The sequence below is a fragment of the Peromyscus maniculatus genome, chromosome 1, assembly GCF_049852395.1.
Source record: "Peromyscus maniculatus bairdii isolate BWxNUB_F1_BW_parent chromosome 1, HU_Pman_BW_mat_3.1, whole genome shotgun sequence".
Lineage (NCBI taxonomy): Eukaryota > Metazoa > Chordata > Mammalia > Rodentia > Cricetidae > Peromyscus > Peromyscus maniculatus.
Window position 1 is genome coordinate 49434330 of NC_134852.1, and position 140894 is coordinate 49575223.

At 46.7% G+C, this 140894-nt stretch overlaps 2 protein-coding genes and 2 long non-coding RNA genes across 5 annotated transcripts; all 4 read left to right on the forward strand.

Annotated features, from left to right (window-relative positions):
• The first annotated feature begins 11090 nt into the window (after positions 1-11090).
• LOC121826033 (uncharacterized) lies at positions 11091-13421 on the forward strand. 2 transcript variants are annotated; one of them, XR_006068346.2, is made up of 3 exons: positions 11091-11561; positions 12410-12558; positions 12879-13421. It is a non-coding gene; the product is annotated as an uncharacterized LOC121826033 (long non-coding RNA). The 2 variants fall into 2 exon arrangements; XR_013053055.1 differs by lacking the exon at positions 12410-12558.
• Positions 13422-20632: 7211 nt separating this feature from the next.
• Positions 20633-93920, forward strand: Dpy19l3 (dpy-19 like C-mannosyltransferase 3). The gene is made up of 19 exons (XM_006985016.4): positions 20633-20892; positions 22360-22501; positions 25192-25325; positions 47850-47940; positions 50470-50591; positions 51974-52119; positions 54865-54988; positions 56331-56465; positions 62061-62192; positions 63173-63274; positions 67595-67668; positions 67788-67946; positions 70965-71087; positions 71459-71570; positions 72124-72180; positions 76137-76219; positions 85079-85211; positions 87664-87822; positions 90114-93920. The coding sequence occupies exons 2-19, from the start codon at positions 22399-22401 to the stop codon at positions 90273-90275; spliced, it is 2151 nt and encodes a 716-aa protein (XP_006985078.1). The 5' UTR covers positions 20633-20892; positions 22360-22398; the 3' UTR covers positions 90276-93920.
• Positions 93921-98228: 4308 nt separating this feature from the next.
• LOC121826034 (uncharacterized) lies at positions 98229-115040 on the forward strand. Its single transcript, XR_013049395.1, has 3 exons — positions 98229-98362; positions 113648-113726; positions 113845-115040. It is a non-coding gene; the product is annotated as an uncharacterized LOC121826034 (long non-coding RNA).
• A 17673-nt stretch (positions 115041-132713) lies between these two features.
• Positions 132714-138526, forward strand: Pdcd5 (programmed cell death 5). The gene is made up of 6 exons (XM_076577608.1): positions 132714-132912; positions 133908-133945; positions 136316-136377; positions 137054-137145; positions 138057-138128; positions 138362-138526. Exons 1-6 carry the CDS (start codon positions 132847-132849, stop codon positions 138407-138409), a joined length of 378 nt encoding a protein of 125 aa, XP_076433723.1. The 5' UTR covers positions 132714-132846; the 3' UTR covers positions 138410-138526.
• Positions 138527-140894: the final 2368 nt, after the last annotated feature.

Consider the following 140894-nt stretch of genomic DNA (forward strand, 5'->3'; position numbering starts at 1 on the left):
AAATGAAGGTTTTAACATTAACATAGTAAAATTACATGTAACAAAACAGTTATCCAGCAAGAATTATAGTTACAATATCTAGTCTATTTGTGTGAGAAAACACTCAATTATCTATCTTGGTGAATCTAAAGTTTGTATTTAATTTACCTTTTATCATAACTAAGGAAAACTGTGATTATAACTATATCTAGTCTTCAACTCCATCAAAGACTCCAGAAGGATGCATTGTTACCTAATGACAGGGACGTCTCACTGCCTGAACAGTCACCCAATGTTCCTCTGCAATGTTGGGACATTCCATTCTGGCCTACAGGCCTAGCATATTGTCCTACCTTGTCTTGGCAAAGTTTGGCAGTTGCCTTTCTTGCACTCTTCTGGTCCAGTTTGGACAGTAACTGTCAGTAATTGAGGCAAGGTCTGTTTCTTTTCCCCCATGGCTACCTTTAGCCATAAAGAAAACAAACTCCATATGTAGTTTCTTCAGTGCCCATCATCTTCTTTGAAGTAATTGGTGCTGCCAGGAGCAGACAGGTCTCACTGTCAAGAAAAAGTCTAAGTTATTAAAACATTTTAAATATCCTATTCTGTAGGTCTTTGAAATGTTTGAAGATTACCTATCTATCTGAACTATATCTCTGTATACCTAGAAAACCTAACTAACATGACTGTAAGTTTGTCTATTATAAATAACTATTAATCTATATTTTAAATTATACATTACATTTTTAATGAGCTGCTTAAACATAATACCTTAAACAAGAGAAATATACATACAGTATAATAAAAATGACTCTAAATTTGTATCAGTAATCTAAAATCCATACCAATGTAAAATATTTTGAGATTAACTGTTTTTTGGATTAAAGTAGATTAGATAATCTCTTTTTATAATAATCTACGCTTCTCTCCATTTTGTATCATATTCCCCTTTCTTTAGAAAGAGATTGACTATGGCCAATAACAATTTATAGCCAACCCTTTAAACAAGGAAAAACATCTATAATTATTATTTTGGGAATGTGGACATAGTTCTCTAGACTACTTCCTGCTGATTGGGGACACTGGTAACCTTTTGGGGATTCTGAGATATTTAGGATAATTGTTAAGTCTTGGATGGAGAATTCCTTGAGGCTGGATCATCTCAGTCAGCAGCCTTGAAGTTGTTTTGGATGCTGGATCACCTGAACCATCCATTTTTTATTGGTGTATGGTCCCCTTGTTCTGAAAATATATAAACTTTTAAAGGTAATATACATTTCTGTAGTAAAACAAGTATAAACTGCATTGTACACAAGCCAGCCAAAGATAATTTTTTGTTTCGTGTTTGAGCAGGTAAAATATATGTTACATATCTTGTAGTTAATTTAGACTTATTTTCTCATGTTTGTAGTTAAGATTTCAGGGAGTCTGATTTTCCTTAACCCAGAATGAATTCATAGCCTCTCATTTCTTGTGGAAATAAAACCACAACTTCTCCCCTCAAAAGAACATACCTTTTTACTTAAATTTTGGAGTCAAAGTATTTTTAAAATATATAGGTTGGTTTAATATAACAGTTTCCATAATCTAAGGTCTCTTAGTAGTTATTATTTGCTCATTAACAGTCAAAAAATATAAGACAACATATTAAAATATAGAATCCAGACTCTGTATTTTCATCTTTATATGGCTTATATTTTTTATTACTCTTTCCGTCTTAAGGACTATTATTTTTAAATTTTTTTAACTATAATTGTTTCTACCCTTTTTATTCTCTTTCCCAAGCCTATGTATATTTTTAAACACATTGTAACCCGTTTAGAGTTTTTTTTCATCTGAATCTGTTCTTACTGTGTATCTTTACCCCTTTTTGTCTGTATGAGCAAAAACTAAATCTGCTCTGCAGTGCACTCCACGGCTGGGAAACACCTCTGTGTACCATGGCAGGAATCTGCCATGTTGTAGCTCAAGCATGCACCGCACTAGCCAGAGTATACATCTCTGTACCTTGGCCCACATGAGAGACACAAACTATGAAACTGTTCTTGGCTCCGTTTAGAACCTTTTAACCTCTCAGATTATGTGGCTGGAGTTGCCCCACATTGGATGCCATATGTAATCAGAGGCACAGCTTTTTGTCCCACATGTACCCAAATTCCTGACAGAGAGTTTCTCTGTCTTAACCTTCTGGTCCCAAGTAAACACACAGAAACTTATATTAAGTATAAATGCTTAGCCAATGGCTCAGGCTTATTACTAACTAGCTCTTACATTTAAATTCACCCATTTCTATTAATCTATGCATTGCCACATGGCCTGTGGCTTACTGGTTCTCTGACATCTTGCTCCTTGGGCAGCTGGCTCCCATCTGCCCTGACTCCACCCTTCTTCCCCTCCTTAGTTCCACCTAACCTTATGCTGCCTTGCCATAGGCCAACAGTTTTATTATCAACCAATGAGAGCAACACACATTCACAGCATACAGATGGGCCATCCCACAGCACAGGTAGGTCTTAATAATAAGTTCAAGGCCAGCCTGGTCTATAGAGAGTTCCAGGACAGTTAAGACTACACAGAGAAATCCTGTCTTGGAAAAACAAAAACAAAACTTAAAAAAACTTTAGAAAGGTTGATTTGGCCCATGGGTTCAGAGGCTTCTGTCTAAGATTATCTGTCTCTTGCTGTCACACTGCAGGGAGGCAGGACATCATGGTGGGAACCTCAGACTTCACAGCTAATGGTAGCCAGAAAGCAGAGGGGTGAGACAGGCAACAAGATAGACTTACCCAGGGCATAGCTAGGAGTTGCTTCCTCCAGCCATTCCCCACCTCCTGATGTAGCATCAAATGGTGAATCCATGGTTGAGTTACTATCAATTCCCAAAAGCTCACAGCCAAACCTAACACATGCACCTTTGCAGCCACTTATATCCAAATCACAACACATGTTAATGTGGTTACTAAATCTTAAATCACATGTATGGTTTACATTTTGTTTCCCTTGGGTAGTGCTGGTATAGATGAGAGGTTAGCAAACTGTGGCCTCCATTTCAAGTCCAGCTTACCACTTGTTTCCATAAATAAAGTTTTATTGGATCTCAGCCACATCCTCATTTCTGTTTTGAACTTTTTTATCAACTTTTCTGAAACAGTGTGTTACTGTGTTTGGGTGATGTATATAATTCACAAAGCTGACATTTTTACTCTCTTATACAGCCTACTGTGTAGTCGAACTTTCCATCAGGACCACTATCGGCCCTCTTCTGCCAGCCATTTCCCAATATCCATTCAGACTTACTATTAATTATAAATACTTGGCTGAAAGCTCAGGCTTATTACTAACTAGCTCTTACAACTTTAATTAACCCATTTCTATTAGTCTATGTATTGCCATGTGGTTCGTGGCTTTACCTGCCCTCCAGCATGTCTTGCTCCCTCTTCATCTCCTGGCAACTCTTCTGACTCTGCCCTTCTTCCCAGTGTTCTCAAAACTCTGTAGTCAGTACTTCAGGCGATAGGCATGTAAAGCCAAACAATTTGCTCTGGGGTTCCTCCTATCAGCCTTACCATTGTCACTTTCCAGGCTTCCTCCTCGGTGCTGTGGGCCCTTCAGTAATGACTTGGTCACAGAGCTTGCCTCTGTCAGCATGGTGCTGGATGAGCTCAGTAAAGTCACTGGAGCCGGCTGACCGCTGGCTGGATTCTGAGCTATGCTACAGCAAAGGGAACCACCTTTAGCCAGGTCCATTGGTGCTGAGGGCCTCAGCTTTGTCGTTGCTGTAAAGGGGCTGAGGACAAGTCAGAGGTTTCTTTCAGATCAACCATCCAGAATGTCAAATGAGAGCACTGCTGGCTCAATAAAGCATCAGACAAGTCTGGTGTCTGAAGGTTTGTTGTTATTTTTAGGGATTTATTTTTATTTATGAGTGTATCTATGACACATGGATACAGTGCCCACAGAGGCCATTAGAGGGCATTAGGTTTCCAAGAGCTGGAGTTCCAGGCAGTTGTGAGCAGCACAGGTGGGTGCCCTGGAAGGACAGGGGACATTCTTAACCCCTGAGCCAGCTCTCCAGCCCTGACCAGTGTGTTCATGGTCACCACTAAGCAACGGCTTGCTTTGGTAAAAAGGATGTAGCTCTCAGGCTCCAGCATGAGCAGCAGACCCCAGTTGGTATACTGTCTTACAGGCTGAAGGCCCATTTTCCTGGCAGTACCTTACTACATTTAGTATCTAGGTTTATCTCTTGATCCATAAAGTACAGGTAAAAGTATACCAGCTTAATGAGTGTTATTTTCAATAACAGGCAATCACTTTGAACTATTTACCTTGCTAAAAATTACAGTAGGTCTTCAAATTAAAAAGTCTGATTTTAGATATCTATTATAAAACGATATAATGAAATGCCATGCTTTATAATGAAGTCATCAGATGTGGTCTTTTTGTGCACCACTTAACCAAATTTATACTAGTTGGGTTGCTGACTATATAGAGTAAGGTGCTATTCTATAACAGTTTGCAAAGTTGAGTATATGATGGGTACCTCTACAGTAACATTCAGCGACATGAACTCTTCAAATTAAGTCGATAGTTTTATTTACACAGATCGGAAAGTGTGGAATCCTTGTGAGCTCAGGCCCAACTATTCCAGGGAAAACAGTTCGATCTGAGGTGACAGCCCACTGACATAGAACAGAACTAAACATCTTCATTTCAGTTCTGATATGAGCACTACTTTTCAGCTCTGCCCTTCATTAAAACAAAATACTTATAAATATCCATGTCATTGCCATTGGCATCAGTTTTAAATTGCTATCAAACAGTTTTAAATTGGTACTACAGATGGGGTGTGGTTCAGTGGTAGACAATGTGTGCAGCATGCATAAGGCCCTAGGTTCCATCCTCAGAATAAAAATAAATAAGGACAATTAATAATAAAAATGTTTTCTTAGGGCTGTTGAGATGGTAGAGCTCCTGTCTGGTATATGGAAAACCCCAGGCTCAAAGCTCAAGTCACAAAAAAAAACTAAATAAAATTCTTACCTATTAAGTGTGTACACAGTGACCTGGAAAAGCCCTTGCCAAAATAAAACACACTGGGCATTGTGGTGCACAGCTGTTATTCCAATGCTTGGGAGGTAGAGGCAAGAGGATCAGGAGGTCAAGCCCAGTCTCCACTTCACTGTGAGTGGGGGCTAGCCTGAGATACGATGCAAACTTGTCTCTAAATAAATACAAATAAAAAAAGCATGTTACTCACTTTTTCAGATCTTTTATTAACACCTGCTGGTGTTATTTAAAGACCTATCACTACAGGACACATCTCCAAATTTTGGGCTTTTTCTCCTTGTCATTTTATTAATTTTAGTCTCCACATTCAGAAATAACATGGCTGCAGCTCACTGAAATAGACACATCAATCCACAGCTTGCTCTTTTTGTTTATAGCTGCAGTCCTATTTAAATTCAGTGTATCCAATCACAAAAGGTGTTAGAAATTTTATTTCAGGCTCGTGAGAGAAAGTATAGCGGAATGTGATTGAAATCTTAAGTTGGGTTTATTTCTGCTCCCTGCAGCTAAAATTCTACAAAAAGGTATGCAGACGAAGCCAATGGGGACAGGAGCTGGGGCACACAACTGTGGTTCCCCCGACTTGGGAAGACAAAGCAAAAGGATCAAGAATTCAAGGCCAATCTGAGCTGCATAGCAAGACCCTGTCTCAAAATCCCAAAAACTAGTGCTGGAGGGATGGGTCAGTGGTTAAGACCTTTGCTGATCTTCCAGTGGACCTGAGTTAGGATCCCAGCACCTGCCTGTTACGCCACCTCCGGGGGATCTGATGCCTTCTCTACAGGCAACTGCACACACGTACAAAGAGGCACATTGAAATAAAATTAATCCTTCATTTTCATCCAAAAATAAGCCATATGTGGCAGATTATGCCTTTAACTCTAGCACTGGGGAGGCAGAAGTAGGCAGAATTTGAAACTAATCTTGTCTACAGAGAATTCCAGGCATTAAAGTTCCAGTAGCACTGTACAGTTAAGAACACCAACCTGGGGCAACCCAGTGGTCAGTCTACAAATGCTAAACATCCAGAGTCCCCCAAAGACCACCAAGAGACCAAATCCGATGCAAATGCAAAGTCTTTTTACTATTCTGAGTTAACCGGGACTCTAGGTCTGTCTGACGCAGCAGCAGAGCAGCAGAGACCCTGAATAGCAATGGGGCAGGGTTTTTAAAGTAAAGGGGGCTTGGGATCTACAGACTACATAGGAACAGACTCAGGATTGGTTTATGCCAGTGGCAATCATGTTAGTAACTTTTAATTGGCTAGGGTTTGTTGGGGGTTACAGTTATCCATTTTGGGGCAAGTCCCAGGCTTTGCCCTTGAGCTGCCATGGAGGCTGACTGGCCTTGCACGTACTGACTGTGGCGGCTGACTCAGTGGCCCAGGCTCTATCCTTGACTCATGCATGTAGCTCTAAGTTTGGTGGGGGGGAAGGGGTCCCAGACAGTAAACAATCAACTGAACCTTGAGCGATCAGATTACATGCAGAAAGGGAGCTACTGCAAGGACTATGTCTTTTGTTCATGGCCTTCCCAGACACTGCTTTCAGTCTCAGGAAACTGAAATTGAGGCCTGATCTCTGAGAGAAGACAGAGCAGCCTATTATGTCATCTGCTTGGTCCTTTCATTTTGTCTCAGAATCTTTTGTTTGTGTGTGCGGACACACAGTCATGGGTGTTCACACACAGGCCAACAAAGAGTCACACACACAGGTGCTGGTAGGATTCACTGGAGCTAGAATAACAGTCAGATGTGGGCCACCTGATGTGGATCCCAGGAATTAAGCTCAGGATCTCTGGAAGACAGGACATGCTCTTAAGCATTGAACCATCTCAAGTCCCATCTGGGAATTGAAATTTTTTTCTTTGTGACAGCCACCAGGAAAGAATGGATAGTGCTGATGGGACAGCAGCTATGAGTTGCATCTGAAGCATGGGGGAGAGGGGGAACAAATGTGTCCAATCCACCAAAAGCTGCACTGAGAGTGAGCAAGGTTCCCTCAGCCTGGACAAGAGGGCAGTCTTGGCACATCTGGGTTTGGAAGTGTAGTTATTGAAGAGTGTGTATAAACACAGTCTGTGAGTTTGAGGCTAGCCTGTTCTACATAGAGAGTTCTAGGCCAGGCAGGGCTCCGTAGTGAGACTGTAGCTGGAGTTTTCTTCAGCTACTGCCAAACGCCAGCAGTCCCGCAGCCCACTTATAAAAATAAACACACAGACGCTATTACTTATAAACTGTATGGCCATGGCAGGCTTCTTGCTAACTGTTCTTATATCTTAAATTAACCCATCTCTAGTAGTCTGTAAGTTGCCACATGGCTCGTGGCTTACTACTGGTACCTTACATCTTTCTTGTCATGGCAGTGGCTGGAAGCATCTCTCCGACTCAGCCTTCCACTTCCCAGAATTCTCCTCTCTCTTTGTCCTGCCTATACTTCCTGCCTGGCTACTGGCCAATCGGTGTTTTATTTATTAACCAATCAGAGCAACACCTTTAACATACAGAACATCCCACAGCAGTGAGACCCTGTCTTAAAAGAAGAAAAGTTTAAACAAGTGTGGAAAATCAAAGGTTGGAAAAGCATCCTCTAGGGGATCTGATGCCCTCTGCTCACCTCTGTGAGTACCTGCGCGCGAGCGCACACACACACGTATACACACATTCTCCCCCAGGCTGTGAAAAGGCTCTAAGGGATGCCAGTGTAACCTTGGAAGAGGTCATTTCTTCACCAGGACACTTGTGCTCCAAAGCAGCCAAAAACCTGAGGTCCAGATGCCAACCTGTTGGTGCAGAACAGTGAACTGCAGGCCGGGAATAGTGTTCCACCTTCTACCAAAGGGCCTAGTGATCAAGTAGGAAATGTCAGAGGGAGGAAAAGAAAACTAAATCAGGGGCTGGAGAGGTGGCTTGGCCGTTAAGAGCACTAGCTGGTTTTCCTGGGGGCCTGAGTTCTTTTTCCAGCACCCACATGACTTCTCATAACCATCTGTAACTCCAGTTCCTGGGGATCCAACACCCTCTTACCTCTGTGAACCCCATACACATGCTACACTGAAATACATATAGGCAAAACACTCATATACATAAAATAAAAATAAATCTTGTTTTTACAAATCAGCCCTGTGTTTGACCATCATCTATGGATGTCACTTACACTTAAAATTACAGTGGCCAGGGAGAAAGGAGCTTGACAGATAGTTCAACAGTTAAGAGCACTTGCTGATCTTCCGAGGACTAGAGCTCAGCTGTCAGCAGCCACACTAGGCAGCTCCCAACCACCTGTGACTCTAGTTCCAGGGGGATCCAACACCCTCTTCTGGCCTCCACATCACCAGCAAGTCATGGCCCACAAAGAGAGTCTACATAAATAAATAAATTTAAATCTTCAAGGAAAGATTCAAAGGACAGAGAGGTCCTAGCTCTTGTTCACTATTCAAGGTGGGATTACCACCAATACTCTAGTCTCAACTTCTGGGTTGAGTGGGTTGAGTGGGAGTATTATTGCAGTGGGAAAGGGTTAAAAACTGTCCAGAATGGCAAGAATAAAAGATAATGGAATATGAAGTCTCATCCCAGGACAGCCGTATCACCTCCTCCAAGTCTCAGGGAGTGTCGCAGAAGGGGCAGGGAAAAAAGTGTAAGACGCAGAGTGCAGAGTAATGTGCAGCAAGAAGATGTCTTCTGGACATAACATCCCCATCGAATTCATGAGCTCCTGCAGCTGTGGTTACCTGCGCAAGATTTGGCCTGCCAGCATCTCATCATGGATAAGGGAAGAAGGGCCTCCCTGAGTTACTGTTGGCAGTTGATGACTGCTGGGGCTGGGGTGATAATGTTTTCTTCAGTAGTGTAGCCACTGCTCAGTTGCGCATGCTCCCACACTCATGTCGGTAACTCTAATTAAACTCCGTGGGTTACAGACATAAAGGATATGAGAGGGACTTGTTGAAAAGAAGAATGGCTTCAGTGGGTGCAGGCGGGGTGTGAGAGAGAATGGGTGAAAACAACTAACACTCATCGTATCTGTGAATGAAACTGTCAAAGAATAAAAAAAAAAAAACATGAAATGAGCAGAGCGCAACAGCACTGTCCAGCTATGTTATACCTTGCCAAATGGATGAGAATGTCCCCCATAGGCACATGTGTGTCAACACTTTGTCCGCAGCTAGTGGCGTTGTTTGGCGGGTGTTTAGGAGGTATGGCCTCATTGGAGGACAGATGCTACTGGACGTTGGCTTTGGTAGTTTAAAGACTCAGTTTCCAGTTTGCTCTCTCTGCTTCACGCTTACACCTGGAGATGTGAGCTCCCGGCTTCCTGCCTCAGCTGCCACGCCTGCTGCTTGCTGCTCTACCTCCCCACCAAGATGGACTCTTACCCTCTGGAACTGTAACAGCCAATAAACCCTTCATTCTGTGAGTTGCTTTGGTCATGGTGTTTCATCGCAGCAACAGTAAAGTATAATACACCAAACAAACAGAGTGTATGGAAGACAGGCACAAAGGAAAAGATACGTAATTCTATCAAAACCCTACAACAGTAGCATTCGTCTCTGTGAAAAGAAGTGCAGAATCAGGATGCAGCTGCACCACTGCCTTGTATGAAATACCTGAAGGGTTAGACCAATGAATCTCGACCTCCCAGTAATTTGCATTTATACAGCACTATTCGGCCACTTTACTAAATCATTTAACAAATGCCTACTAGTTGAGTTTCTATGTCCTGGAGATAGCTCTTCAAGAAGAACTTATGTCACAAAATTTTATTTTCAGTTTAAAAGGAGAAATCCAGAACTGTTAGGTGTGGCTGAGTGATAGAGTACCTGCTTAGAATCCCCCAGTGAGGGGCTGGGGTATGGCTCAGTGGTAGAGCCCCTGCCTAGAATCCCCCAGGGAGGGGCTGGGGTGTGGCTCAGAGATAGACCTGCCTAGAATCCCCCAGTGAGGGGCTGGGGTGTGGCTCAGTGGTAGAACCCCTGCCTAGAATCCCCCAATGAGGGGCTGGGGTGTGACTCAGCGATAGACCTGCCTAGAATCCCCCAGTGAGGGGCTGGGGTGTGACTCAGCGATAGACCTGCCTAGAATCCCCCAGTGAGGGGCTAGGGTGTGGCTCAGTGGTAGAGCCCCTGCCTAGAATCCCCCAGTGAGGGGCTGGGGGTGTGGCTCAGTGGCAGTGTTTTCAGAACTGATGCTGAAGAAAAGTCTATTCTTCCATGAAAAGAAAAGCATGTACAATGAGAGAGTCTCCATTTCATACCAAACCAGATAATCAGTCATTTTTAATTGACTTTGGACCATTCACTGGTATTTAGTTATTTTGGCTCTGCTCTTCCATTCCAAGCCATTCCCACACACTAGCTTTATTAATCATGCTGCTTAAGATGCTGACAAAGAGTGGAAGAAACAAGACTACTAGTGTACATCACACAAAACACATTTGACCTTGGCCTTCAGTAGAACATGTTTTCCACTTGAATTGAGGCAGACAGACTGATATTCTCCAACATCCATTCTTCTCTTCCACAGTGTAGAACTTATAACATAACCAAAAAAGCACATAAAAATTATACTATGAAATGATGGTGCATTTATATACTGCATATTGTTTTTTTTAATTTTATTTTATTTTACAATTCCATTCAGTTCTACATATCAGCCATGGGTTCCCCTATTCTCCCCCCTCCCACACCTTTTCCTTACCCCCAGCCCAACTGCATATTGTTTAAATCAATTAAACATTTATCTCTTCATGTACCAAATCTTTTTAAAGATTTTTAAAATTATTATCTTATTTATCTTGTGTGGGGGTGGGGCTATCTTGCCTATGTGTATGTCTGTGCACCACACAGATGCCTGTGACCTTGGAGTTCAAGATAGAGCATCAGACCCCTAGAACTGGAGTTAGAAATGGTTGTGAGCTGCCATGTGCATGCTTGGAATCAAACCCAGGTCCCCTCAAAGAGCAGCAAGTGCTCTTAACTGCTGAGCCATTTCTACATCCTCTGATTTATTTTAAGTGTGTGTGTGGGGGGGCAACATGCATATAGGTATGACATGTGAGTGCAGTAGGTATGACACAGAGGCCAGAAGAGAGCAGTGACTCCTCTGGAGCTGGACATACAGGTCAGTGTCCTGACGAGAGTACAGGGAACTACACTCCGGTCCTCTGCAGGAGCAGTAGGCACTCTTAACAGATGAGCCATCTCTCTGTCCCCATTTACCAACTCTTTGTGGTGGCATTCTCAAGTCTTTTCTTCTGGCTTTTGAAATGCATTATATAAATTTCTGTCTGCACAGTAGTGCCCGTTAGTGTTTGATTATGAAATATATTCCAAGGAGCATGTGGTGAATTCTAGATTATGATGCTATTTGGGGAGTTCTGGAAACACTGGGAGGTTCTAGAAGTGTTGAGAGATGGGGCATGATTAGAAGAGAGAGTTCACTGAGACTCAGACTTTGAAGGTTCTCTGTAGTCTCCAGTTCCATCATGGCTCTGATTCCGCTTCATTTCGAGGTAAAGAAAATTTGTTTCCACTCATTGCTCCTGCTGTGATGTTCTGGCCAAGCAACTATGGGCTGAACCCTTTGAACCTTTGGACTAAATAAATCCTTCCTGCCCTGTTGTTTTGTAAAATATTTTGGTCATAGCTATGTAAAAGTAAAAGCAAATACAATACCCAACAGCTTTTACTGGTGTGTAACTATAATACAGCAATGATCCCCCAGGGGTAAGATTGTGTGTGTGTGTGTGTGTGTGTGTGTGTGTGTGTGTGTGTGTGTGTGTGTGTGTGTGTGTTTTATGTGTTTTATGTGTTTGAGGGTTTGCCTGTATGTATGTTTGTGTATCATATATATGTACTGCCTGTGGAGGCCAGGAGAGGGCATCAGATACCTGGCAACTGGAGTTACAGATGGCTGTGAGTCACCACATAGGTGCTGGGAACCAAACCTGGGTCTTCTGAAGAGGAGAGCACTGAGCCATCTCTCCAGCCTCCAAAATGGGTATTTAGTGAGCTCAGCTAGACTTGGTCCCCAGCCTCTCTCGTAGCCCTATGGGACATGTGAAACATTGTGGTAATGAGATATGGCTGATGGCACATGATGGCCCATCAGCACCAAATGAATTTTCATTCCTCCCTTCAAAAATGGGCAAAGAGCTTCAGTAGACATTGTCTGCAAAAGATGTATGAATGGTTAGAGAGCCCTTAATAGTTAAAGTACACCACAGCCACCGTCAGGGACTGGGGAGACGATTATTGGCTAAGGCCCTTGCCCTGGAAGCAGCAAGCATAAAGACTGTGTTAGGATCTTCAGAACCCACATAAATGCCAGGTGGGTACAGTGGCCTGCCTCTAATTACAGCGCACAGAAGTCTGAGACTGGAGCCACAGAGCGAACTAGCTGGATCTGTGAGCTCTGGATCGACTGAGAGACCCTGTCTCTGGCCTGGAGATGGCTCAGTGGGTCGTGACACTCACTGCCAGAGTTTGACCCAGGAACCCACATGGAAGGTGAGAACTGACACCCACAAGTTACCCTCTCACCTCCACACACACAAGCAATCAATGTAATGGAGGGAAAAGAGGCGAGCAAGAGCGGGAGGAAGACGCCACCTTAGACAAGCTCATCCCCATCCAGGGGCTCTCAAGATTTTAGGGGAACAATTGAAGGATGTTGGTGAAAAGCTAGCCCAGCACTAAACTGGGATGATAAAATGTCTGGACTTGGGAGTTCTAGAAACATCCATTTCCAGCTCAGGGGTCTACTTTTTCCTGTAGAGAACCCACCAAGGATCTGAAACCTGACACTGTGCCTACACCTCTGTTCCTAGGGAGACTTTGCTTCGGGCTCTCAGCATCCAGGCCCATCTGTTGCACAGGGGCTGCTACTCAAGTAGTCCGGAGAGACAAGCGGGGAGGACCAGCCGAGGCCGCCCGGAGAGACAAGCGGGGAGGAGCAGCCGAGGCCGCCCGGAGAGAGACAAGCGGGGAGGACCAGCCGAGGCCACCGATGGATGAGAAGCGAGAACAAGTGGGACACTTGTGCGACTGAGCACCCTCATCTGCTGCAGTTGGATAGTTGGACTATTCTTGCCCCTCATTCAGAAACACACAACACTGATTCCAGCCCTGAAAAATGAAAAGACGTGTAGGAGGTAACCATAGAGATGGAAATTTTTAAAAAAGCACAGAGAAGTCAAGGTAAGAAGAATAGCAGGTGTGGAGGAAGAAAATGAAACAAAATAGATGCTTCGAAGCTCTGTGAACTTAACCCTCAGCTACTGGCATTCATGCCTGTGCCAATCCACCCATGTAATTCAGTTTTAAACCGTTCTGAATCTAGTTAATACAAAGTTTACAGAGGAAGAGAAAAATATTAGCAATATTTCAAAATGACTGGTCTACAGACACTCACAGAGAAGGGGTTGCATTGGCTGGAATATGAGGCTGAAAAGGAGAAGCCAGGACAATTTCAGTTCCTATGCAATGGAGCACCAGCAAAGCTCAGAGACCATTGTATGGCTTCCTTTAGAAATAAGTATTAGGGCTGGGAACACTGCTCAGTGGTAGAGTACCTGCCTAGAATCCCCCAGTGAGGGGCTGGGGTGTGGCTCAGTGGTAGAGCACCTGCCTAGAATCCCCCAGTGAGGGGCTGGGGTGTGACTCAGGGGTAGAGTGCTTGTCAGCCATTCATAAAAGCCTGAGTTCATTCTCAGCATTACCAAAATGACAAAAGACTTAGTGAGCCAAACCAGGCTGAGAAGAATGCCAAAGACAGACTCCATCTCTGTGGTTTCTGATAGGGAGCCATACTCAAGGAAGGTGTGAAACGACCAAGGCAGGAAATATTAGGAATTCCACTTGTACTGACTTCAGTTGAACATATTTATCTGTATACAGAAAGAGGATAAGGATAAATAATTATCATATGACAAAAACCTGGAGATGACTGCTGGGTTATGGAAAGCAGGTTTGGTGACACATCTGTAATCCCAGCACTGGGGAGGTGGAGATCCGGGACAGTGAGGCCAACCCAGGTCCTCTGCAAGAACAGCAAGTGCTCTTAGTTACTGAGCTGTCTCTACAGCCCTGAGCCAAACTGTCTTGAACTACGTATATGCTCCAGTCACGGAGGCTGTGTTGTAAGAACCACATCCCGCCCCCCATTTCTATGTGTTTTATTCCATTGTAATAATGATTATCATGAATGGTTTCACAGAACCTGGAAAATTATTATAAAGTTTATTGAAACAATATACAGTGTAGCTGAACCATTTGTCATGCTTAAAAATCGACTGCTCTCTCAGACTTAAAAGGGCATTCTTCTACAAAGGGACAGTACTTTCAGTCTTATGGCACTGCTGGTTCTGTAGGCTGTATGTTTTCTTGATGGCCTTGTGCACATAGGCAAGAACTCTAGCATTTATTATTTTTAAATTGTGTGTGTGGGAGGAGGGGTGTGTGAACACAGGTACCCTCAGAGACTCAACAGTGCCCTGGAACTAGAGTTGTAGGTGGTTGTGAGCGGCTGATGTGGGTGCTGGGAACCTGACTAGTCCTCTGCAAGAGCAGTATTGGCTCTTAATCACTGAGCTATCTCTCCAGCCCCTATCTATTATCCCTTCTGCCTTAGCCTCTGAAGTGCTGGGATTATAGACATGCACCCTTGGTTCTTTTTAAAGAGAATTTAAACAGGGGCTAGGTAATAGCTCAGTGGTTTAGAACACTTGATCTTCCTGTAGAGGACACAGGTTTGGTTTGAGGCACCCACATGGAGGCTCACAGTTGCCTCTAACTCCAGTTCTGGGGGAATCCATCACCCTCTTCTGGTATCCATGGGCACTGCAGGCACACATATACACACAAACTCTTTAAAAAGACAGCATAATTTGGGTTTAAAAAATAATTTAAATATAATAGTTCACAAACTGGCTGTAAACCCATGAGAATTTATTATGCAGTATAAGTCATTTAGAGCATCCAAGTGAGGGTCATGAAATAATGGTACAATTAGAAAAAGATTGTGTTAGCTCTCATTCCATATTAAAAAATTCTGAAGCCAGGCAGTGGTGGCACACACCTTTAACCCCAGCACTGGGACACAGAGGCAGGTAGATCTCTGAGTTTAAGGCCAATCTGGTCTAAAGAGTGAGTTCCAGGCTAGTCTGGGCTACACAGAGAAACCCTGTCTTGAACCACCACCCTTCCCTCAAAAAAAAAAATTAGTGGGAGAAATCCATGGAATCTGCTTTAAGGGCAAAGAAATTCATTTGGGAAAGAAAACTCACAAGACAGACTAGAGGAATTTGTCACAGGGTCCTGGAAAGGTGAGGCATGGTCCCACGCTGTTCTTCTGTCTCAGATCTGCCTGGTCTTCCCCAGCATCCAAAACCATGAGGGAGTGAAGAGAGAGAACACCAAATATGTGCATCCCAGGTCTGAAGGGTTCCTACTGGACTTCAAGGTCATAGGCAGGTATAACAGTTACCTGTTACCTCACTAGGCGTGGTGATTCAAGATCATAGCTAGAACAGCTACCCACTGCAAAAATATTTTGTATTTAAAATACTAGAAAAAAGTACTCAGGAAAAATTGATCTTGAAATGAGAGAACTTGTAAACATTATGAGCTATAAGAATGACATATTTATGGGGGCTGGCGGGTTAGCTCAGGGGTTAAGAGCACTGGGTACTCTTCCAGAGGACCTGAGTTCAATTCCCAGCACCTACATTTCAGCTCACAACGGTCTATAACTCCAGCTCCTGGGGACCTGTTACCCTCACACAGACATACATGCAGTCAAAGTACCAATGCATATAAAAATAAATAAATAAATAGATGACAAATTTAATCATATAAAACTAGAAATTTTCTACATAGCAGGAGACACACAACAGATAATAGAATAATGAGATGCTATCTGTGATGTATATGACAAACAGTAATTAAACAGTCACACCGAACAAATGATAATTTCACAAGAAATTAAATACCTGAGCAGGACAACAAATATAAAAGGATCGATCATAGTAAAAATAAATAATTAGAAACCCCGATATCATCATCTTTACCTGATAAATATATACATGGGGCGTGGTGTTACCCATCTATAATTCTAGTGCTTGGAAGGATAAGGCAGAATGATCCTGAGTTCACAGCTAGCCTGGACTACATGATGAGTTCAAGGCTAGCCTGGGCTATCCTGACTCAAGGTTATGCTGCAAAAATGAAAGAGTGAGGAGTAGGGCTACAAAAAATGGTAGAGCATTTGCCAGCGTGTGGAAAGTCTTGTGTGTCATCCCAGCAGGCCATGTCCTACCCTAAAAATCCCGGAAGATAATGATAGATGAGTTTTCATTTACACTGGCAAAGATTAAATATGTCCACTGTTGGCAAAGGTACAGAGAAATACTAGCTGTAATACAAAGTGGTAATAAAAATTAAAGTAATGGAAGTGTTCAGCCTTTTGGGATGTAGTTTGCCAACTTTTATCACAAATTAGAACATGAGGTTTTTCTATTCTATTTCTAGAAACATTTCCTAAAGAATTGTATATATCTAAGAATGTTCTTACAGCATTGCTTAAAATTGCATAAAACCAGAAACAGACTGGGTATGGTGGTACATGTCTTTAATCTTAGCACTGGGAAAGCAAACACAGATGGATCTCTTGGAGGCTAACCTGGTCTACATAGACAGTTCCAGGCCAGCCTGAGCTACAGAGATCCTGTCTCAAAAGACAAACAACAAAAAGACAGGGGCTGGAGAGGTGGCTCAGTGGTTAAGAGCCCTTGCTGCCCTTGCAGAGACCTGGGTTCAGTTCCCAGCACCAACATGGTGGCTCAGAACCATTTGTAACTCCAGTTCCAGAGGATCCAATACCCTGTTCTGGCCTCCTGGGGCATCAGGCATGCTTGTAGTGCACAGTGCACAGACATTCATGCAGGCAAAACCTTCATACACATAATATATCAGAAACAACCTAGATGTCTAGCTCAGTGGGAGCAGATACATCATGACATATCCGTATGGGTGATTAGTATTGTACTGATGTATCTATCGCTGTATAACATACCCCCAACCCTAACCTTCACAACAACAAGATGCATCCACTGTCCTGAGAGTTCCAGTGTGTGAGAGTCACAAGCAGAGGTGATTCTGCCGAGAACCAATCCTGATACCAGTCAACGCTGACCTAAGTTGTGTGATACCTAACACAGCTGTCTGATGTGTTAACACAATAGCTCACTCCATGGCTGGCAGGTGTCTGGCTAGAGGCCAGTTGCTGCTCTCAGGGCTCTCTCCACAGGCTGTTGGAGTAGCCTCAGTATAACCACTGAACTTCTCCCCTAAGCGAGCAATCCAACAGAAGGCTGACACTGTGCTGTAGCCTCAGGAGACAGAAGGACAGAAGGACATTGAGTTAGCGTTTTACCACTGTGACCAGACCTGGCAGGACACCTTAAGGAGGAAAGTACTTATTTTGGCTCACGGCTCCATGGGTTCTGTCCACAGTCCTTAGAGGCAGAGCATCCTCACAGCCGTAGGATATGTGGAGAGAGCTGCTCACTGCAAGTTGGACAAAGAAAGGAAGCAGGAAGTGCATGGAGGGGGTTGATAAAACATCCCAGGGCGTAGCTCTGAGAAAGGATTGACTGAGTGTGAAAGACTTGCCTGGAATGTGCATGGCTGCATCCCCCAGGCCCAGGGAGAAGACCACCCTGTGCCGCCATTTCTTTTCTGCACATCCTAGTCACCATGCCACTGGCTCTTCCCTTCATTGCCCTCCCTCTACCACAGACACCTCAGAAGCCTCAGATTCCAGTGCTTATGTCTTGAGGCTATTCCAGCAGTCTGTGCAGAAAGCCCTGTGAGCAGCTACTGGCCTCTGAGGCAGCCCCTTGTCAGCCACACAGTGGCCGTTCAGACAGCACCAGGTGAGCTTTGACTGATCTCAGCAGTATCCTGGGCAGAACCACCTCTGCCTATGAGAAACCCTCCTTCAGGTTATTACACAGCCCAAGCCTGCTTTTCTTTTGGTGTGCCCCACTGGCCTGATTGCTCAAGTCAGAAACCTAGGCGCTGGCCTCGCTTCCTCCCTCTTACATAATCTGTACAGACACCCACAGTGACTCCAGCTGCATGGAGCACCTAAATATCTCAGGTTGTGCTGAGTTTTCTTCACCTCTGTGGCTATCACTCAAGTTAATACTTTTTTTTTTTTTTTTTTTTTTGGTTTTTCAAGACAGGTTTTCTCTGTGTAGCTTTGCGCCTTTTCCTGGAACTCACTTGGTAGCCCAGGCTGGCCTCGAACTCACAGAGATCCGCCTGGCTCTGCCTCCCGAGTGCTGGGATTAAAGGCGTGCGCCACCACCACCCGGCAAGTTAATACTTTTTTAAAGACTTGTTTTTATTTATTTATTAAATTTTTTAAAAGACTTATGTATATGAGTGCCGTGCCTATATGTCTGGGTACCATATATATGCATTGCCTGCTGAGGCCAGAAGAGGGCATCAGATCCCCTGAGACAGGTTACTGGGATATGAGTACTGGGAATCTAACCCTGGCCCTCCAGAGGGGCAGGAGTGCTCTTAAGTGCTTAGCCATTTGACAGGCAGCCCCTTACTTATATTTTTTAATGAGTGCTTTGCCTACAAGTATGTGGACCTCATGAATACCTGATGCCCTGGGGGGTCAGAAAAGGGCATTGGATCCCCTGGTATGGGAGTCACAGATGGTGTGAGCTACCACACGGGTTCTGGAACCAAACCTTAGTCCTCTGCAGAAGCAGCAAGAGCTCTTTACTGCTGAACCATCTCTGCAGCCCTAAGGTAGGATATCTTTGCTGTAATCAAATGGTAAGTGTCTTCCTTGAGATTCCCAGGTATCTGGGGGAAATGAATGAGACCCAAACAAAAGTCAAATACATTCAGGTCTTCAGCGTGGGTCACTGCTATTTTAACATCAGATAGCTACCCATGAGAGGAATATCATTTCTATGTTGGCAGCCTTTAGTTTATAGAAAGTGTTGTTTGTGTGTGTGCTGGAATTCCTGTGTACAGTTGGGGAGAGGCTTCATCTAGATCTGGGATGGGATGGGGGATTCCTTTTCCTTTCCCCATAATTTTCCCTGTCTTTCTGTTCTGATTCACTACAACTCATTGCCTTATTGTATTTTTGTGACAATCAGTACTGTATGTCTCTGCATGCAGCCCAAGCAAGAGTTGGAGTTGCCATCCTCCTGCTGCAGCCTCCTGGGTAGTGGGACTACAGGCATACTCCATGAACTAAGACTCCAACTCTCAGCAGCAGGCGCCTAATTCCTATGAGAAGGGTACAACTTGATGTTCTCAGGACAGTTCTTGCCTCGTGTCAAAGAAATTGTTGGGTTTCAAACCCGAGACAAAAGGCGGAGGTGCCTACTTCACACACCAAAGCGGACAAAAGGCGGAGGTGCCTACTTCACACACCAGAGCGGACGTTGCAGTCAGGTTCTTCCTGCATCCCTCTGTCCCTACCTATTTGGTTACCCGCTCTTTCTGTGCCTTTGGGCCTCCTGGCTGCTGCACCTGGTTCTCCTCTCTCCTTCCCCTCTTCCCCTCCCCCTCTCCCCACATGACTCAGGGTCACGTCCACTCTGGACTCTCCCAGAGGTTCCTGCCTCTGGCTGTGCTCTCCCATGTACCTACAATAAACCTTCCCCTCCACCTAACCTAGGAGCAGTCGTCCTCCCTTCCCTTTTCCTTTCTTTTTTTCTTTCGTAAGTCAGGCAGCAGCAGAATACTGTTCCCCTAGGGACACACCTCACAGCACCTACATTTCCCCCAAGTCACTTTAAGGGGAGAAAGGGAAAAAAGACCCTATCTAACAAGAGAGCATTCTGAGCAGTGTGTTTTTGGTATTTACAGTTGATATCCAAAGTAGAAAACGATCTAGCTGAGACTGGTAAACTAAGAAAGGCAGGGTGGATGGAGCAATTTTTGTTGGAATTGGATGGCAGGGCACCTTTTCATAGGTACTGATCCCAGAGGGCCATCCATTACTAAAACTCTATCAGGGTACAATAGAGCCCACTTTTAATCTCAGCACTCAGGAGGCAGAGGCAGACATCCAGGCCAGCCAGAGCTACATGGCGAGACCCTGTCTCAAAGAAAAAAAGGCTTTAAAAAAAGCAATTTAAAGATAAGAGTAACACCAGGACTCAACACCAGAGCAGCGTGTTAAGGAAAAGAAGAGTAAAGCCCAGAGCATAAACAACCCGGGATGGGGATGGGCGAGGGTGGGTTGGGGGTGGGAGGGCGTGTCTTTCGAGACGCAAACGTAGCTGCAGGTTCTGTCGCTAAACGTCTAAAGCACAGATAGGTGGACACTGGGGACAGGAGGCAGAGCTGGTAAAGCCCCCACCACCCCCCGAGAGTGGGTGACCATCCTTCCGGGCAGCAGGGCCTCCGAGGACAGAAACTGACCAAGCTTAAGAACGGCCAGCGAATGCAGCACGCCTAGCAAGGCTCCGAGCGGAAGTGCGCCTCTTCCTTCCGGTCTGCGCCGCACGAGACGGGGCGGGGCAGCGCGGGAGGCGGGGGCGGAGCCTTGTGTGGACGAACAGCTCCCTGGACCAATGAATGCAGCGGCAGCGGCCCGGCCTCCCCGGCGCGCCCCTTCCAGGGGCTGTAGACGCCCCCCAGGCCCAGCCTTGCACCGCGCCTCACAGAGCCATCGGCCGCTGGGTCCTCTCGGTCTCCACCTTGCTCTAGACCGTGGTGTGGGCGCGTCCCCAAGGCCTGGGTGTCCGGCGTGCTTCTTTGGCAATCCCAAGCCGCCCGCGAGGACTGCTGAGGCCGCAGGTCTGTAGCCGCGGGTCGGGCCGCGAGGCAACTGGACGAGCCGTGTCTGTGGGACACGTGGGCGGGGCGTGGGAGGGAGCATGTCGGAGCCGGAGCCAGTGCCTCGACGTTCCGGGGCTGGGCCGGCACCTGGCCCCCTCGTGGGCTCGCCAGGTGCGCAGGGGAGTGGCTCCAGGTGCACGGTGGCGGCGCGCACCCCGATCGGCAGTCCTGGTGCTGCCTGCTGGTCCCTTGCTAAAGTCTGGCCGGGGCTTTGCGTCCCGCTGGCCAGAGCAACTTTTTGTTTCCTAGTTCCTGGGGTTGTTGCCATCATATCGCAACATCGCGTATCGTAATTAGCACCTGGAGTGTTTGTTAACTTTCTGTCTCAACAGGCTCAGGGTGGATGCAGATGGACCCTCTATGTCCCCTGCCCCGCTTAGGGCTAGGACGGGCGTTGACTCCCCAAGAGGGGACAGGATCCCAGCTGTGGCTGCAAGACTTTGAAAAGATCCCCCCCCCTTTTCGCCCCCACTTTCTTCGTTTCTTGTGCCTTCAGGCACAGCATTTAAGTCTGCGTTCCTTCTCATTATTTTTGAATGAACAAATCTTAACAAAAACGTTGTGTGTTGTTGGCTTCCTCTGTTGTATTGAGCAAGTGGCTTACCGTTAGGTAAACATTGGAACCTAGAGTGCAGGTTGGATTAGCTGCCCAAACAGTCGCGTCTCGCTACTCCTCGTCTTTAATAGATAATTAGTAAAACGCTGTTCATTATTCAGAGGAACGAGGCAAGATGTTCTCGGGGGACTGGAGCCAGCTTACTCACCGCCACCACACCCCCGCCTCCCCCTCACAGCTTCCAAACTAGGTAACTGCTCCCGCAGCTACACCCACTGCTGCTCCCCAGGGAGAGCAGCCACCCTGATTGCCGTAGCCCCGCTGCCTTTGACACTGAGGCGTGTAGCTTAGCCCTGAGTGTTTCAAAGAACATAGGTGCTAAAATTCAGGTATCAAAGAACAATGTTTCAGTTCTTCAAAATCTGGCTGCCACAAGTTTACTAGGAATCCCTCCCACGTGGTCAGTTCTGTGGGAGAATCAGACCCACTACTTTCTGTAGGAACTGTAGAAAATAGTGTAAAACTGTGTCACGCAACAATCGCATAGTTAGTGTTGCGGATTCGGTTAAGGAAAATATCCCAAGACTTTGAGCATCCAAGATGGCTTCCTGGAAGAAGGGCTGGGCTTCTTCTTGTGGCTCACCTGCATCCCTGACTCCTGGAAGTGCCCGCTGCAGAACAGGTGCCTCATAAATATGGTTGAGTTAAATATTTGTGTTGTGTCTTTAAAGGCTGCTTAAGAATTATATGGGAGGGTCTGCTGACAGCGGACTTGAGTCAAGCCATTTAAGTACATAAGAGCATAAGAGTGTATTGGGTAAAAGGGGTGCTGACATATCGGTGGGGCATTTATCTGGTGTTGTTTGTAGGAGTTGTTGGAAGAACAATGCACATGAATCTTTGACATCATGATGTACATCCGGCAAAGAAAAGAGACAAAAACCATAGAAGTTTCTGAGGATTTTCTATCACCAAAAGAAAATGAGAAGTTGGAAAAGAAATTGCCATCTGGTAGGTGATTTGAGCTAAAGTAGCACTTTGGATTACTTTTCCTTCTGCGTATTAGCATATGTCACAATCTAAAAGGGTAAAAAAAAAATTAGTGAGACTTAGGAAGGACACTTGTTTCAGCAGCAGATATTCTGATTATACTTTGGTTATATCGGCTTTTCAGCTGTCATCTGTGAGAGAGCTTGGTAAAGCTGTCTGTTGGTTAACTTATGGGCGGCAGTGTGGTCAGGTCCTCTGGTGCCTTCCTGCCCCCCTCACCACCTCTTTCTCTAATAGCCGGTCTGGCTTGAGTGTGCTGTGCCGCCTGGCACCTTACCTTGCCTGAGTCTCATTTCACTAGAGTCTTTGAGAAAGAAATTCAACATTTTATATTCAACCAAATTCCTGAAGTTATCTCTTTTGCTTTATTTTGGGGGTGGGTAGGAATGGAGGGGGAGGAGAAAAAAAATGAGAACTTGGTGAAACCTTTATATAACGTTGAACAGTTGCTAAGTGCCCCCTGGTCACATTTTGTAATTAAATGTGGTGAAAATTTTTAAAGTAAGCTTGAAAAACTCCACACCTGTCAGCCATTTTCAGTATCGGACATAATTAATCCTTTGTAGCCGCATGAATTCTTAGCAGCCAGAGCTAATAGATAGCAGAAAAAGCTGTTTAATAAGATAAAAGATGTCTTTGTTGGAGAGCCAGGCCATTCAGCTAAATTGACGGGAGCCAATGCCTGCTAGGTAATTTGGAGTAGTTTCTGATGGTGTTACCCAGTTAAAACTTATGTTAGGTTGTGCCTTTCTTTTTTTAAATTGTGTTTATTTAGTTACTGTGTATGTGTGGTGACTCAATGGTGTATGCAGTGAAGGTCCAAGAACAACCAGCAGGCCTCTTCCTCTTCTCACTTCATGTATTGCAGAAATCAGACTCAGGTCATCCGGCCTGGCAGCAATGCCCTTCCTCCCTGGGCTGCCTCACCGGCCTTAGATTGTTTCTTGTTTGCTTTTAAAGATTTCTTTATTTTCATGTGTTTGGCCCACATGTGTGTATACACACTGCTGGTGTGCCTGATGTCCTCGGAGGTCAGACTTGGGTATCGGGTTCCCTGGAACTGGAGTTACAGACGGTTGGGAACCGACATGTGGGTGATAGGAACTGAACCTGGGTCCTCTGCAAGAGCAGAAAGTGCTCTTTAACTGCTGAGCCATTGTTCCAGCCCCATTTTGGTTTGTTTTATTTTGTTTTTAATTTAAAAAAAAAAAAAAGACTTTGAAGATTGTCCATTTTATGAAATCATGTCAGAAAAAATAGCAACCCTGAAAATTAAAGACAAATTTTAAAGAGAAGGGAAAACTACTTCTCCCAACTTCCTCTTCCCGAGAGTAGCACAGATGACAGTGTTTATCTTGCTGTCTGAATGTAGCTGTCTCCACATGGTTGCCCTCAAGCAGTCATATGTAGCTTTACAAAACCAAGCAAGATCCATGTGCTGTTGGGGAAGTAGCTGCTCTTCCGTTACCATGTCCTGAACCTTTTCATAAGTACACCACATGCATGTGCCTGGTGCCCTCGGAGGTCAGAAGAGGACATCCGGTTCCCTGGAACTGGAGTTACAGACAGTTTAAGTCACCATGTGAGAGCTGGAAATGGAACCTGAGTCCTTTGTAAGAACAACAAGTCTCCAGCACCCAAGATGTTTATTTAAATCCACTTCTGTATTAGTTAGGGTTTCTATTGCTGTGATGAAACACCATGAACAAAAGCAGCTTGGGGAGGAAAAGGCCTGTTTTCCTCCATATCAGTGTTCATCACCGAAGGAAGTCAGGGCAGGAACTCAAGCAGGGCAGGAACCTGGAGGCAGGAGCTGATGCAGAGGCCGTGGAGGGGTGCTGCTTACTGGCTTGCTCCTCACGGCTTCCTCAGGCTGCTTTCTTATAGCAGCCAGGACCCAGCCGTTGCACAGCTCACGGTAACTGGGCCTGCCCATGTCAATCTCTAATTAGGAAAATCCACTACAGACTGGCCCACAGCCGGTCTTATGGAGGCAATTCCTCAAGCGAAGTTTTCTCCTATCAGCTGAGTCTAACTTGTGTCAAAGTCAAGTCGATGTGAAAACTAGCCAGGCCATTTCCAAAGCAGTTTTCAACTCCATTGCCATTTATCCCTCCTGCAGTGTTGGTCAGGCCGTGCAGGGGCTCTGCCACTGAGCCACACCCCCAGCTCGTATGTTAGAAATTTTAAATTCCATAGTTGCCACTCATTCTTTTGTCAATGCTAGAGAATCTGAATGAATTTTAACATGTTTTCTTCTGTCTGTTACATTTATTGCCTGTTTTTTCCCTTTTGTTCATTGCCTGTTCGTGTCCTTATTCTGTTCCCCACTAGAATATTCGTCGTTTCTTATTATCCTTAAATCTCCCATATTTGCGTTTTTCCTAGTTTGTGTGTCCTTTGGTCAGTGCTTTATTGTTTCTGTGAAATTTATTATGATTTTTCACGTGTGTAGGTTGTACCCATGAACACGCGCCAAAAGCAGGCATCAGCTCCCTTTCCGCTGGAGTTCCAGGCAGTTGCAAGCTGCCTGATCTGAGGCCTGAAACCAAACTCAGGCTTCTGCAGGAGCAGCAAGCGGTGTTAACAGTGGCGCTGTCACCTGCCCCAGGTTCTGTATTCTTGTTTGATGTGTTTCACTTTCCGAAAAGGTCGTGCCTCGGGAAGGTTCTGGAAGATCCTGTCGTCTGTGGTTGGTGGAATCGTGGCCCTTTGCATTGGACTTCTTACATCTGTCTACCTGGCCACCCTGCATGAGAATGATTTGTGGTTTTCCAATATTAAGGTATGGGCTACTTTGGATCATTATTCTATGATCTACTAATTCATTTTTCCAGTTGCCAGCCATGTAGATGAATGACCAAGACCACACAGTTTTATCACCAGAATCCAACCCACTTTCTTATCCTGGCATGGTAGTGGATGTCTGTAATCCCAGTATTCAGGTGGAAAAAGGGTGATCAGGCATTCAAAGGCTAGCCTGGGTTACATGAGACCTTATCCTCCCAAAACAGAAAAGAATCCTGGATCTTGAAAGGGTTTGACTCTAGGGTAAAAAGACTTAACGTGTTCGTCGTTTAAAAATGGCATCAAAATTTGTATAATCAGATGAGTTTCTTACTCAGTATGGTGGTACCCAAACTGTCCCATCACTAGGGAGTCAGAGACAGAAGGGTTGAGAGTTGAGGCTAGCCTGGGCTACATAGTAAGCCCCTGTCTGAAAAATAAAGGAAAAAGCACTACGGAGATGAGCACATTGGTAGAGTGCGTGCTGAGGACTTGAGTTCAGATCTTCGGCACTCACGTAAAAAGCCAGGTAGAGTGGTGCACTCTACAGTCCCAATTCCAGGGAGACAGATGGCTTCCGAGGAATGCCACTCCAGGGTGACTTCTGGCCACCATTCATGTGCACATACACATACATGTGCCTGTGTATCCCCTTACCCTATACACATGCAGGAAGAAGAGAGAGAGGAAGAAAGTTGAATTTTGTTATTTTTAATCAGTCTGGTTTTACTGTAGTTGTTGTATTTGTCAAAATGTGGGTTGTGAAACTGGCATAGTAGACTGCAAGTCATGCTTTTTGGTAAAATCCAGTGGAATAGTATAGAGCAGGATTGCGGATTGTTTGTTACCTTTAGTTTTGATTGTATATATCTTGGTGTGAGCTGGGTCATGGTGGAAAACTTATTTTTTAACTTTTTAATTTTTTCTGTCTGTTGGCTGCGATAGGCAAAAAGAAAGGAAGAAACTCAAATGGAGCCCTCCTTTCCATCAGGAGCTTCAGACCTTTCTAATATTGTGTGTGCAGATGGGTTTGAGTGGGAAAGCCATCATTTTCTTAGAGTTGGGAAGTTGACTCTCTAAATATCATTTTGTTTTCTTTCTGTCTTAAAATATCTAGAGCCTGCCGGTATCATTTCAGGGCATGTCTGTGTGACTCCATAGAAGGAAGTTTTGATCCAAACATGCCTTGCTCTTTTTCCTTAAGATTTTCTTTATTGTTTAGGTATAGTGTGCATACATGTGTGTGCACCTGCCTGTGTGTACACCTGCCTGTGGGTGCACCTGCCTGTGTGTACACCTGCCTGTGGGTGCACCAGCCTGTGGGTGCACCAGCCTGTGGGTGCACCTGCCTGTGGGTGCACCAGCCTGTGGGTGCACCTGCCTGTGTGTACACCTGCCTGTGGGTACACCTGCCTGTGGGTGCACCAGCTTGTGGGTGCACCAGCCTGTGGGTGCACCTGCCTGTGTGTACACCTGCCTCTGTATACACCTGCCTGTGGGTGCAAATGCCTGTGTGTACACCTGCCTGTGGGTACACCTGCCTGTGGGTGCAAATGCCTGGGAGAGACTAGAAAAGGGCATTGGATCCCCTGGAGCTGGAGTTCCAGGTGGTTGTGAGCTGGGAATTGAACCCTGGTCCTTTGGAAGAGCAACAAGTGCACATAATTGCTAAGGCATCTCTCCAGCCCCAGGTAATGCTTCTTGATGAACATTAATATCTTTATTTTGAATAAAGCCTAAAATACCTCTGGGACTATATGGCCAAAGTTAAATGCTGATAGCAGTGTGGCAGGAAGACATGTTGAAAGAACTATTTATTAGTCGAGCTCTTTAAAGTTTACAAGTGGCCTTGCTCACATCCTTAAAGAACCATACTCGATCATCAAGATGCTTGGGTACCCTGGGTCAGAGTAGCTACTGTGCTACTTTTTCAATAGGATTGAGCCCATGTCTTGTGGGTAACACCAAACTAAATGCTGTGGAGAACATGGAGGAACTAATAAAGGCATCAGCTTGTCTAGTAAATACGAAGTAGACATCTGCATTATTAAGCATGCACTGTGCCTAACTGTAGCGGTACAAACGAATAAGATGAGCCCCTTCCTCCATGTGGGTGATGCTCTTGAGAATAATACAGGCAAGGCTTCAGATAGTGGTACACATCCTGAATCCATGCTCTGACCTGGGTAGAGTTCTAAGGAGGCCCACAGGAGGGTCAGGGAAGGTTTCTACATGTCCTGGTTAAGGAATCCTGAAGGATGAATCAAGGAAGAGACCCAGGGAGGGAAAATGAACACCACAGGGGAGGAACATGTGCTTAAGGCCAGGAGGCAAGAGAGACTTGCATGTGCCAGCCGCAGCACAGCCTTGCCGGAGGACAGATGGGCAAAGGGTGGCTGAGTGTGGCAACAGCTGATGGTGAAGGGCCTGTGTCTCCATGTCAGAGAGAATGGCCTTTGAGCGTGTGCTGAGCCCTGCATCCAAGTAGGCTGCAGCGCTTCACTAGAGAGATGTCTCGGGCCGTGGTGTGGAGAATGGATTGAGGAGGGCAGAATAAAGCTAGAGCCCACCGCTGAGTTAATCCTGTTCAGTGGATTCCATGAGACCTGAATATCCAATTAGGATATCCAGTAAGCGATTATCTTCTGTGAGCCAGGCACTCCTCGAGGCCTGGGAATCCGGCATTGACTGAGACTTAATTTTGATGAGGGGGACAAAATCAGAGAGAAAAATCAAAGCAGATGAGTGACTAGGGGCCTCCTTAGAGTCAGGATAAAGCTGAGCTCTCAAGGGTGAGACGTGGAACCCAGGGCCTCCATGGTAAGAAGGAAGAAATGTAGCGCAGGGAAGTGGCTGAGAAGTGAGAGTGAAGTTGGCCAGTCCAGAGTCGGGGAGGAGGCCCGTGGGCCAGAACTCTGTGAGCGTAGGAAGGAAGGAAGGTGAGACCCTGTCTACACAGCGCAGCTCTGGCTCCGGAGGGAATGAGAGTTTATTTTGAGCTAAATATGAGTGAGCATGGCCTGGATACAGATTCCTGTTGCTCTGAGTGACACGTGCTGCTGTGGAAAAGGTCACAGGAACTTCTCTGGTCACAGATCAGAGGGATCATGAATCAGTGCATTACCCAGATACTTTGGGGGGACACCAAGAATGTGGGTGTGCTGGTTTTCTTGTTGGTTTTTTGTTTTTTGCCAGCTTGACACAAGCTCAAGTCATCCAGGAGGAGAAAACCTCACTTGAGAAGATGCCTCCAACAGACTGGCCTGTAAGGAAGTCTCTGGGGCATTTTCTTGATTGATGTGGGAGTGTTCAGCCCACTGGGGACAGGGCCATCTCTAGGCAGGTGGTCCCAGGTTGTATAGGAAAGCAGGCCAAGCGGGCCATTAAGCAGCACCCCTCCATAGCCTCAGCTTTAATTCCTTCCTTGAGTTTCTACCCTGACTTCCCTTCATGAGGAACTGGATGTGTAAGGCAAACCCTTCCTCCCCAAGTTGGTTTGGTCGTGGTGTTTTATCACAGCAACAGAAACCTAAGAAAGACATGGGTCACAGCAAGGTGGGGGGAATCTCTACTGTGGGTTCCAGGTGCTGTCTTAGGACATTCTTAGTCTTGAATCTGGGAGAAGCCAGTGGTTGGCTAAGTGAGTGGATGCCAAAAGTTTCACCTGCTAGACAGACATGCTAGTCAGGGAACGAGGTTGGGGATAGATGGCTGCTGAGACTAAAGACAGCAGATGATTTGGCTCTGGGTCTGCAGCCGTCCTTCTCTCCACAGGCATGGAGCTTCTAGTCAGTTCCTCGATCTGCAGGGCCTTCCACTCAGATATGCCTTCTTTGGAGAACTTGCGTTTACACTCCCATTGTTTAGGGGTTCAGAGGCTGGGAGGAATTGGAGAAGAAGAGGGAGGGCGGAGTCGGGTTTCTAGGAAGTTGGTTTGGAAGGACATTTTGCCATTTTTTAGGGAAGGTGATTGACAGGGCAGAAAGATAGTAACTTTGGTCTTCTGTGAGCAGCTTGGTGGCTGGTTGGCCACATTTGCCACTCCCAGTAACATATGGAGACTGCCAGATGCAGTTCTCTGGGGCACAGTGACTTCTCTCCAGCTACTACCAGGTATGCCAAACTTCCCAGGTTGAGAACTAGCCCTCGGCAAACTGCCCTGGCTGCAGACTAGTTGCTCCTGGGTGTGGTTGTACACACCTTTAATGCCAGTACTTGGGAGGCAGAGGCAGGTGGTTCTCTTGAGTTCGAGGCCAGCCTGGTCTACACAGGTCCATGCCAGCCAGGATAACATAGTGAGACCCACTTTCAAAAAGCCAAATTCCGGTCTCAAGTTGAGGGATCCCCAGTTGACTCTCACCTCTAAGGAGATGACTATAACTTCTGAGGTGCTCACTAGCCATTCAGGATGAGCAGTTGGCTAGAGTGACACCTGGAACTCAGGGACATGCTGTACTTGAAGGTGGCATAAAGATACAGGCTAGAACCAGCGGAAGGGAAAGATGCAGGGCAGTCTAGGATGGCCCAGACCCAAGCATCCATTCCTCTTCCTTGTGAGCTCAGGTTGAAGTACTCTCTTTGCACAGGGCAGCAGTGTCTAGTTTGATGCCAGTGTACCATCCGATACAGCTCACCTGAGCTCCAGTGCAGACGAGTGTCTTAGGGTTTCCATTGCTGTGATGAAACACCATGACCAAAAGCGACTTGGGGAGGAAAGGGTTTGTTTCAGCCTTGACTTCCACAGTCCATCATTGCAGGAAATTAGGGCAGGAACTCAGGCAGAGGTCATAGTGGGAGGCTGACGACTGGCTTGCTTCTCATGGCTTGCTCCTCATGGCTTGCTTTCACTTGTGCAGGTGGGACACCACTCACAGTGAGTTGAGCCCTCCCCACACTGATCAAGAAAATACCACAGGCTTTCCCACAGGCCGGTTTGGTGGTCACATTTCCTTAATTGAGGTTCTGTCTTTCATAATGACTCTAGATGGGGTCAAATTGTCAGGAAAACTAGCTGGCACAAGACTCAGTGGATCCTTGGCTGAACACAGTCTGTAGCCTAGAGAGGTCAGAATGATACTGTGTGGTCAAAGCCCTAACCTTCTAGTTACTAGCGAGGCTTACTGACATCCTGAGTCATCTTCATACAAACAAGAGGCCCATCCTGAGTCAGCAGCATCAGCTGTCAGATGGGGTCTTCAGAAAAAGGACCCTCGTCACTCAGGAGTTAAGGGCTGCCTTCCAGGAACAGAGGGCTGAGAACAGCTGAATTCTTGATTTCTGGAGTTTGGAAGTTCCTTCCAAGGACAAAGTCTCACTGTGTAGCCCAGGCTGGCTCTGACTTGGGATTCTCCTGCCGCCACCCCCACCCCCCACCCCCAGCTGACTTTCAGTACTGAAGGCACTTTCTGAGTTGTCATGCCAAAGACAGGGAGTTAAGGAAGCTGGATTTGTGGCTCCAAAGGCAGGCACTCCATCTGTGTTGAAAAATGGACATTTTCATATTACCAGCTTGTAGATGTGTGGGTGAGATTGTTTCAGAAGTGTGTAGAATGGGGAAGAGAGAAGCCTGGACAGCCTCTCGCTGTGCCTCCGATGCCATCTGGGATGCCACAAGCTGGCATATCCTCTAACAGGTTTCTTCCACCCACCACTCTCTGTCCTGTGGAGGCTACAACCAACTCCCCTCCCCACTTTTTATTCAAGCAGTATCTCTTTTTATTTGTTTCAAGACAGGGTTTCTCTGTGTAGCCCTGGCTGGCCTGGAACTGGCTCTGTAGCCCAGGCCGGCCTTGAACTCAGAGGTCTGCCCTCCTCTGCCTCCCGAGTGCTGAGATTAAAGGTGTGTGCAGTTCCTCCTGGCACTAAGCTATTTTTTTTTTAGTGAAAATACTTTCATTTTGAGTACTTGGAATTGTTAATTATTCAGAGACTAAAAATAATTCCTTGAAAGATAAAGAGCTCACGTGTTGAGTTTCTGTGTTCCAAATGACTTCCTGGTTTGCTTTTTACTTGATTTTAAGATAACACCTCACTGCATAGCTCAGGCTAGCCTCCAGCCGTTGGTCCTTCATACTCAGCCTTGAGTGCTGGGATTCCAAAAATACACCACCGTGCCCTACCTCAATGCCATGTGTCTTTGTGTTTGTTTCCTTTGAGAAACAGTCTCAGTGCCCAGCCCTGGATGGCCTGGTATTGTAGTCCAGGAGAGAAAGTTACAGACTACCATACATGGAAGGCCAAGTTGGAGGTCTTTATTGGTTGGCAACCAATAAAGAACTCTTGGCCCATCTACTGTAATGAGATTGGTGACTGCCCTAATTGTCATCAGAGATACTCTATCCAGTAGCTGATAGAAGTAGATACAGAGATCCACAGCCAAGCACTGGGCTGAGCTCCAGGAGTCTTGCTGAGGAAAGGGAGGAGGGATTGTATGAGTCAAGGGGGTCATGACGGGGAACCCACAGAGGCAGCTGACCTGAGCTTGTGGGAGCACACGGGCTCTGGATCAACAGTTAAGGAGCCTGCATGGGACCGACCTAGGTCCTCTGCCTGTGTGACAGTTGTGTGACTTGGTCTATCTGTGAGGCTCCTAGCATGGGACTAGGACCTGTCCCTGGTGCTTAGCTGGTTTGGGGAACCTGTTCCCCATGCTGGATGACCTTGCCCAGTCTTGAAGCAAGGAGAGGAGCTCGGTCCTGCCTCATCATGATGTTCCAAGCTGTGTTCAAGCCCATGGGAGGCTGCCCCTTTCTGAATGGAGACAAGGAGAAGTGGATGGGGAGGGGAGCAGATGGGAAGGAGGGGAAGGGAAGGAAAGGAGGGAAGGGAAACTGCAGTCGCTATGTAAAATACATGAAAAAAAAAATGTTATTAAAAAAAAAAAAAAAAAAACAAAGAACCTCTTGGCTCCAAAGCTCAGGAGTAAAGCATTTCTAAAGGCAAACGCCTTTTTTTTGCTTACACATGTGGACTATGGTTAGGGTCATGGGAAATCCTAAATGTGTTGTCCAAGGGGACATGATCGTCGGGTGCTTAGGGCTGAGAAGTGCCTGAGCAGACACAGATTGGAGTCCCGGTAAGATGAGGACAGGATAGTGTCACCTCGTCACTTCACTGGAAAACCAAGAATAACCCAGGCTCACCTTGACTGTGTGACAGTTTGCTTCAAAGTGATTTTTGGAATGTTCTTTGCAGCATTAGAGTTTGAAAAGTGGGAACCTCGAAGCATTAACTTGAAAACCAAAGGGAAAGATACTGGCTTAAGCAATATAGAAAATCTATTTCGAACCCCATTCTGAGCCTCGTTTATGGGGTAGAGAGTTTATTTCCTCCTGTTCAGTCACTGTAGTTTATTTTCCTTGTCACGAAACTTCAGATGTTATAGATTAAAAAGACATAACCTGTGTGGACTGCCTGCAGGGTTCTTGCTACATTTTATGGTGTTTTTGTTTTGTTTTGTTTTGTTTTTTAACTTAGTAAACACCTTAGCTTTAAATTGGCCTTTAAAAGCAGCCTGCTTTTTCTGCTCTTCTTTATCATAATTAAAACACACCGGAAGGGCACAGTCTACATTCTCACCTGCTGCCTTGCCCTCCAAGCCCAGTGCATTATTGGGGCCAAGTAAATAAGCTTGTGTTTGAAGCAGGGTGGACCTCTAGGGTTGCAGGAAGGGAAAGCAGAGGAACGGGGAGGCAGCCGGCTGCTGGGGAGATCTGCCTGGAGGTGGACCGGAAGGAGCAGCTTAGCTTGGCTGGTGGGATGCTGTGAGTTCTGGCAAGTGGGAGACAGCCAGTGCATTTTAGTGATCAGGGTCAGGAGAAGCTGTAGGACAGCCATGTTGCTGCTATGCTTCTAGTATTGAACGTTTATTATGCTTTATTTGTTGTTGTTATTCATGCTATAGTGTGATGGTGAAAACAGACTTTCAGATGAAAAATACTGCGTAAGACTCACTACTCCTTTTTGTTTGTTTGTTTATAATGATATCATTTCCTCCTTCCCTTCCCTTTAAGCCTTCCCAAATGCTTAGATTCATGGCCTCTTTTTTTCATTAATTGTTGTTATAAATAAGGAAGGGCACACCAGTTGATTATCAATACCAAATGATCGGCCCTGAAAACATACATACAAATAATATTATAGAGACTGAGCAGGTTGTACTTCCGTATTTAGGAATACACACACACACACACACACACACACACACACACACACACACACACACACTTTTTGTGATTTAGACTGTCTCACTATGTAGCCCTGGCTGGCCTGGAGGTGTAGTCCAGACTGGCCTTGAACTCACAGAGACCCACTTGTCTCTGCCTTCTGAACGGTGGATCCAAGGCACGTGCCTCCCACACCCAGTTTCAGTTCACATTACTTTTATCAAAAATGTTTTCAGAGCTGACTGGATCAACTGCTCAAGAGGCAGAGGACTGCAGAGTAAGTTTAAAGCCAGCATGGGCAACTTATCAAGACCCTGTCTCAATGTAAACAAAGTGAAAAAAGGTCAGAGATGTAGCTCAGCAGTAGAGTATAGGCCTAGGGTTCTGTCTTCAGTCTCTCTCTCTCTCTCTCTCTCTCTCTCTCTCTCTCTCTCTCTCTCTCTCTCTCACACACACACACACACACACACACACACACACACACACACACACGGAACACAAAGGGGGAACTTTTGGGTGCTGAAGGTGCAGATGTGGTTTAGTGGTAGATCATCTGTCTAGTTTGTGCATGCCTGGGTTTCATTTCTGCCACCACCACCAAAGAAAAATATTTTCCTCTTCCATTTTTCATCCTACATGCGTATGTATTTTACCTAGCAAGCCCAATATCATGTGTACAATTGCCATATCTGATGTCACATCACATACTTCTTACACAGACACACGTCTTCACCAAGCTTGTACCATTATTAGATTAAAGATGTATGCTTATAGAATTCCACAGATTTGACACTCGTATACTCTTATTTATTTCACTCTTTGAATGTGCCCCAATTTTGGAGAGTTAGATTGTTTCTAATTGTGTCATTAAATTCCAAAATTACTTACTTAACTTCTCACTCTGAAGTGGCAGTAAAAACATGTCACTTTCTACTCGTCTTGAAATTGTGTCAGAACAATTAAGGAAAATGAAGAGAGCTGGATTCTCTTTCCCCTCTCTCCCTCCCTCCCATCTAAGGCTGCGCATGCCAAGCATACTCTACCACACTGTGCCCCAGACTTTGTATCTTCTGAGTCTCAAAGTCCTTTTATCCCAATTCCAGGCAAAACCGGTGAGGTCCAGAGTGTAAAAGGTGCTGACCTGACCGAGGGCTCTCCAGCTCCGCCCTCCGGTGAAGTTACAGAGTATAGATAGGCCTGAGGTACTGGCATGTCCACCCATGCCCTGATGGGGGCCCTGGGGACAGGCACAAGGAGCCACAAAGCAGTTTTCCTAGATGTGCCTCTGTGAACAAGAGTGGAGCTAGGCAGTATGAAGGGAGTCCTTACAGGATTTGACTGTATCTGTAGGACATGGGATTTAGTAGAACAGAAGCTGCTGTTTGGACAACTCTAACATTGCCAATCACTGTTGACTAAACTCGGGGGGCGGGGGGGGATCTAAAGAAATCATTCTTAAGGTCTCACTACATTGCCCTGGCTGGCATGGGATCCACTATGTAGAGTTGGCTGACCTTGAACTCAGATTTCTCCCTGCTTCTGACTCTGCTTCCTGAGGGCTGGGATTTGAGTCATACACCACCAGGGCAGGCTAAGAAATCACTGTTGAAAAGCAGCCTCTCTCCTAAAGTTACTTTGCTGGTGTGAGTGCCCCTCACCTCTTTCCACCAGAGCCTTTTCGGGAAGAACTGACCAAGGAAGAACTTGTCAGTTATATTCACAATGATTAATTACCCAGAAGGAGCCAGCAGAAGATTGTGAAATGATACAGTAAGAGAAAGGAGGAGAAGAAACCAGCAAAACTTGATAGCAAGGGCTTGAAGATAGAGACCACATAGATCACAAATAGCCAGGCACAGTGGTGAGGCCTGAAACCCCATCACTCAAGAGGCTAAGGCAGGAGGATTGAGTTTAAGGCCAGCTTCAACTACACAGTGAGACCGTGTCCCCAAAATAAAGAGTATTTGCCAGTTTGGAAGATAGACTTTTTAAAATTTAATTTATGTTTATGAATATGAGTGCTTGCCTGCAGGTCCGTCTATGTACCAGAAGAGAGCATCAGATCGCCTGGAACTGTCCAGTGGATGTGCACCTCCACCTGGGCACAGATCCTCTGCAAGTGCTCCTACTCACTGTGGTAGTTTGAAAGAAAATGGCTCCCAAAGGCCCATAGGGAATGGCACTGTTAGGAGGTGTGGCCTTGTTAAAGTGGGTGTGGCCTTGTTGGAGGAAGTGTGTCACTGTAGGGGCGGGCTTTGAGGTCTTTGCTCAAGCTATACCCAGTGTGGTACAAGTTGCTTCTGCTGTCTGTGAATCAAAATGTAGGACTCTCAGTCCCTTCTCCAGCACCATGTCTGCCTGCGTGCTGCCATGTTCCCCGCCATGACGATAATGGACTGCAGCACTGGTGTCCCAACAAAGAGGAGGGGAGGGGTGACAGAAACTTGTCACCCGAAAATTCAAGGATAAAGGGAAATTTGGGTATACAAATTGAAAGGACATAGTTGGTCCCAGGGAATGTTAACCCAGCAAAACCGTTAGCCTGAAGTAACACTATGAAAACATGATATGGCAGAGCAAACCTGTGATCCCAGCAATTGAGAGGAAGAGGCAAGAAGATCAGAGGTTCAAGGTCATCCTGGGCTACATAATGGGTTTGAAGCCAGCTGGGATCCATGAGACCGTGTGTGTGTGTGTGTGTGTGTGTGTGTGTGTGTGTGTGTGTGTGTGTGTGTATGTTTATGTACATGCACTAATTCTGAGCCACTGAGATGGCCTCGTGTGTAGAAGCAGTTTGGACATAAGCCTGATGATCTGAGTTCCATTCCTGGAATCCATGTAAAGAGGGGGAAAGAGCCAATTCTACAAAGTTGCCCACTGAACTCTGTGCATGTGAGGTGTGTACAGAAGAATAAAAAGTGTAGAGCAGTATGGCATTGTAAGACTTAGCACTGGGGATACAGCTAAGTGGTAGAGTGATTTCATAGCATACACAGCCCCTCAGTTTCAGAGTGAGAAGAGTAGGGAGATGGATTGCAGGACTTAATAACAGAGCCAGTGGGAATTACAGATCACATGACCTGAGAGGAGAGTCATGGGTTCCCATGATCACATGTGAAACTCAGGGACCATGAATGGAATTGAGTGTGGTGGTACATACCTGTAATGCGAACACTCAAGAGGCTGAGGCAGGAGGATCACAAGTTAGAGCTAATCTAGGCCTACAAAAGTGATTTGCATATTACCCTGCCACAATTTTTTTTAAAATTTTGAATGATGCTTATAGAATATTCTAAGTGATTTACATGTTAACTTATTTCATCGTATTAAAGGCATTGTCTTAGTCACTGTTCTCCTCACTGTTCTGTGAGAAGACGCCATAACCAAGGCAACTTTTTAAAGAAAAAACATTTAACTGGGGGCTTATTTACAGTTCAGAGGTTTAGTCCATTATCACCATGGGAGAGAGCATGGCAGTGTACATGGCTCTAGAACAGTAGCTGAGAGCCATATCCTGATCTGAAGGCCAAGAACGAGAGAGCCTGAGCCTGTCATGGGCTTTTGAACCCTAGTGCCCACCCCTAGTGACACACCTTCTCCAATAAGGCCACACTCCAGTGAGTCCACACCTCCTAATCCTTCTAATCCTTTCAAATAATGCCAGTCCCTGGTGACTAAGCATTCAAATATATGAGCTTATGCTGGCATTCTTTTTTTTTTTTTTTTTTTTTTTTGGTATTTCGAGACAGGGTTTCTCTGTGTAGCTTTGCGCCTTTCCTGGAACTCACTTGGTAGCCCAGGCTGGCCTCGAACTCACAGAGATCCGCCTGGTTCTGCCTCCCGAGTGCTGGGATTAAAGGCGTGCGCCACCAACGCCCGGCCTGGCATTCTTATTCAAACCACCACAGGCACTATACCAACTCTTTTTTTTTTTTTTTTTTTTTTTTAAGATTTCTTTATTATGTATACAGAAGAGGGCACCAGATCTCATTACAGATGGTTGTGAGCCACCATGTCGGTGCTGGGAATTGAACTCAGGACCTCTGGAAGAGCAGTTGGTACTCTTAACCTCTGAGCCATCTCTCCAGCCCCCTATACCAACTCTTATAGTGGGAAATGATTTTCAAGTTCCTAAAGAAACTGAAAGCGGAAATACTTAACCCAGCCTTTAGACAGAAGTGGGGCATGGCAGTGTACGGCTTAAATCCCAGTACTCGGGAGGCAGAATCCGGCAAATAGAGGCCAGTCTGGTCTATGGAGTGAGTTCCAAGCCAGCCAAGGCTATATAGCTAGACTTCATCTAAAAAAAAAAGTGTGTGTGTGTGTGTGTGTGTGTGTGTGTGTGTGTGTGTGTGTGTAACAGAAGAAAAAAATGTCATAAATGCTATCAGTGGAACTTGCATTTATAGGACCAAGGCTACATAACACTACAGCACAAAGTGTATTGGATGTAAGCAGCACAGGCTGACATGTGTAATGAAGTAGTGATTGATTATGTAACATAATGACTAAGTAATGATATGATAGTAGTAACATGGCACATGAAAAGAAAAATGAGAAAAAGGTAGTGGAGACATCTTAGACTTTCTTTTATATAGCTAGAAGCAAAATATATCTATAAATAAGTGTCTATTCCAGTCTGGTAAGCTGGACAGGGGATGGGTCTCAGTAGAGTGCTCGTATAGCATGCAGGAAGCCCTGGCTTATCTCCAGCATCATGTAAACTGTGCACACCTGTGACCTCAGCACTGGGTGCTGGAAGCGAGATGATCAGAAGTTCAAGGACATCTTCAACTACGTAGAGATTTTGAAGTCACCCTGAGCTACATGACAAATCAACAAATAGATCTGAGTTTTGTAATACATCCCTGTAATCCTACCGCTTAAGAAGTGGAAATAGGAGAATTGAGAGACCTGAGTTCAAGACCAGCCTGGGCTCCATAGTGATACTGTCTCAAAATACACAGCCCCATAGGTGTGTTTATGAAAGAAAACTACCCAAAAGCTCAGGAGAAGTAGACACAACACACCATCACGGTTACTCACTGCAGAACATCAGTAGACAGTACACAGAGACGTAAGCAAGTTGTCCTGTGTTGTAGTTAAGAAAGTCACCCTGTAAACCTCCCCAGTTAAAAGCAGGACACACACACTGCACGCGCGCGCGCACACACACACACACACACACACACACACACACACACACACACACACACACACACACACACACGGGGGAGAGGGGGATGAATCAAAGAAGCATTCCCAAAAGCAGGACATAAGATACATGAACACAAGTATATCGAATATATCCAATTTTTTTTTTTTTAATTGAAACAGGGTCTCACTACTCCTGGCTGGCCTGGAACTCATATTGTAGACCAGGCCAGCCTCAAACTCACAGGTGTGCACTATTATATCTGATTTCCACACTTTTATTTTTAAGTTACTCATATAGGTGTGTGTATATGCAGGCACACAGGTGCTATGTCCCCAGAGCCAGAAAAAGGCATTGGATGCCCTGGAACTGTAAAGCAAGGCAATTGTGAACCTGCTAATGTGGGTGCTGGGAACTGAACCTGGGTCTGCTACCAGAGCAGAAAGTGCTCAGGCTGAGCCATCTCTCTGGCTTCCCAGAGTTTGTTTTGTTTTGTTTTTGACAGAAAACGTAGAAAGACTTTATTCTCTCCGTAAACACTCAGGCTCCTGCCTCAGGATAGTGTGACAGTTTCCTCTTTGATACATTCATTCCTTTAAATAAAAATTCAAGCTAGCTAAAAACAAAACTCCTTGCTGCTTGTAATGAGTGTCACCCCCTGCTTGCCCTCCTTCCCCTCCTCCATTCTCTCTTCACTTTATTGTACCCCTGAGGATTGAAGCCAGGGTCTTCTACATTGTAGACAGGTGCCTGAAAGTAGTTCTTAAACAATTCTTGGAGCATGAGGGAAGGAATGTGGAATGTTTAGAAATTAGAAATGAAATCCAGGAAGCAGAGATGTATTTCAAAGCAGTGTGCGGAGTTTTGTTGTTTTAAATAGTATAATATAGAACAGGAAAGAAGCACGCAGAAATGAATGGAATATTCCTTCGTGGAATTGCAGAGTAAACAATTGGGCAAAAGGAGGGATACAGCTAAGTAGTAGATCAATAAACAGGAAAACGTTTGGTGAAAATGAAAGCTACCGGGGCTGGAGAGATGGCTCAGTGGTTAAGAGCACTGACTGCTCTTCCCGAGTTCCTGAGTTCAATTCCCAGCAATCACATGGTGGCTCACGACCACCTGTAATGAGATCTGGTGCCCTCTTCTGGCCTGCAAGGACACGTGCAGACAGAACACTGTATGTATAATAAATAAATAAATCTTAAAAAAAAAAAGAAAGGAAGAAAAGAAAATGAAAGCTCTCAGTGTGGTCTTGTCCACCAAAGCACAAAGATAGAAGAAATGAAGTAGAAGTCCAGGAACTAAAAACCAGAAGCAGGTCATGACGTCACGGATAGCATGCCTATGCAAATCTGAGGTCTTAGAAAAAAATGGATTTAATTCTAGGAAGATAGGAATGGCCAAATGTGGCCCTAGAAAACAGTTTCTGTAATTTTAATAGAGCATAATTTGCCATTCTTTACCCTAAAAATACCAGGCACTAGTGATTTTTTTTTCAAGTGAGAAATGTTCCCTGCACTAGGGATGCAAGTAAGCACTCTGCCCATTAGGTAAATGGTCCCCTTCTGAGCTGTGCCCCTCCTTCTGAGCTGTGCCCCTCCTTCTGAGCTGTGCCCCTCCTTCTGAGCTGTGCCCCTCCTCCTGGGCTGTGCCCCCTCCTTCTGAGCTGTGCCCCTCCTTCTGAGCTGTGCCCCCCTTCTGGGCTGTGCCCCTCCTCCTGAGCTGTGCCCCTCCTCCTGAGCTGTGCCCCTCCTCCTGAGCTGTGCCCCTCCTCCTGAGCTGTGCCCCTCCTTCTGGGCTGTGCCCCTCCTCCTGGGCTGTGCCCCTCCTCCTGAGCTGTGCCCCTCCTCCTGAGCTGTGCCCCTCCTCCTGAGCTGTGCCCCTCCTCCTGAGCTGTGCCCCTCCTCCTGAGCTGTGCCCCTCCTTCTGGGCTGTGCCCCTCCTTCTGGGCTGTGCCCCTCCTCCTGAGCTGTGCCCCTCCTCCTGAGCTGTGCCCCTCCTCCTGAGCTGTGCCCCTCCTTCTGAGCTGAACCCCCTCCTCCTGGGCTGCGCCCCTCCTTCTGAGCTGAACCCCCTCCTTCTGGGCTGCGCCCCTCCTCCTGGGCTGCGCCCCTCCTCCTGGGCTGCGCCCCTCCTCCTGGGCTGCGCCCCTCCTCCTGGGCTGCGCCCCTCCTCCTGGGCTGCGCCCCTCCTCCTGGGCTGCGCCCCTCCTCCTGAGCTGAGCCCCTCCTCCTGAGCTGAGCCCCTCCTCCTGAGCTGTGCCCCTCCTCCTGAGCTGTGCCCCTCCTTCTGGGCTGTGCCCCTCCTCCTGAGCTGTGCCCCTCCTCCTGAGCTGTGCCCCTCCTTCTGAGCTGAACCCCCTCCTACTGGGCTGAACCCCTCCTACTGGGCTGAACCCCAGCCCCTCGCTGGTGGAGTCTAGACAGACGCTTCACTCTTGAGCCGTAGCTGTAGCACCCAAACTCTTAAAAAAACAAAGAAACCCAAAACCAAATACTCCGGTGGTTTCAAACCGTTCTAGAACAGTCTACAAAGCCGCTGCAGTGCCGACAGAGCTGCAGCTGGTTTTCCTTGTGTTACTTAGCATCTGTGCAGTTCCTGAGAACACAGAACTGGCCAGTGCTGAACTCCCTGGAGGAAACATGTTTATGCACGCGCGCATGCGCACATACACACACACACACACACACACACACACACACACGACATATAGATTAAACCTGAAGTCCTGAAGCCCTCCTCATAGAGTATATTCTGTTTTATGAAAGGTAAGTTGAGGTTCAAAAGGATTGAGTGATGTCACTGTTTCTCCATGCCGCAGCTGGAGTGGGAACCCTGTCCAGCTGACATCAGAGCTGAGGTCCTTGCTGCACTGACCCTGTTCTCTTCATCCTCTGTTCATCTTTGTGTGAGAGCTGAAAAGGGCGACTGATTCCACCTAGGCCCCCCGAATGCTGGGCATCTTGACTTTGTGCAGCCCTGTGCTTGTGCACAGATGACTGCATGCATACTGGGCGGACTGCGTTTCGGACATGCGGCCTCTGCAGCTTTGAGATCACAGGGGTGGACTACCAGGCCCCGCTCCTAGCTCACATCTTCACAAGGCGGCCTTCTTCAGGCCTCACCCCGCCTGGGACTTGCGGACAACAAGCCTTCACACCGTACCTGACTGGTTCTCGTGCCCACAGCTGTGCCTTTGGCTTCTCTGCGCCTCGCTCTGCTGACGCAGGCGCTCTGCCGTTGATGTTTTCACCTTTGCTCCCATCTGGGGGACGCGGCCGCTGTGCCCTCTTCCTTTTGACCTACTATAGTCCCTGTTCTTCTCTCATGGTTCTTTCTGGAACCCTTTCCAACTGGGATTGAGTACACAGTCCTTCTCTAAAAAGGCGCTCAGTAAAAGGACCAGTGACCTCCAGGATGCTAAACCCGGTGATAGTCACTCAGCCTTGCTTGGACTTGGTCTTCCAGGACATACTTCTTTGGGGTTGGCTCCTGCCTCTGCCGCTGAGCCTGAGGGGCTTCTAATGCTGCTCCTTGGCCTCTGACCTCTCATTGGCCCCAGGTCTCTTCCATCCACCCTCATTTCTTAGATCTGCATGCTGGTGGCTCCCAGTGAGGATCCCACTCAGGTATTCCCCTGAAATCCAGACCTGTGCATCAGCCCCTTAGTTGGCCACCTTCTTCTGGTGTCCAGTGGGCATTTCAGATGCAGTAGGCCAAAGCCCCGGCAGCTGGGAGCCGCCTCGGCGTTTTTCACATCTGCGGCTCACAACTTCATGTCTGGCTGGCATCGACCAGAAGGCCTTGAGAGATCTTGTTCGTCCAGACCCCACATGAAGTCACTCAGCAAATCCCAGTCCCGCACTCGTGTAATGTTCAGAAGGAGACTGTGTCTTTTCCCTGCCTGTGCCACCGCTGCCGCCACTGCCGCAGCCCCTAAGGCTAGCCCAGCTTTGCTGCTTTATTTTTTAAACTGACTATAAACAGTGGCTTTCGTTGTGAGATGTCAAATGTGCCTTCATTGCGCTCAGCTCCGTTCACCTGCCAGGACTCTTCGTTTGCCCCAGCTCTGTCTTGTTCCCCTTCCCTCCAATCCCCTCCCTCCACTCCACATAGCCCCCCTTTCCTGTCCCACATGTGTATGCTGTATGTATAGCTCCTGCACGTGAGGGAATGTCTGCACTGTTGATCTTTCTGAGGCTGGCTTATTTCACCAAGTGGTCCAGGTGGACCACTCTGAACTCTGCAGGTTTTTTAAAAAAAAAGCCTTTTAAAATATAAACCTCTAGGGACTGGAGGGTTGCCTCAGTGGTTAAAAGTAGTTATTGTAACTCCAGCTCCTTCGGATCTGATACCTTCTTCTGCCTTCCGTGGACATCTGCACAAACGTAGCCTACACTCACACGTGTACACGTAACTATATAAAGTATACGTACTATATAAGGAAGGGGGTGTGTGTCCGAGCATGGTGGTACGTGTCTATAATCCTAGCATGAGGCAGAAGCACAAAGATCAGTCAGTGCCCGCCAGCCTGGCCTGCCTAGTGAGTATAAAACAAACTCCTAACTCTCTTCTGCACACTTCACTCTTTCTAGCTTCCAAGTACAGGCCCAGAGTGAATCTGTGTCACCTAGGGGAGCAGAAGAGGCCCCTCTATTACCTCCTTCCTGCCCTTAGCACCCACTTCCTGTGCCCTCATCTGCACTCGGGCCGCCTTGCCTTCCTGCCTACCTCTGGTTCTTGTGTGTGGTTCTGTGTGATTGGCGGATCCTTCCCTCAGGTGTCCTCTGGCCCAGTTACCTCCAGATCTCTGCTCAGATACCACCCCACCACATTGTCTTTTTTTTTAGACACAGTTAAACTGTATATACCTATATCTAACCTGGAACTCACTATGCAAACCAGGAACTCATAGAGATCCCCCTGCCTCAGCCAAGTGCTGAGATTAAAGGTGTGCACCACCACACCCACACCCAGCTACTTAAAAAAAAATAGTTTTTAGATTTATTTTACGCGTGTGTTTTACCTGTGTGTGTGTGTGAGTGAGCGAGCCACGTGCGTACCTGGTAACAGTGGAAGTCAGAGGGCTGGCTTAGATCCCCTGGAACTGGACTTAGGAGCTGCCACAAGCATTTCCTTTGTTCTCCATGCACTGTTCCTTCTTGCTGCTCTGGGTCTAGGACTGGATTCTTAGACTTCCCTTGTTCCCACCTACTCCAAGCGTGTTCGGCTCTCCTGCCTTCTTCCTAGTCCGTTTCCATGGGCTTCTGTTTCGCCAGTACGCCTTTGTAGGTTTCCTGCTGCAGGATTTGCAAACTTCTTCAAATCAGGGTGTCTCTGGAATAGCCGGGGTTAATCCGCAGCTGCCTTGGCTTCCAGGCAGGCCCAGTGCGGGCTGGTAGAGCTTGCAAGACTTAACCTTCTCACCAACGCTGCTTGTCAGCTGTCACGTGTCACAGCTTTAATCAACTCTGGGGCAGGAATCCTCACATCTAACAGATGGATGTGAATTTAACCAGACAATAAACCATGTACGTGCCGTAAATATGTTTGCCAAGGGCATGGTTCCCAGTGTGGGCTTTCTGCACAGCTGTCTTCCCTTGAACTCCGGTTTCTTGGTGAGATGATTTGTTAGCCTAACTCTGTAACAGCGTTTCAGAGAGCTAATGGGTCGTCGTCGGCATCTCCATTCCCAGCAGCCTAATTATTGGGGGTAGGGAGAGAATAGTCTATCAACGCAAGTTACTGATATGAGATATTTTAAATGAGCTTGATGTGTTCCCAAACTGGATATCATTTGTCTCAAAGGGCATGATAACCTTTTGGGCATGGCCAGCCATTTGCTCGCACACCCCTGGGGTGTGTTTTCACCTTTTAGTATTTCAGTTACTATCCAAGCTACTACTGCAGTGCTTTTAGGGATGCAGATCTCTAAAACTACAGTGCACAGGGTCTAGAGAGATGGGTTGGAGGTCAAGAGCACTGGCTGCTGTCCTAGAGGACCGTAGTTCAGTTTCCAGCACCCGTACTGTCTGCTCATAACTGCCTGACACCCTCTGCCGGCTCTGCAGGTTTGTGCTTGTGGGTGCGTGCACACGCGTGCGCACACACACACAAGTGAAAAAGAGTATCCAGTTCATCCGTCTGCTTCTTTCTGTCATTATTTTCAGACACGTTTTTACTCTTTCACCAAACACTGCTCTCCCCTCCAGGACCTGTGCAAATTAAAATGGGGAGTATCTGTCCACTTTGCATTCTGCAGAGGGTAATGTCGACGGATGTATATTTTCATTGGTGCAGACCACCAGCCAGAGTATAAATTGCTGTAGAACTGGGAAAGTGTTTGAGTGAAGCAGATGTTCTCTTAGCGTGAAGCAGATGTAAAACTTGCGAGTGTCTGTCTAATAAAGGATAGCATTTGGTTCGAGACAGCTGGTGCCAGGATTACCAATTAATCATGTTTGAATGCGTTTTTCACTAATTAGATCCCCCTTTGGTTTTTACTGTTCTGGGTGTAGTAAAGAGGGGGAAGGGCGTAAAAGCTTTCCACTTTTTACACTTTGAATAACCCCCATCTTTATAAGACTTTTTTTTTTTTAAAAAAATTCTTAGAATCCTATAGGAAATGAAGCCCAAAGATGTGAATGACTGAGCTGGCTCCCCCACTGAAACTGTAGGTTTGAAGTTAGGGTACTCTGTGGAAGGCAGTAGCTGGCACTGTGACACTTAAACGCAGCTGGAAAAAAGAGGAGTGTAATTACACTTAATGTGGGTTTATTTTCGTTTTATTCTTTTGCATGGACAAAAGCTAGTATTTGCTCAGTTATCATCCATAGGCAGTCTCCACGGTTATCTGAGTGGGAGTTTGAACAGGACAGAAACATGGGGTACCAGTTTGGTTTTATATGCTCAAAAGCGATAGAGCATGTGTTCCCAAAGATGAAAGGTGGCTAGGTTGGTGTCATTATTGAGAAAGGTCACCTCTTTCAGCTGCACCCCTGTGGAAGCAGAGGAGGCGGGCTGGCCCCAGAGGCCCTTCCAGGCAGCAAGGGCGCCGAGGCTCATAGTTGTGGTTTTGTTCTGTTTTGCTTTTGCGCTACAGGGATGGAACCCATGTGTAGGCCAGGCTAGTCTGCACTCCTGGGCTGCATCTACAGCACTACTTATTGTTGTTCGTCCTGTTTTTCAAGACAGGGTTTCTCTATGTAGTCCTGGCTGTCTTGGAACTCGCTCTGTATGTAGCCCAGGCTGGCCTTGAACTGGCAGAGATCCGCCTGCCTCTGCCTCCCAAGAGCTGGGATTAAAGACGTCCACCACACCCTACACCTCCAGCCCTTTTAAAACTTTTATTTTGAGATGAAGTCTCACTATGTAGCCCAGGCTGGCCTTCCAACTTGTGATCTTCCTGTCTCCACCTCGGGTACTGGAACTACAGACCCGAGTCAGCCCGCCTAGCAGACTCCTCTTCCTCATCTTCTTCTCCTTCCTGTCTCCCTTTCTCCTTACCTCCTTCATAGCCTTCCCCCTCATTCCTGCTCTTCTTCCCCTCCCTCCTTTATTCCTCCTCCTCCTCACTCTCCTTCTCTTCTTTAATGCACAACTTCCCCAATATGGTTATTTTCTGTGACAGGAAGTTCAGTATATAAAGTTTACCCTCCCGTGTTCCCAGAAGGAATAAATGCCAGCCAATAGTTTCTGAGAGTTAATAGTTGGATATTTTGACTTTGAAGATTCTTAGAAGATTTCTTTGAAATCGTGCATGTGCATGTATGAGTGTGTGTGCATGCTAATATTTCATTAGTGATTGTTCCATAAGCACATGAGTGGGTTCTTAGTGTTTATATATTTTTACTCTATTTTTTTAAGTTTTGCATTTCTCTCTGTGTGTGTATGTGTATGTATGTGTCTCTGTGTGTGTGTCTGTGTGTGTCTGTGTAGCACATATTTGCCAAGGCACATGTGTGGAGGTCAGAGGATAACTTACTATTTCTACCAAGTGGATCATGAGGATGGAACACGGGTTGTCAGGCTTGGTAGCAAGCACCTTTATCTGCTGAGCCCACTCACTGGTCCGAATTCATAGTATTTTTAAAGGATGGGTAGAAGAAACATTAATTTACAGGTCTAACGATAAATAGCCCAAGTGGCTCTCCTTTTTTAAAATTTTTATTTTTATTTTATTTTTTTTTTAATTTTCTGTGTATGACTGTGTGCCTGCATGTTTCTAAGTGTGCCATGTGCATGCAGTGCCCACAGAGGCCAGAAGAAGGTATCAGATCCCCCTGGAACTGGAGTTACAGATGATTGTGAGCTGCCATGTGGCTGCTGGGAATTGAACCCAGGTCCTCTGCAAGAGCAACCAATACTCTCCACCACTGAGCCATCTCTCCAGCCCATAAGTGGTTCTTTTAATAAATGTTTATTACTCTTTGGAAAAATCATGGCAGGTAGGGATGAGCAAAGATGTGCTGGAGTGAGGATTTGTAGCAAGCAGTATGAGTGTTTATGACCTCCCCTGGCTACCTGAGGATGTTGTGATGTGCACAATCCCACTTTTTACACAGTGTGAGCTCAGCTCTAGGTCCTGGCTTTTAGAGCACTGAATAAAGGAGTCTGTAATGGAATAGACTGAAGCTTTTCAAATCACTTATACTTTAGAAAAATGCATATGGAATGTCTTCACCGCTGAGTCATCTCTCCAGCACTCTTGAGATTTAATCGTACTTGGGTCTAGTGGTGAGTTTTGAGAGTTTTTTGTTTGTTTGTTTTGTTATTGTTTTTGTAGTTGTAATGTGTGTGAAACCATGAACTTCGATATACCCACTTAAATGGAACAAGTTCCATGAGGTTTTAAAAATGGTTTCTTACGAAATCACACTTACAAAAGTAGAAAGAATAATGGGCACCCCTGGGCATCCAGCCCGTCGTCCAGCGTCAGCACCTCAGCCTTCATTTGGTTGTTTTGAGGCAGGATCTCTCCGTATAGTCTGACCAGACGTGATCCCCCTGTCTCAGCCTCCTGCTGCTGGGATTGCAGGCACTTGCCTCCATGCCTCCCTGTGTCAAGACTTCGGTGTTTGCAGGGTTATCTTTTCTTTCCTAAATTCTGTTGTTCTGCGTCTTGTTTCTATAGCAACGGTGGGTGTTTCAACAAAACTAGGTCAAGTAAACCCAGTAGTTCATTCTCACTTTGTTTCAGGAAGTAGAGCGAGAAATCTCATTCAGGACGGAATGTGGACTGTACTATTCATACTACAAGCAGATGCTGCAGGCGCCGACCCTCCTGCAAGGTAATTATAACTGCTACAGTCTGGGCGCTGTTGCCTGCTCTGCTGTCAGTCAAGGCCTGCTCTACACTGATGCGTTGGGTGTGCGAGTGCGTGTGTGCGTGTGTGCGTGTGTGTGTGTGTGTGTGTGTGTGTGTGTGTGTGTGTGTGACAGAAACAGAGACAGACACCAATGCCTGCATTTGTTTTTTGTTTTGTTTTGTTTTGTTTTTTGAGGCTGTCCTCACTCTTTAGACCAGGCTGGCCTCAAACTCAGAAATCCACCTGATTCTGCCTCCCCCGGTGCTGGGATAAAGGCGTGTGCCAACACACCTGGCTTATAATTCTAAACTCCCAGGACTGGAATTAGAGACAGTTGTGAGCTGCCATGTGAGTTCTAGAAATCAAACTGGGGTCCTCTAGAAGACACCAGGGCTCTTAACTTCTGAGCCATCTCTCCAGCTCCCATAGCTCCTGGTTTTATTTTATCAGACTGTAATCCCATTCATGGTACCTCTGGAGCCAACCTGTCTTCTCAGCTTTCAAGGAGGGAAACAGAGGCAAAGGAGGCTGGTGATGTCCCAAGAAACACCGAGCAATGAAATTCCCACAGCTTCCAACACCTTCCACATAGTCGCCGTGGGGCACAAGATGCTGTGAGCATGCTCTTCCAGTAGCCCGAATCTGCGTCTTGGATGTGCTGGCCCTCTCTTCTTGAGAGTTTAGCTTAACAGCTTTAATCTCCAACTCTGCCTTCATCATACTGGCTAATTCTGAAACTATTTTCAGCATCAAAGCCATACATCCTGATTTGGCAAGAGTCACGGTCCCTCAAAATTTAAGTAACCTTAGGATGCTTAAACCTCAGGATGCTGATGGCAAGTTTGGCATTGTGGAGCTGGGTCTTTGTCCACTGCTGCTGACTTAAGCCCAGGTCAGGGGTCTCCAAACCAGCAGTTCCTCACAATAACCTGTGACAGAAGCATGTTCTTAGGAGTGCCTGTTTCCTCGTGTGCGATAGCGCTCCCTCTCTGGGGAGCCGTCGGTGGGCGTGACGTCGGGGATCTGTGTTGCTGCAAACCCCAGTCTGTGTGCTCCTGCTACACGGCAAGAACAACTAACGCTGTTGGCGGCTGACACCGGATGAGCAATCCTGTGATGAGCACTTTTGAGGAAGAAATTAGCTTTTAATATTCTTTGTCAAATGTCATATGTGTATATAATGCATTTTGGTCATTTTTATCTCCCTCGTTATCCACTCTCATCCCCCTGCCTCTGCTAAACCTTGTTTTCTTCCCAACGAGTTTCCTTATGTGCTTTCACATCTTTTTAGGTTTGCTTCGTTTTGTTTGTGACCACCGAGTTATATCGAGGTTGCCTGCATAATCGTTTGTGGGTGGTGTTTACTGGAGCATGGGCAACTTCACAGTGGCTCTACCATTGACGGAAATCAATCCGCCTGCCCCAGCAAACATGAACTGCCATAGCTTCTCAGGGCGTGCGTGGGGTGGGAGGAGCTCTGGTTTTTAATGGTCGGTTCTCGTTATCTGAAAAGCCTCCACGCTGGTTTCCACACTGGCTGCCCCAGTTGACACGCCCACCAGCTGTGGAGGAGGGTTCCTCTTCTCCACAAGTCCTCTCCAGAATTTGCTGTCTCTTGTTTTCTTGACGATGGCCAGTCTGACTTGCATGAAGTGGAATCTCCAAGTCATTTTAATATGCATTTCCCTAATGGTTAAGGATGTTGAGCATTTTTTAAAAGATTCGTCAACTATTTGTGTTCTTCCTTTTGAAAATTTTGTTTGACAGTTTATAAACCCATTTATTGGTTAGCAGTTTTGTTTTCATGGTGTTCAATTTCTGTAGTTCTTTATATATTCTAGCTACTCATCGTCTGTCTGAGGGGCAGCTGGTGAAGTTTTCCCCATCCTGTAGTCTTTTGTGTCTGCTCTGTGGTGGGCTTCCTTTGCTGTGCACAAACTTTTTAAACTCAGGCCATCACATTTGTGAGTTTGGGGGCCATACTGTCGGGGTTCTGCTCAGAAATTCTTACGTGTACCTATATTGTGACATGGTTTCCTCTAGCAGGTGTCATTTCAGGTTTGGGCTGGTTTTTTATTTTGTTTTTGTTTTTTGAGACAGGTTTCTCCGTATACACCTGGCTGTCGGGGAATTCACTGTGTAGACTCACAGAGATCCACCTGCCTCTGCCTCCCGAGTACTGGGATTAAAGGCGTGCACCACCACCGCCGGCCACCTTTTTTTTTTTTTCTCTCACGTGTTTCAGATGTTTTTGTCAGATGTTAGGTTGCCATATCACATGGGTTTATTGTGGGTCCTTTGTTCTTTCCCATTGTTCTGCTTGTCCGTTTTTTGTCTCACTGTCGTGCTGTCTGTCACTATGGCTCTACAGTTTACTCTGAGGTCACTTGTTTTGACCACATTCTCAGCGTAATACTGAAGAGTCTATGCTTCGTGTTGAATGAATGGAGAAGTATGGTGTCATTTTTTCTCTGATTTTTTTTTTTTTTTTTTTTGCCCAAATATCCTTAGGTTTTCGTGGCCTCATCTATGACAATAAAACGGAATCCATGAGGACGATTAACCTCCTCCAACGAATGAATATTTACCAAGAAGTTTTCCTCAGTGTTGTGTATAGAGTCCTCCCCATACAGGTACGGAGCATTCTCTTCATTGCGTTCTTAGTGTCTGATGAAGGGCCTCACCTCCGCTGCTCAGAGTGGAAGTCTCACTCATCTTCTGATTTCAGCTGGGTTTGCTTTGTTTTTTTAATCCTGTAAAATACTGTTATTTTATTTTTACAAGTAGATGCTTCCTGGCTTATCTCATAATATGCATGCAGTCTAGAAGCTTCAGAAATAGTTTCATTTGAAAATGTATAACCATTCCTGACTAACCTGTTTCTCTATGACTTAACTTTTTTGGGGAGAGGGGTTTCTCTGTGTAGTCCTGGTTGTCCTGGATCTCTCTCTGTAGACCAGGCTGGCCTTGAACTCACAGAGATCCACCTGCCTCTGCCTCCCAAGTGCTGCGATTAAAAGCATGCGCCACCACCACCCTGCTCTATGGCTTATCTTTATGATTTAAAAAAACACATGAAATTATCAGATCACAATGGCCACTTCCCCGTGCATGAGGCAGAATGAGACAGAGTTTGGTGTTGGTTTGTCTGGAAGCCTCCCTTGCATCTTCTCTTGATAGTCTGAAGAAAGTCAGCCTCTTGGCACGTGGCAGGTGGTGGTGACCCCGCTGCAGGCTCTGCTGCCAGCTTTTCAGCGTTACCTTTCTGTGGACATAGGTCTTCGAGGATTTCTTTTGTTTTGGATTTGTGGGCTCTGTGTGTCTGGGTAGAGGTTTGTACATGTGAGTACAGGTACATACAGAGACCAGAGGCTTTAGAATCTCCAGGGACTGGAGCTACAGGCAGCTGTGAGCTGCCCAGTGTGGGTGCTGGGAACTGAACTTGGGTCCTCTACAAGAGGTATGCACTCTTCATCACTGGGCCAGCTCCACGGGCCCCTCTCTGGACATATTTTTAAATGCCAGTAAGGAAGCTTAGGACTTCTATGATAACGTTCATAGTTTGGGGAACGAACCAAGGGCTGGCACACCCCAGTGTGGTATTTAAGGGAGCATGGCCCTCATAGGCTCATATATTTGAATGCTTGGTCCCCCACTTGATAGAACTGTTTGGGAAGGATTAGGAGGTGTGGCCTTGTTGGAGTGGGTGTGTCTTGGATGGGGAGGGGTTCAAAGCCGACACCTTTCCCAGTTAGCTCTCTCTTTACCTCCTTCCTGTGGATCAAGATGTAAGCTCTCAGGTACTGCTCCAGTCTGCCTGTCTGCCACCATACTCCCACCATGATGGTCATGGACTTCCCCTCCAAAACTGCCCCCAGTAAACCCTTCTGTATGTTGCCATGGTCACCATGTCTCTTCTCAGCAAGAGAACAGTAGCTAAGACACTAGGCAAATGAGCTACCACTGAGTTGCATCCCAGGCCCTGATGAACAGTTCTTATTGTTACCTTTTACAGAAATATCTAGAACCTGTTTATTTTTATATCTACACTCTTTTCGGGCTCCAAGCAGTCTACGTCACAGCCCTTTATATAACCAGCTGGCTCCTCAGTGGCACCTGGCTGTCAGGACTGTTGGCAGCTCTCTGGTACGTCACCAACAGGTGAGTCAGGTCAGCTTGCTCTTCTTTTCCCAGTTTTGAGTGAGAATGAAAGAGGACTATAAATAGTGTGGTTGGTGAGCCGAAGCATGGTGTGCTGTACTTCTTGGGTTGAGAGTGGTTTCTTGTTTAGCCCCCTTCAGAAGTTTTCCCTCTGAGAAGTACCACATCACAGCCTCATCTGTTACAATCCCACTGTTGTTTCCTGCTTGCTCTGTGGTCAGTATTTCTTTAGGAACACACCTCATCTCTAAACAGTTAGGTGATGGCAGAGGTGTGTGAATGTTTGTGAGAGAGGGTATATGAGTGTGTGTGAGAGGAGTGTGGGTGTATGTGTGAGTGTGTGTGTGAGTGAATGTGTGTATGTGAGAGGTGTGTATGTGAGTATGTGTGAGAGTGTATGTGTGAGAGTATGTATAGGAGAGTGTGTGTATGTGTGAGAGTGTGTGTGTATGTGTGAGAGTGTGTGTGTATGTGTGAGTGACTGTATGTGTATATGAGTGTGTGTGTGTGTGTGTGTGTGTGTGTGTGTGTGTGTGTGTGTAACCCGTGGCATTGTGCCCTGCAGGCATTCTACTATTAAACTCACTTTGTAATTTTCAGATTTTGTGACAGGGTCTCACTGTGTTGCCAGGCTGTCTTTGAACTCACTCCATAGCTCAGGCAGGGTTTGAATTCAGATCTCCTGCCTCTGCTTTCCTAGCTGCTGCAATCAGAGGCTTCCTAATCACACCCAGTTTCCCTGTCCATCATAATAGGATTTGCAGCAAAATACTCAGTGCTGTGTGCATGCAGTTCTTTTGTTATTATTATTGATATGTATTTTCATACTAATTTGTAAACATGGGAGCCTTGTGAAATATCAGTTTAAAAACCTATTCAAGATTATTGGCTGGGCATGGTAGCTTATGCCTTGTAATCCAGCACTCAGGAGGCTGAGGCAGGAGGATCACCACAAGTATGAGAGCAGCCTGAACTATATAGCAAGTAACCAGCCCATCTGGGCCACAGAATGAGACCCTGGTCTTGAAAAAAGACTTACTGGATTGTTGCCCAGCTTACAGTAGCAGCAGCAATAGTTAGGAAGGCCCCTAAAGTTTTAAAATGAAAATACACATTTTTCACATTTTATGTATTCAAGTGTTTGCATGCACATCTGTGTTTGCATGCACATCTGTGTGTGCACCATGCTTGTTCCTGTTACCTGTGAAGGCCAGAAGAGGGCATCAGATCCTCGGAAACTAGAGTCAGAGAAAGTTGTGAGCTGCCATGTGGATGCTGTGACCTAAAGCTGGGTTCTCTGCAAGAGCAGTCCGAGCTCTTAACCTTTGAACCATCTCTCCAGCATTCCCAAAATTATTTTTTATTACAAGTCTAGTGAATGCTTATAATGTACTCAGCACTTTACAAAATCTATTCTTTTAACAACCATATTAGGGACTGGGTTTGGTAGTATATCAGATATAGAGGCAGGCAGATCTTTGTGAGTTCAAGGCCAGCCTGGTCTATATAGTAAGTTCCAGGGCAGCCAGGGCTACACAGAGAGACCCTGTCTCAAACAAAACAACAGCAACCCCACTTAGTACGTTCTGTGACCTCCATTTTAGAGGTATGGACCTTGAGACTCAGAAGTGGGTCATCTGTGCTCACACACACTGAAGGGCACTGCCATTCTTTGTATTCATCATCAATTGTCTGTGCATGTGTGTGTCTCGGTACTGATTCCACAAATGTGTGCATGTGTGTGTGTCAGTACTGATCACACCAGTGTGTGCATGAGTGTGTGTGTCTCGGTACTGATTACACAAGTATGTGCATGTGTGTCTCAGTACTGATTACACAAGTGTGTGCATGTGTGTGTGTCAGTACTGATCACATCAGTGTGTGCATGAGTGTATGTGTCTCAGTACTGATTACACAAGTGTGTGTTGGTACTGATTACACAAGTGTGTGCATGTATGTGTGTCAGTACTGACTACACAAGTGTGTGCATGAGTGTGTGTCTCAGTACTGATTACACAAGTGTGTGTCTCGGTACTGATTACACAAGTCTGTGCATGTGTGTGTCTCAGTAGTGATTACACAAGTCTGTGCATGTGTGTGTCAGTACTGATTACACAAGTCTCTGTGTGTGTGTGTGTGTGTCTCGGTACTGATTACAGAAGTCTGTGCATGAGTGTGTCTGGCACTGATTACACAGAGGTGAAGCTCACCTCTTCTTGTCCTGGAGGGTGGCATTCTGTTGGTAAGCCATTTGAAAGGTTACTGCCATCAGCACGTTTCAGTGTCAGATACAAAGCGCTAAGGAAAATAGGGTCTTGCGGTCTGGAGGGATGGCTTGGCGCTGGCTGCTCTGGCAGAGGGAGGGCCCAGGTTTGGTTCCCAGCACCCACACGGTGCCTCACTACCACCTGTAGCTCCAGTTCTAGGGGATCTGATGCCTTCTTCTGGCCACTGCTGGCAAAACACCCAGATACATAAAATAAAAATCTTTAAAAGCAAAAGCAAAGAAAAGAAAATGTTGCCTTCAGCATCTAGAGAAAAGCATGAGGGGCATTTGGGTGTGGGCCCGCGGTGTCCTCAGTACCCTCGCTGGCATGGGCTGGAGCTCCGATCCCAGCACTTAGCTAGCGAGGAACCCCAGGGATTTCATGTCCTGGGGTGACAGTGACGAAGCGGGTGATGATGGCCATTGAGAGGAGTCATCACAAGAACTGTCAGTCTGGCTGTCTGTGTTCTCTCCTACAGAACAGATACCACGAGAGTTGAGTTTACCATCCCGCTGAGGGAGAACTGGGCGCTGCCTTTCTTTGCAATTCAGATTGCGGCAGTCACCTACTTTCTGAGACCAAACTTACAGCCTCTGTCTGAAGTAAGTTTCAAGAACGTGTGTGTGTGTGTGTGTGTGTGTGTGTGTGTGTGTGTGTGTGTGTGTGTATGTGAGTGAATGTGTCTGATATGTGTGTATATGTGTGAGTGTATCTGGATGTGTGTGTGTATGAATGAATGTATGTCTGTATGTGTGTGTGTGTGTGTGTGTGAATGAATGAATGTATGTCTGTATGTGTGTGTGAGAGTGTATGTGTGTGTGTCTGAGTGAATTTGTGTGAGTGTGTATGTATATGTGTGAGTGTATATGAATGAATGTGTCTGAGTGTGTGTGAATGAATGTATGTGTGTATGAGTGTGTGTGTTTATGTATGTGAGTGTATGTGAATGAATGTCTGAGTATGTGTGTATGAGAGAGAGAGAGTGTGTGTGTGTGTGTGTATGTGTGTGTGTGTGTGAATGAATGTTTGTGAGAGAGTGTGTGTGTGTGTCTGTCTGTCTGTCTGTCTATCTGTCCAGGTGTATGTGTCTCTGGGTTTGTGGGGTGCCACAGCACTCATGTGGAGATCAGAGGAAAACTCAGGGGAATCATTTCTCCTCCCACCACGGTGTAAGATCCCCGGATTAAACTGGGGTCCGGTGTCTCTACCCACCTAGGTATTTTGCCAGCCCGAAGTTCCTAGAGTACTTTTTAATCCCCTGGTTTTGTCTGAGAAGCAGGATGCTGCAGTTCTCAGGGGTGGCTCTCATTCTGTGACCAAATTAATGATTTCTAAATTATGTGTGCAGGGATGTATTTGGTGGGGTACAGGCACTTGGGTTCTGGTGCCTTGGAGGCCACAGAAGGGCATCGATCTCCTCAAGCTGGAGTTACTGACAGTTGTGCGCAGCCCGAGTGGGTGTTGGAAAACAACCTCAGGTCCTCTGCAGGGCAGCAAGCTCTCTCCACTGCTGAACCACCTCTTCCCTTCCAAGCTCAGCTCTCTTCCTCGGAGCATTTTCCTCCTCTGCAAAGAAAATGTTTTCAAGTTTAAAATGTCCCCTTTACAGTCTACCCTCAAGTAGTTGCAGGAAGCCCACACACAGTTCTGTGAAACTGTCAGAATTTCTGAGCCATTGCTCTTGAGATGTGCTTTGGTATATTACGGCCTCTAGATCAGCGTGGAATGCACATACCATATGTGAATATTTATATGAGAATGTCACTTCGGGGTATTTAGAGCTTAAATAACAAATGCAAGGGTTTTCAAAGCAGCAGTGTGTGCTTTCTCTACTTTTATTTGGTTTATAGGGATATAGGCTACTCCTAAGAAAACTGAACTGCGAGATTTTTTTTATGACTGGAGACGTGTAAATTATCCAAAGCTTTCTCCTTTTTTCCACAGAAGCTGACACTTCTTGCCATTTTCATATCAACTTTTCTCTTTAGCCTGACATGGCAATTTAATCAGTTCATGATGCTGCTGCAGGCGCTGGTGCTGTTCATCCTGGACTCCTTGGACATGCTACCGGCCGTCAAGGTGAGCACTGCCTGCCTCCATCTTCTCGATGAGCACTGATGAGATGGAAACTGGTGCAGACTTGTGACAGAGCTCTTCTGTAGATCTGTGTAATTATTCTGTGGTCACCTGAAGCTGAGTACTGTGTGCAGCCCAGTTTGACAGTCATAACATTTTTTGGTGTGTGTGAGATTTATTTACTTTTTTTGTTTTATGTGTATTAATGTCCTCATAGATGTATGTGGTCCTCATAGATGTATGTGGACCACATGTGTGCATGCAGTACCCACAGAGGCCAGAAGAGGGTGTTGGGTACACCTGGAACTGGAGTTATAGATGTTGTTAGCCATCCTGTAGGTGCTGGGAATTGAACTTGGATCCTCTGTAAGGGTAGTTAGTGCTCTTAACCACTGAGACATTTCTCCAGCCCCTCAACATTTTTTTCAAGTTAAATAGTGCCTCTAGACACTAGAGGGATAGCTCAGTAGTTTTGAGCACCTACTGCTCTTGCAGAGGATCGGGGTTCACTTCCCCACAATCACATAACAGCAACATTCCTTTAAGTCCAACTCCAGGAGATATGATGCCCTCTTCTGGCCTCTATGGGTACTGCATGCATGTGGTGCACATAAACTCATGCAGGCAAATATAAATAAATAAATCATTTGAAAGTATGTCTATCAAGGCACAGGTATCTCAGTCAGTTGCCATTTATAAACATGGCTTACAATTTAAAATACAGTGTAGCTCTTAAAATTTCTTAATATAGATTACCAATTTTTTAATATAAAACTCAATTGGACATATAATCCTTTTGGAGGTGTTTTGTTTTCATTTTTTAAAAAATACTTACTTTTACTTTACATATATGAGTGTTTTGCTTGCATGTATATGTGTACCTCATGCATGCCTGGTGGGCTCCAGATCCCCTATAATTGAAGCTATGGATGGTTATGTGCTGACAAATGAGTGCTGAGGACCAAACCTGACTCCTCTGCAAGAGCAGCAAGTGATCTTAACTGCCGAGCCATCTGGAGACGAGGTCTTACTCTGTAACCCGGGCTGGTCTGGAGCCTCCAGCAGTCCTCTGGCCTCTGCCTTCTAAGTGCTGGGGTTACAGATATGAGCCACCATTCCAGACCGAGCAGTTAGTTATTTTATTCCATAATATTTTATAAAATTTTCATAGTCACATTCTCCCAATACATAGAATGTGTGCTCTTGCTGACTGGTCAAACACTACATATAAAATAAACAAAGCTATCTCTGCCTGCTAGTGTGTGTGCTGTCCTTTAACCATGATTTGATGTGGTCATAAGTGATTGACTGTACTTCCCTCACAAGTACATACCTGTTCACAGATACATACTTAGAGATAGACATGCCCGTTCATAGATACATACTTAGAGATATACATGCCCGTTCACAGATACATACTTAGAGATATACATGCCCGTTCATAGATACATACTTAGAGACATAATCTTAAAAAAAATAAAATCTTGCCAGGTGGTGGTGGCGCACACCTTTAATCCCAGCACTCGAGAGGCAGAGCCAGGTGCATCTCTGTGAATTTCAAGGCCAGCCTGGTCTACAGAGTGAGTTCCAGGACAGCCAGGGCTACACAGTGAAACCCTGTCTTGACAAACCAAAATAAATAAAATAATAAAATCTTTTAAAAAGAGAGTTAGGGGGCCAGAGGGATGGCTCAGCAGTTAAGAATGCTTGTTTGCAGAGGACCCCAGGTTCAATTCCCAGCACCCACTGGCAGATCATAACTGTCTGTAACTCTAGTTGCAGGGAATTGGACAGCATCTTCTAACCTCCACAGGCTTCTGCATGTACTTACATTCAGGTGCTTATACATATTTGTAAGATATAGTCTTTTACCGGGTGCTGGTAACCCATGCTTTTAATCCCAGCACTTGAGAGGCAGAGCCAAGTGGATCTCTGTGAGTTTGAGGCCAGCCTGATCTACAGAGCGAGATCCAGGAAAGGCACCAAAACTACACAGAGAAACCCTGTCTCCAAAAAAACAAACAAAACAAAAGATATAGTCTTTTGAAAGCCAGAGGCTGAGTGCAGACAAGGTAGAATGCACACACTTCTTGTTCCTGTTCCAAGAGCAATGTAAAGCCCTGGGCATGTACACAGAGCAAATGATTGACCATAGAGTTAAAACAGAGATGACCAGTGTGGTGGTTTGAATGAAAATGGCCCCCGCACACCTGTAATCCCAGCACTCGGGAGGCAGAGGCAGGTGGATCTCTGTGAGTTCAAGGCCAACTTTGACTACTGAGTGAGTTCCAGGAGAGGCACAAAGCTACACAGAGAAACCCTGTCTCAAAAATAAATAAATAAATAAATACATACATACATACATACATACATACATACATACATAAAAGAAAAAGAAAATGGCCCCATAGGCTTATAGGGAGTGGCACAGTTAAGAGGCGTGGCCTTGATGGAGGAAGCCTGTCACTGGTGCCTCGAGATTTCAAGGGCTCAAGCCAGGCCCAGTGTCTCTCTCCCTGCTGCCTGCTGATCCCGATATAAAACTCTTGGATGCTTCTGCAGCACCATGTCTGTCTGCACACAGCCATGCTTCCTGACCATGATGAAAATGGACTGAACCTCTGAACTGTAAGCCAGCCTTAATTAAATGTTTTCCTTATAAGAGTTGCTGTGGTCATGGTGTCTCTTCACAGCAATAGAAACCCTAAGACAACTAGAAACTTCCAGACCAGACGGAAAATGTGGCAATGAGTCACCTGTGTTTCCTTTTTCCTTCACAGATCCCTGAGTAGACACTTGAAAAATCAGAAACCCAGAAATAGCAGTAGATTCAGACAGAAAAGCACAAGAAAACCCTCTCTGCAGCAAAGGACCAGAAAGGAGAAAACTTAGCAAGACAAAAACTAACAGCTCATGGCGGCCAACACGTTCCAAACACATGCAGCTCCCCTCCCACCTCTGCCAGCAGCTGATGGTGGGAGCACCTGGATTTCTGCCCTCACCCGGCTCTACTGAAGCACGTCTGCTTCCTGTCAGGGCGTGTCAGAAAATCTGGAGCTTTCACCATCTCCCACAGGCCACATGGGGAGCCTGACTTCAGCCCCCACTTAGCTGTGATGACATCCTTTCCCTCCCTGCCAGCCGAGTATCCACTGCCAAGGTCGGAACGCTGAGAAACCTCGTAGTCAGAAAAACACCTGGTACCCAGTGCTCGCCCTGAACGGGACCCCATCTCAATCCCCTTCTCCCAAAAGAGGGCAGAAAGAATGTAGGAGCGGGAGGATGGGCAGGAGGACTGTGAGATGTGACATGGCCACCTCACCATGAACTCACCGCAGCTGTGGCTCCCTGCCCTTGATGATTCGGCATCCCAGCAAGCAACACACATTTCACTCAGTGGAGAGGACATGAAGAGGAAGGGAGATGTTAAGAGTGCCTGGGGTTGGGGGGAGGAAGGAGCTGGGGTGCATACAGTCAGGCTCATACACATAAATTTAAAAAAAAATTAAAGCAGGTATACCCCCAATCATGTAGCTGTGTCAAAATGGCCTGTAGTGAAACATTGTGATCGTAGTGACTTTTCCTACTGCAGGGACAGAACAAGTTAAGAATAAAAGGTTTGTTTTGTTCCATGACCGCAGAGAGATTTCTGTCTATCTTGGTGAAGACCTAGTGATGGGCTGGCTGGTTCTGTGGTGTCCAGAGCACAAGGCAGCATTAGAGTCAGCAGGCGGGGAGCAGAATCAGGGATCAGAGCCAGAGCTGCCCATAGCTGCGAAGGCCTGATGCCAGTGACCGCCTTCCATGTCTGGGCTCCATCTCCCAAAGACGCAGCTCGTTGACCTGTCAGCTGTGGTTGCCTGCATAAGACCTACAAAAGATCAAGCCAGCCGAAATCCTGGCCTCAGCCCCCACCCTCGGTGGCCGCGGCAGTGGATAGTTACTAAGGAGGGAGAGTCATTCTTTACTGAGGAAGGGCCCTGGTAGGTTTTGCACGCTGTGATGGATATCTCACTCCCACACACTTATGATCAGTACTAACTGGACTTAGTGGGCTGTCAAAAAGGAAAAAATTGCTGGGTGGTGGTGGCGCACGCCTTTAATCCCAGCACTCAGGAGGCAGAGCCAGGTGGATCTCTGTGAGTTCGAGGTCAGCCTGGTCTACAGAGTGAGATCCAGGACAGGCACCAAAATCTACACAGAGAAACCTGTCTTGAAAAACCAAAAAGGAAACAATTAGAAAGACCTGAACTTGGGAGGGAGCATATTGGGGGACATAGATAGAAACGGGCTAGATATAATCATATTCACTGTATACATGTATGTAATTCTCCCCTCCCCCTCCATAAGGTACCACAAGCTAGGGAACAAGCCTTACAAACAGAAGCCTTTGTGCGGTACACTTCAGAATCAGATCTACACAGTTAGGCAGTGTTTTGAAGTTTAAGTTTTCACAGAATAGTCATTGACATGAGAAGATTGTACACAGTGTGGAGTGTGGAGTTTGTATGAAGAGGGAGGTACCGTCTGAACCCGCATTGCCTCTGTCGGTAATGGCGTTGGGTTTTAACTCTCGACTCTGCCGTCCTATCAGTTACTATTCCTTTTCCTGTTTTTCTGTGCACAGTAAGGTGTATTGTAATCCTAAAAACCACTAGTATCCTCAGCCCTGTGGTCCTGGGACACCAGGCATCGACAGAGCCCGGGGCCTCACTTCTCCATGTGTGAAGCAGATTAGTTTCCTTTGAGTTTTAAAAGTGTGAACCGTTAGGGAAGTCAGGTCTGCTGAATAAAACTGTTGTTTTCCATAGGTCTGTGTGAGTATGAAATTGAAAAACTATCAACTTGCTTTGAAAAAGGTTTACTTATTTTTTTCTACATATATGTGTTTGCCTGTGTGTATGTGCACCACATGCATGCAGTGCCCACAGAGGTCAGAAGAGGGTGTTGGATCCCCTGGAGCTGGAATTACAGGCAGTTGTGAGCTGTCATGTGGGTTTTCAGACTTAACTGGGGATGAATACAAACTAAATGAAGTCATTCATGACACGGTCCTGACGTGGATGGTCGGGAAGTAATGGGAAGAGATGAAGTCCTGACTGTTGGCTGTAGATGCTAATTATAAAAAGAATTGGGAAGAAAACTGAAAATTATGAATCACATTTTGTCATTTCCCCAAGTAACCTTTACCCCTTTGTTTCCCTTTTCATTAATGTCACAAAATTTCAAATATTCTGTTACTGGGCTGGAGAGGTGGCTCAGAGGTTAAAGAGCACCCTGCACCCACATCCAGTGGCTCACGACCGCATGTGACTCCAGCTCCAAGGGATCTGACGCCCTCTCCTGCCCTCTGGAGGCACTGCATACACACATGGTCAAACTCATGTGAACACACACAATTAGATAAAAATCTTTAAAACTTTCTCTGTCAGTAAAAGTGAAAAACAAGTGAAATTCATACAACGTTGTGCCCGTTTATAGACGGTGTTTCTTGGAGCTAGGTACATGTTCTGCATTGCTTGTAACCTGAAATGTGACCACTGTGTCACCGTGGCTTGGTCTCCTGATGAAATCTCCCTGGTGTCATCTTTGTTGCAGGCCACCTGGCTATACGGCATACAGATAAGCTGCTTGCTCCTCGTCTGCATGCTTCAGTTTTTTAACTCCATGATTCTGGGATCGCTGCTCATCAGTTTTAACCTTTCAGTATTAATTGTAAGAAAACTTCAGGTAGGACTTTTTAAGTTTTTATAAACTGTATTTATTTTTAAAAGATTTTCATTTTGAGCTCTGCATGTGTGTTTTGTGAATGTGCACGTGAGTGCAATTCCTGTGGAGGACACAAGAGGGCACTAGATCCCCTGGACCTGGAGTTATATGCTGTTGTGAGCTGCCTACACTGGGTGCTGGGAACCAAACTGGGGTCCTGCAAAAGCAGTACACACTTGTACCTGCTGAGCCATCTCTCAGTCCTATAAAATCTATTTTTGATTGTGTGGCTCTCTGGGCCTTATTTGCAGGGTCAGTGCTAGGTAAGATCATTGAGGTCTTCCCTGCCCCCCCCCCCACCTAGTATCCTGCGTAGCAGCTTCCTGCCCTGTGAAAGCTGCCTGCTGAGAGGGTGTCTCCCAGTCAGTTCCAGTTTGGTTTCTCCACAAACCCTGTGTTCACCATGTAGGGCCTTAAGGTCTGTTACAGTGGGCAGCCAAGAATTGGTGTTTCTTAGGGTCTGCTGGGGCCTTCCTGTCCCGTAACTCATACGGAGGTCTTCATGTGTTCCCACCAGGGTTTTCATTTAACAACCTGTGTCTTCTAGGGACAGCTTGTTCACCCATGCAGGTGGCCTCTGTTCATCTCCTTTGTTCAGTTGCATCTTTAAATCACCTTACAAAGTAGTGGGTCCCACGTGGTCGTTTCACAGTCTTGGTGTCACCTCACCAGACCCACACCTTCCCTCCCTCTTCCCTGCTTTGACTCTAACCACCGATACCCCCTTTGCACTTTCACATGTAAAGTTACTAAAGAGAAAGACCCCATGAATAGGTTTTGTTTCCGTGTGTGTGTGTGTGTGTGTGTGTGTGTGTGTGTGTGTTACACGAGCCAACATTTTAAATCTTTGAGTAATCTCACATGATTACGAAGTTATAGTTAACATTAAAGTATATTTAAATGTTCATTAAAAATTAAAATACAGTTCTTTCATTTTTTAGAAAAACCTAAAAACTGGGACCTTCCTGACTAGGATTGGGAAACTATTGTTGCATTTACTTCTAGTTTTCTGTTTGACACTTTTTCTCAACAACGTTATTAAGGTAAGTTAATAAGTGAGATTGAATCCTTTCTGAAATGTATTTATGGGATTGAAGATAAGCTTAGAACTTTTTTTTTTTTTTTTTTTTTTTGGTTTTTCGAGACAGGGTTTCTCTGTGTAGCTTTGCACCTTTCCTGGGACTCACTTGGTAGTCCAGGCTGGCCTCGAACTCAGAGATCCACCTGCCTCTGCCTCCCGAGTGCTGGGATTAAAGGCGTGTGCCACCACCGCCCGGTCAAGCTTAGAACTTTTAATTAGAAATAGTTCTTTTTATAAAGCGTACTTGAATCCCTGAGTCATGATTGATTGACCTAGCAAGGGACACACATGGTTTTGTTGGTTTTGATTATTCATTTCTCTTCCCTTTCATGACACATCCTTATTAGTCGCTTTTCTGTCGCTATGACAAAGCAATTCAGAGAAGAGTTTCTTAGGGCCTATGGCTCCAGAGGTTTGAGTCCGTGATGGTGAGCCAAGCAGGTTGAGAGCTCACATCCTGAACCGTAAGCAGGAAGCAGATCAAACTGGGAGTGGGGTAAGGTCTTACACTCTCAAAGCCTACCCCAGGGACAACACACTTCTTCCAGCAAGGCTACACCTCCTGAGCCTCCTCAGAGAGCGCCGCCAACTAAGGACCAGGTGTTTAAGTGCCTGAGACTCTGGAGGACATCTCATTCAAATCACTGTGGATGCCTGAGACTCTGGAGGACATCTCATTCAAATCACTGTGGATGCCTGAGACTCTGGAGGACATCTCATTCAAATCACTGTGGATGCCTGAGACTCGGGAGGACATCTCATTCAAATCACTGTGGATGCCTGAGACTCTGGAGGACATCTCATTCAAATCACTGTGGATGCCTGAGACTCGGGAGGACATCTCATTCAAATCACTGTGGATGCTGTCTGTCTTAGGGTTCCTGTTGCTGTCATGAAACTCCATGACCAAAGGCAAACTGGGGAGAAAAGGGTCTATTTTGCTTACACATCCCCAGTCACAGTCCACTGACAGAAGCCAGGGAAGGAACTCACACTGGACAGGAACCTGGAGGCCATAGAGGGGTGCTGCTTACTGACTTGCTCCCCATGACCTGCACAGTCTGCTTTCTTAACAGAACCCAGGACCACCAGCTCAGGGATGGCCCTACCCATGGTGGGCTAGGTTTGCCTGTAGTCTGGCATTATGGAAGCATTTTCTCAATTGAGGCTCCTCCTCTCCTAAAACTAGCCAGCACAGTGTCTGTCCTTGAGCTCATCAGATTGAAGGCTCAACTTTTAAAACATTAACTATTTTATTTGTTTTGTTTGGGAGGTTTTTGAGACGGTGTAGCCTAGCTGGCCTTGACCTCCACATCCTACTGCCCCTGCCACCTCTGTGCTGGGACTACAGGTGTGCACTACCTGCCCCACAAGGTGGGCTTTAGTGGGATTTTTTTGTTCAAAAGAAGATGTGAGTTCATTTTTACTAAGTTAAAATGAACAACCCGAGGCTGGGATGTCATTGTGGGCATGTATGAACTCAGCATGTACAGAGCCCTGAGTGCTATTCCTACCACCAAAATAAATTTAAAAATAACTAGATAGTAGAATAACTCATTTAGTACCTGGTCACTGTGTAGAATAGGCTACAATTCACAGAGCTCTGCCTGCCTGCCTGCCGAATGCTGATGTTAAAGGTGAGCACCATCATGCCAGGCTTTACTAGGATTTTTGATTGAATGTTCTGTGGCATAGCTTTCTTTACTGCTTGTCTGAGGGCAGGCTTTCCCTCAGGGTATACCTCTTGGACCTTGGTGCCCCGTTGGTTTTCGTTTTTAATTTTATTATTTTTATTTTATGTGTATGGATGTTTTGCCTGCATGTGTGTCTGTGTACCACATGTGTGTCTGGTGCTCCAGGATGAGGCATCAGGTCCGCTGAACCAGAGTTACAGATGGTTGTGAGCCACCATGTGGGTGCTGGGAGTCAAACCTGGGTCCTCTGCGTGAGCAAACAGTGCTCTTAACTGCTGAGCTGCCTTCCCGGGCTCCCACTTGTCTTTAAGCTAGAGCAAAGGTCTTGTGATTTCATCCGACACTCTGGCACCCCACTCCTCTCTTCTCGAAGGCTGGTCTAGCAGAAGAGACACCTGTAAACATCTTCCTTCCCCGCAGAGGAGAACCGCAGTCTCTTTCTTCTTTCTCCCTGCTGACTGTCAAAAAGGAAAAAAAAATTAGTCAGTGAACCACAATTAACATGCCACTTTTTTATTTTGTTTTGGTTTGGTTTGTTTTGGTTTTGGGTTTTCCAGACAGGGTCTCTCTGTCTAGCCACAGCTTGTCCTGGAACTAACTTACTCTGTAGACCAGGCTGCCTCGAACTCACAGAGATCCACCTTCCTGTGCCTCCTGAGTGCTGGGATTAAAGGTGTGTGCCACCACTGCCTGGCTGCCACTGTGTCCTTAAACTCTGTATCATACCTGCAGTTTCCTAATTGGAGGACTCAAAATTATTCCGAAAAGGAGCCAGAGAGATGCCTCGGTTGGTAAAGTGTTTACCACCCAAGCACAAATCCTCAGCTCAGATCCTCAGGTCCCATAGGAAAGGCTGGGCGTGGTAGCATGTGTCTGTAATCCCAGTGCCCAGGAGGCAGACAGGCATATCCCTGGAACTCACTGGTCAGCCAGTCTACCAGAATCAGTGGGTTCCAGGTTCATTGAGAGGTCCTGTCTCAAATATTAAGGTGAAGGAAGACGCCTGACATTAACATCTGGCCTTCACACATACACATGTGTACTGCACGCATACACACACAAACAGAAAATGTGCCTATACTGAACATGTATAGATTTTTCTCTTACATTTCCTAAATAACACAGTACAGCAGCCACTTATATAGCATTTATTTTATATTTGATGTTGTAAGTAATCCTGCACTTAGGAGACTGAGGCAGGAGGTTCCTGAGTTCAAGGCCAGCCTGTGCATCTAGCAGTGCAGTAGACTGCTTGCTTAGCATGTGCAAAGGCCCTAAGTCCAATACCTCGAACTGCCCCCTCCTCCCCCCCAAAAAAAGAGTGCAGAAGAACGCTTGTATGCAAACACTGCATTGAAGACTGGACTATGAAGGGTTCCCTAAACCATTGTCTGTGATAATAGCAAGGATTGACTTCGCTCACTCACAGCTTACAGGTGCAAAGCTCCTCTACATTCCCGCTTGGCAGACTCGGTGATCCATCTGCTCTTTGATTTAACTGGTAGAGACCTCTGAGCCTAGACTTCTGTTTTTTGACACTCCAAAGGATAAGAGTCTATTGATCGATCCTTGCTGAGTGTTTCGGCAGAGACCTACGACAGCAAATTAGAAAAAGCAGTCTGTGAACTCCTTGCACATACTGGACCCACCGGAAGCGTTTCCCTTGCTCCAAGCAGTTGCAGTTGCTGCTCAGGGGCACAAGCCACATTTTTGCCTCATTGTTAATGAACTTATTTTGTTTTCTCAATTGTGACTTCATCTTAATTTTTTTCTGCCTTTCTTTATCTGATATTATTTTCCCCATTTTTGTCTTTAAGATTTTATTTTTGCTGGGTGGTGGTGGTACACCCCTTTAATCCCAGCACTTGGGAAGCAGAGGCAGGTGGATCTCTGTGAGTTTGAGGCCAGCCTGGGCTACAAAGCGAGTTCCGAGACAGCCAGGGCTACACAGAGGAGCCCTGTCTCAAAAAAATTTTTTTATTTTTGTTGTTTTTAATAATGCATATGTGGGGAGCAGGGGTTGTACATATGAGTGTGGCACCCATGGAGGCCAGAAGAAGGCATCAGATCCCCTGAAGTTGGGGTTACACACAGTTCTGAGCTGCTCTACTGGGGTGCTTAGGAACCCCGCTCAGGTCCTCTGCAAGAGCGGGACAGGCTCTTAATTACCCACCTGAGCCACCTGTTTGTATTATGTGGATTTTTATAATTCGTAAATAAAAAGTAAAATTACAGAAATTAAAATTACAGTATGTAATGGTGAACACTGGAATTGGGGGCATCTACACCTTAAGGTCACGTCTGTCCAGAGATATCTGAATGAGTCCTGAAAGCCACACGGGCTGTGTACCTGCTTGAGATTTCAGATCATTTTGTTGATGTTTTCTGATATAAAATGAAAAAGGTCACCTTTCCTTGATCTACTTTGCACGTTGAATCCATGCAGCTGTTTGAATGAAGGATCCCCTTAGAAGGGGAGAGGCAATGAGGCGGAGGTGAGAGCTTGGGAACGGCTCCTCTGCGCTCTTTCCATCACAGGCTGTCAGGGAGACACTAATAGCTCATTTCCTTTTTTCTTTTGCTAATAGAAAATTCTTAACCTGAAGTCAGACGAGCACATCTTTAAATTTCTGAAGGCCAAGTTTGGGTTTGGAGCAACCAGGTATGACCGGCTTCAGACCTTGCCTGCTGTTTCCCACCGAAGCCCCAGAGCCTCCCGCTCTCCCCTGCAGCTCCTTGCCTGTCTCGGGTGTGACACCCCCCGCCTCCCTTCTTCCCCAGGGATTTCGATGCGAATCTCTACCTGTGTGAAGAAGCCTTCGGCCTCCTGCCTCTCAACACGTTCCAGAGGCTCTCAGAGACGCTGCTGTTTTACGCATACGTGTTCGTCTTGTTGGTCACCGTGATCACGGCTTCAGTGGTTGCCTTTCGTAACCTCAGGTAGGCCGACACTCCTGCTTTAGTGACGTTGTTCTGGACGGGAGCTGGGGAGGGAGGGCGAAAATACGAACGGCGAACACACCTGTTCATCTTCAAAAGTGGCTGCAGTGCAGCGTGGGCTGCGGCCCTGTCCGGCCGGCATGCTGGGTGCGCCCATCTCTAACGAGTTGGGTGACCCGCCGGTCCGTCTGTCTCCATCCTCTTCGGTGAGGCTGCTGTGCAAGAGTGTGAAAAGCCACGGTAAGGACCGGAATGGTGTCTCGTGCCAAGACCCTTTCGTGGGCTTTAGCTGTCACTAGCCGGTGCTGCTGCTGTCAGGTCACCAGGCTGGCGTGGTTTCAATGATTCGTTCCCTGGGGCTTTTTTCTTTCTTCCTCTAGATTAGACACATGCAACCCGGGTCCGGCTACCAGTGAGAGTTAGAATGTAGCACCATACAAAATATGAAATGACTGAAAATGTGGGGGGCTGGAGGGGTGTTTTGTTTATGTGTATGCTTTTTTGTTTTTGTTTTTGGTAACTCCATCACATGATTCTCAAGTGAGAACTTTGTACACAGTGACAAAGGCCTGGAAGCCTAGCTACTCAGGAGGCTGAGGCAGGAGGATCACAAGTTCAAGGCCACCCTACACTAAAATGAGTTCAGGGACAATGTGAACAACTTAGGTCCTGTTTCAAAATAACAAGGGAAAATTAGGTCCAGACAAGTGGCCCAGTGGTATATCACTTGTCTAGCTTGCCTGAGGCCCTGGGTTTGATTCCCAGTACCAGAAGAATAGTTATTGTTGGTTTGTTCCCTCGGGTCTCAGTTGAAGCTCATAAAGTTGGTATGGACCATAATTATGAGTGTTTACTGAAACTTTTATGTACTCAGGCCTGTGTTTAAGACTTAGCAGAAGAAAGCATCAGGGAACACGAAGGTTTTTTGGAAGACTCATAGAATACTTCCCTCCATGCTGATGGGTTTTACATTTACAATCCATGTTTCATTGAAAAAAAAAGGAAAAGGTGACTCAACTGTCATTTGTGAGAGCTGGAGTTCTCAGGGAAGCCCCTTCTCGGTGTATTCCATAGCTAGTTAAACTGCTGGTGAACTGTGATTCCCAGTCACAAGAACGGTGGTAAGCGTGAGTCCAGAGCACTGCAGCCTCTGGTTACTAAGCAGGGCCTGAGAGATGGCTCAGCGGATTCGGGCGCTTGCTGCTCCTCCAGAGGACCTGAGTCCTCAGCACCCGTGGTGGGTGGCTCGCAGCCTGCTGTGATGCCAGTTCCAGGGGCCCTCACACACAGACACACAGATAGAAATCTTCTTGAGAAAGAAACTGAAAATACTTCATCTGTTGTCAACTGGCTCACGGAAAACCTCAGCCCCCTGGGCAGGAAAGTTCTTCTAGATGGCACAACTAGTGTGACTAAAGAGACACAGGTGTGAAGTCGGGACAGGAGCCGAGGCTGTCCAGGGCAAGGGCAGAGTCCGCTGAGGTCACCGTGAGCTGGGGCTCTGGCTGGAGGCTGGCCTGCTCCAATAGAGCGTGCTTCTCATCCTTCCCAGTGCTGTGACCCTTAAAACAGTTCCTCATGCTGTGGGGACCCCGATCACGAAGTTATTTTCTTACTTCATAACTGTACTTTTGTTCCTGTTATGAATCATAATGTAAATACCTGATATGCAGGATATCTGAGATGTAACCCCTGTGAAAGGTCATTGGCCCCCCAAAGGGCTTGCGGCCCACAGGTTGAGAACTGCAGCATTAGAGGGTCCTCATCTACCTGTTAGAAGTTCAGGAGGTTTTCAAGGAGAAGCACTATGTTCATTAAAGAATGGGGGTTTCTTAATGTGTGCTGACTAGTGGTCAAAGGGTGATTCTTTTTTTTAATGTTTATTTACTTTTATTTAATGTGTATGTGTATTGTGCCTACATAACATGCTTACAGTACCCTCAGAGGCTATAAGAGGGTGTTAGGTCCTCTGGAACTGGAGTTACAGACAGTTGTGAGTTGCCGTGTGGGTCCTGGGAATTGAACCCAGACCCTCTGGAAGAGCAGCCAGTGCTCTTAACCGCTGAGCCATCTCTCCAATTAGAAATTAGCCAATCTCTAATTTCCTTTTTAAATGTTTTAAAACTGGGGCCAGAGAGATTAACAGAAGTTAAGAGGCTAGTTTGATTTCCAGTGCATACATGGTGGCTCACAGCCAGTCCCAGAAGATCCATTGCCCTCTTTTGGATTCCAAGGTCCCAGACACACACACACACACACACACACACACACACACACACACACACGGTACACACACGCTGCACACACATACATGCAGACAAAACACCCGTACATATAAAATAAAAACAAAAAGGAGCGAGAAACAGTTTCTGCAGCTGGACCTGGTGGTGCACACCTGTAATCCCAGCACTCTGAAACTGAAGCAGGAGAACTAACGAGTTCAAATCCAGCTGGAGCTACGTAGTAAGACCCCGTTCAAAAATAAATAAGTAAAGAAAATAGATGGATAAATAAGAACACAGTTAAATGATATTAAGAGTTAGTGTTTTTTCTACTGGGTGTTTAACATTCACACTATCCAGTTGTGTAAACTGGAGCATCCTTTTAATAATAATAACATTCATCTATTGGATATAAATAATGAGGCATTGGTAGGTGAAATGCCCCTTGATCCATTAACTGAATTAAAAATTCATAGATAAATACATGTATGTGTCCTGGAACTCACTCTGTAGAGCATGCTGGCATGGCCTTGAATTCAGAGCTCTCCCATTTCAGGCATCTCCAGAGGATTTGTTCCTGTTATTCTTTAAAGAATTGAATCTGTTTACATTTTTATTTAAAATCTTCTGTGAAATTGTAGTTGCTTAGTTGCTGATGCATTTATATTATGATATCAAGTCTCAAATCCCACACTGATGGATGCTGATTCATTCCCTTGTGGGGAAAATAACAAGGTCCACCTAAATCAAAGCTACACATCCGGCTTTGACGTTGCTCATTTGCTGTTTTCTCCAGTGACTCCGCGAGTCCGCAGCCCATGGGTCAGACAAGAAAGTGTGCGGTTGACCTGAAACCAGAAGCCGCTTACAACTTAATCCACACTATTCTGTTCGGGGTCCTGGCGCTGAGTACGATGAGGTACTTCCATCTCTGCTGGTTTCTTTGATTTAACTTGATGGCTCTTTAATTGATGTTGTCTAACAGCAGGATTCAGAACCTGGCATCACCTTGTTGATGATTCTGTCCCCATACATCTGCCTTCATGTATTCTCTTCCCTCTCTGAAATATCACTGCTGATGTTTTCCTTAGTTGCAAATATTCTCCAATGGCTTACTTACATGAGTGCTCCTAGAAAGTGACGGAATGGATTAGTAACCCTCCGGCTTCTGCGCAGACTGACAGGACAGTCTTGCGTGTGGGAACTTCCCTCCCCGGCTCCCTGGCTTGCTTGCACTGAGCAGACGCTCACCCAGCAGGCACTGTGACGTCCTTCTCTCTGCCGTTTCAGGATGAAGTACCTGTGGACGTCCCATATGTGTGTGTTCGCATCGTTTGGCCTGTGCAGCTCTGAGATCTGGGAGTTACTCCTGAGGCTGGTTCATCTCTGTAACCCAAAGAGGGTCAGTGCTGTCCTTGTCCATCCAGGTGGAAGTGAGCCGTAGAGTTTCTTCTCTGTCGGGGTTTAGTAGGTGCCAGGTGTCACGTAGAGTAGATACAAAAACTAGATTGTTGTTGTTGCTTTGTTTTTGAGACAGGGTTTCTCTGTGTAACCTAACTGTCCTAGAACTTACTCTGTAGACCAGACCAGCCTTGAATTCACTGAGAGATCCACCTGCCTCTGCCTCCCAAGTTCTGGGATTAAAGGCGTGTGCCACCACCGCCTAGCCCTGTCAATTATATTTTTGAGTCACTTAATATTTCTACATGTCAGATATGTTCACCATACACAGAATTTAGGAATGCAGTAAAAAACAAAAAAAGCAAAATTAAAACTTGCCAATAGTTCCATTGTCCAGAATTGCAATTGTTATTATAAGCCATTTTCGACAGACTGGAGACCGACACTTCGTTCAGTTTGTTTGATTTTGATGCTGTCTTCAAACGGTGTGTGTGAACAAAGCCAGCCTGGGAGGCCGAAGAGTCCAGAGATCTTAACAGAGTCTTTTTCCACAGATCTGGGTCATGCGGTATTCAGTGCCCATAGTCACCCTGCTCTACCTGTGCTGTAAGGTAAGGCTGACTCAGGCATTCTTTGTTTGGAAGCAGAGGGCTTGTGGCATTGGTAAAGACTTCCTTTGAATCTTGTTGAGTGGCCATTGATAGGAAAAACGGTCTTTAAAAGCTTGGAGTTTTTAGAGGTCAAGCCTTACAGTATGAAAGCCATTCATAAAAGAGGGGAAAAAAAACAAACAAACTTAGAAAAAGCCATTCCTTTAGTTTCAGCTCTTACTGGAAGCAGATTCTGAAAATGTTTTCAGACCTATTTTGAAACAAATAAGGCAGGAAAAAGTAGTTTATGTAGAGAGAGAGTTTTAAGATAGCACTGACGTTAACCTGTACATTATATTAAATGCTTTCACGGGAGCTGGACACATGGAATAAACACTGTAGTTCATCTCTGGGGCCAGGTGTGGTGGTACCCGACAGTAATCTCAACGCTGAGAGTCTGGGTTGGGAGCATCCAGCCTTCAGAGCTAGCCTGGGCTTCATAGTGAGACCTAAACAAGACAAGGAAGGAAAGATCGACCCTCTCCCCAACCCGAAGACACTGTAGTGATGTGGAGGAAAATGTCGTAGTCTCCTGTAACTGACTTGAAAGGGCCAGGGCACCCCTCAGAGACACTGTCATCATCATTTTTCCACTTGGTGATTCATTTGTTATGTCTTTGAGATTTATAGGCCTTGAATTATCACCTGGGGATTTATAGCACAGAATACTTAATCGAAGTGAACTCACTCTCTCTCTCTCTCTCTCTCTCTCTCTCTCTCTCTCTCTCTCTCTCTCTCTCTCTCTCTCTTCTCTCCCTCTCTCCCTCCCTCCCTCCCTCCCTCCCTCCCTCCCTCCCTCCCTCCCTCCCCAGAGGTTTTTTTGAGACAGGGTTTCTCTGTAGCCCTGCCTGTCCTGAAATTCACTCTGTAGACCAGGCTGGCCTCATACTCACAGAGATCCACCTGGCTCTGTGTGTGTGTGTGTGTGTGTGTGTGTGTGTGTGTGTGTGTGTGTCCCCGTCCCCGAGTGCTGGGATTAAAGGTGTGCACCACCATCCAGCTCTCTTGCCCTTTCTTAAACCAAAACCAAACTCAAACAAAACAAACACACCTTCGATATTTGTATGTGCGTTTTAAGTTAGAGCAGTGGACTAGAGGTTCCTGTGCAGAGGCCCTGATTTGCCAGGGTGGTCAAGAGAGAGTCTGCCCGCAGCTTGGCCTCCAGACGGGCCTGCTGCTACTGTAACACGAGTGATTGTGAACAAAAGACTTCACGCTTGGGCACTGCATGTGATAGTCCGTGTCCTGTCAGAGCAGCTGCCGTCACAGGCAGTGCCCACTAGCCCCGGATTTCATTCTTGGTGTAAAGAAGTGAAACAAGGTAAATGTTTAATAAGCAGCTTGGCAGCTTCACCTTAACCTGGAATTATGAGGGTTAAACCCCTGCAAGCTCAGCATTGTTCCGTTACTACAGCTGTGGGAGCAGGACAGTATGGGAGCAAGAACTGACTCTGTCTGTGTGTGTATAGATGCATATGCACATGTGTGTGTATGTACGATTGTTTGTGTGTGCCTGTCTGTATGCATGTGTATGTGTCTACGTGTGTATGTGTGCATATGTGTGTGAGTGTGTATGCGTGTATGGGGGTGGTTGGGTGTAAGCTGATTCTCCACTACTTGTTGAAATTTGATGAATTATTTTAAGCTGGTTAAGGACTAGGTGATAAGATTGAGGAAGGGTTTAGGGAGCAAATAAAGCATGCTCTAGATGTTTGGTTCTTACACGTGGTCCCCAGGCAGCAGCAGCAGCAGCAGTGAACTAGGAAATTCAAGATGTGCATTGCACTCCAGACCCACCGAGTCAGAAGCTCATGCTCAGCCTTGGTGAGGATTTGGACAGCATTGGGTTTGTGAGACCTGCTGCTCTGTACTAGGACTTGCTCACGGGTAACCATGTCCCAGGCGCTGACTGCGGATGGTGTAGCGAAGGGCCGGCCTACCTTCTGCATCCTTTGATGCTGATGGCTCCTACCCTGTACCAGCCAGTCATTTCCCTACACATTGCTATAGCAAGCCCCGCCCGGTGGGAGCAGAGTCCCCTCCTCTCCAGAGCCACGCCTGTGGGGGCCAGTGGAAGAACTGGGGTGGCCGCCACTGCCAGCAGCAGCCAGCAGTCGTCCTGGGGTGAGAGAATTGGGATTCTGATGAGTTTCTCAAGACTGTTGCTCAGGCCTTGGGCAGATAGCAGGAAGCTTCTACTCACACTGTACAAAATCCTTGAGCTGCTTTATCTCAAATATGCAAAGTAAAGCCAGGCATTGTGACACATGACTTCATCCCAGCAGAGGCTGACCAATCTCTGTAAGATCAAGGCCAGCCTGGTCTAAGGAGCTAGATTCAGGACAGCCAGGGCTACACAGAGAAACCTTGTCTAGGAAAATATATATATAATAAAATCAGAGAGAACATGAACAATATAGACATTAGGAGTTTTTCCCTGACACCAAGACTCTTTTCCATCTGTGCCAACTGTTAAGCCTTTCTGTCAGTGATGTAGCTGTTTGAACTAAGCCTGGCTTGAGTTTCACTGGCAGTTATAATGTGGGCTCATTCTTCTAGGATAATCCCATTCAGAGGGAAAATCATGTGCTAGGCTCCTCAGAACCAGAGATTAAAAGCATTTACTCTGGTCTCAATTAGCTTATTGGATTGTGAAATCCAAGCTAATCTATTGCATTCTGTTAAAAGGTGACATTTAGTTTTTATTTGCATATTATTTAAGGAGTTTCCCTCAGGACGCACTAGATGTTTAACATTCTTCCAGTATCAGCAATTTTAAAATTAGAAAAATAAAAAAAAAATTAGAAAAATATCCAATACCCATTGAATTCACAGATATACCAAAATAATCGGATTATTTTATTAGATAAATGTTGGTATTTTGTTGATTGTCAAGTAACAGGGACAACAGATTTGATCTCTAAAATACTTAGAGTGAGTCAGGAGTTTAGGCTAGCCTGGGCTACATAGTGAGACTCTGTCTCAGAACAGCAAAAATAAGAATTAATAGAAGAAGTGGTGCTTGGTCCACCATCATTTGAGAATAACTAAGATTTAATTGATTAATGGACTAGATTAGTGGTGGGGAGGAAGGTTCTTTTTACATTGTGTCTGCATAACCTGAAGTGACATGAGTTGACCAATGGCATAAATAACGAAGTCAAATATATTAGATTCTCCTGGAGAGTCCAGTTTCCAACCGTCTTTTCCCACTGTGCCAGCATTTCTATTACTGTGTATCAACCGTTTGCCCAGAATTCTAGCAGCAGAGTAGAGTCATGAGACTAACGAGCAGGTTTACAACCTGTTTAGAAGCAGGTTCTGGGGCACAGCTCTGCTGCTTTTAAGCCTGAGTGAGTCAGCCACCTCCCCAAGCCACAGTTTCCATCCTGAGAAACAATCTGATGGTGATGTTCCCACTGCGCCATCTGTCTTGTGAGTTAGGTGAGGACAGAATGGTATCCTGCTTTGAAAGCCTTTCGTGTGTGTGTGTGTGTGTGTGTGTGTGTGTGTGTGTGTGTGTGTGTGTGTGTGTGCGCGCGCGCATGCAACACCCACTGAAGCCAGAAGAGGGCAGCAGATCCTCTGGAACTGGCGTTACAGTCTGCTGTGACCTACCATGTGGGTGCTGAGAACTGAACCCTGGTTCCCCCTGCTCTTAGTCACTGAGCCATCTGTCCAGGTCCAACAGTAACCTTTTGTTTTCAAAGCAGCATAAAAGTCTATATGTAAAAGGTAACAGAGCCTCTGACCCCATTAGCTTCAGCAGGGATGATTCTGGAACTTTGCAAGGTAAAGCGGTTCTGATTCCAATTGCCATTTCTGTTTGGCTCCTGAGTATATGATCCAGTTTCTCTGTCTCTGTTGTTTACTCTTGGTGATAGTTACAGAGGTTCATTTTTTGTTTTTCGTTTCAGTCCTGGCCAGGAATGATGGATGAACTCTCGGAGTTGAAAGAATTCTATGACCCAGATACAGTGGAACTCATGGACTGGATTAGGTAAGAGGAACTTCTCAAGTTTAAAACAGAATGCCTTTCTGAAGTCAACTGTAGATCTCATTCGTCTGGGGGAGAGAATTGTTTATTTTCTAATGGTGAAGAAACATCCTTTTTCTTTTTTTAATCAAACTTTTCTTTAATACTCTGAATTTGGAAGAAACTCTTCCTGGCTGAGTGTGGTGTCACACACCTGTGACCCCAGCACTGAGACAGAGGTAGAAGCTGTGAGTTCAAGGCCAGTCTAGGCCACATAGTGAGACCCTGTCTTTAAACAACAAAAGGATTCTCTGCAGCTACATCCCCTGGGGGAAAGGAAGTACTCGTTTGAAGTGGAAAACAGGATCAGGAAATAAACTCCTAACACTGACAGAAGGGAGAGTGGGATTTTATTTACCCATGAGGCTCAGCAGTTGAGAGCATGCACTGGCTGCTCATGCAGAAGACCCTGGTTCAGTTCCCAGCACCCGCACCTGGTAGTTCCCAACCAGCTGGGACTCTAGGTTCAGGACCTCTGACCCTCCCTCTGGCCTCCCAAGCAGCTGAATTCACATGCACACACCCCAACGGATGTACCCACACAGGTTTAAAAACAAAGACAACACCGTTTACTTTATTTAACTCTCAGTAAAGCTTAGTTTCTACTTTTTGCTGATTTTATCTTTATTATTTCCATCTGAATCCTGTTCAGATTTGCTGTTAATGCTGACACACACATGAAAGTGTCCTTTCCGTGGAAGTTTTCAATTAAAGCTCACTGCAGGCTTCATTAGACTCATCATCACACTGCTTACTTTACAGTTCTTACTTTACAGAAAAATGTACTTATTTTTGTTTAAAACATTTTCCTTAGCCCTGCATAGTGGTGTATTCCTTTAATCCCAGCACTAGGGAGGTAGAGGCAGATGGATCTCTGAGATCAAGGCTAACCTGGTCTACACAGAGAGTTCTAGGATAGCCAGGGCTACAGAGAGAGACCCTGTTTCAAATTTTAAAAATTAATTAATTAAAAAATAAAACACGTTTCTTTTTTTTTCTTCCCTCCCCTCCCCATCCCCCAAACAGGGTTTCTCTGTGTAGCTCTGGCTGTCCAGGAACTCCCTCCGCAGACCAGGCTGTCCTCGAACTCAGAGATCCGCCTGCCTCTGCTACCCAAGTGCTGGGATTAAAAGTGTGCGCTACCACTGCCCAGCAAACTTTTTCCTTTTTAAAATCATTTGAATTATATTCTTACGTGTGTGGGTGTTTTGCCTGCATGTGTGTCTGGTACCCTGGATGGTTGTGAGTTGTCATGTAGGTGCTAGGAATTGAACCCAGGTCCTCTGAAAGAGCAGCCAGTGCTGTTAACCACTAAGCCATCTCTCCAGCCCATAGAGAAGATTTTCAATATATCAACATCGGAATGCCCTAGCATGATATTGCTTTCTTTTTCTTTTTCCTTCTTTTCTTTTTTTTTTTTCTTTTCTTTTTTTTTTTTTTTTTTTTTTTTGCCTGAACGTGGTTGCATTACCTCAGCCTCCAGCCTCAGAATGAGGCTTGTGTGTTTCAAAGTTTTGTTCAGAACCCTGACTCTGATTGGCAAAGACAAACTTCTGTACCTCACAGCATGCCCATGCTCTGTAGAGTGAGTGCTCCTCTTTATAAGCAGGAGTCTCCTGTCCGGCACACACATGCGTCTTGAAGGTGTCGTCCACTGTCTCCATCCCTTAGGATTTTAGCAGCAGCCTCGTGGGTCCCTGCCTCGACTAGTGCTTACTGGCCATGCCCGTTAGTACTGCTTCAGGGGAAGGGATGTCAGCTGCTTGCTGCTTGGGTCTCCTGAGCACCAGGCATGCATTTATAGAGACTTAAGTCTAAGTATCTGTGTGGCTTTGGTCTCAGTGTCCAACTGGATTTGACTGGACAGGAGTGTAATTTTTGACATGTTTCTGGGGGGAGGGGGGCAGCACTTTGCCCTTATTTATTAACTTTAAATCATGATGGGTAATGTTGGAGTAAATAATTCTTTCTGTATTTATTGTAAATAGGGAAAGATTATTTATACATATAAAGAGAAGCTAATTCCTTTTGTACTAATTGATTAGATATTTATAACATGTTCATCTGGAAGCGAGGCTGGTCCTCTCTGTCTATATTTTTTAAGGATTTATTTTATCTTTGTTATGTGCGTGAGGGGATGTGTACTTATGTGGGGGTCTCTACAGACTCTAGAAAGGGTGTCAGATCCCCTAAAGCTAAAGTTGTAGGACATTGTGAGCCACCAACCGTGGGGACTGGAACTGAGCTCAGGTCCTCTGAAAGAGTAGCAAATGCTCTCGGCCTGGGCCTCTTCTCCAGCACCGGTCCTCCGTATTTTCAAGATGACTCTGTTGGACGTAGTGCCGTAGACTGCGTCGTGTAGATGGCGGCTCTCCTCTCCCTGGGACCCCTTACGTCTCCACCTGTGTTCATGGCTTGCAGAAGCTAATTATCGTCCAGACGATTGCAGCAGAGCCCAGACTTCTCTGGCTGTCTCCAACTCAGCATTTATTATTTTCATGGTTTCCCCTCAAAAAGCATATTTACAGCAATGGCTCTGGCTCTGCAGAAGTGTGGGTGAGACGAGATCCCGGGTCCAAAGGAGGCTGTTGCTCTCCCTGCTGGGGACTGGCCTCAGCATCCTAGAGCCCCTCAGCTAACAGCATCTTTGTGGCACACTCGAGCACTGTGACTTATTAGCTGGTTGGCTTCTTCTTCTTCATTTCATTCTCAGCAACTGAAAGATTCATATTGTTCTAAAAATATTGCTTCGTTACATTGTCATCTAATCTTGCCTGTTTTCCCCTAAAATTCCTCAAATCGAAACGATTTTTTTTTTTTGTAAAAAAAAAATAGCTGCTTGGCATGTTTGTAAATTAAGCTTAAGTGATGATGAATGTATGCCAAAGTAGGGTCTATTTAGACACAAAATATGTTTGTTTAAATCAACATTCAAATCAGCTGTGGTCGGCAGGCTTCGAGTCTCCCTGTAAGGGAGTACATTTAATATTCTTATTGTTTCTTAGTACTAGAGGTTGAACCTAGGGCTTCACACATGCCAGGTAAGCATCAGTCGACTGCTGAGTATCATCCCCAGACCTCTTTTTACTTTTTATTTTGAGGTAGGGTCTCACAAAGTTGCCCAGGCTGGCCTTGAGCTCACTGTAGCCCAAGCTAGGCCTTGAACTTTGAGCCTCCTGCCTCAGCCTCCCCATAGCCAGACTTAGAGGCGTGTGCTACCATATCTCGCTTTAGTATTCTTTCAACCTTCCGATTTCTCCAGTCTACTTTGGCTCCCCTGTGGAGATTGGTCACAGGGTGTGTGTTTGCTGCCAGGAGAGAAGACTGCAGCTGGGGACCCAGCGCATCACTGGTGGGTACCTGCATTCTTACATCCTGACTGTAGCTGGGGACCCAGCACTCACTGACGGGTACCTGCACTCTTACATCCTGACTGCAGCTGGGGACCCAGCGCATCACTGGCGGGTACCTGCACTCTTACATCCTGACTGTAGCTGGGGACCCAGCACATCACTGATGGGTACCTGCACTCTTACATCCTGACTGCAGCTGGGGACCCAGCGCATCACTGACGGGTACCTGCATTCTTACATCCTGACTGCAGCTGGGGACCCAGCACTCACTGACGGGTACCTGCACTCTTACATCCTGACTGCAGCTGGGGACCCAGCGCATCACTGGTGGGTACCTGCATTCTTACATCCTGACTGCAGCTGGGGACCCAGCACTCACTGACGGGTACCTGCACTCTTACATCCTGACTGCAGCTGGGGACCCAGCGCATCACTGGTGGGTACCTGCATTCTTACATCCTGACTGCAGCTGGGGACCCAGCACTCACTGACGGGTACCTGCACTCTTACATCCTGACTGCAGCTGGGGACCCAGCACTCACTGACGGGTACCTGCATTCTTACATCCTGACTGCAGCTGGGGACCCAGCGCATCACTGGTGGGTACCTGCAATTCTTACATCCTGACTGCAGCTGGGGACCCAGCGCATCACTGGTGGGTACCTGCAATTCTTACATCCTGACTGCAGCTGGGGACCCAGCGCATCACTGGTGGGTACCTGCAATTCTTACATCCTGACTGCAGCTGGGGACCCAGCACTCACTGGCGGGTACCTGCACTCTTCCATCCTGACTGCAGCTGGGGACCCAGCGCATCACTGGCGGGTACCTGCACTCTTACATCCTGACTGCAGCTGGGGACCCAGTGCATCACTGGTGGGTACCTGCAATTCTTACTAGCTGGAGCAAGGGGAGACACTCGGGTTCAAGATGGCTAGCCTTAGGATGACATGCAAAAAACTCAGGGACACATCTAGTTGTCTCCCATGTTAGTGTAAGAAGTTGTATCACACTACTCTGTTTCAGAGTGTGGAGAGGAGGCTTATCCATCAATCAGTCACCACCACTCCACCCCAACCCCTCAGGCTCTGCGGGGGGCCCACACCTGTTCTGGGCTTCACTGAACTGCAAGGCCATGGAGGTCTGGGATTCCTGCAGGGTGACTGAGGACACAGTGGAAGATGCCATCGCCTTGGTGGGAGTTAGTAATTGTCCCATCTTGAAAGGAGCCCAGCTGTGGTTTTCTAGGAGAGAGAACCTCAGACACAATAGTACTCATGAAGGGGCTGAGGGGGCTGGAGTCCTATGAAAGCTCTGGAAGCCTTTAAGTTATCAAGCTTCCTACACCTGAAGTTATATGCTGATTGGTACAGTTCAGTAGCTTCTATATGAGCACCAGCTGTGCGCACACAGGACACCAGGGGACACGTGAACACTGGTGGCTGTCCATTACACTGCCCCTTCATCAAAGCAATGGGTCTCTGCCGGCCCTGCTGACTGTGTGTTCCCCATGCTCTTTTTTTATTGATTGATTGATTGATTGATTGATTGATTGATCGATCGATCGATTTTAGAGACAGAGTTTCTCTGTGTAGCCCTGGCTGTCCTGGAACTCACTGTGTAGCCCAGGCTGGCCTCGAACTCACAGAGATCCGCCTGCCTCTGCCTCCCAAGTGCTGGGATTACAGGCATGCGCCCCTCCTGTAGTTCCCCATGCTCTTACTTCACCCAACCTCACAGCTTGTAGAAGCTTCACAAGTGTGGTCGGAAGGTGTTTGGATTTTAGTTTCCTAATGGAATGAGTGTGTAAATTTATAAACCAAGAGTACCCAGGCCTGGGACTCTAGCACTTCCCTATATTCCTAACACTTGGAGGGGGACAGGAACTTTGAGTGCTCAAGGTCATCCTTAGCAACATAGTGAGTTGACGGTCAGCTTGGGATACTTGAGACCTTGTCACAGAGAGAGAGACAGAGACAGAGAGAGAGACAGACAGACAGAGAGAGTTTTATCTCTCTCTCCCCCTTCTTTCTCCCAGATGAGGCCTTGCTCTGTAACTCTACCCTTTGCCACAACTCTCAGCAAATTCTAATTAACTACATTTGCGTAGAGCCATGTTAGCCTGCAAGGACCTTTTGTGGAGCTCAGGTCCCTGGGTGTGTAGCCCCAGCCCTCTCTAACACTGGCTACAGAGATCAGATCTTCTGCCTTCTTGTGTCCCTTTACAGGCTTTAGGTGTGACCAGAAAGCATGTTCACTTCAGCAAGGCTGACTGTGACAGCTTCCTGGCCTGGTCATGCCATGTGCCAGTCTATCCTGGAATGCAACATTTTTGTTGCCTAGAAATTTTCTTGTGCAATTAAGAGGGATCTGTAGATGGGAATATTTTGAAAGATGGCATTTTAATTACTTGCCTTTAGAAGATTTTCACTAGAAGTAGTCTCTCTGCAATCAAGAAGCTTGCTATGTGTGGAGTGTTCTCAGCACAACTGAAAAGCACACGCTGAATTTCTTCTGCTTTTAATCAGGTAGAAAGAGTTGCATGTGTTTATCTAAGTTCAGACTTGAGGTGCTGGTGAGCCTCAGGAAATGTGTATGAATGTTTGCCTGCCTGTATGTATGAGCACCCTGTGTGCACAGTGCCCTCAGAGTCCAGAAGAGGGCGTCAGATCCTCAGAGCTGTAGTTAGAGACCTGTGTATTCCCATGTGGGTCCTCTGGAAGAGCAGCCAGTGCTCTTAACCACTCCAGCCCCTTGCCCTGAACCTTTTATATTGCATGAATCACTTCTCCTAGCCACATAATTCTGTTATTTGAAGTGTCCAGTAATTAGCTCAGCAGTAATTAACCTATTGAAGCTTGGCACTTCGAGACTAAATGACATTGGGGCCACCTGTGTCTCCTGCTCTGCCAGACGTGGAAACCAGGCTCCTTTCGCCATGTGTTCTTAGTCTATGCCATGCAGAAGATACGTTATCGTAGGCTTATTGCAGTGGGGTGGCGCGCACCATTGAGAAGATCCAAGGGGAATGAAGACTGGCCTGGGAAAATAATGGCTCTGCCTTTCATTCATATTTATTCCCCTTAGCAACTGTGATTCAGTCTAAAATTTAGAGTATAACTAAAATTTAGACTCTAAATGGAGGGTAGGAAGACAGACAAGGCCCAGGACAAGTGTTAAGTGAGCCTTAATTGAAGTTCTCTACCTACGCATGCCTTTATTTAAACCCTCCCGGGCCTTCATAACCCTCCGGTTCCTCCGACCATGTGGGACCAGTGTCACACTTCCCTGTAAACTGTGGATCTGGGGGACAGAGCAAGTGTCTAGCTGGTCTGTATTCCTGAGTCTGCTTGTTAGAATGCTGACAACCCCGTCAGGCCAGCCAAGCTCATGCTAGAGTTTTAGACTTCAGCGAGGGCGAGGGCGGGTGCAGATGATGTGTCTGTCATTCCTTCCCCGCTCATTGTAATTCCATCCGCTTTCCTCCCCTCACCCGGGAAGCCTCATTGGAATGCAGCAGTCGATGAATGTCATGGTTAGAAAGAAACCTCGGATTTTCTAAAAGTAATTTATTTGTAAGTGTCATCACTCGAAGCACAGCGTGTCTTGCCCCCAGACATCCATAGGCCTTTGCTGGCCTGCGTCCAGGCTGTATTCTTAGTGTTAAGTTGGAATAAAGATAGGAATGCAAGGAGGCGTCTCATCCGCGGCAGAACAGGTTGCCTGCTTTCCAAAGACTACAGCCGCCTGCTCTGGCTTTCTTTTTACATTTCAAGTAGTCTTCAGGATTACCTTCATGTCTTAGCACAGATCAGCAGCCTCCTGTTTCTTTTCTGCTTAGTCTTTTGTTCTGTTTTGTGTTTGAGGCAGGACCTTACTATGCAGGGCTGGCTGGCTTAGAACTCAGAGGTCCACCTGCCTCTGCCTGTCTCCAGAATGCTGAGATCAAGGGCAAGTGCCATGTCAGCAACCCTCCTGTTTCTTAACTCAAAGATAAACATGTCTTGGGATGTTCCTAGTGAGCATCTGGGAGACCCTTCTTTGGGGCAGAGGCCTGGAGGAGCCCCCACCCCAATAGCTCTCAGCTTTCCCCAGAAAGAAGGGAACTGAGTCAGCTATAGGTTCTTCCTTTGGCCAGACACCTCTGTCATCCCATCACCCAGAGCTGAGACAAGCGGATGGTGATTTTAAGGCTAACATGGGCTATGTGGCGACTCACTGTCAAAATTTAAAAGAAGAAAGCTCCTTTCTCTCCAGTGCTGAGGGAAAGGAAGGGCCTTGTGTGGGGCGTCTGTCCCTCTCCATCATTGCCCCTCACAGTCACGAGGAAGCAGAGTCGGAGCTTGGTGGTCATTGGGAAATAAGTTCATGGATAGCATTAGGGTATCCCACACTGTCTAACTTGGCTTTGTGTATTGTTTACTTTGTCAAGGTTTGTTCCCATGTCAGAAATAGTGTGCTCTGCATGACGGATTTACTACTTAGAGGTGTCTTCCCAGCTCTTGGGGTTATTCGCAGGCTTTCTTCTTCAGATGTCGTCTACAGTGATACTGGGTTCTGCTTGTATGCACTTCTAGCCCATGAAATTGAGTCAGTCAGCTGTCTTTCTCTGGCTTCTCACTTACTATTTGTTTCTTACTTTTTTGTGTATGAGTGTCTGTCTGTGTGTGTGTGTGTGTGTGTGTGTGTGTGTGTGTGTGTGTATGTCTGTGTGTGTGCACACATACACACATATACACATACACACATATATACATATACACACACATATATGCATGGTGCATGTATATGCATCATATGCATGTATTGCTTGAGGAGGCCAGAAAAGGGAATCCTATCCTCTGGACTGGGAGTTGCAGTTGGTTGTGAGACACTGCGTGGGTGCTGGGAACTGCACCTGAGTACCCCCCCCCCCCCCCCGAGAGCAGCCAGTGTCCGTAACCACTGAGCCTTCTCTCCAGCCCTCACTTTTCATGTCTAACCTTTACTCTCAGCGCCCTTTTGTTCAGCTCAAAAAGCAGCTGCAGCCCCAGAGATCTTTAGCTGGACTCCACCTTTCTGGGCAGTGGTAGAAGAGAATCCTGCAGAGGCTGTGGGCTCAGGAGCTCACTGCCTGCTTCCAAAAATAGTCCATCCATCATAAAAGCCAACTCTTCAAACTGGAGAGCGAGACGCTCCTCAGCCTTGGCTCTAGTGAAGAGAAAACAGACAGGAAGTGGGCTGATGCTGAGACAGGAAGATCCCGAGTTCCAGGCAGGTCAGAGCTACATATCCTGAGACTGTCTCAGAATAATTAAATAATTAAAGTTTGCATAAAATGCCTTGGATGTAACTCAGTTCAAGTCATTCGTGTGACCCCCTGACTCTAACTCTTCACATTTCCCTTCAGAACTGGGGGGTTCTGAGGGGGAGGTGTTGTCTTCTTGGAAATTGTAGTGTTGGGGTTAATCCGCGCTCTGAACCCTTGTAGCTCTAACACACCAAGAAAGGCCGTGTTCGCTGGGAGCATGCAGCTGCTGGCTGGAGTCAAGCTGTGCACGGGACGGACGCTAACCAACCACCCACACTATGAAGACAAAAGCCTGAGAGAGCGGACCCAAGCGGTGAGGCCCATCTTTTCGTGTGCCCTGTGCTGTCACTGAGGCCAGAGGGCAGGTCTCCCTGTGCCATGATGATGGGCTGCATGCTGCACACCTCCTGCAGAGCCAGAGCCAAAGGGCGTGGGGCTGGCGTCCCCTGACTCTGCCTTTTAGGGCTGGGTCCAGCACATGCTCCTCTTAGGTAGGCAAAGGACTAAGAGGATATCAACATCCTGGGACATGTGGGAGGCAGCATTTAAGCCAAAGCCCTTGGAGCTAGTGATTTTAGAAGGAAAGGAATGGAAGTGGACCAGCAGTGGGCCATTTCTGGGGTGTGTGTGTGTATGTGTGTGTGTGTGTGTGTGTGTGTGTGTATTGAGGGTGTTTGCTGTTGGTTTAAATAGATAATACAGCCACATAGTTCAAAGTTCAGAGCATCCAGAAAGGAATGGCCTGACACATGTTCACCTCGTCCCTGTATCCTAGCTATCCGCCGCCTTCCGAGGAGACAAATAGCATGTATGTATGTTTCTATGTGTCTGTATGTGGGTATGTGTCCTTGAGTGCAGTGCACACAGAGGCCAGAAGAGAGCATCAGATCCCCACTGAAACTGGTGCTGAAGTGGTTATGAGCCTCCAGTGTGGGTGCCAGGAGCTGAACCTGGGTCCTCTGCAAGAATATCTCCTGCTTTAAGCCCTGAGCCACCCCTCCAGCCCCATCTTTTCTTTGTCTTCTTACAAAGCAGTACTGTAGTCTGCCTTCCTCCTTGACACCGTATTCTGGAGATGACGTACCAGGCAATGGTACCGTGTAGAGCAGGACCACAGATGAAGATGAGCGCTGCTGAGCACTGCCCCCAGCCCGCAGCCGCAGCCCCTCCTGGCCACTCGCAAAGCTGTAAATACTTTATGTGGCTGTGGTGCGTTCTCTTCAGTCATTTAGGCCATTCCTGATAGAGTGGTCAAGAGGGAAACTGTATGTATCTTTTCTGTGTAGTCTCTACTGGTGTACCGGTTCTTAGGTTTTATCAAGGCACCCTCTGAGCAGGTCCCTTCAGTTTATATGCCAGTCAGCAGTACAGGAAGGGGCCTGGTACCCAAGTCCTTATCAACGAGGATTCATACTGCTGAATGTTTCAGACTGCACACCTTTTTTTTTTATTATTTATTTTTAATTTTTATATAGGGTCTCACTTTGTTGCCCAGGCTAGCCTCAAAGTTGCCATCCTCCTGCCTCAGCCTGCTGAGTGCTGGGACTGTAGGCTTTTCCTAATGTGCCTGGATCCTACTACGTTTCTTTTTAAGGTTTATTTTAATTATGTATAAATGCAGCATTTTGGGGGGTTGCTGGCTGTGCACTGTACAGGTGCCCACAGAGGCCGAAGGCGTCAGATCCTGGAGCGAGAGTTAGAGGCAATTTTGAACCCCCAGCATGGGTGCTGGGGCTGCACTTCAGTCCTCTGCACGAACAGTATACACTCCAGCCTCCGAGCCATCTCTCCGGTGCCTGCTTCGTGATGCGGTTAAAGAACTCAAAGGTTTCATCTGGCTGGAGTGTTAGCACATCACCCCATATTTGGTAGAAGGACAGAAGGTTCCATTGGGAGTTAGCCAGCTCCACTCAGCTACAGAAAGGTAGCTGTGTTCCACCCTCTCCCAGAGGTACCATCTGTAAAGCTAAAAACCGACGTCCCGGGGACGCCAGTCCTCGCCCTCCGTGTACTTCGGCTGAAGCCTCCTGACCCAAGCAGTGATGAGAACAGCTCACCTCCCACCTCACCTACCCCGTGGGTGCCTCACTGTGCATCAGGCCCTCACCCACAGCCCTGTATCAGGGCTTAGGGCGCAGAGGAAGTGGTACTTCTCACAGCCCCGGGCTGTGCCCCACGCTGCCTGCTCCCACAGTGATTGCTCTCGGTGTGTGGTGGTGGACTTGAGGCCAGGGCACCCCAGGGAAAGGCTGCTACTACAGAGTCCCTGGACTCAGGAAAGAGCTGAGGTGGAGGGGGGTCCTAGGTGTCCTGGGCCAGCAGCACACAGTGTAACAGCCACAAAGCAAGAGGGCCTGCTCCAACCAAGGTCAGGGGCCCTTGGACACACATGAGCCCGAATGGTACCACACACATGCTTGTCATGTTGACTCAGTCATGTTAGTAATTCTTAGAATTATAATCTGATAAATATATCCAAAACTTAAAATGATTTGCTCTGAATCTAGGTCTTTTTGACATCTAAGCTAGATGTGTTCAGTGTGACTCCTGTTCCCTCTTCCTATTAAATAATCATAGTATCCATTTGGGAATTCCCCACCCTCCTACTCCAGACTGTGATTGACAGGACAAGAGTGGCCTGGACAGGAAGATTTGAGTGTCAAGTTTTAGCACCGCCCTCTGGGGATGTTCCCTCCCTTCCTCCATCAACTCCCAGGCGGCTGAGAGGCTAATGCGTCCTTGCCCCTTTCTCTCTCGTTTTGAAGGTTTATCAGATATACGCGAAACGGTCTCCAGAGGAGGTGCACTCGCTCCTGAGGTCCTTCGGCGCTGATTTCGTGATCTTGGAGGATAGCATCTGCTACGAACGCAGGCACCAGAGGGGCTGCCGGCTGCGTGATCTGCTGGACGTCGCCAACGGACACGTGAGCACGTGGCTTCTTGGTCTTGGGGAGCGGTCAGAGAGGGTGGGAGTGCAGGAGGAATCCCGAGTGATGCACACCGCTTCATAGCACGTGCGTGGATGACAGTTTGTGGAAGTCCCGCCCTCCAGTGACAGCGGGCCTGGGCAGGCACCGGGAGGGCCAGGCCTGCAGTCTGACTCAGGCCGAGCACCTCTCTGCCTTCGGCTGTTTTGCATGATGAATGAAGCCCTGCATAAATTGTATTTGTAAAGAATATTTCTCTGCTCTACACAACACATCTGCCTCTAAACGCACTGCTCCAGAGCATCCTGTGAACACATCTTCTTCCCAGGCTCTGTGGCCCGCACATCTGCTCCCTCCTGTCCATCACCACACACAGCCTCAGCGTAGCTCGCCCTCCACAGCAGGACAAGCTGTGTCTCCCTTAGAGAAAGGAGCATTCCCTCGGAGCTGAGCCAGGTCACAGTACACGGGGTCTTTGTTCCTTTTAGGATGTGGGGTGACTGGTGGTGTGTGGAGACTAGATCCGAAAACAGCCTGAAGGTGAGAGGTAGAGACTCAGATTTTTGCCCAAGGAAAGTAGTAAGCAGTGGCTGCCTTGACTTCAGAGGCTGAGCAGAACACGCGCCTGCATGTGTGTGAGTACGTGTGTGAGCATGTGTGTGAACATGTGTGTGTGTGAGCACGTGTGTCGCTTTTCCTCCCCAGTATCTATCTGAGTTGGGGAATTGTCTCCAATTGTTGTAGTTCTCTGTGTCTACCTTTTTTTTTTTTTTTTGGTTTTTCGAGATAGGGTTTCTTCCTGTAGTTTTGGTGCCTGTCCTAGAACTCACTCTGTAGACCAGGCTGGACTCGAACTCACAGAGATCCGCCTGGCTCTGCCTCCCAAGTGCTGGGATTAAAGGCGTGCGCCACCACCGCCCAGCTTGTGTCTAACTTCTGTGCATGAGACAGGATAATGTGCTTCTAGGAACAGGACGGCTCAGTCAGCTTTTCTGTGCTGTGATAAATACCATGGCTAAGGTAACCTGGAGGGGTGTGGTGGTTTGAAAGAAAAATGGCCCCCAAAGGAAGTGGCACTATTAGGCGGTGCGACCTTGTTAGAAGAAGTGTGTCACTGTAGGCTTTGAGGTCTCTTTTGCTCAAGCTTCCCTCAGTGTGACACTGAGACTACTTCCTGTTGCCATCTGATCAAGTTGTAGCCAGCACCACGTCTGCCTGCACACCGCCATGCCCCCTCCCATGATGGTAATGGACTGAACCTCTGAACTGTAAGGGAGCCACCCCAATTGAATGTTTTCTTTATAGGAGTTGCCGTGGTCATGGTGTCTCTTCACAGCAGTAAAACCCCAACAAGACAAGGGGAAAGGATTTGTTTCATTTACAGCTTACGGTCCTTCATGAGGGGAAGTCAGGGCAGGAGCTGATGCAGAGGCCATGGGAGGATGCTCTTTGCTGGCTTGCTCCCCATGGCTTCCTCAGCCTGCTTTCATATAGAACCCGGGACCACCAGCCCAGGGGTGGCACAGAGGACTCCCACAGTAGACTGGTCCCTTCCACATCAATCAGCAGAATGCACCATTGACTTGATTACAGGCGATCTGATGGAGGCGGTCCCTCGGTTAACGGTCTGTCTTCTCAATGAGTCTCATTTTGTCAGGTTGACAAAAGACCAACCAGGGCACAGGGAGATCTGAGTTCTGGTTCTGGTCTGCCATGAACGGTGACAAGTCTCATGACATAGAATTCTCCTTTCCAGCCTTGGTTTGCTCTTTGGATGGAGGAGAGGGAGGTGGACCATGATCTCTGAGTAGGGTTGACATTGAAATACCCTTTAACTGACCAGCATCACATCCCTCAGAAAGCCTAGGACCTACCCTGGTTTTTGTGGCCTTTATAAATGTGATTATTTTGGAGGTGGGTGCGGTGGCAGATGCCTTCAATACCAGCATCCATGGAGTGAGGGCAGAAGAATTAAGAGTTCTAAGTCAACCTGTCTACATAGTGAGTTCCTGTCCCCAGAAACCAAGCTTTGGGCTGTACGTAGTGGTGCACGCCTTTAATCCCAACACTCAGGGGGCAGAGGCAGGCATATATCTGGAGTTCCAGGCTACCTAGGACTACATAGAAAGACCCTGTTTCAAAATCAAACAAAGCAATAAACAAAAGCCAGGGTGGATGGGTAGATGCACAGGCGGGTGAATGGATGGGTGGGTGGGTGGGTAGGTGGATGGATGGATGAGGTCTCACCACTACCACTCAAGTTGTACTTGGGTTTGTTTTGGTTTCAGGAGATGGATGGGCCAGGAGAGAGTGACCCCGACTTGAGACCTGCAGACCACCCTCGCTTCTGTGAGGAGATTAAAAGGAACCTGCCCTCCTATGCAGCTCACTTCACTAGAGTATTCCAGAACAAGACATTCCACGTCTACAAACTGTCCAGAAACAAGTAACCGTGTCCATCCTTAAAACCCCAGTGCATCTGCAGCTGACGGAGTCGGTGTCTGTAGTCAGGAGCAGGGCTTGCAAGAATGCTGGGATTGCGGACAGCTGCAGACAATTCCGCCATCCTCCGAAACCCTTTCTCTAACTCCTGGCTCTTCCATCCTGTCTCTGCCTTTTCCATGAGTGTTCTTTCGCCTAACTGTGTGTGCCTGTCCAGGACTGGGAATTTGCCACTGAGGGAGTCGTGTGTGACCCACTGACGGCCCAGAAAATGAGAGCCTATTTAAGACCTGAAATACTTGTGATTTTCAGTGAACCTGAGCTAGTTATGAGTGAGTGTAGTTGACAGACTGCATGGTTCAGTTGTTGATATTTCTTCACCTCTGGGACCAATCAGTGGCTTTTTAAAAGCTTATTGTCCTGTCTCCTTTAAAATTGTATAACATTTTCCAGTTCACCATGCTTTCACACGTGAAGAAACAAATCATGTTAGGTCTTTGAATCTTAAATATTCCATTTGTGCTGTAAAATGTCACATGTGCAGAACTGTGGGGCAGACTGGGCACAGCAATCAGGGTGCTCCTGGGCCAGGTGTGGTCGCACACTCCTTTAATCCCAGCACTCGGAGGCAGGGGCAGGCAAATCTCTTGAGAGTTCAAGGCCAGCCTGGTCTATATAGTAAGTTCTGGGCCAGCCTGGGCTATGTAGAGAGATCCTGTCTCAAAGCAAAAAAGTGTCACAGGTCTCATCCTAGAAGTCTGCGAGGGTCAGAAGTACACGTAGCCAGGGAGCCTGTGCTACTGTTCAGGCTTGTTTAAAAACTCATTCGTGGTATTTAGCGTCTCTTGCAAGTAAAATAGTTTTGATTCATTTCTTACTCATTTCGATTTACTGGGCTTGCAAAACTTTGTAAACTTTTTGTGGTTTTGGCCTTTGTATTTTTTCATAGCCTAGAAACTTGCAAAGTCTGGGGGTTTTTTAGACACTGTATCTTGACTCCTCGAGTTCAGTGTGGCATTTTCATACCCTTCGACTTGTGGCCTCCAATCCTTCCCCTCCGTCCCGGAGACGACACTTTTCCTCCCTAAGAGGTGACCAAGTGCCTCTAAGCTGTGCTCAGTTGTGAACAGCAGAGAGGATTGGTGTACCTGGTCAGAGTTTTTGATAATTGCTTTTATAATTCATTTCTAATGGTGGGGCATGTAAAAGCTGCTGATAGAGGCATATTGTCCACTTAATTAAATCAAGATAGCTAATGAAATTAACTTTCTCTCCTGTTCCTGCCATTCGGAAGTGATTTAACTGTTTCTCCTCACACATTAGTGCAATCAGTCCCCTGGAGCACCAGGCCGGAGAACCGAGTGCTCCACTGAGTCGCTAGTCGGGCTGTTTAAGGAGCTTTCACAGTGCGTTTCCATGGTCTCATCAGGCTCAGGGTTCTTATGCAAAACTCATTTAAATAAAACATGGACAGCAAGGTTTTTAAATTAGGCCACTGGAACTTTGGAATCCTGCCTTGTCTGAACCCCTAAGGTTGGAGACCACTGCAATTAGGGGTAATGCAGCGAGAAAACGTGTTCATCAATGCCAAAACTTGAACGAAGCCAGCAATGTCGCGTGCCTGCCACAACCGCCAGCGCCAGTGGAACACTCTGGGCCAGTGCCTTACTCTGAAGGGCCAGCAAATGCAGTGAGGCACAGTGTACCGAGACCCATGACTGTTACTTTGTGGGTCAGTTTGCATTTGTTTCAAACATTCCTGTATGTATGTGTCTCATCGCTCCGTGTTTGGCGTCTTGGTATCCAAGAGCCGTGGACTTAACTTGGATGCACATCCTTACCGTGGTACAGTCATGCCAATCGGCGCTCACTTTATCCATAGCGCCCTTGCTGCCAAACCATTTCCTAGAAAATTCGAAGTGCCAAAACCAGTCTTCACACAGGCGCTCTCCCCGAGACACTGTGATGTGTATAGGACAAGTTTTTACTCTTGGTGACCAAATCTTTCAGCAAATCACGTTTGATATTTTTAGCTCTGATCAGGAATATAGCTTGTGACCTTGTCATCAAGCACACAGGAGAAAAGATGGCCTGCCCTTGGCTGTGGCCCCAATGCTGTGCAGGCTGAAACCAGCACCCTGCAGGCCTCGCTGCCTGCCCTTTGGGCCCTGGGGACTGTTACGTCTTGGTAATAACATTCAGTTGTGGTTCCGGACAGAACAAGCACTAGGCTTTGAGTTCACGGAAGGACCTCTAAGAACAACAGAAGTGCTCTGAATTAATGGCACTTCTGACCCTGCAGGGCCAGAGTCTCCAGCCCTCTTGGGAGCCACCTGCTGCCATCCGGCAGGTGGCCGCTGCCTCGTGTGCCAGGCTCCAGGGGTAGCCCAGCCCCGTCTCTGGTACACATTCTGCTTCTGACTGTGAGTACGGAGGCCAGCCACAAGAGGGTGGGGGGGGGTGGCTAGACGGTAGTGCCGGCCTAGCATCTCACAAAGCCTAAGCTTGCCCCCCAGCACTGCAGAAGAAACCAGACAGAAAAGGAGATACTTTCTGCAAAAATTTACATCTTTGATACTTTGATAAGGTGGATTTCTCATCAAAATTGCTTTTAAATTAAACGTGCTCGGGTCTGCAGAGATGGCTCGGTAGTTAAGGGTGTGTGTGACTCACTCGTGCAGAGGACCCTAGTTTGGTTCCCAGCACCCATGTTGGCCGGCTCACAAATGCCTGAACTCCAGCTCCAGAGGACCTGGTGCCTTTTTCAGGCCTCTACAAGCACTGCACTCATGTACCCATTCCCACTCACAGACAAATAATTAAAAATAAAAGGAAAATATTTTTTGAAAGTTAAATGTGGTCAGGAAAGTTATTAAATATTAGGGGATAAAAATGAAGGAAATGAATGAGCTTAGATTCCTTCCTAGATAATCTATGTACTCATCTCACCTTTCTAATGTCTACGCTGGAAGCTGGGCGTGTGGCTCAGAGGTAGAGAACTTGCCTGTCATGCATGAGCTCCTGGGTTCTGTCCCCAGCACTGGAGGAAGCCTCAGCTGACAGGAAGACTCCAGAATCTTCTTCCCAAATCATGTTGTTGGTGTGATTTATGCAAGAAAGAGAACCACAGACAAAGACTCCCATGAAATAAAAGCCCCTGGCTTCTCATCAAAAGATCAGTGAGTGACCGTACTATTGTCCACTGCTGGTGACAGTTCCCCGCATTAGCCATTCAGTAGACAGTTACTGTCCCCATGCCTGGCAGAGGGTCAGAAAGGAGGGCCCACCACTTGATTCCAGATGTGTTAGCCAAGCACATAAGCAACAAGGCCGTTAAAGATATCAAGATACTTCCCAGAAATGTAGCTCATCTTCAGCCAAAGTGTGTTTGAAACATTTGATTTTAAACACAGCTTAGAACCAGAGAAGGAGCATGAAGGTGTCTCGGATCCTGTCCATCTTATCACGTTTGCGGCTGCTCCAGCCATGGCGGCCCGTGGCTGGGGGAAAGAAAGCACTGGTCTGTTAGGTCGGGGCAGCGACTGGCCTTCCCGTTTGTGACATCGGTTGGGGAAAACCTTAGAAAGAGCATTTCTAATTTGTTGTACTGAATTGTATAGAGATTATATACTAAATAAAGCTCTTTTCAATGATCCGAGGTGTCTTTTGTTGCTTTGAAGGTCAAATTGGAGGGGGTGGAGATGTGTGCCAGCAGAGCAGATCACCAGGGGTGGGGGTGGTGAGGTTCTGCTGCCTGGCTATGCTCATCTGCCCTCACTCCACTCTCCCCTCCCCCATACCTTGCCATGCTATCCTCAAACTCAGGATTCTCCTCCCAAAAACTAGGCTTACAGGTGTGCACACCACACCCAGCCATATAAAGATGTGTTTATTTTATGCGTGTGGGTGTCTTGCCTGCATATATGTTTGTATACTGCATGAGTTCAGTGCCCATGGAAGCCAGAAGTGGGCACCAGATCCCCTGGACCCAGAGTTACAGGTGGTTTGTAAGTAGCCATGTGGGTGCTGGGAAGCAAACCCTGGTCCTCTGAAAGAGCAGCCAGTGCTCTTAACCCCTGGGGGGGGGAGCATGGTGGCCAAGGAGATGGCTCAGTGGCTAAAACCACTGCCAGACAGGCCCAGAGACCCATGTAGGAAGCCAGATGCAGGAGCTGGGGAGGTGGCTCAGTGGTTAAGAGCACTGGCTGCCCTCACAGAGGACCTGGGTTCGATGCCCAGCACTCACATGGTAGCTCACAACTGTCTGTGACTCCAGTTCTAGGGGATCCAACACTGTCCTCCAAGGGCACCAGGCACAGAAATGAAACACAGTAAAACACTCATTCTCATACCCATAAAATAAAAAAATAAATACATATCGGGCTGGGGAGATGAGCACTGGTTAAGAGCACTGGCTGCTCTTGCAGAGGACCCAGGTTCAATACCCAGCACTCATGTGGCAGCTCACAGCTGTCTGTCACTCCAGCTCCAGAGGTTCCAACACCCTCACACAGATAGACATGCAGGCAAAACACCAATGTACATAAAAGAAAAAGAAAAGAGTCATAAAAATAAGTAAATACATCTTAAAAATAAAATCATCACATTTGTGTCTCTCTGTGTGTGAGCACAAGAAGAGAGGGAGAGAGAATGGAAAGTGCGGAAGGACCACTGACAAGGACGAACACTGACAGATTGCTTTCCGCACACCATCGCTTTGTGCTGTGTGTGATTGACATGCACAGATGTGTGCACATGCCCAGAAGTGCATATTCATAAAGGAGAGAAGTGGCTGATTGAGTGTGGATGTGCAGGAGAGGGAAAGGGGTGCAGGAAAATGATTTCAGGCCCCGCACAATAATTAGAACAGCAGTGTGCTAATTAAGACTCATAAATTGAATGAAACTATTAGCATTTTCTCTCAGAAGAAAAGGTGGATTTTCTTCCCCAGGAAATGACACCTGTGAACAATTATCTCTCTTATTATTGCTACTAAGATTATTTACATAAGCGGTGCTCATTTAGTGCTCAATGATGTGGGTTTTATTCCAGCACCTGATCTCACCCTGGGGATTGTGGGTAATGGTCAGTGCAGCCATTTTGGGGGAGCCCTCTGTATGGTGGTCTGCTGTCTGTGGGCAGTGGTCTTGCCTGTTTAATGAAGAAAACGTCTCAGTCTTATTTTCTTTTTCTTCTTTTTTTAATGTGTATCAATGCTTGTCTGTGCACCACATGTGTGCAGTGCCAGCAGAAGCCAGGAGAGGGCGGCAGGGCCCCTGGAACTGGAGTTACAGACAGTTGTGAGCCGCCATATGAGTGCTGGGAATGGAACCTGGGTTCTCCGCCAGAGCAGCTGGTGCTCTTGGCTGCTGAACCATCTCTCCAGCCTAGATCTCCAGACACCAGGAGTGTAACTTACCTAGTCCCCTGAGCCAGGAGGACACCTGACGATAAGGTGTTAGATAAGAAACGTTATGAGGGGTGGGGATTCAGCTCAGTGGTAGAGCGCTTGCCTAGCAAGCACAAGGCCCTGGGTTCGGTCCTCAGCTCCAAAACAGAAAAGAAATTTTATGATACTAACAGGAATGAAAATGATCCCAAAGCTGGGCATGATGGCACACACCTGCAGTCTCGTCTTTTGTAAGGCCAAGGTAAGATGGCCACTGTGAGTTCACAGCTACTCGGATCTGTTAAGTGAGTTCAGGTCAGCCTGAGCTAGTGTGAGACTGTCTCCAAAACAGAAATAAGTCCCCTAGTTTTACTAAATAACAGTTGTATGACTGGGGGCGTGGCTCAGTGGTAGAGAACTTGCCTAGCTTGTTTGAGCCCCTGAGTTCCATCCCTAGAACTGTATAAAGTCAGTCTATCACCATGACCTTTAAGGAAGAGTGCCAGCTTGCGGCTCCGACTCGGTTACAGAAAACCTCGCCCAGGTGGGCCTACACCATCCGTGGAGACTTTGAGCACACCGAAACTAGCAGACCGACCTTCAGATAACGTTTTCTCTAACGTCCCAGTCCATTCGGTGGTCTTGTTTTTGCTGTGTTTTGTTTTGCTCTGGTGTTTTGATGCAGGGTCTCTCTGTGAAGCCTGAGTTGACCAGGAACTCCAGATCCTCCACCCTCACCCTCCTGCGTGTTGGGATCCTAGGTGTATGCCACCATGCTCTGCTCACCCCGTAGATTTTGAGCCCTGATACTTTTTGAGGCTCTGGGTTCCCATCAGTGGACAGTGCAGATAACGTCCATCTTCTCACTGAACTTAACATTTTATAGTGCAGGGTCAGGCATTGAGTAAGAAAAGTAAAGGAAATGCCAGATGCTTCAGAAGAAGGGAAGTGCTGTGAGACCATCAGACCAAGGAGCTGAGATGTCAGAACGGATGAGGTGAGACCCACCGAGCGAGCAAGGGGAGAAGCTCCCAGGTAGATGGGGTGCAAGAGGAGCTGGAGAAGGAAAGGGGGAGGCGTGGTGTGAACATAGTACTCAAGTGTGAAGTTTTCAAAAACATTTTAACACTTACAAGGAGGGGAAACGGCGAAAGTTTGAAATAGCTGTGTCAAATGGGAGGTAGCTCAGATGCAGCGACAGAAATGTTGTGCTACATTGTTGATGGTCTGACAGAGATGGGGCAGTCAGTGGGCTCCTCCCCGAGAGAAGCAGAGTGAGAGCGGGAACCAGGCTGCCTGACAAACTAACTTGCCCTTCCCACTGCCTGTCAAAGAAACTGACTGAGTTGCACATTCTGAAGGAGTGCATAAATATGAAAATTCCACTAAAAATATACGATCGCTCAAGTCGACAGGCTCTAAATATGCAACGGTGGCAGGAATAATGACAGAATGTATTTATTTTTAAAAATGATAAGACATGAGAAGGCTCAGGAATGTGCAGGCAACGAAGATGGCCTGTAAGATTGCCAAATGTCAAATTCAGCAAAGATGTCAAGATGGCCATTTAAAACTTGTTCAGAGAAAGAAAGAAACCCGTTAGGCATCCATCCCTAGGGCAGAGTAGCTGCGCCAGTTGGTTTTTGTGAAATCGATGGCCCTAGACTGGAGGGAGAGGGAACCTCCACCGAGAAAGGCCTCCAACAGCTTGACCTGGAGGCAGATCCAGAGGGCATTTTCATGATTGCTGATTGGTCAGGTGGGTGGGAGGGTCCAACCCACTATGGGTATTTTAACTTTTAAAGGCTTATTTTTAATTGAGTGTCTGTCTGTCTGTCTGTGTGAATGCATGTGCCTGTGGAGGCCGGAAGAGGGCACCGGACCCCCGGAGCTGGAGTGACACAGGGTTGTGAGCCACCAGAGGTGAGTGTGGAAACCCAGCTCAGGTCCTCTGCGTGAGCCTTGGTGCTGGTGAGCATGTGCCATCTCCTCAGCCCCTGCTGGCCACTTGCATCTTTTCTTTAGAAACGTTTCTAGTCGTTAAAGCAGCTGTGGATTTAGCAGAGTAAAGTGGCGGCATCTGGCAAGCCTTGAACCTTGCTGCTCCAGGGCAGGGGGTTGCGGTGAGAGATCGCTGGTTTACTATTTTGCAAAATAATGGCCCTTGGCCCATTTAATCGGGGTATTCACTTTGGGGAACCCATGTATTGTTGGCAGTGCATCCATCATGAAAGGAGTCCCCAGAGAGTCTTGCTTTCACGTGGAGTTTTCTGGACCTGAGAAGTGAAGAAGTCTTACTGGGGAATACTTCTAAAACCAATTGCTTGAAACAAATAACGAACCATAAGTCAAGAAAGTAAATGAAAATTTGGTTAAAAAACAAAACAAAACAGCATCCTTGGCACCTGAAGCAGAGCCTCTTTTCTCCTTAGCTCCCAGCTCAGTGTGACAAAAACATCGCTGAGGACAGTCGCTGAGGACAGCTGTGGCAGTCCCAGCTCAGTCAATCATGTCCTGGGGGCGGAGCCGGGGGAGGGGCCTGACTGTAACAGTCCTTAGGAGCTGTAGAAGTGGGTGGGGTGGTGTTCTTAGTTCACGTCTTCTGGAAGAGAAGACCTCAGCAAAGGGCGGGACACCTTACACGGGTGTGGATCTGGCACAGGAGAGTGACAGTTACTTAGAGAGCCTTGATCCCTGCTGACACAGGTAAAGAGGAGACTAAGGGTTTGCTGTTTTGTAAGGGAGGGTTACAAGCATTTACAGGGGAGGGAGACATATTGATGGGCTATGGTGACCCTCTCCCCTTCCTAATCATGGTGGACTGGATCTCAACTTTAGGGTATGTCTTTCCATAGTGCTCTGTGTCATGCTTTTGAGACTACGTAGGCCAGGCTAATCTTTTCTTTTCTTTTTTATTTTTTTTTAAAAGATTTATTTATTTATTATGTATACAGTGTTCTGTCTGCATGTATGCCTGCCGGCCAGAAGAGGGCACCAGATCTCATTACAGATGGTTGTGAGCCACCATGTGGGTGCCGGGAATTGAACTCAGGACCTTTGGAAGAGCAGCCAGTGCTCTTAACCTCTGAGCCATCTCTCCAGCCCCAGGCTAATCTTGAACTCCCTTATTTCATCTACTTTACCTTACTTTTATGGGTGTCTTACCTACATGTGTCTCTGCATCAAGTGTGTGCCTGGTACCCGTGGAGGCCAGAAGGCATCAGGTTCCCTAGAACTGGAGTTACAGATGGAATCAAACCAGGGTCCTCTGAACCTAAGAACAGCCAGTGCTCTTGACTACTAAGCCATCTCTCCAGGCCCATAAAGTCCCTTTTAACATATTCTATCAGTTCTGTTGCTCTAGAGAACCCTGACTAATACATTAAATTCATTATATCCTTTCTTGTTGACCCCTTAAGATGTGAGGGAGACAGTGCCACCATCTCTGGGTATAATATTATGTGACTCTCTTGGTAAGAAAAAGCATATGAATTTTCCCTCCACTGACCCCTCTTCCTGGCCCCATCTCATCTCATTCCCCTTGTCCACAACCCAGTCTGATATCCCAGGGGATTTAGAAATAAGTGAGAAGGTGGGCCTTGGCCAGAGGGCATTCCTTTCTCATACTTGAACTCAAGTCAGAGGTTTACAAATCAGACAGCAAGGAGCTATCACTCCTCATTAGAATGTCTCAGTGAGCAAAGGCTTCTGATGGCCACCCAGAGGACCTGAGTTCAATCCCTGGGACCCACATGGAAGTAAGAGAGCACACACCACAAGTTTTCCTCTGACTTCTGCATGTTCGCCTATTGTGATGGTTTCCTCTGAGATGCCAACGGTCCATCCTGCAGGAGAACTCCTAAGCCGGAAAGTAAACAACTCAAAAGAGCTTCAGGAAGTCCCTGAAACTGACCAAAGTCACTAGGCCCCTCCCTGCCAGGGAAAGCAATGAAAACTGTGAGTCCCTCTCAGACTAAAGGACACTGAGCTGCAAAGAAGAGTCTGAGACCAGACCAGCTGCCTGCAAGAAGCAGAACCCAGGACCGCTGCTGGAAGAGGTTTAGGCCAACTGAGGCACCTGGAAAGAACACTCTCCAGCCTGTTGCTGTGCAGTGGGCTCCAGGTTTTGTGATCTGTCACCGTGCTGGGTGGGTGTTGGTGATGATGCTGTCTTTGAATCATTTCTGCTCCTGTAAGTAACCCCAATAAAACTCATTGAAGGGACTCTGGCCAGCTTCAGTGTGGTGAGCATGGCTCTGGCAGGCCTTGCCTTTCTTCCTCATTCCCTCTGCCTTCCTAAAAACGGTTGGATTACATTCACAAAGCCAGCCACCAAGGTCTACTCCCTTATTTGGGCACTTCCTCCTCCTGAGGCTGACTACCAAGGTCCAGCTATCAAAGTACTGAAGTCCAGCAATCAAAAGCCCTCTTTAGCTCACCTAATTAACATGTCCAACTGAAATTAAACCCCCCATCCTAACACAGGGTTTCCCCTTTTACCTTCATAAACCACCATTTTCCTGTGTGCCCTATCTGTCTCCTCTCTATCCAGAGGCAGCTGGTCTGGTCTCAGAATCAGTTTTTGTTCCCAGCACCTACATCAGGCAGGCAGTATAGCTGAATTTCTAAACGGTCTTATTGAATAAGAAACACAGAGCCATATAGGGGTGAAAGCCTTAGAGATCAGGGAAGTAGTGATAGCCACCAACCTTACCTTTCCAGCTCTGCAGCTGTCAAAAGGTGAGTTACTTCTTGTCTACCCACGCCTTTGTTGCCTTGCTGTTCTGCCCTCTCATTGGCTCTTAGCCCAGCTACCTCACTTCCTTGTCACTGTCTGTCTGTACAGACCTCCAGGTCTCTATGGTTGGTACTGAGATTAAAGGTGTGTGTCATCATGCTTGGCTGTTCCCTAGTGTGTCCTTGAACACACAGAGACTCTGCCTGCCATGTGATCGGATTAAGGGCGTGGGCTGCCACTGCCTGACTTCTATGTTTATTTAAAAATGGCTGGCCTTTTTCCCCTTGATCTCCAGGCATGCTTTATTTATTAACATACAAATAAAATATCACATTTCAGCACAAATAAAATATCACCATAAGGCAGTGCACAACCACAACTCCCGTTCCAGGAAATCTGACACCCTCTGCTGGTCTCCGTGGACACTGCACTCATGTGCACATACACACAGACACACACCTATAAAAATAAATTAATGGTAAATAATGTGGAAACTGGGGTAGGAGCCTTTGCTGGCCAGCACTCACATAAAAAGCCAGGAACAGTCATGCACCCTCCCAGTGCTATGGCTAGGCAGAGACGGAGATACTGGAGTTTTGTGGCTGTCAGCCTAGCCTCAAAGTTTATCTAGGTCCAAATTCAATGAAAGACCTTTTCTCAAGGTATTAAGGTAGAGAACCATAGAGGGGGACACTCAGATCTGGCCACTATGTACATATGCATGCATACAAACAAGAAGGTAGGAATTGAATCCAAGTTGATGTTTGGGGTAGGAGTTTTAGGGATGGTGCTTCAGGTTAGACACCCTCTTCTGGCCTCTGTGGGTACTGCACACACATGGTATATGCCCATACATGTATATGAAACACATACACATGAAATAAAAATAATAAAATTTATTAAAATATAGGGGATAGAAGGTTGAAGAAGAGCCACTGAGAGGATCGTGTGTGTGTGTGTGTGTGTGTGTGTGTGTGTGTGTGTGTGTGCGCGCGCGCGCGCACACGCGCACGCACGCGCGCTATGGAGTACATATAGATGTTAGAGGACAACTTTTGGGAGTTAGTTCTCTCCTCCCACCATGTGGGGCCTGGGGACTGAACTCATGTCATCAGGCTCAGCAGCAAGCCCCTTTATGTGCTGAGGCATCTCACAGACCCAACAAGGAGGACTTCTGAAGCCGTGCCCGTTCTGTCTCAGGTCATGGTGATGCATAGACTGTGTCATGCCCTGAGGGAACCTAGACTGAACGTTATGGTATCCATGTCACCTCCTGCACAGGGATGTGTTACAGAAATATCTGTAACAGCGAGGGGTGGAGGGAACCAAGTCCAAATCCCAGCGCTGTGGAGGACAAGGCAGGAAGACGTCTCGATTATTACACTCTTTGTTTTCTACTATTCTTTATATTTAATTTAATCATATGTGTACCTGTTTATTGTATATGAGTTCAGTGTCCTTGGAGGCCAGCAGAGAGTGTAGGATCCCTTTGAAGTGAGAAGAGGTTGCATACTGCCCAATATGTGTGCTGAGAACTGAACTCAAGTCCTCTACAAGATGAATGTGTGCCCTGACCCTGAGCCGTCCATCTAAACCCATGTTCTGTTATGTTTTCATGTCCTTCCGAGGGGTTTGGAGCAAGGCCAGCATTCAGTCTGGTGTCAGCACTTGCCCGAAGCATAACCTTGGGCATGTCGTCTTCGTCGGTGTGTTGACTGTAAATAGATTAAGTCAGCAGTCTTATCCCATGGAGTTTTTGAAAGGATTAAATTAGTTAATAATTTAAAGCTTTTAGAACAGCACTGAGCAGACTAAACACCTAATAAATATTTATTGCTATTATTAACACAGTTCTGACAATCCTAACAGGGAGGCTGGCCTCCCATGATTACTCCTTTACCCTTCGCTATAAAGTGTCTGCCCAGGACGTGGCTAAAACATATATTAATGTGTGTTTTCTTCTCTATGCCTGTTTTGAGACACTTTCTTTCATCAGCAAAAAAAGCAAATCCAACTTCACTGATTGCAGGTGCCACTCACACGAGGTACGGCGCCTCGGGTGGGCCCCAGCTACCCTTTGTCACGTGACCCCAGCAGCAGCTCTCGGTGTCTGGGATGGAGCTTCACTTGTTATGTTTTCATTTCTCACACATCGAGTGGGAGGGGTAGCAGCAGACACCATCTGATAAATGCTTTTGGCGTTCTGGGCTTTTGGGTTGGTGGGCCCTACAGATCTGGTTGGCACATTCCAAAAGATTTTACATGAGAGTTAAAAAGATGTTAGGTCAGACACAGCAGTGGAAAAGAAATGGCCCAAGATGATTTGGCTCTAGATCTGCAATATTCTAACTCTCCACAGCTCTAATAGTCATTCAGCCTTTGACATAAGTGTGGATTTTTTTCTTTATTTCTGGGAACTTCATGCTTCCTTAGCTCCTGTGGTTCTTGGGTTATGACTACATATCTTCAATTCTTTTCTCTATCTTTATGTGTACTTCACATATGTCTCAAACTTCCCTGTACCTTCCTCTTAGAAGGTCCCAGAATCGTCTAGAATGTTCTCAAGATTCTTTTTTTTTTTTTAATTTCTTTTATTTTTAATCATGTGTATGTGTGCACCTGGGAGTGCAGGTCTCAGAAGAGGGCATCAAAATCCCGTGAAGCTGGAGTTACAAGCAGCTGTGAGCTGCCCAACGTTGTTGCCTGGAACCGAACTCAGGTACTCTTAACCCCTGAACCATTTCTCCAGCCCCAAGATTCTTTTGTTTTCTTTCTGTCTTTCTAATGTGCATTGACATTTTGCCTGCATGTATGTCTGTGTAAGGGTGTCAGATCTTGGAATTACAGGCAGGTGTGAACTGTCATGTGGGTGCTGGGAATTGAACCCGGGTCCTCGGGAAGATCAATCAGTGCTGTTAACCATTGAGCCATCTCTCCAGCCCCAACTGTTGAGGTCAGCCCCAGGATTCTTAATTGCATCCACAAAAACTCTTCTCTTTTCCCGAAGTGGAGATGTATTCACATGTTCCAGGTAGACATATGTTCTGAGACAAGCAGCCAATGACATGGTGACATATATCTGTGTGAACAGCACCTTTATCCGCCCTGTTGCTCAAGCCAGAATCCTCAGTACTGTATCCATGCATATTTTTATGTGTCCAGAATATCCAAAGAATCCATAGTTTGTATTACTTCTCTGCATGGCTGGGGTCTGCCGGTGGCAGCAGGATGGACCCTCACTGCCAACTGCAGCCCGAGGAACGGACCCACTTTAGAACTCCACCCACGTGCCAGCTGGGATCCCAATTGTACCACAGAAGAGAATTTCAGGATGAGTCTGTTGATGCAGAGACAGAATCATTAAGAAAAGAGACAGCCCGCTCCTAGATTTGAGGGCGGGATGGTGGAGGGACAGCTCGGCAGTTAAGAGCGCTGGCTGCTCTTCCTGAGGACCTGGGTTAGATTCCCAGCTCACACCTGTCTGTAACTCCAGGTCTGGGGGACCTGACACCCTCTTCTGACATCCGATGGAACTAGATACATATGTGGTCACATACATGCAACAGGCAAAACACATAACAATAAAATATATCCATTTTTAGAAGCCACTGAGTTAAAACATGGCATCTCAGATGATGGTGCAGAGTGAGTGAAGAAAACAGAATCAGGGACTGGAGAGATGGCTCAGCAGTTAAGAGCGCTGGCTGCTCTTCCAGAGGTCCTGAGTTCAATACCCAGCAACCACATGGTGGCTCATAACCATCTGTAATGAGATCTGGTGCCCTCTTCTGGCCTGCAGGGACACATGCAGGCAGAACACTGTATACATAATAAATAAATAAATTGTAAAAAAAAAAAAAAAAAGAAAACAGAATCAAGGCTGCAGTAGCTCAGTGGTTAAGAGCACACACTGCTCTTGCAGAGGACCTGGGTTCAGTGCCCAGCACCCACATCAGGCAGCTCATAACTGTCTGTATTCCAGCTCCAGGAGAATCTGACACCCTCCGAAGTCTGGCCTCTGCTGGCACTGCACTCATATGCACATACCCCCTTTATTTATAATAATATAAAATTATTGTAAAAATAATTTTAATTTTATAATTAAAAATAAATCTTTCAAAAATAGTCACTTTGCCAGGAGGTGGTGGCGCATGCCTTTAATCCAGCACTCAGCAGAGGCAGGCGGATATTTGAATTAAAGGCTGGTGTAGGCTACAGAACGAGTTTCAGGACAGCCAGAGGAACCCTGTCTCGAATAAACAAAAACAAAAATCACTTCAAAAATTGATATCTTTAGCCGGGCTTCGTCCTTGTAATCCTAACACTTGGGAGGCTGAGGCAGGATGATTCCCATTATTTCCAGGCAAGCCTGGGCCTAGGGGGTGAAACCGTATCTCAAAGAACAACAGCCAAGCCAGGTGTGGTGGTCCGCGCTGTGCTGGCTGAAGTCATCTGAGAGGAGGGAACCCCAACTGAGAAAATGTCTCCATAAGACCCGGCCGTAGGCAGGCCTCTAGAGCTTAATTTTCTTAATTAGTGATCACTGGGGAGGGCCCAGTCCACTGTAGGTGGGGCCATCCTGGGCTGGTGGTCCTGGGTTCTCTAACAAAGCAGGATCAACAAGCCATGAGGAGCAAGCCGGTAAGCAGCGCCCCTCCATGGCCTCTGCATCAGCTCCTGACTTCAGGTTCCTGCCCTGTTCGAGTTCCTGTCCTGACTTCCTTAAATAATGGACTACCATGTGGAATTGTAAGCCAAATAAACCCTTTCCTCCCCAACTTGCTTTTTGGTCATGGTGTTTCATCGCAGCAACAGAAACCTGAACTAAAACACAGGCCTTTATCCTAGCACTTGGGAGGCAGAAGCAGGCAGATTTTTGTGAATCCCAGGCCAGCCAGGGCTCCATAGTGAGACCCTGCCTCAAAACCTAAACAAAACAGTGCCTTGAACTTGGCTTCTCCCAGTTCTCAATCTCTATGTAAGATGGGTATAAACTGAGTTCTAGCTGAGTGACTAACACAGGATTGAATCTTGTTATTTTTAAAAAGATCAAAAACAAAAAGTGAATCCACCTGTGTCTGTTTCACCCTCAAACACCATGTCTCTATTACAAAGAACAACCCAGAAAGAAAGCTGGGGTGTCCCTGCAACGAGGCACCGGCTGCCACAGGTCTAATGGGCTATTAGCGCCGAGATGAAGATGGAAAATTGCCTGATAAAAAATGGCAATTTGCATAGATTTGCCCCATAATTATAAAACTTATTAAGCTCCATTTTCCCGATGCCGTAATGGGGTTCACCTTTCATCTAATGCGATTTGTGATCTCTGACTACCGCAGGCAGCAACAGTCGGCAAAATCAAATCCGTAATTACATTCTCGGCTCATACGTGAAAGACTGAAATATTCATTAGCTGATATATATTCTATTTGTTAAAATTAAGCAGAATGAGAAACCTTGAAGAGCGTTTCCCCCATTCTCTAAGTACCCTTCCCGACGCTCTCAGTCCATTGACTGTGCAAGGTGAGGCTACAGAGGTGAAGAGTGACAGCGTCCTGCAGGTCAGCTCAGATGCCAGGCCTGCCACAGCTAAGCAGGTGGCAATGCCCAATGGCCGTTAGATGCTTGTGTGAGAGACTTTTCCTGGGGAGACGCGACACACCCACATACACACCCACAAACATATATACTGGACACACATATCACACATACACACATAAACAAATACCACACACAAACACATATATAAATGTACACATATGTACATACATATACTACAAACACACATTACATACACACACAAACGTATATACCACACACACACACACACACACACACACACACCAACATGCACACACATAGACATACACATAGACAAACACGCATGCACAGGAGACACTGGTGTTAGTTACATTATGAGCCAGCCCTGTGCCTGCTTCCACGTTTTTCCAGGGAACTAGTACACATGGGCTCACAGGCAGCACCCAATGGACTCAGTGCGAATTCAATAAAAATTAACGAGCACACGAAGTTGGGAGGGAAAGGGGTGAGGGGCACAGAGGAGGAAGGAGTGGGGAGGGCGTGGGAGGCGTCTGATCAAAACACAGCACACATTGGGCTGGAGAGATGGCTGCGTGGTTAAGAGCATATGTTGCTCCGCAGAGGACGCAGGGTCTGCTCCCAGCACCCGCATGGTGGCGGCTCACGTTGCTTCCACAGTCAGCAAGCAGAAAGGAATGAATGAGTGCAGACAAGTACTTCATTCCCTTTGTCCACCTATCCAGGCCACAGGCCCTGAGGACTGGTCCTTCCCACCGCTAAGACGAGTCTCACTCCAGTTAACACAATCAAGATAACACGACGAGTCTCACTCCAGTTAACACAATCAAGATAACACCCCCAGACATGCCCAGAAGCCCGTCTCCCAGGCGACTCCATTTTCTGGTAGCGTGATATTTCATACCAACCATCACAGAATATAAAATCAATTTTATATTTTATATATGCAATTTTTAGAGAAGGCAAAAATGGCAGTTTTGTCTATGTCTTTCCTAATACTGCATCTTATAGGCTAAAAGGGAGCAAGTGTGTGACTGAGTGTGCAGAGCACACGAGTGTCAGTGTGAATGAGTGTGTGCATGAGAGTGTGAGGCTCAGGTTATATCCGTCTCCTCCGGGAAGCTCCATGCAGGCAGACACTGCAGTGGTTCTCGTCAGCATTTTGTTCCCAGCATGGTGGCCAGGGCTGGCAGACACACGAATGAATGAATGAATGAACCAGGCCGCTGCCAGCTAAGGAAAGCCCACGGCTAAGCGATGTGGCTTTGGGCCGAGATATTAACCGCCAGGAGGAACACTTCCCCGTGAAGATGGTCGAGTCGCTGACACAAATGTCAGTTACCGAAGCTAAAGTATATTAAGGAATGTGGAAGAAACTGAGGAATGGATGTCCGAAAGAAAAGTCCAGTGAGATGCTGCAGCATGACGCTTTCCATTTATGACACGTCCAAGTAGAAGCACAGAAGAGTTTGGGGCTCTGCCGCAAGGCTTAGTCAGGGATGTGACAGAAGAAAATGTCCAATTCCACCACAGGATGTACCAATTTAGTAAAACTAGAAATCACCTGTAAGAGGTTAATTTTTTAAAAATCCAAACCTGGAACTAAAAGACACCTTTTTCTCACAGAGATCCACCTGGCCTCCTGAGTGCTGGGATTAAAGGTGCGCCACCAAAGACACCTTTTTAAAACAACCCTCTATCAAGGAGGAAGCCCACACTGCTGCCAGCACAGGATCCTTAGGTGCTAGGATGCTGGGGATGACAGAGACCAGCCAATAGGAGAGCCCCAGCCTCTCAGAAGTACTTTCACTGTCGTACAAGAAAAGTAAGTGAATTCTTCACTGGACAAAAAGCTGCAAAGCCCAAAATAAATGCAATGAATGGAGATAAGACTAAAGGAGAAAACATCCAAAGTGTATGTATTTATATATATATATACATACATATGTGTATATATACATATACATATATGCCATACATGCATATAATTTGGGGGCTTTGTATATTTTTATTTTATGTTTATGAGTGTTTGCATCTATGTATGTTTGTGCACCACATATGTGCCATGCCTACAGAGGCCAGAAGAGAGAGTTGGATCTCCAGCCCAAAATATAAAGCCATAAAAATTAAAGCAGAAGAGATGGCTCAGTGGTTAAGAGTGTTCTTGCAAAGGACCTGAGTTCAGTTCCCAGCAGATATAATAGGGATCTGAAGTGCTGCACTCATGTGTACACACACACACACACACACACACACACACACACACACACACAGAAACACATACACAATGGTTTCTTCTGCCACCTGAGTCACCCTCAGATTTTTAATTCACACATAATCTCGTGAATGTCAAGAGAGTGCAGACGCCATTTCCCCCTTAAGAGACTAACTTGTTGTCCTGGCAATGTTAGTGGACCATTCAGGGGACAAAGGGCTCCCTATGGCCAGAGAAAGGGACGGCAGAGATGGCGGGCAGAGGCGGAAACAGAACGTGTTCCCATGCTTCCAGACTTAGAGGCTGTATTTAAGAAGCAGTAAACACAGGTGGAGGGCTGTGTCCGGCCAGCAGAGAGCCTGCTGTCTCAGAGAAAACATATCTGTGTCAGAGATACGGCCTGGCTTCTACTCTGAGTCCAAGATACCAGGGGGAGGTGGGAGATGGCCACCCAGTGTTGAGCCTTCTCCAAATCTCAGAAAAGCAAATGCCCCCAGGAGCAAAGGGAGCCGGTGAAGGCTGCATGCTGTGGCACTTCCATGGTGACCAACAACACAAAGCCAAGTCCTTTGTTTTCCTAAAACTCAAACGCTACCCTAAAGACAGGTTGCCATGGTAACTCTTTCAAAGCCAGAATCTTTCCCGGAGACCAGTTGTCTCACTCTGGAGTACATTCTTTTCTTTTGATGACAATTGAAACCCACTGGGAAGACTGGTCCTGGCCTTATAAGTCAACCTTATTACATAGCCTCTCACTTTCAGACCCCACGCAGTGTGAGACCCAAGGAAATTCTGGAAAACAACCTTCTGCAGCTACAATCAAAACCCAGTGGGAAGGCTAAACCAGTCAGAACCCCATGGAAAGAATGATGGGCTTTCAGAATACTTCAGAATTCAATCTAACACAAGGACTTAAGACACACAATAGCTTTTAATTTTTAAATTTTTTTAGATTTATTTGATTATTTTATGCATATGAGTGTTTTGCCTGCATGTATGTATGCACACCCCAAGTATACATGGTGCCTGTGGGGTTCAGAAAAGGACATGAGATCCCCTGGAACTGGAGTTCCAGGAGATCCAGGAGGACTCTGAGCTACCATGTGGGTACTTGGAATTGAACCCAGGTCCTCTGCAAGAGCAACAAGTGCTCTTAACCACTGAGCAAAATCTCCAAGCCCGACTTGACATCTTTTTAAAATTCTTATTTTTCTTTATGTATATGTATGCATGTCTGTGTAGGGGTATGTGCTGTGCCCTCAAAGGCCAGAAGAGGCGTCAGAGCCTCTGGAGCTGGAGTTACAGGCTGTTGTGAGCTGTCTGGTATGGATGCTGGGACCTGAACTCAGGTCCTCTGCAAGAGCAGCAAGTGCCCTTAGCCATTGAGCATCTTTCCAGCTCCCATGACTCCTCATTTAAAAACCTAACTCAGTTCATGGTTTAGACCAACTGTTGTACTGCGCAGATATGAAAGAGCAATAGAAAAACATGACAAGATGAGTGGTGGAATCGCTCTAACAGGATTCTACCAGCTGCGTTCTGTAAAACACGGAGACAATCAGCATGAAGTCCGACTGCATGGAGTTGGCGTGGTGGTGCACATACAATTCCTGTTAAACCCCAGTGTTAAAGAGACGAGGCAGGAGGAGCCCAAACAAAAGGGATAAAATTCACAAGCCTGAGCTTTCTCCGTCTTCGTGTGTGTGTGTGTGTGTGTGTGTGTGTGTGTGTGTGTGTGTGTGTGGCGTCCACACTAGTGCCTTTGATCACTTCAACCCATGGACCACAGGGTGGGTCCCCAGTGCCTGTGGATGCACAGCAAGTGTGAGGGCAGCTGGTGAGGGCTGACTGCAATGGAGAGCGTGTTGGGGTCACCAGTGCTGGCGCTGTTGTGTCCTTGGACCTGAAGGGCTCGGAGGGGAGTCTTCTTTCCAGACTCCAGTGGGAGCTGGAGTTGTGGAGAGGATCTCCCTGTGTTGGGGGGCAGAAGGTGGATGCTAGGGGGCAGGAGGTGGTTCTGGAGTCCAAGTCCTGCCTAGACAAGCTGTGTGCTTTTCCTTCCACTGCCAAGGTCAGAGGACTAAGGTACTTCCTAGTCAGAAAAACATCTGGTACCCAGTACTCACCCCTAAATGGAACATCTGTCTCAACTCCCACCCCCCAAGTTCAAAAACATCATGGTGGGGGGGCACAAAAAGATGTAAGAGCTGGAGAATGGAGAGGAGGGCTGCGAAGTGCTGTCCTCAGGACATGACGTGGCCACTGCACAAGACATAAACAAGATGAGTCAAGGGGCAGCACTAATTGGAGAGAGAGATGGGGAGGGACAGGGGGGGCAGGGAGATGGAGAAGGGAGAAGATGAAGGGAAGACACATTGAGGTGTCTGATAAAAGTACAGGGAGGAGTTGGGGGCTCCTGGGGAGTGAGTTTGGGGTACATATGATTCGGATGTATTGTTTACATGAATGAAATTGTCAAAGAATAAATAAAAGATGTTCTGTTAAAATACACGTGTGTTTAAAACACACACACACACACACACACACACACACACACACACACACACACGGGAGAGGAGCATGGTGGTACATGATTGTAATCCCAGAACTCAGGAGGCTGTTGCAGGAGAATAGTAAGTTCAAGGCTATCCTGAGATACAGTGAGTTCCAGGCCATCCTAAAGACACTTGGAGCCATGCCTGGCTCTGTTGATTGGTCTTCAAACATTTACTCCTTAGTAGAAACAGACAGAGAAATTAATCTCGCAAACTGGACAGGTAAAGTAATTTTGACCATAAAACTTCTAGCGCAGGGCACTATCAGGTGCCCACGGAGGCCAGAACTAGAAGTTGGAGTGTTCATCACTGAAGTTATACATGGCTGTGAGCTGCCCAGCGTGGCTGCTTGGAATTGGATTTGGGCTCCCAGTAAGAACTGTCAGCTCGCCATTAATCCCAGCACTCTGAAGGCAGAGGAAGGCAGATCTCTGAGTTCAAGACCAGCCTGCTCTACAAAGTGAGTTCCAGCAAGGACTAAGCAGAGAACCTGGTTGGTTTTAAAAAAAAAAAAAAAAAAAAAAAAAAAAAAGAAAAGGAACAGTGAGCTCTTAACCTCTGGGCCTTCTCTCCTTCTCTTCAGCCCTTCAGTTCAACCCTCTGTGTGTGTGCCTGTGTGTGACAGTGTTCCAGTGCTTTTCTGTGTAGGCCAGGATGGCTTTGACCTTGTCTCGGACTCCCAAGTCTTGGGATTGAAAGTGTGCATCACCAGGCCTAGCTAGATCCTCGGGGTGTGGTTTGTTTTGTTTTGTTTTGTTTTCAAAACAGGCTTTCTCTGTGTAGCCTTGGATGTCCTGGTACTCACTCTGTAGCCCAGGCTGGCCTCAAACTCAGAGATCTACCTGCCTCTGCCTCCCGAGTGCTGGGATTAAAGGCGTGTGCCACTATGCCTGGCTAGTTTTTTTAAATTATTCTCTAGACACACTAGGGGCAACATAGTTGGGGGGGGGGGTTAATGTTGTCACCTTGGACATGTGGACAGTGAAAGATGTGCAACAGGAGTCCAGAGCTTAGGGAGAAGGAGCGGGAAGGCCAGCTTGCCGGGAAACTCCAAAATCGTCTCTCCCCCAAGGGACAAGCCTGGAGACACTACACACACTTTATGAAACATGATTCAAATTTAAATAAGTCATTTAATGTTTCAAAGCCACCCACCACCTGGTACCCAAAAGAATCAATGTCACCTTGCTGTAGGGGTATCTGCCCCCTTGAGGTGCCTGAGGCTTTCCCACAGTAGCCAAGCTACACAACCCGCCCAGCTGCCCATCGGCAGATGGACTGACAGGTACAGCAAATGTGGTGCATACCCACAAAGGACTCTCCTGCCACACAGAAGAAGAAAGTCACATCATGGCAGGAAAGTGTGTGGAACGGGAAACTGTGTTAAGTGAAAGCAGCCAGACTGCAAAAGACAAGTATGCACAATTCCCCCCACCGTGGGATCAGGATGGGGGGCAGGATGTGGAGGTAAAGGGGACTGCTGGGATCCAGGAGGGGAGACAAAAGGCTGTAATGAGGGGATGGGTATAATCCAAGTGCATTACATATGCATGTGGAAATAACACAAACTTTTATTTAGGTTTTTAATTAATCTGGGGTTTGTCACACTGTCTTCTCAACATGTGCACACACTGGAATTCCTACATTAAAGCTAGACTCAGGATAGGAATGCTGGCTTGGATGGGATGTGTTCCCCAAAAGGGCTTTTGTGCTGAAGGCTTGGCCTCTGCTACAGCAATGTTCACTTGTGGGACTTTAGGACAACTATTGGATCACAAGGACTCTGACTTCATCAGTGTGCCAACTCATTAGTAAATTTGTCATTGAAAGGACCACTGGCTGGGCCAGCTAGATGTCTCCATGGGTAAAGGCACTTGTGACCAAGCCTGATAACTTCAGTTTGGCCCCCAGGACCCACATGGTGGAAGGAGGCAACAGACATCTGCAAGTTGACTTCTGGGCTCTCTATGTGCATGTGTGCACACAGACACAGAGTAAATATGTAAAATGTGATGCTGGGGACTGCCAGAAACTGGGAGGCGGAGCTTCCCGGGTTGGAGGATGTGGTGTGCCTTTGAAGGCTTCCCTGGTCGAAGGATGAGTGTGTCTTTGAAGGTATTCCTTGGCTCTGGCCCCTCTGGCCCTCTACTTCCCAGCTGCTGATAGATGACCAGCCTCCTCCTGTGCCACACACTCCTGTCTCTGTAGTTGGTTTTGTTTTGTTTTTTACTCTTTGGGGGCCCGCCACCCAGCTCCCAAATAAATACATGAGGACTTATTCCTACTTATGAATGCCTGGCCTTAGCTTGGCTTGTCACTAGCCAGCTTTTCTAACTTAAATTATCCCGTTTCTCTTTACGTTTTGCCTCTGTGCTTTTACCTGTTATTATTCTATATTCTTTCTTTCCTTCTTACTGTGTGGCTGGCTGGCTGGCTTCTTCCTTTCTTTCTCCTTTTCTTGCTCCTCCCCCTTTCCTTCTTCCAAGCCTAGATTTCTTTTTTTTTCTTTTTCTTTCTTTCTTTCTTTCTTTTTTTTCTTTTTTTTGGTTTTTCGAGACAGGATTTCTCTATGTAGTTTTGTAACTGTCCTGGACTCTTGCTCTGTAGACCAGGCTGGCCTCAGACTCACAGAGATCCACCTGGCTCTGCCTCCCGAGTGCTGAGATTAAAGGTGTGTGCCACCATCGCCCAGCTCCAAGCCTAGATTTCTTCTCCTACTCATTCTCTCTGCCTGCCAGCTCCGCCTATCCTTTCTCCTGCCTCGCTATTGGCTGTTCAACTCTTTATTAGACCATCAGGTGTTTTAGACAGGCACAGTAACACAGCTTCACAGAGTTAAACAAATGCAACATGAAAGAATGCATCATTAAAAAATACTCCACAGCATAAACGAATGTAACACACCTTAAACTAATATTCCACAGCATGTCTCCATCTTATGTCAGGCCCAGAGCCATGCAGCCAGTCAACCATGAACTGAAACCTTGGAAACCGTGAGCTCAGGTATGTCACCCCTCCTCTAAGTTGCATATGCCACAGCAAAGGATGCATCTTACTGTATAAATTAGGTCCATGTTGATGTGTCTTAAAGCTCTTATTTGGCCATCCCATTCCTTCTAAGACATTCGAAAATAGATTTCTCAACCAGAAGACAGCAGCGCGGGCCCTGCTGGGAGACTCCAGCTCTTCCGTTGAGTGAGACAGAGAGAAGCCAGCAACATGCACCATGCTCCCCAAAGCTCTCAGGATTTCTGCACAGAGCCAAGTCCCACCCATCCCATACTGGCACCCCATGATCGTGTGAGGTGACAAGCCGAGACTCCACTTAGAAGAACAAAGCCAGATCAGATGGTGTAGACTAACACCTAGGATCCAGAACGACAATGGATCAGCGTATCTAGTAAGTACTTCATAAGTGTTTAACTGAGTATGCAGGAGTCAAAGCAATGACACCCAAAAAAAAGTAGTAACTGCCCCCCCAGAGATAAGGGAAAAATCTATTGATAAAAGCCACACTGAAAATATATCAATACTTTTTTTTTTCTTTTGCTATGGTCTAATGTCTGTGCCCTGCGTTGACATGCTAGACCCCCAAAGTGATGGCATGAATAAGCAGGGAACCTTCAGAAGACTACAGCATGATCACAGGACCTCCGGGGTTGGGCTTTGGGCCTTATGAAAATGGGACCAGACTAAAGATGCAGCTTAATTATAGAGGGCTTGCCTAGTGTGCACAGACATGAGGTCCTGAGTTCAAATCTCCAGCACCCACGTAAAACACACACACACACACACACACACACACACACACACACACACACACACACACGAGAGAGAGAGAGAGAGAGACAGAGAGAGACAGAGAGAGACAGAGACAGAGACAGACAGAGAAGAGGCATGCTGTGCATACTGTAACCTCAGTGTTGCAGGGTGGAGACAGGGAGATTCTGAGGAGCCTAGCTGAAATGGCAGACTTCATGTTGGAGAGGAAACCGTGCCTCAAGGGAATAAGGGGGAGAGCTGGAGGGCAGCAATGACATCCTCCTCTGTTCTCCATATGCTCATGCATGGGTGTGCAAGCACACATGAACACACATCACATACATACTGCACACTACATACCACACACAAACACACTGTACACCACACACAGAACACGCACAACAAATACAAACACACCACACAGACAGACAGACAGACACACACACACCATACACACATACCCTACAAACAACAGATGCACATCACAAACACACACCACACAAACCACACATACCTCACACAGACGCACAAGAGAAAATATGTCATCTTAGACATGAGTGGAATTGGCACTGCAGACATGACAGGATGCCACATAAATTGCTTCAGCTGAATTGAGACACTCAATTAGGCACTTAATTATCCTGAAGTGTATTGATGCCCTGTTTGAAGCAGCCCACCCTTTTGACTTCCAACAGACACATGGGTCAGCTCGCTCAGGAAGTCGGGCATGCGGAGAGGGGAGGTGGCATTAATCACGGCTCCCAGCCTCCTCGCCTCCCAAGTCCTTGTCACTCACCGCAGCTCCCTTTTGAGAACTCTGGAATCTGAACGTTAAACGTGGATTTCACTCGGGACTCCGAGCAGGTTGCTCTGCCGGCCCCACTGTGAGGACATCAACCTCCAGCCACGGCTGATCCTTCTCGGCACCGAGGGTCATCCTGGGAACTGTTCTTGTTAAGCCTTCGGAATCAGGCCCCGGCTGATGGAGTCTGTTAATGGCCCCGCTATAACTCACAGCGCCGGCAGTGGTGTGGGTCCCTGCTCCTGCTAAGGCATTATCACATCATTATACTCAGATTAGTTTTTCATACCCCTTGGACAGAGACGTGCTAATTTGGATTCTTAGACATTAAAATCTTATGAAGTTCTGAAGCAAGTGACATTAGGCTCAGTTTCTTCATTTGAGTGTTCTATCAAGACAAATATGTGGGCACCTGCTTCCTACGGAGGGCAGACCCCTCAGTTCACCAATCGCTTCTCTCCAGGCAGGGGGCTCTGTGCATGTGTGTGAAGTACTGGGGACCAAACCTGGGGCTTACGCTGGGCTGCTGGGCAACCAGTCAACAAGCACTGAACTGTAACAGCAGCCCTCTTCTTTCACTTTTTTCTTGTTTTTGGCTTTAAATTTTTCTGTGTGTATAGGTGTCTTGGCCTCATGTGTGTCTATGCACCACATGTTGTCCATGGAGGCCAAAAGAGGATGTTGGATCCCCCAGAAATGGAGTTACAGATGGTTGTGAGCTGCCTGCCATGTGAGTGCTGGGAATTGAACTGGGTCCTCTGGAAGAGCAGCCAGTGCTCTTAACCACTGAGCCATCTCTCCAGCCCCTTAAAAATTATTTGTAGCTTTATTTGTTTAATTGTATGTGTATGAGCATTTCATATGCATGTAGCTGTACCCTGTGTCTGCCGGTGCCTGGGGCAGTCAGCAGAGGGCGCTGCATCGCCCAGCCCTAGCCTCACAGGTGTTAATTTGGGGAAGTGGACTTGGGTCCTCTGCAATGTGCACTCTTAACTGCTGAACCATCTCTCCAGCCTCAGGGAAGTTTTTTGTAACCTTTTCATTTTTAGCCATGTGAGTATATTTTTACTCAAGAGTTAAATATGCATGAAAGTCAATTAGCTGTTAATTGAAGAAAAGCAAGTCATGTTACAATGATTTCACATTCATTTAATAATTCATTATTAAAAACAAATCCATTATTTTGTTAAGACTTGCCTAACATATTTAGATAAATACAGTAACAGGGAACTAGCCAGATTGTTCCTTTCAACTTTTCATTTAAAATGTTTTTATCTATCTACTTATTTATTCATTTATTTTTGTTGAAACCAGTGGGTTCATTGGGCTTCTTATACAGCACAGCGAAGGGTTACTTACAGCAGTATAGGTGGTCTTCAAGCAGCTACCTCACTGCCAAATCCCACCCCATCACGGGTGTTGACCTCACGGAAGGCACAGAGTTCTCATTTTCTGTGTAGCCTATAGAGTTCCATGCTCACTCCAGTAATTTGGATTATTTTTAACCTTCAGAAGTATTGAAATAATAGTGTGGTAAGCCTCTACATAGCACCCTTCGTTTTTAATATCTATTTTCAATGGAGGCAGGGTGGAGAGGGTGGGAGGTGGGGGTGGGGAGGGGGGAGGGGGCATGCTCATTAGTGCAATGCCACATGAGCCAGAAGAGGGCGCTAGACTCCCTGGATCTGGAGTTACAAGAAGTTGGATGTGAGAACTGAACCCAGGTCCTCTGGAAGAGCAGTGTGCACTCTTAACCACTGAGTCATCGCTCCAGTCTTGTCTTGGAGATTTGTGTTTGTTTGTTTGTTTGTTTGTTTGTTTGTTTGTTTGTTTGTTTGTTTGTTTGTAGACAGGGTTACTCTATGTATTCCTGGCTGTCGTGGAACTCACTATGTAGATCAGGCTGGCCTCAAACTCACAGAGATCCTCCTGCCTTTGCCTCTTGAATGCTGGGATTAAAGGTGTGCACCATCACACCCAGCCTCCTATCTTGGACATTTTTTTGTTTGTTTTGTTTTGTTTTTTGAGACAGGGTTTTCTCTGTGTAACAGTCCTGGCTGCCCTGGAACTTGCTCTGTAGCCCAGGCTGGCCTCAAACTCACTGAGATCTGCCTGCCTCTGCCTCCCGAGTGCTGGACTAAAGGTGTGCACCACCACTGCCTGACTTTTCTTTTCTTTTCTTTTTTTATCTTGAAAATTCTTTTTTTTAAAGATTTATTTATTATGTATACAGTGTTCTGCTTGCACACCAGAAAAAGAGGGCACCAGATCTCATTACCGATGGTTGTGAGCCACCATGTGTTGCTGGGAATTGAATTCAGGACCTCTAGAAGAACAGCCAGTGCTCTTAACCTCTGAGCCATCCCTCCAGCCCAATCTTGGACATTCTTGAGGCTGACATTTTTAGAATCCGAGCATGCTGTTCTATAGAATGCCCCTCAATTTGAATTTTTCCACTAACCCCATGACTAAATTAAGTCCAACATCTTTGGCACCTTCCAGGCCCTTCAGTACTTACAGGAAGTGGGCCCTTTGTTGGGAGACAGACCCTCAGCATCAGCTGCTCCCTTCCTGGCAGTATAGCTGGAACTCTCAGTCATAGTACAGTTGGAACTTTCCTCTCCGTGGAGAAGACCCCTTTTCCTCTTTTTTCTTAGATTAATTTGTTTATGTGTATGAATATTTTGCCTGCATGTATGTACATGTACCACATGCCTGCCTGATGTACTTCAGAGATAAGAAGGAGGCACTAGATCTCCCTGGAGCTGGAGTCACAATTGGTTGTGAGCTACCATGTAGGGGCAGGGAACCAAAGCTGCGTTCCCCACAAGAGCAGCCAGTGCCCTCAACTGCTGAGTCTCCCTGCAGCCCTCCTTCCCTCTGTTAATGAATAAGCAATTGAGGTGATACTCGGAGGCATGAGCATCCTTCCCAGCCACACACTTGTCAATGACTGTTACTGTTAGGGTTTTCTTCTTTTGGTTTGTTTGTTTGTTTGTTTTTGAGACAGGGTTTCTCTGTGGATCCTGTCCTGGAACTTGCTCTGTAGCCCAGGCTGGCCTCGAATTCACAGAGATCTGCCTGCCTCTGCCTCCCAAGTGCTGGGATTAAAGGCGTGCGCCGCCACCTGGCTTATTATTAGGGTTTTCAATGTTCCCAGAGGTTCCTGTGTTGAACATCTGTTTCCCAGGCAGCAATGTTCAGAGATGGGACTTTGGGGGAAGTGACTGGATCATGAGACCACTCCAAAGGATTAACCTACTGATAGATTCACAGCTAAAGATGTATTGTTGCTGTTGTTTAATTTTGTGTATGTGTGTGAGTTTTGCACTTATGAGCGCAGTACCCATGGAGGCCAGAAGAGGGCACCATGTTCCCCAGATCTGGAGCTTCAGGCTGTAGTGAGTCTGGAACCTGAACTTCAACCCTCTATGCGCCTAACTGCTGAGCTAGCTCTCCAGCCTCCGGATTCGGAGCTTGATGGGCTATTGGGAGGTGGTGGATACCAGTGTTGGAGCCTAGTTCAAGGGAGTGTGGAACCAAGGATTGCCTACAGCTCCGAAAGGAAAGGTATCCCACAGGAGTGTTACAGCTCTGTTCCAGTGGGAGCCGGTTTCCCCAGCAAAGCGTCCTTGCTCCAGGAAAGGCTTCCCTGATGCAAGTGTCCGACTCTGCTCCAGGTCCTTAGCTCAGGGGGTAGATCTTATCCCTGTCCCCCCCCCACTCTTATCTCATCTTCTCCCTTCCTGGCTGTCCTGAGTGGGCAGCGTAGCTCCGGCAGCACTCCCCACCGTGATGCTCTGTCTCACCACAGATCCCAAACGGTCAAGTGGCCAGGACGGAAACCACGACCCCAGTAAGCGTTTCTCCTCTTGGCTGTATTCCTTGGTATCCTGTCACAGTGCTGGGGAGCCGACTGACACAGAGCATGACTCAGCATTTGTCCCACTTCAGATATGAACTATCTCCCAGAGGACCGTGTGTTTGAATATCTGGTCCCCTGACCGGTGCTGCTGTTTGGGGAGAATTTGGAACCATTCAGAGGCAGGGCCTACCTGGAGGAAATGGGTTTCCTGGCTCTACTTCCAGACCAAATGTCCTTTCTGTCCTGTCTTCCACGGTGATGTGGCAAGCTCCTACAAGCTCAGCCACCATACCTTCCCCATCATGAAACCACGAGCCGAACACCTCTCCTCCCTTGCCTTGCTTCCATCGGGGATCTTTGTCATCATGAGGAGAAAGGTAACTAGTAGGATATATCCGCTGATTGATTTTGCTTAAATCAATTACAAGAAGACTTGCTTCAAAAAGCTGTTTCTTGCTGCTGGTGGTGGTGGTGGCACATGCCTTTAATCCCAGTTCTCGGGAGGCAGAGGCAGGCTGAACTTTGTGAGTTCCAGTCCAGCCTGGTCTACAGAGACCATGATTGAGGTGTGGGGTTTTTATGGTTTCCAAGCTCACTTCCTCTGGAAACATACACATACACACATGCACCACCACCACCATACAGAAAACAAAGTGAAAATAGACTTTGGTTTCTGCTTGCAAATTCCACATATCTGCCCTCATTTTCTTCCCAACTTTCTTCAGGCATCAAATCTTTGACAAAATGTTGGAACCTTTGAAGACTATGAACCTCTGACCCTAGTGACAGAGTTTGGAGGGAGTCAAGGTCATTTCTTTCCCACATCCCCTAGGCTGAAATGGTCACAAGCAGCTATTTGGGGGAACTCCTTATGAAGAAAGGAACCACAGGAGATCATTTCCTAGTCAGATGTTTTCCTGGGGCTGGGGGAAGAGGAGGAATTTCATCTAATACAAATATCATTTGAATTTTAAAACTCTATGTCTAATTGCTACTTATGACTATAGTAAAAATTGATTTTATACGCTGTAATTGTATGGTTTGAATATGTAATCAGAAATGCAAAGTTTGATGCCTTTGGTTTTAATTTACATAACGAATGTTTCTCAGCTCACTTATTTCAGCAGTGTCTGGATAGGAACATGTTTTTTTTTAATTAGTGATCAGACGCACACAGTAGGTCAAGATCTTGTAGGGGTCTGGACCTCCCCAGATGATGTAATTCATTTCTTGTCATTATTGTGTTTGGTTCTTTACTGAATTGGTCCTTACTTTAGTCATAGAAAGACAACCCAACCGAGAATCGGCTCTTCAATTCCTAAGTGGCCTGAGATTTAGATAATCCTGACAGGTAAAAGGGCCAAATTTGCCTACCACCTAACACATGTTTAAAAAGAAGAAGATTAAAAACTATAGCTTGAGGGCTAGGAAGATGGCTGAGTGGTTAAGTGCACCTGCTGCTGTTTCAGAGAACCAGGTTCAGGTCCCAGCACCCTCATGCAAAGTTTGATGCCTTTGGTTTTAATTTACATATTTAATTTAAATAAATAAATTGCATTTTTAACTTACTAAGCTCACTTATTTCGGCAGTGTCAGGGGTAGGAACATGTTTTTCTAATTAGTGATCAGATGCACACAGTAGGTCAAGATCTCACACCTGCTCACAGCTGTTGTAACTCCATTTTCCGGGAATATGATGTCCTCATCTGGCCTCTGAAGATAACTACATGCATGTGGTGTATATTTACACACAGAGACACACATACACATATATAAACCTTGTAAAAAGGTAGTTTGTAAGAGTTGTTATATTCTAGTGTTTTAATAAAAAGGTCTTCATTCGGGACCCCAAAAAAAGACACGGAGAAATGGACAAGATCTACATGAATAGCCTGGTCATGAGTGGGAACAATGAAGGGCGACAGTCGAGGGAAAGAGTGGGAGATCCTAGCTGGATCAAGAAAAGAGAGGGAGAACAAGGAATAGGAGACCATGGTAAATGAAGACCACATGAGAAGGTGAGAAGGGGAGGAAGCAGAGAGCTAGGGAGGCCCACGAAGATCCACAAAGATACCCCCTCAAAAGACTGCTGGCAATGGTCGCGAGACGGCAGGAACTGACCTACTCTGGTGATGGGATGGCCAGACACCCAAATAGTGGTGCCATAAACCCCATCCAAGGACTGAGGAATCTGAAGGCAGACATCCACGGCTGGTCCCCTGGTGGAGCACTGGGAGTCTAATTAGTGAGTAAGAAGAGGATTTATATGAGCGAGAATTGTTGAAGCCAAGGTTGGATAAAGCACCGGGACAAATAACCAAATGAATGGAAGCACAGGATCTATGAACCAAAGGCTGAGGGGCCCCCAACTGGATCAGGCCACCTGAACGGGTGAGACAGTCATTTGGCTTGATCTGTTTGGGAGGCAGCTGTGCATTGGTGCCAGGTCCTGGGCTCGTTGCATGAGTTGGCTATTTGAATCCTGGGACTTATGCAGGGACACTTGGCTCGGTCTGGGAGGGGGGAATGGACCTGCCTGGACTGAGTCTACCAGGTCAACCCCGGTCCTCGGGGGAGACCTTGATCTGGAGGAGGTGGGAATGGGGGGTGGGCTGGGGGGAGGGGTGGGCGAGAGGGGGAGAACAGGGGATTCTGTGGCTATTATGTTGAACTGAATGGTGTTATAAAATAATAATAATAATAATAATAATAATAAAAAAACCAAAAAAAAAAAAATAAAATAAAAAGCTAAAAAAAGGGGGAAAAAAAAAAAAAGGTCTTCATTCATAAACAAGAGATTGGGACATCTCATAATTCCCACAAGAAGTAGGACAAGGCATGGGGTGCCTGTTACTCTGTACTCTCTGCAGTGGTAAAGCATGATGGCTTGCTTGGGTTTAGAAGTCCATTAGAGGGGCTGGCAAGATGGCTCAGTGGTAAGAGCACATGCACATGCTGCTCTTGCAGAGGACTGGAGTTTGGTTGCATTTACATGGTAGCTCTCAACTAACTGTAACTCCATTTCCAAGGGATCCAGTGCCCCCTTCTGCCATCTGAGGACATCATTGAACCTGGTGCACATACATACACTCAGGTACATACCTGTAAAATAAATAAGTAATTTTAAAAAACCAAAACAATAATCAGGTCATAAGGGCTTGACTTGACCAATGATTTAATCTGCTTACAAGCAGACTATTAGGAGATGGAGGGACAGTGGCTTGGTCACTGGGGTCATGCCCTTAGGTACTCTATCTTGCTCGGCCCCTTACTATTTCTACTCTGTTCTACCTCTTACTGCCATGAATAGAACCTCCCTTCATGTGTCCCTGCCCTGGGTGACCGAAAACTTTTCCTCCCTTACCCTACTTGTGTCTGGCATTTTATCACAGCAGGGTTTGGCTGGCTCAGTCCCCCAGAGCAGCCATGACAAGAGGCAGAGCTTTGGCGAAGAGCTTGGATCCCGAGGGCTCTGAATTCGTCAGAGGGTCCATCCACTGACGGCACCATAATCTTTTTTTTTTTTTTTTTTTTTTTTCAAGACAGGGTTTCTCTGTGTAGCTTTGCGTCTTTCCTGGAACTCGCTTTGTAGACCAGGCTGGCCTTGAACTCACAGAGACCCGCCTGCCTCTGCCTCCCGAGTGCTGGGATTAAAGGCATGTACCACCACTGCCTGGTGACAACGGCACCATAATCTGATGGGCTAGTGGGCAATGATGGAGACTCAGGAGGTAGGAGAGGTGGGTCCTTGGAGGCATAGGTCTGGGGGCTGTATCTCATCCCTAGACCCTTCCTCTCGCTTTCTCCCTCCCTCCTGGTCATGATGAGGTAATCCCTGTGCTCCAGTATGCCTGCCACCAAGATGCTGGGCTTCAGCATGGGCCCCCTGATGAGACAAATGCTAACCGTGGTCTGAGGCCATGGGCCAAAATTACCTTGTCCTGTAAGTTGATTCTGTCAAGTATATTGCCACAGTGACAGCAAGCTAACACACAGCCCCCTGAAAGTTCCACTTCTCATTCAAATATTTCATAATACATAATCGTGTGATATATATTACATAAGCTTTTTCTTTTTGATAATGACACTTTTTGTCGTTCTTATCTAAACACACCCTCTTGGGGAAATAAATGATGGTATTCTTCTGAAGAAAAACTCAAAGTTGTGAACTAACTGCAATAATATGAACAAGAGGCTAAATGATATCTGAAAAGATTTAGAGTCAGACAGAGGGCTTTTAATTTTAGAAAACAATTAATTCAAGTCAAAATCAATTAAGGAGAGGCTTCTAATTCTCCAAACATTTGATACTTTTTTTTAACTAACCATATGTCATTGGTCTCCTATGAGAAGAGTGTAGTTGAGGGGCCGGGAGATAGCTCAGGGTTGAAGTGCTTACAGCCTGAGGTGGGATCCCCAGAACCCACTAAATGGTAGCTCACCTCTAATTCCAGCCTCGAAGGAAGAGACAGGGGATCCCCAGAGCAAGCTGCCTATGGAGAGTAGCCACATCAGTAGCTCTGAGTTTGAGTCAAAGACCTGCCTCAGTGACTGAGGTGAAAATGATTGAGGATGATCAAACTCAGGCCTTCACATACACACACAAACACACATGTGCAAGCATGCATACACATGCCCACCACACACACATGAAAATGGAAAATAAAGAGGCAGTTAAAGAATATAAGTAGGGTCCAAAGAAACAGGACAGGGAAGTGATGTCACACAGGTCACTTAGCCTTGCTAAGTGACAACCCTGTGTTTACAATGCTCTGGTCTCTTAATGTGTGATCTTAGTGACATTCTGGGCTAGTCATCTCTTTAACTGGCATATTGAAACCGTGGCTGTTGGATACCAATGTGTCTGAAACTCCAGCACCGGGAACCCTGTGAAGATACAGAAAGGAGATTCATCTACCAGGCAAGGAGAGAGGCCTCAGAAAAAAAAACAAGCAAAACTGTGACAAAAAAATCCGTTTCTCTTGTTCCATCACATACCCAGGGGCTCTTTGTAGCCGTGGAGGGGTCCAGGGGTCTCATCAGCTCTCCCTCAGACCACTCCTTGCTCATCTGAAAGGCTTCTGAGGAAGGAGACTGCTGTGGGACGGTCTGTATGTCAAATTGCTCTGATTGGTCAATAAATAAAACACTGATTGGCCAGTGGCCAGGCAGGAAGTAGGTGGGACAAGGAGAGAATTCTGGGAAGCGGAAGGCTGAGGAGAGAGACACTGCAGCCGCCGCCATGACCAGCAGCATGTAAAGATGCCGGTAAGCCACCAGCCACGTGGCAAGGTATAGATTTATGGAAATGGATTAATTTAAGCTATAAGAACAGTTAGCAAGAAGCCTGCCACGGCCATACAGTTTGTATGCAATATAAGTCTCTGTGTTTACTTGGTTGGGTCTGAGCAGCTGTGGGACTGGCGGGTGACAAAGATTTGTCCTGACTGTGGGCAAGGCCGGAAAACTCTAGCAACAGGAGACCCCATCATGTGCCTGCCCACATCCTCCATCTCATTTCTCCTCAGTCTGCCTCCTCCAGGGGCAGATGGACCAGTGGGTGGAGCTTGGGGGATTTCACTGGGGTAAGGACTGGGGGCATTTCTATAACTATCCGTTTGTTGAGTGTTTGTCTTTCCAAGAAGCATAATAAACACACCTTCAGTGTCCTGAAAATGCTTCCTGATTGACTCATTGATGTTAATAACTTTTGATTTGGGGTGCCGACCGCAAAAAATTAGTGGGAGGATTTTAATTCACAAAAATAATAGGTAAAAGCATTTGGTCCTTTTCTACAAGCATTTAATCTTGATATGAGAGCTGTGCATACATACACATATATTCATATGCATTCATTCCTGTGTGGCACAGTTGGCTTAATTATGAATGAACGCATAGATGTTAGAAGTCTCCTCACACTGAATAGTAATTTTTTCTGACTTACAAAGTGAAATTTAGATCAATCACTTGTATTCGTTCAATTTTTTTTTAAACATTGGGGAGTCAAACCCAGGGCCCTACACATGGTAGGCAAGTGCTTTCTCATTCAACTACATGCCTTACCCCTTGGGTTTTTGAGGACACAGTCTCACTATATAGCTCAGGGTGGCCTTGACTTACTATGTAGCCTAGGCTAGCCTTGAACTTCATAATCTTCCTGCCTCCTTTTCCTCAGTTCTGATGTTCCAAGTGTGGGCATCAGGCCTGTTAAAAACATTTTCAAAAATCATCTTAAATTTTAGGATTTGTTCCTAAGTAGATTAGAGCTATGCGATTTACGTATCACGGGAGGCAGGTGGAGAAAGGTCAGAGCTGTGGCAGAGGAGTTTAGCGTGCTTAGAGTTGACACTCAGTGCTTGTCACCTGCACTCTCCAGGTCTGAGCATGCTGCTGGACACTGACTAGACATAGAATAGCTCATCCATCCATCTATCCACCTGTCCATCCATCCATCTGTCCATCCATCCATCCATCCATCCATCCACCTGTCCATCCATCCATCCATCCTTTCATTATTTAGATTTTAGATTGAGATAGAATCTTGATATGCAGTCCAGGCCTCAAACTCATGATCCTCCTGCCTCAGCTATATAAGTGCTAGGATTATAGACATGCATTACCATACCTGTCTATTTATTTACTGTTATGGCTATTCTTGGTTGTCAATTTGATTATATCTAGAATGAACTATAATCCAGGAATGGAGGGCACACTTGTGATCCCGACCTCAAAGCAAGACAACAGGCCTTTAGTCCGGATCTTTAGGCTGGATGATACATGACTTTAATCCAGACTTTGAAGCACACCTTTAATCTGGGCCACCCCCTCTGCTGGAAGGACAGTGGAAGAAGGAATGGTTGGTTCATTCTTCACCTGCTTGCCCTCGTCAGCACATCTATTCCTTCCCTGGCATTAGAGCTGATTTCTTCAGGATTCCAGCACATACAGAAGAACAGCAGGGCGGTGGTGGTGCACGCCTTTAATCCCAGCACTCGGGAGGCAGAGGCAGGCGGATCTTTGTGAGTTCGAGGCCAGCCTGGTCAACAGAGCGAGATCCAGGAAAGGCGCAAAGCTACAGAGAAACCCTGTCTTGAAAAACAAAAACAAAACAAAACAAAACAAAACAAAAAAAACAGAAGACCAGCTGAGACACCCAGTCTTGGGTGACTGAGCAACTACTAGATTCTTGGGCTTTCCATTCACAGTTAGCTATTGTTAAACTGCAGCCTGTAAGTCATCCCAATAAATTCCATATATGTATGTATGTATGTATGTATGTATGTATGTATGTATGTATGTAGAGAGAGAGAGAGAGGGGAGAGGAAAGGGAGGGGAGAGAGACAGAGACAGAGAGACAGAGACAGAGAGAGAACCCTGACTAATACATTTACTTATCTGTGTATTGAGATAAAGTCTGTCTGTGTTGGTCAGCCTGAACTCCGGGGCTCACATATCTTCCTTCCATTGTTCCCCTCCCCAAGTACTAAAACAACAGGCATGTACCACTGCTGAGCTTAAAATACTTCTTTTTTTAAAAAATATTTATTTATTATGTATACAGTGTTCTGTCTGCACATATCCCCACAGGGCAGAAGAGGACACCAGATCTCATTACAGATGGTTGTGAGCCACCATGTGGTTGCTGGGAATTGAACTCAGGACCTTTGGAAGAGCAAGCAGTGCTCTTAACCTCTGAGCCATCTCTCCAGCCCCTAAAATACTTCTTGAATGAGTAAGTGGATGAATGAGTGCTGACACCAATATGTCCCCTCCTGAGTTACACCACTTTATGAAAACAATAGTTTTTCAGATTGTGCTTTCCCTGAGAGACTCAATTTTACAAGCAGATTTTGACTTCATTTTGAGTGTGGTGGGTGGCTCTGCACCTATGTGGACACCAACACCACCAAACACGTGGCACAGACTGGTAATAACTTACTTCTAAAAGTAGAAAGAGGGCCAAGAGATAACTCAGTGGTTAAGAGCACTGGCTGCTCTGCCAGAGGACCTGGGTTCAATTTTTAGATTTTAGATTGAGATGGGATCTTGATATGCAGTCCAGGCCTCAAACTCATGATCTTTCTGCCTCAGCCACATACGTGCTAAGATTATAGACATGCATTACCATACCTGCCTATTTATTTACTGTGTGTCCATAAGCAGCTCACAACCATCTGCAACTCCAGTTCCAGTGAGATATGACGCCCTCTTCTGGCCTCCACAGGTGCTGCACACACATGGTGCATAGTCACACATGCAGGCAAAATGCCCATACATGCTGCTAGCAATAAAGTGTTTTTAACCAAAAGGACATTGGAAGCCCAATAGTGTTCTTTGTAGAGGCAGTGCTGTGCACTTACAACACATTATAGGGTCAATGTTTGTTTTCCGTTGTTGGGACAAATACCATGACCAAAAGTAACTTGGGAAGGGTTTGTTTAGATTCCACCAAACAGTTCATCACTGAGAGATGTCAGGACTGAAATCCAAGGCAGGGACATGGAGGCAGGAGCTGATGCAGGCCATGGAGGAGTGCTCCTTACTGACTTGCTCCCCATGGCTTTCTCAGCCTGTGTTCTTATACAGCCCAGGCCCACCTGCCCAGGGGTGGCACCACCCACGGTGAGTTGGGCCCTCCCAAGTCAATCATCAATCAAGAAAATGCCCCACAGACTTGCCCACAGGCCAGTCTAATGAAGGCATTTCCTCAATTGAGAGTCCTGTTTCCCAGGGGACTATGGCTTGTAGCAAGCTGTCAAAAAACCAACCAGCATGGTAAACATAAATTTAAAATATTGTTTTACTTTGATGGGTAGTATGTATGTGCTTGAGTGTGTACGTGTGCATGTTGGTGCCCCCTGGAAGCCAGAAGAGGACATTGCATGCCCTGGAACTGAAGTCATAGGTTGTGAGACTGTACGTGGATACTGGGAACCAAACTTGGTCCTTTACAAGAGCCGCGAGTGCACTTAACTGTTGAGCCGTTTCTCAGTCCTGTAAAAATAACTTTTGAATGCATTGGGAAGAAATCGTGTAATTGACTTTATTGTAATGGCCTGCAACCAAACTTGCCATGTCCCCAAGCGGTGCCGGTGTAGTTGAAGAAACATTTGTCAATTGGTATCTCAGCCTCTGTCATTACTGATCATCTGCTTACACACTGAGTTTGACATGTGAGAGGAGTGCTTTGCTCTCTTTGATAGTTTCTAGGACCAAAGCTCCAAAAGTAAGGGGTCTGGGAGGTGCTGACCCCGATGCTCTGCCGGGTGGGCAGTCGAGCATTCATCTACAGTGCTGGCCTAGGAGACTCTGACCAGCTGACCTGCCTCTTGCATTTTGCCACCGTTGGTGATGACCTAACTGATCAGCGGATGCACCATAGCTAAGCGACTGCCAGGAAGCAGTCAGTGAAGGTATGAACCCCGAGAGTGGGAGCTGACAGCGCACAATACAATGTGCAGCAAGAACAGCACTGAAGCCCCAACTCACCCTCCAAGCTGGCCCAAGCTTTCCGAGAGTGATGCTGTGGGCCCATAATGGAGCATGGATTCACAGCAACAGACATGTATGAGGGAGGTTAGAGCTCTGTCTGTGAGGACATACTGTGTGGCACAAAGCAACAATCGCTGTCTTTTCTGCTTTGGAGTATAAGGAGGAACTCAGTCCCTTTTGGTAGAGTATGGGCTCCCTCTGCTGCTGACAGGAGACAGCCAGGGCTTTGCTGCCTGGGGACTCGAGGATATTTAAGCGGAGAAGGTGAAAAGAAGGATAGGGGTAAGCATGGTAGAGGGACCAAAGGGTGCTGTAAGCATTGCCCCTGTGCGCTCGGGGATTGCTGTCCACCTGTGTTCATACCAAAGGCGTTTCCCATCTTTTTCTTCCTCCCTTCCCTCCCTTCCTCTCTCCTTCTTTCCTGTGTGTGTGTGTGTGTGTGTGTGTGTGTGTGTGTGTGTGTGTGTGTGCTGTATGTCAATATCCTCCGAATTCCTCTAGAGGGAAGGCTCACGAGACTCTGGGGATGTGTCAGTTACTCTTTGTCACCGTGATAAAACACTATGGCCCAAAGCAACTTGTAGAAGAAAGAGTTTATTGGGGCTGTGGTTCTGGGGGAGTCAAAAATGGCATGGCTGTCTGTGACTGCAGCAAGAAGTGTAAGGATCCCGTTCTCAACCAGGAACATGGAACACAGACACCAGACATGAAGGTGGTGAGGCTATAAATAAAAAAAGCCCACCCCAGTGACGTACTTCCTCTAGCAAGACTCCACCTCCTAAAGGTTCCATATAACCTCCCCAAACAGTGCCACCAACTGGGACCAAGTATTCAAATGCACAAGTCATTGGGGTATGTTTCTCATTCCAACCACCACAGAAGTAAACAAAATGTCACATGTCTGGGAAAATGAAAATTTGGAAGATTCTGGAAGGCCCTTCCCCACTAAAACAGCTGATGGGAGGGGAGACTCTCACTGGATAAGCTGATTTGGTTGGGAGAGGAGATTTCTGGGGCCTAGACACTGTCTGCAAGTTGTGCAGAGAGCACCAGGGGTGTAGCTTTCATGAGCCCTCGTCACCCACGCTGGAGCACCTTCTCGGTGACGGTCTGCTTTGTGAGTCAGCCCCATTCCTGGAAGCAACCCTCACACACACTCATGTGCATAACCCCAGGAAAAACGCGAAGGTTGACAAAGTTGGACTTTGGTGTAATCATAACTTTGGTCTGTCTTTATGGTTCCCTTTCTGGGCTGATTAGATATGTGTGTGCTGTATCTTCCTAGGGGAAATCTGTCACACAGGAGTGTACTTGTGTGTTCCTGTGCACACGTGTGGAAGCCAGAGGTTGACATCGGCTGTTTTCCTCTGTTACTCTTCACTTTATTTTTGGAGACAAGAGTCTTCTGCTGAACTTGGGGCGCTGCACTGTGGTCAAAGTGGCCCTCCAGCAAGTCCCAGGGACCTGTGTCTGCCCCCAAAGCTGGGGTTCTAGGCTGAATTCAGCTTTGTATGTGGGTAGAGGGGATATGAACTCAGGTCCTCACACTGTGTGTCAGGCACTTTACAGACTAAGCCATTTCTCAGCTCCAGATGCCTGCATTCTGACCTAGTTAATAAGTGGTGTCCTTTACCAAGGTGACAAGCAATGGAAGGGCTGGCTAGTGAAGAAGTCAAGGGTCAGTTTGGAGTATGTTGTTTCTGTAACTATGATACAACAGAGAGAGCCGGGCAGTGGTGGTGCACGCCTTTAACCCCAGCACTCAGGAGGCAGAGGCAGCTGGATCTCTGAGTTCGAGTTCAGCCTGGCCTACAGAGCAAGTTCCAGGACAACCAAGGCTACACTACAAAGAGTTTGAGAGGGGATTTGTTTGAGAAGGATTAGGAGGTGTGTCTTGTTGGAGGAGGTGTGTTACTGAGAGCTCAGCTTTGAAGTTTCAAAATCCCAAATCAGTTCAAGTTAGCTCTTCTGCCTCATGATTATTGTGGAAGGATGTGAGAGCTCAGCTACCGTTCCAGGGCCGAGCCTGCCCGCCTGCTTATTGTCATGGGATGGTCATGGACTCTAATCCCCTAGAATGGTGAGCTCCAAATGAAAAGCTTTCTTTTATAAATTGCCTTGGTCCAAGTATTTTGTCATAGCAGTAGAAAAGTAACTGTCTTGGTTAGGGTTTCTACTGCTGTGAAGCGACACCATGGCCACAGCAACTCTTATCATGGAAGGCATTTAACTGGGGCTGGCCGACAGTTTCAGAGATTTAGTCCGTTATCGCCATGGCAGGAAGCATGGTGTAGCACAGACAGACATGGTGCTGGAGAGGCAGCTGAGAGTTCTGCATTTGGATCAGCAGACAGCAGGAAGAGCGACACTGGGCCGGGCTTGAGCACTTGAAACCTCACAGCACCAATGACAGGCTTCCTCCAAGAAGGCCACGCCCACTCCGACAAGGCACGCCCACTCTGACAAGGCCACACCTCCTAATTGTGCCACTCCCTATGAGCCTAGGGGGGCCATTTTCATTCAAACCACCACAGTGACTCAGACAGCCCAGGATCAGCAATTCCACCACCCGTGGATATAGATTTAAAATAACTGAACGCAGGAGTGCAGGCAGGCACTTATATACCAATATAGATAAGAGCTTTACCTACAACAGACAAAAAGTGAAAACAAGGCAAAAAGGCAAAACTGATGGATCCATCTAACATGCTTTATGCAGTAAGCGTGTTCAGCCACTAATGAAATGGAGGGAGAACCGGTTTGCTTGAAGACAAGGTCTCACTCTGTAATGGCAAACTGGTCTCCAATTTTAGATCCTCCTGCCTCAGACACCCCTGGGTTGGCAGAGTTTATAGGCATACACCACCAAGTCCAACCAGGAATGAAGTTCTGTCACATAGTACATCATGGATTAAAATCTTGAAGGTTATATGATTAACCAAATATGCCAGTCACAAATCGATAAACATTGTATGAGTAGGCAAATTTATAGAGACAGGAGTGTTGTTTGTTTTGTGATGGGAATAGGGGGAAGTAATTACTACTTAGGGAATGGAGTGCCAGTCTGTGACGATGAAAAGGTTATATAGAGAGTGATCTTTGCTCAACAGTGTGGATGTGGATTCAGTGGGTTGGAGAGGTGGTTCAGAGGTTAAAAGTCTGTATCACTTTTCCAGAGGCCCACAGTTTGATTCCCTGTCAGGAGGCTCACAATTGCCTGGAACTCCAACTCCAGGGATCCCACACTAGGTCCTCCAGCACACACACACACACACACACACACACACACACACACACACACACGATTTTTAAAAATTATGAAAATGGTTAGGTATATTTTGGCATAATTAAAATACGTACACCTCAAGCAAGTCACAGGCTTGGAGAATTGGCCTTTGTTTGTTTGTTTTCAGCCACCCCACCCCATATGGAGCCCTCCACTTCAAAATCAGGGTGTGTGTGTGTGTGTGTGTGTGTGTGTGTGTTGCCAGAGTTCACACACTCACAGCGTCTTCTCGGCGTGGGGCTAAGGCAGACAGGGTATGGATTAAGGAGCTTACACTTTGCTGCAGCGCCCCATCGCCAATCACTAGGGATCACTTGCACCCCCATCCCAGCCTCAACTACACTTGGTCTAAACTTTGCTTTTGCTAGGCTTGTTTATGGCCAGTTAGTCTCTTCCACTTTCTCCTCACAGTTAGGCATCTCAATCCACTACAAATCAAATGGTTTTTTTTAGTGTATGTAAAAAATGTGCAACCATTGCCACAACCCAGTTGTTAGAACATTTCCAACCCCCACTTCGCCTTTCCAAGACCCCGCGTCTCACCACGGAAGCTACCAGTGAATTGCACTGATTATCCTTGCTAGTCGATGTCTTATAACTAGACGACTTTTTTTTGGGGGGGGGAGGGTAAGAAGCACCCCCTTAGAGCGGCTCGGCGCCTTTTATCATCGAAGGATCGGTCCTCTGCAAGGCGCCCTGGCAGGGGCGGGGCAGCCGTGGCTCAGGACTCGATTGTTGATGCCTGAGTGCCGCACGCGCCTGCGCGGTAGCGGGAGTCGTGCTCTTCGGGCTGAGGAGATTCCTTCCGAGTTTACCGGGGTGCAGGTGCGGCTGCGCGACCCCCGGCGGCGGCTGCGCGACCCCCGGCGGCGGCGGCGGCGGCGGCGGCGGCTGCGCGACGTGGGACGGCCGCGCCATGGCGGACGAGGAGCTCGAGGCGCTGAGGAAGCAGAGGCTAGCGGAGCTGCAGGCCAAGCACGGGGTGAGCGAGCGGCCGGGGCGCCGCCCTCGTCCCGGGAAGGTCTCCCGGCGTTTGTCCGCGGACCGCGGCCTCCCGCGCCCCTGTAGCCCCTTGTGTGTGCGGGGCACGGGTGTCCCGGAGGCCGCCTCAGCCCTTTCGGGCCGCGCGGGGTCCCACGTGGGCCTTGTGCGAGTCGGGGTGTGCGCGCCCTCGGGTCGCCCCCAGATCTCGGCCTTGGCCACCGCCGAGCTTGGTGCCAACCCCGCCGGAATTCTGGTCGTCAGGGATCCGGTCTCGCTGACCGGAAGTCAGCGCTGTGTAGAGAGGGGCCTTGGAGCGCGGAGGACCCCGTCCCGACGGCGTCCCGGCGGGGCTCCGCCCCTGCGGTGCCGTCTAGGGCGCTGGTGATGGTGGGTGGCCCGGTGGCAGCACCCCTTGACACAGCGGCCCCCGTGCCAAGCCAGGGTCTCTTCAGACGGTCGTCTCACTGGGAAAAAGAGGGCTCCACGACCCAGGGCCCCTCCAGGGCTGTGTGCTCCCAAACATTCTATTAGATTGTGACTTTGGAAGCTCGTCCTCACTTTGTAAACGTGGGGCTGGGGGTGGGAGTTAGCCTGAGCCACGGTGCTCGCCTAGTGTGCTCGGCACCCTCCCTCTCTTCCCCAGGTCCCACCCTCAGCCCTTCCATGGTTAATAAAGCAAAGCACTGCAGATGGAAACCAACTCATGGGTTTCTGTGAGGCCTAGTTTCCATCTCAGGAGCCTGTTATAGCAGAAAGAAAATCGAATAAGCCCTTTATTTTTGTTTATTTGCTTTATTTTGAAATAGGGGCTCTGTCTGTGGCCCAGGCTGGCCTGCCTGTAACTTGAGGTCCTCCTGCCTCCAGTGCTAACTAGAGTTACAGATGTGTGTCACCTCCCCCTCTCCCCCACCCCTGCAATATACCTTTCATTTTTCTCTGCTCTTTTGAAGTTCCACTTGATTAAAAGGTAAAACTACCTTTTTCCCCCCCCAGGATCCTGGTGATGCAGCCCAACAGGAAGCAAAGCAAAGGTATGAGCTAGAGTTGGAACTTTCTGGAAGGGTGGTTTCACAGATTGAATTTGTCTCTTTTATTTAGTAGTTGTAATTGGTATGTGACTCTTAACAAATTTCCTAACATAGTGATTTTCTAATAAATCCGAATCAGGGTAATTCCCTTTTTAGGTTGATTCACTATATACTCATGGAGTTCCTTTAGTGCCTTGTTTTGAAGTTCCGCCTGATTACTCTCCACTAAGCTTAATAGAATTGCTTCGTAGGGATTTCTAGACCCAGGACCACACAGTAAACGTTCAGTAAATATTACTTTACACTGCTGTTTTGTTGTAGAATATTATTTTAAGGTGTGTTACTTTTGTTTATGTTACATTTGTTTAACTCTGTGAAGCTGTATTACTGTCCCTGTCTAAAACAACTGATGGTCTAATAAAGAGCTGAACGGCGAAGAGTGAGGCAGGAGAAGGGATAGGTGGGGCTGGCAGGCAGAGGATAAATAGAAGGAGAAATCTCAGAGAGAAAAATGAAGGAGGAGGACCCAGGGGCCAGCCATCCAAGTACATAGCAAGCCATGGAGTAAGAGTAAGATTTACAGAAGTAAGAGAATGGGAAAAGCCCAGAGGCAAAAGGTAGATGGGATAATTTAAGGAAAGCTTGTAAGAAACAAGCCAAGCTAAGGCTGGGCATTTATAATTAAGAATAAACCTCCATGTGTAATTTATTTGGGAGCTGGGTAGTGGGCCCCCCAAAAGAGCAAAACCAAACAACAACACCGTCTTACCCCTGCACATGGCAGAGCACTTTCACAGAAGCACAGACATACATTTGATGTGTGAATACACCCCGCTTTTGCCTCGGCCATTTCTTGGGTATATATAAATCCAGATAGCAATCTGCAGGGTTAAACCTCTAAGTCCACATTCTTCGAGGAGCTTGTTTCATTTTCCTTCTCCGCTCAGGATCCCTCATCTAGGGTCTCTTTTTCATTCTTTGAATACATAAAGCACATGCGTCTAGTCTCAACTGCTTGGGAGGGTGAGACAGGATCTCATGCTCAAGGCCTGCTTAGGCAACTTAGCAAGATGCTGTCTCAAACTGAAAAAGATTAAAGAAGAGAGGCTGGGGCTGTAACGCAGTGGTAGAGCGTTTTCTAGCATCTGCAGAGCCCTGGGCTCAAGTACTAGTATGGTGAAAACAGACCAGCACATCTCATAACCCATGGTATCTTAGATCAGGAACTCTGAGAAAATGGCCTAATGAACCTTAAGCCCTGTTCCCAAAGCCCTTGATAGTGGGCACACCTAGCCCCAGCTGTCCCTTTAATTCTGCTAGTCCATGTCTGCTACTGTCTGCTTTGTGTAATCATTTCCTTGGATGGTTGCCTTAGAGGAATATTTTAAGTCTTCTACTTAAAAGTCTTAAAGCAGCATGAGGTGGCACAGTCCTGTGATCCTAGCATTTGGGAGGCTGAGGAAGGAAGGTGAAGAGATCAAGACCAGCTTTGGCTACATAGTGAATTCTGGCTAGGCGGTGGGGGTGCACGTTTTTAATCCCAACACTTGGGAGACAGAGCCAGGCAGATCTCTGTGAGTTGGAGGCCAGCCTGGTCTACAGAGTAAGTTCCAAGAAAGGCGCAAAGCTACACAGAGAAACCCTGTCTCGGAAAACAAACAAACAAACAAACAAAAAAATCTTCTTTCTATTCCTGCATAGTGAATTCTGGGCCAGCCTGAGCTCTGTAGCTAAACTCTTGTCTCCAAAAAGTTTGAAAGCAGTGTCCATGGTTGCTACTTGAGTGTTCAGGGAGAAGCAAGAATTGCAGAGTTAGAATTTCCATAGGCTCTGGTTCTACCGGGGCCAGTTTTCTCTTTCAGCGTTTCCATAGGTTTCTGTATCCTCCCTAAAGAAAGTACACTTGGTCTCTCTTAATTGCTGAGACTTTACTACAGGTTTGTAGCATGTGTCCCACTCGGTACTTAATGTTGGTAATGGTTGTTGAACTGAAATACTGCTTCATGAAATAGTGTTCTGCCGTTCTGGTAGGTTTACACCCACAGAGCTAGCTGAAGGCCAAAGCACCTAGCATCGTATAGTCTGTGAACCCCAGGTGTCTTACAGTGGCCTGCTGGATGGCTCCACAGAGAGGGGCACTTGCCACCACGCCTGATGATATGAGTTCAGTTCTCAGGACCCACATGGGGAGAAGTGAGAACTGACTCCAGAATTGTTCTCCAGCCTCCACATGGGCGCCGTGGCATGTGCCCCCCTCAAATAAGTACATAAATACATGTAAATATTCTTTTAAAGGGACATTGAATAAATGACTTTGTACTCAGCATGCTGACAGCTTAGTTCTAATCTTGTATGACCTATGTTTTGTTGTAGGGAAGCAGAGATGAGAAACAGTATCTTAGCCCAAGTCCTGGATCAGTCAGCCCGGGCCAGATGTAAGCATCTTCGATTTCCTTTGTTCTCATAAAATTGGCTTGAGGTAACTGGATGGTCAGAAACATATATGTAGTTATTGTCTCATCAGAGAAATGTTTAAAGGACTTGAAAGACAGTGTAAGAAGTATGAAGTTTATAAAGTTAGAGATTGTTATTACTGTTGAAGCGCATTTTTTTAGGACTGCCCCTTGAGGACATTTTTAGTAGAGTTTGTAAGGGTTGACTCTTGAACAGTCACAGAGTTGCGGTGGGGAGGGGTGGCTAGGGGTTGATTGTATTCTGCGTTTTAGTGCTGTGTCTGGAGTCTTCAGAGTAAATCAGAAAACCAGAGGAAAGGAGAGAGTGAGCCAATCAGAGCAAACCATCATCTTTTCTGTTGGAAACTTGAGTCCAGCCTCCACTTTGAGAGGCCGTCATTTCATAGGCCACTGTATATTATCAGAAGCAGGAAAGCAGGGAGTTTAGAACCTGAGAACTCAAGTTTAATCCTGGCTCTCCCACCACAGAGTGACTGACTTGAGATTGAGAGGCGTAACCACACTGTCTGCCCTAACTACCTTTTGCCTGTTGACAGACAAAAGCTTTTGAAATACTTTGGAAGTGTCAGTGGATAGTTCTAAGTGTAAGTAGTGCATTTAGTCCTCATGCTTTCTTGTCTGTATTTTTTCTTTTTAGTAAGTAACTTAGCACTTGTAAAGCCTGAAAAAACTAAAGCAGTAGAGAACTACCTTATACAGATGGCACGGTATGGACAGCTGAGCGGGAAGGTAAGCCCAGACGGCCTGGAGGAGTGCGGTGGTACCGGCAGGCTGAACCCTGGCTTGGGGGCCGGCAGGTGGCTCCCCAGTTTCAGTGCTTGCTCTCTTGCAGAAGACTGGAGCTTGGTTCTCAGCACCCACGTCAGGCGGCTCACTACTGCCTTTCACTCCAGCTCCAGCAGATCCAGGGCTGACTTCCACACATGCGCTGCATAGACACATTGAAGCAAAATACTCATGCACATGAATTTTTAAAACTTAAAAATTCGGCTGCATCAAGTAATTTCCATATTTGAATATAGAATTCTTGTTGACTCAACATTTTAAAGGAGAGAATAATCACCCCCACTGTAAATCTTGAGTGATGATTGCCTGTCCTAAAATGCTCAACTTTCTCCTTTCTTGGCGTTGTGTCAAGTGTGACCCAGTGATTATTAGAGTCACCTGGCTTGAATTGTCCCTGCACTAGAAAGAGGGTTTGTCAGTATCATTAAAGTACCACCAGTGTTTGCAGAAGCTAGGCTTGTTTTGCACTTGTGAGGGGAGGTTGAAGTCTGGTTCATGTCTGTGTGTCTGTGTCTGGCTGTATCGCCGTAAGAATTCTATTTGGGAAGTCCAGTCTTCAAGCTTCAGCGGCACACAAGCCCTGCCTGCACTGAACCTGGAAAGAGCCAGCTGGTCTTTTCTGAGGGTGTTGTCTCTGGGGTGGCGTCGGCAGAGGTGGCACATGTGACCTTTCACACAGTGGTGGTCATCGCCTTCCTAGCAGTGACAAAGATGGCCTTAAACCTGCTTGCTTTCCTCAGGAGCTGTCCCTCTACTTCCCTCCTGAGCTATTCCTGCACCTCAGAGAGACTTGACTGTGACTGGTCTGCTTAGAGGTGATGTTTGCTTTGAAACACTGTTTCTCTTGTCTATAGGTATCAGAACAAGGTTTAATAGAAATACTTGAGAAAGTCAGCCAACAGACAGAAAAGAAGACAACAGTTAAAGTAAGTGTGCTGAGCAGTCAGTGCCTTGGAGTTTCCAGACACTGGTCCTGTTATGTGGTTGGGGCAAGAGACTGGCTTTGTGGAGAGTGTAAACCTTAGAGGAGTCTTACCTCTCAAATTACCCCTCTTCACTCACTAAGACACACAAAAAAGCCTCATTTGGTAATTAAAAATGTCTTTCTCAGAAAATCTGAGGCTTTATAAAGTGTGACATTCCTTTAATTTTCCTCTAGTTCAACAGAAGAAAAGTAATGGAGTCCGATGAAGATGACGATTACTAAGAGGAAATGCTTAGACTTACGGAGCAGTGTCTAGGGCAGTTACAACCTTTTAAATGTTTACTTTGTTTATTGTCTATATATGCATTTTGAAAAAATAAACTTGTTACTCAAACTAAAGCAGTTTGGGTGTTTCAGAATCACAGGAAACTCTTAAGAAGATCTGCATTTTGAATAATTTTCCTTTCCTTCCAAAAGCTTTTAAGTGGTGGTAGTGCAAGTTTCTCCTTTGCAGCTGGGACATAACGGGAGGTGGAGATAGAAGCTGTGCCAGCACGCTTCAGCAGCCAGAGACATCAAGGGAACGAAACCCCTGGGCAACCCAATCAGCTGAGCACATCCAGCATTCTTAAGGCAGAACTTGTCAAAGCAGGACATTTCCTTCTCCTGCAGGTAGCATATCAAATTCCCGGCTTTTGATTTAATTTACGTTTCAGAGGCACTGAGTTTACGAGTTTACATTCTCCAACAGATACCACTTTGATCCAGAACAACTAGAGTAATACTTTTGCAGATAACTAGGACATCCCGTGGTCACTGTTGAGTAGTGACATGTTTACAAGAGTAGGCTGGAGGTGGCTGAGTGCCGACGAGCACAGGGCACAAGTTCTTTTCCCAGCACCCATGCTGGGCAGATCATAACAGCCTGTACCTCCAGCTCCAGGGGATCAGACACACTCTGGCCTCAGAAACCTACGCGTGAACCCCCTTTTATAAACGCTCACGCACGCACGCGCGCACACACACAAAATGAATCCTAAAAAAAAAAAAAGCAAACGGGCTGGAGAGATGGCTGAGAGGTTAAGAGTAGTGGCTGCTCTTCCAGAGTCCTGAGTTCAATTCCCAGCAACCACATGGAGGCTCACAACCATCTATAATGAGATCTGGTGCCCTCTCTGGCCTGCAGGCATACATGCTGTATACATAATAAATAAATAAATCTTAAAAAGTTATTTTAAAAAATGCAAATGAATGGTCAATTTGTGTTCAGTATTGCACTGTCATAGTTGAAATCAGCTGAAGGGTTTTGTGGGTGGTTGTGATTCAGAGGGTTTTGTTGAATATATTTTGGGTTTGTTGTTACTGTTATGTCTAAAACTGGTCTCAACTCTCCATTTAGCTGAGGATGACCTCAGACTCATGATCTTCCTGCTTCCACATCTCTAGTACTGAGATTACATATGTGTACCCCACACCTGGTCTGTGTGGTGCTAGGAATTGAACACAACTTCATGAATGCCAAGTAAACAATGCTAACTGAGACACATCCTTAAATTACCAGTTATACTTAAAATTTGCTTTATGGCTCATTTATATGAAATGCTAGAAAGATACCTGACATGTCTCTTCGAGTTTTGTTACAGTCCCCAGTTGTGATGTCTAATGGCTAAGGTGTGTTGAAGGACACTTGGAAACATGAAGGAAAGTTGGCTGTTTACACAAGGATGGGGTCCTGAAGACAGCTAACGTGCTACATGTGGTTAGCTTGCAGGCATGGAGCTGGCTGTACTGGGACTTGCAAACAACACAGATTTGAGCGTTGCCAGTTTTTAATGGCCATGTAAAGTTTTCCTTTTAAGTGGGGAAAGCAACTGCAAAAACATGTGGAAGAATAATTAGTATACTCTGCTCCACTCCTTACTGCAGTGGTTGGGAAGGGGTGAGCCTGTGCCTTGAGGAGCCTGCACTAGGAAGCTGAATACTCCACTCAGATGCCTGTGTCTGCCTCTTTTGAACTGCCCTGATAAACCATGAGGTCACAGAGCCAGAGCAGCACACATTAATAAAGTAGTTTTGTTAAAAATGACAATGGACAGGCTGGAGAGGTGGCTCAGCTGTTAGGAGCACTGGCCATGCTTCAGAGGATCTGGATGGGATTCCCAGCACCCACAGGGGGCCTCACACCACCTATAACTCCAGTTGCAGGGAAATCTGATGCCCTCTTTCCTATGCAGGCATGAGGCGCACAGACAGAAAAGCAGGTCAGTACCCCTTCTCATTAAGTGGGAAAGAGAAGAGTCAACAATAGCATCCATACTCTTTGTCAGCACAGGAGGCTGTGTTTAACTGTTGAGTGTGCCAGGGCAGGCCTGTAATCTCAGCTCCTTGGGAAACCGAGGCAGTAGGAACAAAAGTCCAAGGCCAGACTGGGCAACTTAAGTATCACCAGAAGTGTCTTTGTGGGCACTCTTTGAGAATTGTGTACGCTACTGACCCATCTTCATTGCATCAACCCTGAGCAGGTAGATGGGTGATGGTCTGCTCTGAGTGATCTGGGTGTGTGTCCTAATCACCTTTAAGAACAGAAAACACTGCATCCAAGCCGGCCGGTGGTGGCGCTTGGGAGGCAGAGCCAGGCGGATCTCTGTGAGTTCGAGGCCAGCCTGGGCTACAGAGTGAGTTCCAGGAAAGGCGCAAAGCTACACAGAGAAACCCTGTCTTGAAAAACAAAAAACAAGAAAACCTAAAAACAAAAACAAAAAACCCA

What these genes read in the sequence shown, in the direction of transcription:
- Dpy19l3 (XM_006985016.4), top strand. Translation starts at nt 22,399, where the DNA reads ATGATGTACATCCGGCAAAGAAAAGAGACAAAAACCATAGAAGTTTCT. An exon ending in ACTTACAGCCTCTGTCTGAA is followed by an intron (nt 54,989 to 56,330) that starts GTAAGTTTCAAG and finishes TTTTTTCCACAG; the next exon opens with AAGCTGACACTTCTTGCCAT. An exon ending in TGGACGTCGCCAACGGACAC is followed by an intron (nt 87,823 to 90,113) that starts GTGAGCACGTGG and finishes TTTTGGTTTCAG; the next exon opens with GAGATGGATGGGCCAGGAGA.
- Pdcd5 (XM_076577608.1), top strand. Translation starts at nt 132,847, where the DNA reads ATGGCGGACGAGGAGCTCGAGGCGCTGAGGAAGCAGAGGCTAGCGGAG. An exon ending in AGCTGCAGGCCAAGCACGGG is followed by an intron (nt 132,913 to 133,907) that starts GTGAGCGAGCGG and finishes TTCCCCCCCCAG; the next exon opens with GATCCTGGTGATGCAGCCCA. An exon ending in ATGGACAGCTGAGCGGGAAG is followed by an intron (nt 137,146 to 138,056) that starts GTAAGCCCAGAC and finishes TCTTGTCTATAG; the next exon opens with GTATCAGAACAAGGTTTAAT.